The 121896-nt window shown below is 40.6% G+C and overlaps 2 long non-coding RNA genes across 2 annotated transcripts; both read right to left on the reverse strand.

The window, feature by feature from the left end:
• Positions 1-30278: 30278 nt before the first annotated feature.
• Positions 30279-30671, reverse strand: LOC132682696 (uncharacterized). The gene is made up of 2 exons (XR_009611814.3): positions 30569-30671; positions 30279-30430 (listed from the first exon to the last, which is right to left on the reverse strand). It is a non-coding gene; the product is annotated as an uncharacterized LOC132682696 (long non-coding RNA).
• A 24704-nt stretch (positions 30672-55375) lies between these two features.
• On the reverse strand, positions 55376-114743 carry LOC132682992 (uncharacterized). The gene is made up of 5 exons (XR_009611983.3): positions 114665-114743; positions 114290-114478; positions 59468-59658; positions 56746-56826; positions 55376-55625 (listed from the first exon to the last, which is right to left on the reverse strand). It is a non-coding gene; the product is annotated as an uncharacterized LOC132682992 (long non-coding RNA).
• Positions 114744-121896: the final 7153 nt, after the last annotated feature.

The following is a 121896-nucleotide window of genomic DNA, read 5'->3' on the forward strand; positions in this document are numbered from 1 at the left end:
AAGGGATAGGGAACTTATTTAATTTTATGAGCTCTACACTAGATCCTGGAGACACAGAGGTAAATAAAAAGCATGTTTGTAACCTTGAAATTCTCCCAGTCTAATGGCAGAAGCTCTATGTGTTTACGACAATTGCAAGAGCGTATGATAAATTCAGTTAGAACTACATATTTATTTCATTTTGTTTTTCCAACTGTGTTAAAAGGGTGAATGATAATAGCCTATCTGTTAAGATCCTAAGTTTCTTGGGGCGCTTGGGTGGCTCAGTCAGTTAAGTGTCTCACTTCAGCTCACATCATGATCTCAAGTTTGTGAGTTCAAGTCCCGCGTTGGGCTCTGTGCTGATGGCTCGGAGCCTGGAGCCTGCTTCGGATTCTGTGTCTCCCTCTCTGCCCTTCTCTATCTCCCACTCACACTCTGTCTCTCTCTCCTTCAAAAAAAAAAAAAGTTAAAAAAAATTTTTTTAAAGATGCTAAGTTTCTAGTTCAAAGTGACATGAAGCCTCAATCCCAGCTCTGTTATAGCCCTTCCATAATTACCAAATGCCTCTTGATGTTCATCTGTGATGTGGAGGTGGGGGTGGGTATAGCAATAACACCCATATCATGGGGACGATTGTAAGAACTAAATAAAATAATACATGCAAATATTTACATAGGGCTTGGAATAAAGTAAAGACTCAATAAAATTATTGGCTCTTTCTATTAGTATTCCCACTTCACAGATGATAAAACAGGCCCAGGAGTCTGGACGTTGTCCAGATTTGCAGGGGTTTATGTTTAGCAAGAATAGGACTTGAGTTTATATTCTGAGCTCAAAGCCCTTCTCTACCCAAGGAATAGAACCATTAAAGTGACTTAATCGGGTGCTATGTTCAGAGACATGAACTGCTATGTTCCAGGTTTCTCTCCATTTCTGTATTTGTCATTGGCTTTTGAAGCTTCTCCCTGCCCTCCCTCCAATGGTGATAGGAGTCCCAAATATCACAGACTATGTCTTCCATGGGATCTCTCTTCGTTCGCTCACAAAAGAGAGACAGGTTTGAGATTGTGTTGAAGGGGGGCCCAATGAGTCTGAGAAATAGATATTTTTTTCTCTAACATTCTGTATTTCATCATGAGATCCAGCAAAGTGAAATCTCAGTGAAAGCTAGCCCTTTCATTCATTCAGTACTCCAAACAGCTGTTTTTGAGTACTTATTTCTACGGCAGGCACTGTTTAAAACTTGGGGATATAATTCTGGATAAAAGAAAGTCTTTGCCCTTGGGAAAATTACATCCTACTGAGGAAGTAGAAGATAAACATGTAAACAAAATTAATCAATTTCCTATTTTTAAGTAATATATACACACACATATGTGTATATATATATATACACATACATGTGTGTGTGTGTGTGTGTGTGTATATATATATATATATATATATATATATATATGATTATATTATAAATATAATAAAAGAAAATAAGACAAGGGCACCTGGGTGGCTCAGTCAGATTGAGCGTCCAACTTCAGCTCAGGTCATGATCTCACAGTCTGTGAGTTCCAGCCCTGAGTCGGGCTCTGTGCTGACAGTTCAGAGCCTGGAGCCTGCTTCGGATTCTGTGACTCCCTCTCTCTTGGCCCCTCCCCTGCTCACACCCTGTCTCTGTTTCTCACAAATGAATAAATGTTAAAGTCTTAAGTTTTTTGTTTTTTGGTTTTTTTGCAATGTTTTCTTGCCTTCTTTGTGGAGAATGGACCATAGGGAGCAAGGAGAGAAAAACAATGATCTTAGTTAGACATGCTAGTGACTTGGACCCGATTACACAAGTTTTCGTTTCCCAGGAACTCAAGCCATTATTTTGCATTAACATTTAACATTTGAGACCTTATCTGAATAATTTACACACCAGTGTTTCTATATCAGAGACATGTACTACTGGAATTTCCAAGATTTGAAATGAAGTGACATTTGACTGAATTAAGTGCACTTTGACATTCTTAAAATTTTGTTTCAAAAAAAAACCTACACCTCAGAGAAGCACCTGCTGAAATCCACACTACTTAAGCAATAAGATCTACTGTTGTTTTGCCTGTGTGTCGAAAACATAAATGATGTTAATCCTGCCCTGCCCTCCCTTCCTTACTTTGAGAAACACAGAATCTCCCACTATCCACAAATCAACGACCCTGGTTGACTCATTGACGTGATATTCTCTCTCTGTCACTCACTCTCTCTTTCCCCATTAGGTTTTAGAGAACACTCAGCAATTGTCCCTTTACCAGAAGAAAAGTCATGAGGAAGGTTCCATTAAAGCAACTCTGTAAGTTACAGTGATCAAATACTTTGCAAGTGTTCAAAGAGCAGGAGTGATTGTCACACACCATCACTCAGTGAGTAAGTGTGGGTGTGAAAGAAAAGGAAATACCTGATCACTAAGAAACTAAATCCTTTAAATTGCTATTGTTCTTGGCTCCATTTTGAAGACTAAGCCACAGAAACTAGCAATATACAACCATTGATTTATAGCTCCTACCCACTTTCAAAGCCATTCAAGCCGCAGGCATCCAGCATTAACTACTGCAGGGATAAATCTGGTCAACAACTTGGTTGGCCTCAGGAAAACCATCATGGTAACAGATGAAGTCCATCTTTTACCTCAGACTGAAGCAATAACATGATGCCGAGATTACTCTTTAGAGGTTTAAAGTTTTCCGCTACCTTAAAGGTATTAACATTTTCTTCCAGTTAACAGTACCAAGATATTGTCCCCATTTTTCTAAAATAATCTTAAATCAAAAGTCTTCATGGAGGGATCCATGAAAGGTTTGAAAGAATATATCAGGTCAAATTATATTCTTAATGTTATCTGTGAGTGCATTTTTAAAGGCTAAGCCCACAGCTTCTAGGTACATAAGGATGTGTGTCCTCAAAAGCATAAAACTCAATACAAGTGTCAGTTCTTTCTTTCTTCCTACTCCTTCAAACTCCAAACTGAAAATATAGACTTCATCCAGTAAGGACATAAAAAACTTATTCTGTGGCTTAAACATACCTTGAATAATTTTCATAGGTGTGAAGGCAAAGTCTTCGTTTTGTATCCAAGGCAAACAACAGAGCACAAGTAATAGGGTAGTTCATGGAAGGAAATATATTAAAACTGTCGAAGCTTATTGTATCATTTGATGGATTACAGGAAGTTTTTGCTTTCAAGGTAGATGTAAACTTTGTCTCTGGGGTACGTGTACCCTCTTTGGAGGCCACTCCTCCAGTCCTTAATATAGAGTGACCTTTAAATCAAGCAGGAACTATGAATCAGTGTTTAGATACTGCCAGTTTCTGTGGTTTATTGTGTCAAGATGGTGTCAAAGAATATAGCAGTTGGATGGATTTATTTTTTCTATAACCTTGTGGTTACTTCTACACACACATATACCTACTAATAGATGTACGTCTTCTAAGAGTGATGTCGTGTGCCAGTCATAATGGACAGTGTAGGATGGGCTTACTAAGCCCACTGAGTTATGCAGATGTACTATCTACTTACTGTCCTTGGGAAGGCCTACTTCAGCTCACGATATTAAGTGTTGTTTAGACTTCAGACTTTCCTCTGTAAGGAAGCTATTTGTTCTTACTGTGTAGGTGTGTTTGAAAAGTAGCTTCTTACTAATTATGATACCAAGCCACATCAGTAGGAATAAAGCACTAGAGGGCTAAGGGGAGCTATCCTCATAGTTTGGTATCCCCCTCATGGTGTTATTTTAGCTTACAGTAGCCAAACAGGAAATAAAATGTTGAGTACTGCAATTGCCTGATTTAGACATGGAGGCCAATTTACACCCTTCAGATAGAGATTGATATTTCTTCTAAAGGAAATGAACATTTCCACTTTCGTGAATCTTGGGGAATAAGAAAAAAAAGCAAGTCTGGAATTGGGGAAGTCAAGAACCCTTTCTCCTTCTTATTGAGCCCAGGAAGAAGCTGTGAGCCTGTCTTCAAGGCAGAGTAGAAATGATCAAAACACCCACGTGGAGAAAAGTGAGGTTGGTCCCTGAAACATCAGAGCAAACCGAAGCTAAGGAAAGAGAGGAGGATACTAAAAGAGACTTTAAAAGCTGTTCAGGATCCAATTATATTTTCTGCATTGTTGTTTCCTACTCTTGCGCCCAAACACTGACCTTAATAGTCCTTTGGGGAATTAATAGAGATGCTCATCTCCACTGTTAGAGTGAAACTAATGAGGAAAGAGTTATCAAAAAGAAGGCTGGCACACTTGAAAAGTGAAAGCCACACAGGGATCATCACACATGTAAACAAGCCTTTGCATTCCCAGATATGCTTGGAGTGGGGATAAAATAAAAGACCAGACTTTCCCCACTCAGGAAGACAGCTCGGATGGTTGATATTTGGATATTAAAGGGGGAAAAGACCATGAAGACACTTGGTTACATAAGCATAGCCTGGAAAGAGGACTGTAGCAAAGACTCTAGGGCTTGATAACTAAAAATAACAGATCTCACCTCCCTGCCATATGTCACTCATTCCCTAAACCATCTCATTCAGTCCTTACAAGAACAAAAAGGGTAGTTTCCAGCTGACAGGCAGACTCAACTCCCTTCATGGACTCTCTCACATTTAACTTTCTAAAACTCAATGCTGATGAAATCACCATTAGTCTCAAAATGGAGCCAGACATTCTTTGGAGCTAGAAATACCAGAGTCTGAATTCTTGCTTTGCTGTTTATTGAATCATGACGTTGGATGATATAATTAACCTCCTCAGGTGTCAGCTTTCCTCTCTATGCAAAGAAGGTAACAGAAGTTCCTTGTGAGGACTTATTGAGATAACACTGGTGCCCAAACCATACACCTTTCCTTTTCACCTCTTTCTCTGCCCCCAAACTCCACATAAAGAGCTCTCTGTCACCTGTAGCAATGTTTCTCAAACTTCAGTGTGGACACAAGCCACCTGGCAGCCTTCTTAAGATGCAGTTCTGAGATTCTGCATTTCTAACAAGCTCCCAGGCAGTGATGTTACTGCTAACACACAAACCACACTTGGAGAGGTGAGGACCCATCATACAAACTCTAAACGCTTTTCTTTAGAAGTCGTTGCTTCAGCTCATTTCTACCTTCCATTTCTACCACTTTCCTCTCTGTCCTTGGCCTTGACTCTTGCTCTACTAGCCATTGTTGAAACAAAGCTCATATTTTTACACTTCTGCTTGTCCTCTATCTTGTATCTTCCTAGAATATTCCAGAATTCCAACTCATCTGCTGTTTTATTGGCATGCTTATAATCTAGCTCAACAGTTGCTCTTAGATAAGCCTTCTGATTTTACCAGCAGCAGCAACACAGCCGTGTAGAAGTAATAAAGCCTTCCCCTACGCTCCCAGAGCATTTTATGTTTCTGATAGAATATGAAGTACATTGTATCACCCTTAGTCATGTATTCATCCTGCTTGTTGACCTTATACAAATACAGATTCCATGTCAAGGGCCATGTCTCTCTTTTATTTTATCTTTAACACATAACAGTACTTGGTAAAAAGTAGTTCCTTGATAAACACTAATTAAAATAAATCAAAAATATAGTGCAGCTGCCAAAAACAGGAACTAATTACATCTTAGGGGATGTACATGGAAATAGAGTATGTAAAACAAGGGACATTGTCTGGATCTGGGTCACAAGTAAATGGTTAACTGGTAAAATGATGAGGAGAAAACTTGAAACTATGAAGTCCAGTTGAAAATGGAAGGTATTTAACCTGAATAAAGGAATGTCATTACCAGCCTCAGGTGCTTAAATATGTCTCACATACAAAGGAATTGGACTTGTTTTGTATGGCACCAAAACCTAGGAATTGAGTCAAAAGGTGTCAATTAAACTATGCTTGACACATAGGAAGAAACCAATAATAAAATTATTTCCCTGAATATAAGAAAAAAAATTTTAATAAGAAAAGGTGTTTTTTACAGAGGTTTCTTAAGAGGTAGTGAGTTTCCAATCTCAAGCCATATCAACCCAAACAATCCAAAGTCAGGACAATTACTAATTGAGGAAGAAATCCAAGAACAAGAAATAAATTTTCTCGGGCAACTTTTAAAGCTCCTTTCAACTTCAAAAGTCTAAGCTGACAAAGAAGTGTCATATTAGTAGGAGCTACCTGTGTTCTCAATCATTTGTTTTAAGTGTTTTGTTTTGTTTTGTTTTGAGAGAGCGATAGAGAGCAAGCAGGGGAGGGACAGAGAAAGGGAGACAGAATCCCACGCATGAACCACGAGATCATGACCTGAGCCAAAGTCAGACACTTAACTGACTGAGCCACCCAGGAACCCCGTAGCTACCCATTTTTAATTTCACCTCTCCTTATCATTTCCTGGTCACCAGACCAAGAGCCTTGATCGGAGGTTTTTACCTGCCAAAGCTATACCTTTAAAGAAAAGTCACTGAAAGTTATGACAACAAAGATAGGAATACTGGTGTATTTTTATGCAGGTGTTAACATCTACATCCATTAGACCAGCCAACGAGGCTGTTCTTCCTTATCAAAAATAACAGAGATATGACAGGGTGGCAAACCTAGCAAAATATGTTATTTTTGATTACCCCCATCGGATTGCTCATGATGGTACCCAGGGACTATTTGCTGACTATTTACTGATAACTTGTGCAGACAGTAGAATAAAGATGGAATACTTTATTCACCTTGGGTAAGGTTTAAAAAGGGCCTACCATACTGTTGTTCTCATTTATTTTTTTCTTCGACTTTGGTGCATGCATTCTGAGTTGATGGAAGAGTACCAATCTAGAAAAAGCCTGATCATTAATCCAACTGAAGAAAGAATTACCCTTCATGAATAAAACAATAATTATCATTCAACGTGGGTCCATCAGGAAATGCTGCTACAGAAGCAGATACTAGTAAATACTCTCAGCAGACAGATATTTTGATGGGTGTCCTGTGATTGTGTAAGCTCTGGAAATACAGAGTACATTTTCTTGATTCATGAAAACTTTCATGTTTTAACACAGAGGGGTGAAGGCTTGATATTTCTCCAAAGTTATGAGTCTCTGAGCTCCCTCAGAATCCGGAGCAGTAAATCTATCACACAAAAGGAAAAACAAGCAATTTACAAAAGCCATTATCATTATGCTGCATAAACTGATCAAAATAACTTATGCAGAGTTACCCAGTAGGTTGTGTTGCAAATTGCTAGATGATACATATTAAGCCAACCCTAGGATGCCTGTCTACCATTATGAAATTTTGTGATTTATATTAGCTATTAAGAAGTATGAGAAAATATCCAGCTAGAGAAAAACTGTAACATAGCTAGAGGGGTCCCCTGGACATCTTGAAGACTGAAGGGCTTCTCTTCTAGGAGAAGTCCTTCATGCTTGACAGCTGCTGGGGACATTCTGCAATAACCTTCCAAATATTCCGTGGTTCACATTCATTTCATGGTTTAATTACTAAATGCTGGCTTTTCTAATCATCCATGGTTTCAAGGCCTGAGGAATTTGCTCTCAAGTCCTCTGGTAAATGTTAAGTCTTTGTTGGTGAGCGACAACTAAGGAATCACTCAGATGTCTGAGAAGTCAAGAAAATCTGAGGGAAACAAAGATATAATTTTTGGCCTCTGTAAAACTGCAAATGTTAAAGGGAAAAAGTGCTGATGTGAATATCCTACAGACCCAGCTGCCATTTTCTTGACCCCAATTTCTGAAATGCTCTTCAGAAAGCATGCCTGTTCTAATACTAAAACGTCTTCTTGTCAATCTCACAAAGCTGTGTTTTCCATCTCTTATGAATGCATTCTTATGACTTATATATAGCTCTGGCTCTTGGAATGAAATGGTTGAGTGACAATAATATCATTGTTGTTCTAATGTATCAAAGAATCTCTTCATGAGAAAAGTCATTTTAATAGACTTATATGTCGAGCAGAATAGTCCCATAAACCATACTGAAGTACTCTTTCACCAGGGCTTAATTGTATCCGGGATCATTAGAAATCCTTCTATGGGAAAAAAAATGGTCTAAGGCACCTTGCGTCTAGAGAACTTGTTCTCAATTTCTGAAGCAGAAAGAAGATCGAAAGTCACGTGTGAGGTTAAAAGACAAATGTACAACAGATGGTAGGTGTTAGGGGTCATGAAAGGCCACATTTTTCAGTCTATAATAATGATAGACTGAATAGTCTATAATAATGATAGTCTGTGATAATTGACAGGGACATGTTTCTATTTTCATTTTCTCCTCTGTTTTTCAAATTTTTAATGAAATTTGTAGTTTGAAATAATTTTAGATAAAAAGAAGTTGTAAAGATAGTACAATTATTACTATATTTCACCCATATTTCTCCAAATTAAAATTTTACATTTACTTTATCTATATAGATTAATGATAGATAGATAGATAGAAGACAGATTAGATAGATAATAGATAGATAGATGGTATTTTTTCTGAACTATTTGAGAACATATTCTGAACATTAGGCTCTTTTACCTTTAACACCCAAAGACACTCTTACCCAACTGCATTAGAGTTATCAAAATCAGGATGTTAATACTGATATAAATAATATTATCAAACAGACCTAACCCAAATTTTGCCAGTTGTTCCGATAATCTTTTATAGCAATATATATACATATATATATACATATATATGTATATATATTTATAAATTTATTTATTTTATATATTTATATATTTTTACCTTATATATTTATATATTTTATAAACTTATTTATAAATACATATATACACATATATATTATATATATATACACATATATATATTTGTTTTTAGAGAGAGAGAGAGAGCAAGAGCTCAAGCTGGGGAGAGGGGCAGAAGGAGAGAAGAGAGAATCTCAGGCAGGCTCCATGCTCAGTGCTGAGCCTGGTATGGGGTTCCATTCAATGACCCTGGAACCATGACCTGAACCAAAATCAAGAGTCAGACATTCAACTGACTGGACCACCCAGGCGGCCCTATATTATTTTTATACCAGGGTCCAATCCAAGATCCATTGCATTATGCATGATGTCCCTTTATTCTTTTTAATCTGGAGCAATTTCTCACTTTTTTCTTATCAGACATGTCCTCGATATGTTTGAAGACTCCAGGCCACTTATTATCTTGCTGACTCTCCCTCAATTTGAGTTTGTCTGATGTTTCTCCATGATCGTATTCAGTTATACATTTTTGATAAAAAGAGCACAAAACTCAGGTGGTGTAGCCTTTCCTCCTTTTGGAAATTCTCCAGGCGCTTGTCGCACGGTGCTCATCTGAATTTCTCCTACCTCTCTGGCTATTGCATCTTGTCTTCTCTATTGGATCTCTAAATGTCAAAGGGGCCCAGGGTGCTCCCTGTGTTCTCCCCCCTCTTCTATCCACATTCTTTCTTGCTTGTTTTATCGAAATCTCATGGAAACAGGTACCCTCAGTACAATGCTCTCTCTTCGCTCGTTTGACACTCAGCCTCCAACTCACCTCTTTCTTTGAGTGTCAAAAAAGTATCTAACATTGTGACATGGCTGAAAACAAACTACTGATCCTTTCTCTCCAAAATGTCCTCCCAGAGGCTCTGAGTTGAGACCTAAGTAATAAGAAGGAGGAATTCAGGCAAAGAGTGGGGGTGGGATGAGGGGAATGTTCCCAGCAGAAGGAACTCTATCCCCATCGATGAACTTTTCTACAATTATTAGAATCAGACAACTGAAGAATTGTCATTCACCTTAGAGGATCTAGTCTAATATTGTCCAGTGTGATCATCCCCTCTACAGGGGCTGTGACACTATAGTTGTTAGAGTTTTAATCATAAGAAATCTTACTTTATAAAAAAATCATGTCATAAAGGCAATTAATCCACAGATATACTTCCATATCACCTACACTGCACACTGTTTACAAAACGAACATAATTCAAATTATATTACAAAACTTTACAAAATTGTAACACAATTTACAATTGCATATATCAAACAAGGGAATGTAATGCAAATTAAGCAGCCACTGAAAATCTATGTATTACTATGCTTCCTGCAATATTTTTTCTATGCCCGTATAGTTAGTTGTCGTGTTATAACTAATAGTGGTCTGCATAATACAGATTGTATTATTTAGCTAAGGGAGCACAAACTATAGAAATAATATCTATAATTAGCTTAAGATCCAATACTCTTGTTGACATGGAGATTACTGTCTCACTAAGAACCCATTTCATTTTTAAAATATTACCCATATTCTTAATAACTTCTTCATATTAAATCAAGTGCTATCACCCAATAGTTTTTATCCATTCACTCTACGTTCAGTCCTCTTGAGCCACAAAGAACTCTTATTTCTTGTATGCATGGCATAGTATGGAAACTGGCATATTTTCCCTTCATTTTTTTATCAATCCTGAGCCCATACAATCCCAATTGGTAAATGCCTTCTCAGTAAAACGAAAAAGAAAACAAGTAGGCCTTGTTTTCTGTGGACTGAACTAGAACAAATTGAGGCATTGGTCCGGGCCACTGAGATTGATCTTCCTGCTTTCTAGTCTCTTCAGAACATCCCAGTTTCATGGCTGTAAGTGACAAGTCCACATTTGTAGTATGTATCATGTAATCTTTTCTTATCCCTGACTTCAATTCAAGTCTTAGCTATAATCAAGGACTTGCATGTCAACAACAAAGTTAAATTGATTCATCGCTAAACTCTTGCTTCATCTCATCATTACAATTCCAATTCCAGTAGCCCGTGGCTATTCCACAACCAATGTGCCACTGTGATGTTCTCATCATCTCCATGAAACGCATCCTGAAGTCAGGAGGCAGTTTTCTTTTCCAGGTCTTAAAGACAAATGTAATTACTCTGGCCACGAGGTGAGCAGAGTTGTTTGTTTATGTATTTAACAGCTTTCCTGAGGCATAATTAGCGAACAAAATTCAAAGTGTATAATTGGATATGTTTGACAGGTATATATATAAAGCAATCACCACAATCAGGACAGTGAATATATGCATCATCACCCAAAATTTCCTCGTGCCCCTTTGTAATTCCTCCTTCCCATCTTCCTCGCCCTCCCCAAATATTCAAGAAATTACTGAACTGTTTTCCGTCACTATAGATTTGTCTGCGTTTCTGTGTAATCAGCATAATTATTTGGAAGTTCCTCCGTATTGTTACATGTATCCCTCTCTCATTTGTTTTTGTTGCTGAATAGTATTCCATTAGAAGGATATTCACAATTTTTTTTTATCCATACATCCAAAAATAGACACTTGGGGTTCTCCTAGTTTTTGGATATTACAAATAAAGTGAGCAGGGTTTTTCTGACCTACTGTAGGTGGGTACACTTGTCAATGATTATGGCTCTCTTGGGTCTTCCAAAGACCAACTGATTGTCTTAAAAATCCAGTGTAACAATCATCCTTTTCTAAGAAGTTAGACTAAGCTCCCCAAGGGCCTGTGCTTAGTGAACCATCAGCAAGCACAACATTCAGGTGTGCTATCTGTATCTTTTAGAACACTCTTCCCTCAGGAGGAATTTTCTGCCCTCTGAGAAAATGTAAACTTTGTTTACTGATAGGTTGGGGCACCACTTATCTTCCAACTAGAGAGCTCTGGGCTCACATCTTCGAATATGCACTGTTTATCCTAGAAGATCTATGGTCCTTTATGAAAGAGGACTCCCAGTAATCTACCCTGGTGACTCAGAATCCTCAAGGTGAACATTTAGCTTCAATTCACACCCTGATTCTCTCTCTGAAAGGAGAGGAATATCAGGGAAGAAGAAATTGATTCCCCAATCATCATTGTGTCAAGTTCCTGACTATGAATGAAGATCCTTCAATGGCTCTTCTTCACTTCCCCCACATTCCTCCTATTTTCTCCTTTTCATTCTCCTTTTCCACATTCAAAACCTATGTCAGGCCAAAGTTTCATGTAGAATAAGCTGGAGAAGGTTGAAAGTTGCCAAGATCAATGAGATGAGTATTTCAATTCTATTGCCTCTTCCAACATCAAGTTCTGTTCTGCTGCAAACCTTCTAACTTGGACTAAATTTGTGGAATCTGAGAAATGCAGAAATCTTTTCTTACAAAGATATATATATATATAATAGAGGCTGTCATCTCTGAGAACAGTGCCAGGTTATTTGAAAGCAATTTCTGGGCTATTGTGTGTTTGGAAATATTCTCCATCAGGCAATCCCTCCCCTGTCAGATTACATGAGTGATTGCTATTGATACAACTTCAGCCTCGGTTGAGGGCACTGAGATCATGGAGCAGAGCTAATGGTTCACCTGGAAACCATTCCTCTGTGTGTTCAACAAAATTCTCTCCCCTTGTCTTTGACTTTCAGGCAAATTACCTTTCAACAGCAGTAGGAAAAAGTACCCATCAAAACCAATTCAATTTCTTAAATTGTGACCATTTAAGTTTATGGGACCATATTACAGCTATTCATTCGTCTTTCACATTGAAATCATTCAGTTCAGAAAAGGGCAGGTAATACTTTGGGTTTTGTTGAGCATCTTGGCTCTCTGGAAAGACTTTATCCAGCCAGGAATTTCCCCAAATCTGGTAAACAAATACTAAGGCTCTCAAACCTAGATTCTCTCATTAAGAACTTTCCCCCTATCACTGTCACTCAACCCGTTTCAATCTCGTTTGTTCCACTGTAATTAATATGATATTGCACATGAAATGATTGAACCATAAAAGCCTGAGATACACCTGCAAAGGGCATGACACAGGAAGCCTGAGGACGTTCCATAAGAAGTTTATGGGGCTGTGCAAATGTGGAGATTCTAGGTCACCACGGTATCTGGGATGATGTATTCAGGAACCAGAATCAAAAATTGAGACAATATATGCAGATTAAAAAGACAACACTGAACTGATCTGAATGCTTAAGGATTTATTGAAGATTTGGTCAGCACACTTTAGACTGTAAGCTACTTAAGTCCAGCTCAAACTGGTTTAGTTAGGGGAAAAAACTCATTAGCTTTATAACTAAAAAGTCCAAGTGTATGTTGCAGGGGAGAAAAACTTTTCTGTTCTTCCCTTCTAGGTTATTTTGACTGGTCTATTAATTAAATTGACATAAGATAGATTAACAGAAAAAAAAAACTTAATTACGCACTTATGGGAATCCCATAAGAATATAAGACCTCATGACAAGTAGGTCAATCAAGGCTGATATGCTGTCCTGAGCTAAGGAATAGGATAGAAGCCTGGGGCTTCAAAGAGAAAGAGGGTAATTCACAGAATGGTAAGAAGAGCAAATGTTTGATAATTAGATGTTCGCCCTTCTATACAGATAGGTCTTTCAGATAAAAAGTTATTTTTGATAATAGTTCTTCTTTCAGGTAGTTAAAGGAGAAGATAAAAGTTTTCCTTGAGTCTGCTGATTCTTGATTGCCTTCAGCTCAAAATAATCCACGTGCCAAATGACATATTTTAGGGTCACATATTTTGCTCCTCCTCAATGTGGATTGAAGGCATGGATGGATCCAGGCACTCAAACAATGTTGTAATGACTTGCCTTTCCTCATCTCTCAGCTCTGTTTTTTTCTGTGCTGGTTTTATTCTAAGGTGAACTTTTCCCTCCTGTTGGCAAAATAGCCACCATTTTGCTCTGAGTGATCATCAGTAGACATCAGGGAGCCTCTCTTTTTTCATATTATAATAAAAATTCCAAATGTGACAGCGATTCATTATAGCCTCTTACCTACAAAGCCAGGCTTCATTGCCCTTCTTGTGATAATTGGAACATTTTCCCCTTTCCGGCTAGAATGATGTTAAACTTTGTCAGTAGAAGGTGCTGGAGGGACCCTGGAAAATAAAGGGATTCTCTTCCTAGTTCCGGTATGCTTGGTTTTTTCTTGCTGCTATTGTGCTGTGCTAGCATGTGAGACACTCAATAAAACTCACCTCCTTAGGTGGCTTCCCAGCAGTGAGATCCTTAGAACAAACTCATCTTGAAGAGCTTCCAGGCAAGCTATGGGAGTGACAGAGCAGGCTTCCTCAGGGTGAGTTCTATACGTGCCATAGCTCACTTGCTATCAGCTTTCTGGTGACAGCTCCCCGGTGTCTTCATTGGGCCCTAAAACCCTACCTCCACTCTACTCCAGCTTGATTTACAGCAGATTCCAGAGCAGCTCCTACAGGCAGCTTCCTGGTGATTTCATGAGCACTCCCAACTGGTGGTTCTCTGCTTACCGGCCATGTTCCACCAACTTTGAGCCAGCTCTGGTCTGAGCAACCTAAGGAACCTCTCCACCATCTAGTGTCTACAATCACATCCTCTCCAGTGGGGCCTGAATCCTGGCCTTGGTGAGAGTTTCCCACCTACCAAGTTTGTTTCTTCCTTAGATATCCTCCTTCAGCCCTAGAGCCCTAGGATGTGCTTTAGATTTCTTTTCTACCTCTTTTTGTCATTAACAATCTTTTATAGTAAATTTTCCTCTTCAAATTATCATATTTTTACTATCAAATTATTATAATTATCAAGTTATCAATTAATCTTTCTTGACTGGGCCCTGACTGATACACCAGCGAGGGTGCTTATTCATTCATATTGACCAGGAGTGGCCACGGATCCCCTGCTAACCTAATATTTGGAACCAGAGAAACACAGTGAGCTCATTAGCCACTAATTAGCTCTCCTAGACCCATAGGCTACAGTCACAGATACCAACATTATACAGACCGAGAATAAGAGAGGGGTGGTTTCCCAAAGATAAAGTGTGAAGAATTGATTTTAAGGAAGTGCAAACAGCACAGTCCATCTGAAAGAGCATGTGGTTAAAGGGAGGGAGTGGGAGAGGGAGAGAGAGAGAAAGATTTGTCTTAGTAATGAGAATCCTAAAGCAAAAAGTAGACATTTCAACACATAAGAACATAGCTGGCAAGAATAAAGTAGGCCTCGCAGGAAGGAATCTAGACCAGATATGAGGTCTTCTTTAAGCTGCAAAAGTAAGGTTCCCAACAGTTTCCAAGAGAATAGGAATTAAAAACTGGAGGCAAAATTATATATAATCTTGGCCAAACAATAAGGAGTCTCACCTAACTAAAAAGTTCAGAATTAGGACAGAGTTTAAGAATACTTAATCCCCCAGCTCAACAGCATCATTAAAGATACATTTCCTATCATCTTTTTGCTTGATTTTTCAAGCAAAATCAAGTTGCATCTTGACCTGGCTCCCATATTATTTTCCAAATGGCTGCCAGCAAGTCCTGGCTTATCATGCTTCCTTGTCCAGAAAGAAACAGAGCATCTCTGATCCAGAGCCTCCTACAGAAGTCCCAACACTCATTTTTGTTTGACCAGCAAGTTCATAAGTGCCTCCCTAAACCATTGTCTGAGACCAGGGACAAAGAAAACACGATTTGGCTTAACCTATATCACATTTTCTGTGACTAAACCCAAGAGCAGCATGATGTGGGATTATGGAAAATTACAGAATGGATGTTACAAGATCAACTAACAGTTATACCCCACAGGAATTAATTAACCACTCCCTCATTAAACCCTTATACTACCTCAAACAAACTTCTAACTACACCTATTATACATATTGTATATGTCCTTATATATACAAGTCCTCCACTAGACTCTAGGTAGTTTCTGTCAATGACAGGAAATTCTCCTTTTTTATTATTTTTCCTCTAGGTAGTAAACAGAAGCTTAATAAAAGTTTAAATGAATAAATGGACTTAAACATTATGCATGGCAGAGTTTGAACTTTACTCTATAGACCATAAGGTACTCATGAAGGGTCTTAACAGAACAGAATCATATTCTAACATGTCTTGAAACCAATCATGTTGAAAAAAATGAAAGCAGACAAACCAGTATGCAGGCTATCATATCATTCATGCAGTTGATTATGAGACCAATCTATGCCAAAGACAGCAGATACGAAGAAGAACAAAAATTTCAAGAAATTTCAGAGGTGCCTAAAAGGGCCTTGATGATTAAGATAAGGACTAAAGTAGAGGAAAATTTTTAAAAAAATCAAATTTCTAGCTTGGGTGACTAGGTGCATTTACTGAGGAGAAAACAGAAAACAAGAAACAGACTTATAGGAGAAGATAAAGAGTTTACTATATAATCTATAGAACGCAGTATTTATTCATAAATACTTGAAAAGGAGAAGGCATTTCTTTATAAATAGCCCAAATATTTTCCCAGCTTCACTCAAATTAGAGAGGTAAATTACTTGCTAATAATTATTAGCTGTGTGTATATTATGCAAAGAACAGGTGGCTTTAATGCAACCAGTCTACATCATGACTTCTCCCACTTATAATTGGCTTAGTGGGTTTCTGACTTTGATATCTACGTGGTCTACTGAATTTCCTGAGATGGCCGGCTCTATCAGTAAGAGAAAGCACAAGGATGGACAACAGCCAAGTCTGCCAGGCAGCCTATGAACTAAAGACTTGGAGCAGGGGGGAAAGAAGGGTTTGGTTTTCCTGCTGTTATGCTTTTCATACTGAGCAGGGCAGAGTTCAAATCCCTGACCACACTCTTTAAGAATGGATCCTTGCCATGGGCTTCCTGCCAATGGGTAAGGATAGTGTATCAAACTTGCATTCTAGTGTGTAGCTTTTCACTCCACTGTCTTTGCTGATCTCAAAAGGACTGAATGATGGGACTCAGAGTAGAGCTGGCTTTTAGAGCACAAGCTTTGGATCAGGACACATCTGATCTTGAATTGGATATATACCATTGATTATCTGTGTGAGCCTGAGTAGATTTTTTATTCTTTTTAAGCCTCAGTTACCTTATCTCTAAAATGAGAGTAATAGCAGTTAGCTAACAATACTATTGCAGTAAAATTTAGTATATGAAAAGTACTTAGCACAGTGCTGAGCCAAGAATATACTTAATAAATGTGTGCTGATATGGCTATTGTTATTACAGTTGCGAGATGTACAGTTGACCTTCAAGCAACATAGGTTTGAACTACATGGCCCACTTACATGTGTACTTTTTTCAGTTAATACAGTACAGTATTATACGTGTGTGTTCTCTTCTTCATGACTTTCTTAATAATGGTTTTTTCCTAGCTTCTTTTATTATAAGAATACAATGTATAATACATATAACATACAAAATATGTGTTATCAACTGTGTACATTATCAGTAAGGCTTCTGGTCAATAGTAGGCTGTTAAGAGTTAAGTAGTTAAGTTTTGGGAGAGTGAAAAGTTATAGGAGGTTTTTTACTTCACAGGGGCTGGGGCTGGGGCTGGGGAGGTCAGTGCCCCTAACCCCCACATTGTTCAAGGCTCAACTGTCATTTGTAACTCAGTGAGACCCCACTCCCTCAATACACATAAAAACCACTTTATCTCGAAGGCCATCTCCCCATCTCCTTTGTCTTGGGCACAGTGGGATTTGGAATTTGGCACAGCGGGAACAAATAAGGATTTGAAGTCTTGCTCAACTGGGTTCAAACGTGTTTTCCATCAGTTTTTGGCCGATCTAAAACTTGATGCTAATAACACTTCTTCTCTTCGGGATTGAAGTTGACATTCAATAGGAGCTGTAGATAGAATGAACTCAATGAGGTTAGAGATTTTGTCTATTTTGTTCACGGGTATATCCCAAGAATTTTGCCTCATGTCTGGCATGAAGTATATACTCAACCAACATTTTCTAAATGGTATTGAAGTAATTGCACTCTGCCTGGACCATAGTAGGTTCCAATTAAATCTTATTTCCTTCTTATTTTTGCTTCTCCTTCATCAGTCAATTAATGACTTTGGAGTCCATGGCAAAGCAATAGAATTGTCAGAGACGGCGGGTTTCAATTGTTCCACAGCAAAGCTGTAGCTTTTTTGAGCCAGTTCTACTCTTCAGACGATCTTCGTTCCACACAGTGCTTTTAAGTTATCTAAGTTGCTAGCACTTGGGCTAATAGAATATTCTACACCAATATCCAAAGTCCACCTTCTCCAAAAAATTTGGAAGATCTGGCAATGCATGGCTATATTCTTCCCAGGTAACAATGCAGAGAGTATCCTGTTCCCTTTAGACAGGGTATGTGGTTTCTAATACACCACAATCTCTACCACTCTTTAGTGTATCTCTGAGACTGCAGGAACTTACTGTTTATCTTCACATTTGTTCTGGTTTTCTTGTATTCAAACATCTCTCTCTTTTATATTACCTCTCTGATGTCTGTAGGTATTTGAGTTTGTCCATAGCTTTAAAGAGGTCAGTGAGAAAGGAGTGGGTCAATGCATAATGTAAGCCTATAATGGGAGTGGGGATTTAAATGCAGGGTGAGGGGGTTATGTCTCTTGCTATCAGATGCTTAGCCATATAGATATTCCATAGTGTGCTTTACATTTTATGATAAACATTTCCTCAATCTGTGAAAATTGGTAACATTATAAATATCACTGCTGAGACCATAAAAATGCTAACATGTTTGGGATCTTTCATAAATGTTTAAATGAAAAACGCTGAATGTTTTTATATCAGGGACATGTCTAGAAATATCAACCATGCCTGTGCTTTGGAACTGAATCTTAAATGATTTCATGAACCAATCGTATCTGAAGCAGCAGTCAGCTGCAGAGAAGGCGATAGAAAACATTTGGTGCTGGGATTACCATAGCTATTAAAATGCCTCAGTCACAGGGTGCTTTCCCTAGTCTTTGTTTATATGTCAGGGATTCACTGGCTCAAGAATTTTAGAACTTAGGGGCACCTGGGTGGTTCAGTCAGTTAAACGTTCAACTCTTGATTTTGATTTTGGCTCAGGTCATGATCTCGAGGTTCATGGGATCAAGCCCTGCATCAGGTGCTGAGAATGTGGAGCCTGCTTGGGATTCTCTCTCTCTCTCTCTCTCTCTCTCTCTCTCTCTCTCTGTCTCTGTCTCTCTCTCTCTCTCTCCCTTTCTTTCTGCCCCTCCCCCACTTGTGTACTCTCTCTCCCTCTCAAAGTAAATTAATAAACATTAAAAAAAAAAGAATTTTAGAACTTATCATCCTAGGAAAAGATGATGGGAAATAAGAAAACACAACTCTTTGCAACAAACTTTAAAGCATCTGAACTCATGAAGTATGGAATAAATTACAACTACCCAAAATCCAAGCAGAGAGTGCATGGAGGAGAGCAAAAGACAGGAGAGGCAGGAAGGGGAGGGGAGGGGAGGGAAGGGCAGGGAAGGGGAGGGAAGGGAAACTCAAGTAATCAAAAGTTTCAGATCTCTTTTCCTTAGGTCAAAAAAGGAAAATACTGCAGTCAGGAAGGAGAATAAAAAAGGTGGAAGAGAAGAAGGAGGGAACGATGGATGAGGAGAAGGAGAAAATAATTAGCTGGTGGAACTGACAGGAGTGGTATCTTTCCTTTCCTCTTCTCCCTTTTGGAAGCCATATAAAAGTAGAAAAATAAAGAAATCAAGACCATAGGTAGTTGACAAGATTCTCTTATTTGATGGAATATGCTGGCTCATGTCACCAAGGACACTATGGAAACTAATTCTGAAAGATCCATTCTTTACAATTGTCCCTACAGTGGGGCGCCTGGGTGGCTCAGTCGGTTGAGCGTCCGACTTGAGCTCAAGTCATGATCTCGAGATCCGTGAGTTTGAGCCCCGCATCGGGCTGTGTGCTGACAGCTCAGAACCTGGATCCCGTTTCAGATTCTGTGTCTCTCTCTCTCTGACCCTCCCCCATGCATGCTCTGTCTCTCTCTGTCTCAAAAAGAAATAAACATAAAAAAAAATTAAAAATAAAAAAACCCAAACAACTGTCCCTATAGTGAAAGCTAGCCATAGATAAAATTTATCTTTACTTCCAACCACTCTCCCTCCCCACACACCAAGACATAAAGTCCTCTTTCCTCAGGACTCAGTACTTTGAAGTCTTAAAATTGACCTACAGAGTTGTGGTGAACTCTATTAATAAACAAATACAAAGGAACGGGGGATACATCAGGAACCTGATTATAGTGATAGCCTTGAGCTGCTTTCTCCTCTGCCGTAAATAGAGTTGATATTTTGATGTACATCTCATTAATTCATTTACCTATTCCTTATTTTTGAACTCAGAAAGGCAAGAGAGAAATGTTATTTATTATTTCATTAAACTTCCAATGAATGAATCAACTGGGAATCTGGATAGATAGCTGTAAGCACTGATATTCAGAGACTGAAATAATCCGTGGAACCCATGGAGACAAGGAAGTTATTGGATCAATCAGGGCAAGAAAATTAGGTCTTAAGCTTCAATGTTTCATAAACTCAAGCCTCTCTATTTATAGTAGCTTCCATGGTGATTATGCAGCTATTTTGTTACAGGCATGGGCTATAGGTGCCTCTACAAATTGCCCTGAACTGTTTTTATGGGCGCAGATTGGGCTTTAGCAGGGAATATATCTACATCCATTCATTCAGATGCACAAATACTTCATAAGGACCTACTACGTATCAGACACCAGTGAGCAAAGGGTAGACCTACTACGTATCAGACACCAGTGAGCAAAAAGAAGAAAAGAAAGATTGGAATTTCCAGAGGTTGGAGGAGGGTTTCCAATGGAAAATGACTTGGTCAGAGAGAGGAGCCAAAATGGCAGAACAGCATGGAAGTTTTTTGTGTGTCTCGCGTCCATGAAATACAGCCAGACCAACACTAAACCATCCTGCACACCTAGAAAACTGATCTGAGGATTAACACAACAATATGCACAACCTGAACCACCGAATTCAGCAGGTATGCGGTGCGGCGAGGTGAACTTGGGGAGCCAGAAGCTGAAGCTGGCAGGGAGGTACTTCTGCGGGCGGAGAGAGGTTGGACACAGGGGGGAGAGTGTGGAATACGGGAAAAGCACCCCTCCCCCCAAAACGAGCTGGAGAGAAAGTGGAAAATTGGAAACAGCCGCAGGGACTAAACTAAAATGGGAGAAAGGAGAAAGGAGAGGGTTTAAACTCCATTAAGACTGTAAACAAGGGGAGCACAGACTCTGCAACTCCGCGGCTCCATACCTGGCGGTGCCCTAGTGGGAAGGGTGAAGCCCCAGGAGCAGAGTGGAGTCGGGGAGGTTCTCGGGCCACACGGGGAAAAGCGGTTTCACTGCTGGAAGGACATTTGGTAGAGACTGTTGAAGCCACCTGGTCCCGGCAGAACCCAGAAGGCGGCCACATTCGCTGGTGCTGGAACAAGGTCGTTAAGGGTGAAGACTGGTGCCAGATGTGTGTTGCGATTTTCCATAATCCCTGAAACGCTGCTGCTACACCGTCTCGTGAACTTTTTCCGGGGCGGGTGGCACCTGGCCGCAGTCTCAGGGCACCGGCACCAACAGGGTCCAGTGGACGTACCTGGGTGCAGCTGATATTCGGCCATTGCTCATTCGGCCACTGCTCGGTGAGACCCTCCTGCAGAAGGGCGGAACGGGTCAAAGTCGCAGTCCTTCGGAAGTAAGGGGCCAGGGAAAACAGCCACATCTGAGACAAAACTCGGGAGAGAGGTGCTGCCTGGGACCTGGTCACGGAGAGTGAAAGAGCGGGGAGTGGACAAAAGCTGAAGACAGAGGACGGGTGTGCTGCTGACCCGGGAGAACAGACTGGGTGTCTGGGTGGTGCCATCTTAACCACTCCCGCGGATGCGCAGACGCACCTACGAGCACCGCAACGCTCCGCCCCAGTAGGCCAGCAGCGCCATCTAGTGGAGAGCGGAGCCGTTACACTGAGCCCCGCCCAACTGCGCCAACCTCGCTCTTCAAGAACACAAGTCTCACCACCTGCTTAATTTATGGACTCTAAAGCACTACATAGACTGACTTCTAGGGGAAAAAGAAGCAATTTCAGTCCTACTTCAATCTGTTAGCAGGTTCATCTATTCAATTTTCTTTCTTTTTTTCTCTTTTACACTACATTTCTTTTTCTCCAATACAGAGAAAAAATTTATTTTTATTTTCAACTTTTATTAAAAATATTTTCTTTCATTTTTTTACTATATGTTTTACTTTTGTGTAAATTGTTTCAAATTCTATTTTACTTCCATCATTTTATTTTGGTCTACTTCAGTGTATTCACTTTTTCCAATTTTCAAACGATTTCCTTTTTTGCTTTTTCTTTTTTCTCTTTTTTGTTTCTTTTCTTATTCTTGAATGAAGAAAGAGAAAAACTTCATTTTTACTTTCAATTTCTATTAAAAATATTTTTCTTTAAATATTTCTTGCTATGTTTTTCACTTTTATATAAATTTTTTCAAATTCTACTTTACTTCCCTCATTTTATTTTAGTCTACTACAATGTATTCACTTTTTCAAATTTTCAAACGATTTCATTTTTTTCTCTTTTTTCTCTTTTTTGTTTCTTTTCTTTTTCTTGAATACAGAAAGAGAAAAAATTCATTTTTCTTTTTAATTTTTCCTGAAAATATTTTTCTTTAATTTTTTCTACTATATTCTTTACTTTTGTATAAATTTCTTCAAATTCTATTTTACTCCCATCATCTCCATTTAGTCTACTTCAGTGTATTCATTTTTTCAAAATCTCAAATGATTTCCTTTTTTTCCCCATTTTTTTCTCTAATCAGTCAAACCACTTTCACCACCCAGACCAAAACAAACCTAGGATCTAGCATCATTTATGTGACTTTGTGTATGTATGTTTAATTTTTTAACTTTAATATTTTTTAATTTTAATTTTTCTACCTAATTAATTCCTTTTCTCCCTTCAAAATGACAAAAAGAAGGAATTCACCCCAAAACAAAGAGCATGAAGAAATGACAGCCAGGGATTTAACCAATACAGATACAAGCAAGATGTCTGAACCAGAATTTAGAATCACGATAGTAAGAATACTAGCTGGAGTCGAAAATACATTAGAATCCCTTGCTGCAGAGATAAAAGGAGTAGAAACTAGTCAGAATGAAATAAAAAAAATTCTATAACTGAGCTGCAAACACGAATGGATGCCGTGGCAGCAAGGATGGATGAGACAGAACAGAGAATCAGGGATATGGAGGACAAACTTATAGAGGATAATGAAGCAGAAAAAAAAAAAGAGGGAGATTAAGGCAAAAGAGCACAATTTAAGAAGTAGAGAAATCAGTGACTCATTAAAAGGAACAACATCAGAATCATAGGGGTCCCAGAAGAGGAAGAGAGAGAGAAATGGGGGCAGAAGAGTTCTTTGTGAGCAAATCATAGCGGAAAACTTTTCTAACCTGGGGAAAGACACAGACATCAAAATCCAGGAAGCACAGAGGACTCCCATTAGATTCAACAAAAAACGACCATCAACAAGGCATAACATAGTCAAATTCACAAAATACTCAGGCAAGGAGAGACTCATGAAAGCAGCAAGGGAAAAAAGTCCCTACCCTACAAGGGAAGGCAGATCAGGTTTGCAGCAGACCTATCCACAGAAACTTGGCAGGCCAAAAAGGAGTGGCACGATACATTCAATGTGCTGAATCAGAAAAAATAGGCAGCCAAGAATTCTTTATCCAGCATGGCTGTCCTTCAAAAGAGAAGGGGAGATTAAAAGTTTCTCAGAGAAACAAAAATTAAAGGAGTTTTGACCACTAAACCAGGCCTGCAAGAAATTTTAAGGGGGACTCTCTGAGGGGAGAAAAGATGAATAAATAAATAAATAAATAAATAAATAAATACCAAAAGCAACAAAGATTAGAAAGGACCAGAGAACACCACCAGAAACTCCAACTCGACAAGCATCATAATGGTAATAAATTCATATCTTTCAGTACTCACTCTAAACAAAAGCAGGAGGCATCACAATCCCCGACTTCAAACTGTACTACAAAGCTATAACCATCAAGACAGTGTGGTACTGGCACAAGAACAGACACTCAGATCAATGGAACAGATTAGAGAATCCAGAAATGGACCCACAAACATATGGCCAACTAATCTTTGACAAAGCAGGAAAGAATATCCAATGGAATAAAGACAGTCTCTTCAGCAAGTGGTGCTGGGAAAACTGGACAGCGACATATAGAAGAATGAACCTGGACCACTTTCTTACACCATACACAAAAATAAACTCAAAATGGATAAAAGACCTCAATGCAAGACAGGAAGCCATCAAAATCCTCGAGGAGAAAGCAGACAAAAACCTCTTTGATCTTGGCCACGGCAACTTCTTACTCAACACGTCTCTGGAGGCAAGGGAAACAAAAGCAAAAATGAACTACTGGGACCTCAACAAAATAAAAAGCTTCTGCACAGAAAAGGAAACAATCAGCAAAACTAAAAGTCAACTGACAGAATGGAAGAAGATATTTGCAAATGACATATCAGATAAAGGGTTGGTATCCAAAATCTATAAAGAACTTATCAAACTCAACACCCAAAAAACAAATAATCCAGTAAAGAAATGGGAGAAAGACATGAATAGACACTTCTCCAAAGAAGACATCCAGATGGCCAACCAACACATGAAAAAATGCTCAACATCACTCATCATCAGGGAAATACAAATCAAAACCACAATGAGATACCACCTCACACCTGTCAGAATGGCTAACATGAACAACTCAGGCAACAACAGATGTTGGCGAGGATGTGGAGAAAGAGGATCTCTTTTGCATTGTTGATTGTAATGCAAACTGGTGGAACCACTCTGGAAAACAATATGGGGGTTCCTCAAAAAACTAAAAATAGAACTACCCTACGACCCAGCAATTGCACTACTAGGCATTTATCCCTGGGATACAGGTGTGCTGTTTTGAAGGGATACATGCACCCCAATGTTTCTAGCAGCACTATCAACAATAGCCAAAGTATGGAAAGAGCCCAAATGTCCACTGATGGATTAATGGATAAAGAAGATGTGGTATGTATATATAATGGAGTATTACTCGGCAATCTAAAAGAATGAAATCTTGCCATTTGCTACTACGTGGATGGAACTGGAGGGTTTTATGCCAAGTGAAATTAGTCAGAGGGAGACAAAGACATATGACTTCACTTGTATGGGGACTTTAAGAGACAAAACAGATGAACATAAGGGAAGGGAGACAAAAATAATATAAAAACAGGGAGGGGGACAAAATATAACAGACTAATAAATATGGAGAACAAACTGAGGGTTACGGAAGGGGTTGTGGAGAGGGATGGGCTAAATGGGTAAGGGACACTAAGGAATCTACTCCTGAAATCATTGTTGCACTATATGCTAACTAATTTGGATATAAATTACAAAAAATAAAAAAATAAATTAAAAAAAGATATCAATTATATAGAGAGACACAGCATAAATAATATAAGAAGCAATAAGATGGTTAATAAATACATGAAATGTAACATAGAGAACTGTGCATTAAAATAAGGGCAGGACATTTTACATTTTAAATTTCTCGTCAGTAGTCAGTACATGTGAGGGGGTTTTTCTGGTGGGAATATTAATTTATACCATCTTTGTGAAAGATAATTTGGTAATATACATCAAAATCATTGCAAAAAACATAAATATGAAAAATGAGGATGCAGTTAGGAAAATGATCGAACCTGCATAAGAAATAATATGTTGTATCCCTTAAAATATTTATGAAGATGTTTAATACTTGGACAAAAGTCCTGTATAATTCTGCTGACACCATGTGGGCTCAGCTAAGCCTATTAATAAATATAACCAAAAAGAAATAAACTCAAATGTTGACCTTGATCGCCTCTTGATTGGTGGAATTATGTGTGTTTTGTTGTTGTTTGCTTTCCTTCTTACACTTTCTTGTATTTGTTTTTTACAAAGGGAGAAAAACAACCAACAAACTTTCGGCAAATATCACGACAAATTTGATGGGCGTTTCTGACACTGATTATGTCTGTGATGGAAGAAAAGGAAGCAGGTTTCTCCCAGACACTCCACAAAGGGCGCTGGTCCATTTACATATACACTGGACTGTTTGATAAGGTAAATAAAGTGTCATGTCCAAGCTCAACTAGTGAGCTGATGAATTTTTTTCTTTGGTTCTGAGAGCCATCCAGAAAGGGGAATGAAGAAAAGAGACAAGGAGAGGAAAGCAGAGGTTCTGGGCTTCCTAAGAGGGTGACCACTGAGGTTGGAGGAGGTGGTGAGCACATGTGTTGTATATTCAAAGAACTATCCTAACACTATGATGATGAAAATAGTCTGCAGTCATTTTTTTCTGGCAAAACTGGGGCGAGCCAAAGTCACACAGGTACTGAAGCACTTTGAGATAGGCTAATGAATTTTATAAATAATGCACTTAAAAAGGTAATGGTCATCCCATAATAATCCCACGATACTCATCAAGTGCCTACTCTCTTAAGAGGTTTCTACTCTGGATTCTATATAAAGTATGAAAATTTGCAAATATTTATTGAGTTCCTTTTATGGGTACAGGGCATGAAGGGAAACACCAAAAAACCTGTCCTTCTGGTGTTTCGAATTTTTGGTTTTGTTTGTTTTGCAGTGCATACTGCCAAGACATGAGTGCTTCGTTATAAAAAGCACTTCCCTAGAAGAAGAATTATAAGGTAAGTTGAGTCATAAAATAGGCAACATGCCAGTAAATTTCTTGGCTCTTCTCTCTCCTGGTTGTAGCAAGGAATGGGCTGGCTCTACAGAGGCTCAATATCTCTCGGGTCTCGTCACAGTGTATGTCTCTGCCCCTGGGCTCTAGCAAGACTGTAACACTTCCAGTAGATGATTATCTAGTCTCTCCTGCTCAGAAGTCATTCTCCTCTCTGAGAACTCTCTCGTTACACACAGGCATGTGCCATGGTTGGCCATGATTATACTTTCTGTCCCCAGCCTTGTCTCAGAACTTACTGGGAGCAGGGCGGACGTGTGTGTGTGTGTGTGTGTGTGTGTGTGTGTGTGTGTGTGTGTGTGTCTGACTCAAACTGAGCCCCTGAAACTCCCTCTCTGGGAAATTGAAACTCTGACCTAGAGAGGCAGGGAATCTATTTCTACATGCAGCTGCAACAGTAACCAGGGATAGAAACAGTAACAGAACAGAACAGTAAACAGGGAAGCTATGGAAGACACAAGGACAAGAACGTAGAGAATGCAGATTTGCAGCGAGTAGAATGAAGTTTCAAGAAAACAACAGACAGGACACACTTTCTGGGGTGTTGCAGCATTGTCTCTCCTCATTGCAGTTTCTCCTTAAAACCTAGATGTATGCTGACTTTCAGGCTCTGTGAAGCACCCCTGTATATTTGTAAGAAATTGTCCTGCCCTTCTCCCCACCCCACCCCTTTTTGTTTCTTATTAAGGGAGCTTAAGTTGGCTCCCGCTATTTGAAAGCCAGGAGGCTTAACTGATATAAACTTTCACCAAAGATAAATATTTCATTCCTCTTGTCTCCTGCAGGCCTTCCCGACAACCCTGTCCTCCTTTGGGGCTGCTTCACTTGATTAACTTAAACTTGAACTGTATTTACATCATTTATAAAATGTTCTTGTATCAGATTGTTTGAGCTCCTCTGGAGTAGTTACGGTCTATTGTGTAAACACAGCATTGATGTGATTTATACAACTTTCATTATTTACCCAACAGACTATATAACTGCTCCAAATGAACCGTTATGACTATCATGTGGTGTAAATCCACCTTTAGACACTTTTGGAAGCATGACTCATTGTACTCCTTTATGTCAGGGAATTTATGAAAAGTGCATTATCCATTCAATAAGCTCTAATGTCTGCCTGGTGAGGTTTAAAGCTAAATTAATCCACTGGGGGGAAAAAATGAAACCTGTGAATAAAGAAGAAATAATTCTTTATGCCAACTAATCCTTGCGCCCCTTTATGAAGAAGAAGTGAACCCACGGGCATTGGTATCTAGTCCACCTAAAACCGTTTGCAGGTGTTCATTAATGTTTGATCTACTCAAAAGATCTTGTTTCTCTGTGTCCTTCACGTGACTGAAAACCGGGGGTATGTTGGTTTTGCTTACTATTTCAACTGCAGCTCTTGGCACAGGACTTGGCTTAGACAGACATTCAATACACTTTGCTGAATGAATGCCTGCTTAAACCCATCTAAATGATCTCATCAGTTCTCAAACAGCCCCACTTTACAGATGAGCAACTGTGACTCACGAATGGTAAATAATTTCTCCAAAGCTGCATAAATTTGTAAAGCGGTAAAACTGGAATCCAGTCTCTCCTACCCCAAAGCTTAGCTATTTCAATTAAGTCAAAAAGCACACAAAAAATGCAGACATAATAAGACGTTCTTGCAGCAACCAGCATAAAACAAAAATCTTGGATCCCAAAGCAGTCAAAAACAAGCAGGTAAAGCAGTCCAGGCAGAAGTCAGAAGATCTGTGTTTCCTTTACTTGGCTGCATGTGCTTAGGATAAGTCACGTTATTTTTCTCATCTTTCCTTTCCTGCCTGGTGTCCCAACTCTCTTTAAATTTTTTTTTTTTAATGTTTATTTTTGAGAGAGAGCGAAAGAGGCAGAGTGTGAGTAGGGGAGGGGTAGAGAGAGAGAGACACACACACACAGAATCTGAAGCAGGCTCCAGGCTCTGAGCTGTCAGCACAGAGCTTGACGTGGGGCTCGAACTCACGAACTGTGAGATCATGACCTGAGCCAAAGTCAGATGCCTAATCTACTGAGCCACTCGGGAGCCCCCAACCCATTTTCTTAAAAGTGCACTTTGGATACTCTTGTTTCAGTCGTCTTTACTCTATCTTCCTCTGTCAGCACCTGAGAGTGAGAGCCTCCTGAAATATTTGTCCCTGGACACCTGGCTTGCCTCACTCCAGTCCTGGCCCCGAGGCCTAGTAATCTCCCATCACTGATTTCAACTGAGAAAATCAGTGACTAATGATGTTCAAAAGAGGCCCCAGGCCCGCCTCTCCAAGGAGGCTGAGAGTTGGAAGGAATATATTCTCATTAGTGAAATCGTAGAGATCTTACAGTAATCAGGGTGACTGGGTGGGGTTGTTTTCACTCTCTCTCTCTCTCTCTCTCTCTCTCTCGTCCTCTCTCTTGCCTTTCTTTCCTTTTTCAGTTTTTCTGTATGTGGAAATCTTCCCAGGCCTTTGGTATCATATCAGGTAGATACCCGTGAGGGCACCTTTGAGTGGATCCTGGTAAGAACAGTCATGCCAACTCTCTTCTCAGATGACACAATCAGTTGTGACCATTTTTACCCCTTGAAGGAATGCTGCTCTGGAGAACATCCCCATCTTTGATCTGGCTTTTGTACCCTCTCAAGTGATGTTGACGTAATCTTTGTTCCCTATCGTCTTCTTCACAGAATGAAAATGTACAGTAGCTACATGTTGGGGAAGTTTGGGCCAATGGCATGCAGAGGGCATAGACCCAGGGAAACTCCTTTTGTTCTAGGATCCACCCAAGTCTGGGGATAGCATAGCTGGCTGATTGCTCATAGCCCCTCAGTATAAGAGCAGAGGAAACTCACAGATCCAAGAGACAGAGGCAGCTTGTGGTTTAAGCTGGGTTGGGTTGAGCTCAAAGCCCCACTGGGGCTCATAAGAAAAGTCTCCCAAGCTTTTGAATTGCCCTCCAGAGAGCCTTAAGGTAGTCAAGCGGGACAACTCCAGGTGAGAAAATCTGGGGACAGGCCCAGTGGCTTTTCTCTCCCTGCAGATATCGTAGGCTCCCTTATTCGCTATCAGTGATGTGGATTTCAAGACTGAAAGTTCAGTATATGTGCTATGAAAGTCAACTGTCAGTAGACTAAGCAGTTATTGAAGGGTGTGAATGATTTTAAGATGAATACAAACATTGGGTGATTATTTAAGAAAAAAAAAAAACTTAGGGTAGATTAAATTGAAAAAAAAAAAAAAAAGGAAAAAGGAAATAACCAAGCAAAAAATAACAGCACAAAAATCCTGCACAAAGCGAATCAGAAAAGAACAAATTAAAGGCCCTGAATGGCATTTGAGTAATGGTGAAAGACGGTACCAACACATTGCCTTGTCCTTAAAATTCACCGAAATAGCAGAGAATGATGAATAATACACATGCAGTGAGGGAAACAAAAATCTCATTTCCATGCTCTCCAGAGTTTAACTGAAATAAGTCCCCGTTCCTATTTGAATGTGGCCTTGCAGGGCTTTGAAATCGGAAAACAATCCCTGCATGCCGAATTGGATGCTCACTAGCTAGCAGTTAAAAATAGGAAATGAAAATGAGTGACAAACTAGAACACTGGAGGAGAGAGAAAAAGAAATATCGCTTTCCTAGCCTTCTGCTCCTTCACAGTCCAATCCGTCCCACAGGCACGCTGGAAATCGCTTTGCCTGTGCTGGCAACGGGGTTTCGCCGTAAGTTATTGAAAAGGCAAATCAAGGTTTTTAGATCCTTGTAATTACAAAGCTAAAAAGCAATTGGAAGAATATATCCGGCACCTTCAGAGCATTTGATGTGACTTCCCGGTGACACTTAGAGCAGGGGTAGGCTGTTGAGGGAGCATTTTTCTATTCAGCTCCTCAGCCCTTTCTGAAAGAAAAAGAATTCTTAGCACCGTTTTTTCCATTAAGTGAATTCAGTTAATTAGCTTCACAAACAGAGCACATGCATTATTCAGCAGCAGACATTCATCAAATTGGTCTTTCCACAGCCAGCCCTTCTTCTCACCTCTTAGCTAGACGGGGCCAGGCTCCTTCCATTAGGATAAGCATTTAAGACAGTTCTGACTTAGGGGTTTCGGTGGAAGGCAAGGACATGTGAGCCATGTTGGGGTGTGGATGAGTTGGGGCTGGAGGAGTGCATGAGTTGTGAAAAAGGGTAAAGGAATCTGAATGATGTCATGACTTGAAAAAGAAAAAAAAAAAAAAAAAAAAAAAAGGCAGTGGTTCGTTTGTGGCCTCTCTGGCGTGTGTGTTCTGGAGAGATTTTCCCTGCCTCATCATATTCGTTGAGATCCAGTAACCCTGATTCATGAGTTTATCACAGTTGGGCTGAGCAACTGGAGATTCTCTAACCACTCCCAGGGAGCACCGCACGTAGCTAGGGAGGCAGGCCTGGCAAGAATCTCAAGACACAGCGTCCGATTCACCCAGAGGCTCTATTCTAGGAAAAGGAGAGTAACCCAAGTCACCCGTCTGGACTTTCGGATGCAGTTGACCGTATGGCACGACAGATCCTGGGAACGCGTAAGCTTGTTCAGTGCGCTCTCCTGGTAATGAAGAAACTGTCTAAAGGATGTCAAGTTGTTGTGCAAGATCCCACAGTTGGCCTGCAGCAGGGCCCCTAAGCCTCTGTTGCTTGACGACTGCTCCTCAGCCTCAGGACAGGCTTGAAACACAGCTTCTCCGCCATCTTGTGCTAGTCATATCTTATTCTCTGTTCTCATTGAGAGGCTTTAGGGGTTAGTGGCTTCTGTAACCGCCAGCTTGGGTTTGAATCCTGCTTCTGTCACGTAGGCGCTCTGGGGTTTGGGTCAAGTTATTTAGCTAACCTGGGCCTAAGTTTTCTCTTCCATAAAAAGAATTGTTATGAGGATGTGGATGACTTAGTACCTGGAACATGTTCTAGCTCCTCACCTATCCTCTCCTTACTTCCCTACACTTTAAGTAACAGGCTTGATCCACCTGTGATAGACATGGAGAGAGTGGTTCATGAGGCTGATGGCCCATAAGGTACAAGTTAGGCCAATATGCTACAGTTTGGAGGTGGACGGTTCTTTGCTGTACCTAGCATTCTCCCCTTCTCAGAATAGAACACTGCTTTCTTGCCCCATTATTTCTTTACATATCTCATTGGTGTGGTCACAGAGTAAGTCGCTATGTTCTTAGATGGCCCTGTTACACTGGCCACAATTCATTTGTCCAGGAGGGGACACCCAAACCAAATTGGGCAAATAGGTCATCCAGCTGGATTTTTCAAGCAGTAACTGAGGGGAAATATGCTTCTCATTTTTAGTGATGAAGCTGGGATACAGGAGACAGTTAACTCTGACATTTGCCATGCAGAAGAAGCAGGACTTCAGTGACAGAAATGAAGCCATCAGAGTCAGAAGCTGAGATGAGGGGCACCTGGGTGGCTCAGTTGGTTACGCTTCTGACTTTGGCACAAGTCATGATCTCACGGTGCATGGGTTCGAGCCCTGTGCCAGGTTCTGTGTTGATAGCTTGGAGCCCGGAGCTTGCTTTGAATTCTCTCTCTCTCTCTCTCTCTCTCTCTCTCTCTCTCTCTTTCTCTCTCTGCCCACCCCCTGACTCATGCTCTCTCAATAAATGAATATAAACATTAAAAAAAAAAACTTTTTTTAAGGAAGTAGAGATGGGCTGGAGAAAGTCTTTAAATTCCTAGATTGAGCTTTTGCTGAAGCCTAACTATATTCCTACCTTTGATATGTTTGACTTTTTCACACACACCCCCTTTTTTATGATTGGGTGGGGTACCCCAGTATCCATCCATTGAAAGGTGCCTTTACCTAAGTGCTTCTACACAGTAGGTACGTATCAGGGGTATGTCACCTTTCTTGCATGGTTGACTTATAGAATAAGGATTATATTATATCTAAGGCCCCTGAGCCTTAGTAGGTATGTGAATTTTATCTTTACCTGAGTTTAAATACAAGATCTGCCATTTATTATTATATGTCATGCATGTCAGTCTTCCCATGGATCAATTGTTTATCTGTAAAATGGCACTGTTAATAACTCCATCATAGTGTAGTTGTTGGTATTCAGTGAAATATACGTGGCATGTGAAAGTGCATTGTACATTAGGATGCTATGCAAGGGTATGATGATGCATGACCTTTGTCATGCTACATTAAACCTTGTACAATCCCGACTCTTATTTAAGGAAATCTTCACATCACGCTCCCCTTCTACTCTTTTCCTATGGATTGCTAATATGTAGCATAATTGCATAACTGTAATCTAAATGCCACCAATTTGTATTTCTTTAGTAAACCCTCAGCTGGAACACTAACGCAGCTCAAACACTGAAGCAAAAGGAGCCAGGGACCCTGCTAGTTTGAAATCATCACTTGCGAGACGTGAACGGACTTGACACATGCTTGATAAGTCATTTGAATAATTATTAAGTCCCTAGCAATGATTCTAAAAGGGAAATCTCCCAACGTTCTTGATTGTGCATCTTATGCCTTTGTCCGTGGTTTTGTTTGGGAGTGAGATTTGAGAATCCACTGCGGCTGAGAATCAAGGCATCTCACTTCTGGGTCAATCAGGAGGGAAGAGTAAAGCAGACAATTTATTCAGTTTTCATAATCAGTGATCTAAACAGAACAGTCTGTCATTTTTTTTAAATGAGGGTTTCTGGCAATTTATTAGGCAGAAGAAATATGAATGGCCAACCAAGAGAAATGGATGAACGAAGGATTTCATCCTTGCATTTTTCCTCTCCAAAGCTTATGACAGTTGGTGATGTTTATTGAACACCAGCTATGCAGCAGGAGAGTTATATGTAGTACAGCCTTCATGACACTATTTTTCTTATTCCCCAAATGGAGAGACCAAGCCTCTGCAATGGCGACGTGACTAGTTTGAACCTAGGGCTACCTGGGTCCAAACCACTGCTTTTCTACCATGGTGGACAGACAGACCTGATTAGAGGTGAGTTGGTGGGGGCAGGAATTGGAGCCACAGGTTATGATAAATGATTGTCTGAACCACATCTCCCATGGAAAACAACTTTCCCAAACCATGCAATGGGCATCCATCATATCTGAGTCTTGCTGCGGTGCTATCTTCTCACTCAGTGCATTCCTGAGCTTGTGGAGGGACTTCTCCAGACGTTTCCCAAATCAGGAAGTGTGAAAAAGTCTAACTGTGTGTAAACCATTCAAGGATTCTGCCAGGTTGCAGGAGGAATTGAAGAGTTTATCTGCCAAAGAGATAGAGCAGTTGATGACATTCTTTCTTTCTTTTTTAAAGTTTATTTATTTATTTAAGTAATCTCTACACCCAACGTGGGGCTGGAACTCATGACCCTGAGATCAAGAGTCACATGCTTTTCCCTCCCAGCCAGCCAGGCATCCATCTGAGGTGACTTCTTAACTGAGATGAGAATAATTACATCTGTAGTAAGTTAAAACAAACGAACAAAGAAAACAACTCTAAATTTCTCTCTTGCCAGATACTTTTACATAGAAACTGAACAGCTGCTCTTGTAATTGTAATTACTACCATTATTATTATTATTATTACTATTTGTTGAAAGTATGATTATTAAGGCCCCATATAAGAGTCCCCCCTTAGGAGCAGGGTTTGGGAAAGCTGAATGGTCATTGATTTTCCAGTTTGTAACATGCACATCGGCATCTACCCGAAGAGCAATCCCAGCACTAAATTCCTATTCTTAAGAGAGTTTCTTTCCCTCTGCTCACCTCTCCCTGACATCCTAGCTCAAATAAAACTGCACTTGTGCCTGAAATTCCAGGATTAGTGATTCAATCCACTGGAGTAAGTGTTCCAACTGGTGCAGCCTTTCTGGAAAATGGGAGTTTCTCCAGCTCATGTTTAACCCGAGACGTCTGTAGATGAATGTCTGTATCAGCACATATGCTTGGTCCCTGTTTCAGGTATTTACAATTTTGTTGCTTTGTAAGCTGAGTGATTTTATTCTTAACTCTTGTCTCTCCTCAACTACTCCAGAAGTTATTTCAGAGCAGAGAAACCACTGGACTTCTTTTCCTGTTTAGCCGTAATCTAGAATTCGTGTAAAGCTGAAACAGATTTCCTTTTCTAGGCCCAGGGGCATTTCTTCATCACATACTTACCAGGCACTTTTCTGGGCTGAGCATACAGTGGCTTCTCTTTTTCCATGTGGTTTTCTACCATAAATAAGTGAGTAAGTGATGACATGAGAAAAATCTCATACAATATCAAGAAGAGAAAAAGTGTCATGGAATATGATAGAAAGCCAGCAATGAAGACCGGGGGGTCAAGAGTACCCCAGGCTGAGGGACCAGCAAGCACAATGACCTGATGTGATATCCAAAGGATCGTGTCCTTTCCCCACAGTGAGGGGTGTAAAAGCCTGGGGGTAGTGGATGAAGTTCTTCTTTACAGGGAACAATGGAAGTTGAGGGCACCAGCATTAGAGGAATCAGGTCTTGAATAAAAATATGAAAAATCTCCTAGGTATTTTACATTTGCTAAAACGATATGGCAAACTACACATCAGAAGAGAATATCAATAATGTTTATTTATTTAAATCGGTAATCGTTCTTATCCCTCTATTACTTTCTAATAGCCTTTGGGCAAATTTCCTCAATGTGAAAGTAATTAACAAAACTGAATAAGAAGCGTGGGCGAAAACATCTCAAGTATTCATTGAGGAATAGAAGCTATGTTGTGAAGTCTGAGGTCCAAAGTGTTAAACTCAGATCGCCTCGTCTGGTGTGAAATTCAGGGCAGGCGCCTGCTTCTGAACCCATCAGAGCTGGATGAGTAATGGACCGCATACATGCCCATCATTGATGCCTGAGGCACAAATGAACATTTGAGGTTTAAATGAGTCTACCCAGAGCCAGGGGTTTGAAGGGGGAAAACCTCCTTTGCAACAATAATACCCTTTTCTGTCTTCAAATAGTCTTATAAATCTTCTTGAAAATGTCCCAATCCTTAGTTTGTCACTTGAGGCCCTCTCTGATATGCCTCCAATCTTCCCATCCAGTAAATAACTCTCGTCTCTATCTTCCAAAGTTCAGAGTATTTGAGGAATAGACACATGAATCAAACTAATGATGGTAAGACGTTAGCTTTCTATTTGCTAGGCTTCTTGCATCCATAATCACAATGAGATTTCCCCAAATCCTGATTTTGAGACAGTCCACTCAAGAATGAATTTGGGTCTGCCGAGCAAAATGCTTTCCCGGAATTGATGCCTTAGTTCCACCGTGACGTCATGTGTAGAGACTTAGGGGTTTCCACACTTGCTTTCAAACGCAAGTCTTGGCCATTACAATGTGTTCTTTCCACACGGAATTGGGCCAATTCATGCATACTCAGATCTTCCCATTTTCATCAGTCAGAATAGTCACTCCTCCTTCCTGGGAAGTTGGGAAAGAGACAGAGACAGAGACAAAGGGACAGACAGAGAAAGAGAGAGCACAGATATGTTATTTTTGCAGATTTTTTTTTTTTTTTTTTTTTTTTTAGAGAGAGATTGAGAGAGAGAGAGGGAGAATATTAATCAGGCTCAATGCTCAGCACAGAGCCTAATATCGGGCTTGATCCTATGACCCTGGGACCATGACCTGAGCTGAAATCAAGAGTAACACGTTCAACCAGCTGAGCCACCCAGGCAACCCATTTGCAGACGTTTTATGGGGATACAGAATCTGTCCAGGGGATTCTTCCCAACATTTAGCATCTTTTTGATTTCTTAATCCACTGGGCAAACAATGGTGTATGTTTCAATAAAGTGACTTTTTTCCTACCCTCATTCAGCTACACCTTCTGGTGGGCATGTTAGTTTTCACCAAGAGAAGATTATGAAATGGTTCAGAACAGGACATTCATTACATCAACTATGAACTCATGCTGTGCCCTGAGTTGAATGACTGCCCCCCATTCTACTTCCATTATCATGTCCAGCCTTTTAGTCCAATATAGGTCAAGAGCTGTTCATCCTAAAGACAGCACAAAACCATCACAAATAATACAGCAGTAGCACAATGAAAATGTCTTTACTTTGAATAATATAGCTTCCTTCTTATTATTAAATCTGGGGTAAAATACAAGGCTTCAAATTAAATCCTTTTGCCATTTTAGGTTAAAGTCTAAAGAAATTAAAGTCCAAATCCTTCTCCCCAGTGCCTAATTCCCTTTAGTCTCAGCCAGAGGTTCCTTACCTAGATGCCAAGGTATAAATGGAATGATTTTAGCAGCTGGAACCTAGTGATCTCTCATTGGATTGGTGATCCCTGAAATTGAAGTAATTCAAGACTGAGTCTCACATTGTATGGATGCTATTTGAAGAGTCTCCAAATTAGCAGGACATACTTATTATAGAAGCAGGGAGGGACATTGGAGATACTCCTGTCATTTTTGCAAAGTGGCCTTGTCGCAGGTTGGCTTTCCTGGAAAGTAGACTCTGAAACAGAATGTAGTATGTAGGATGTGTAGTAATGAGTTCCCAAGGGATTAAAACTTGTGGAAGGGAGGACAAGGAAACAAGTAGGTAAAGGGAGGAAAATGGTGATATAGTCCCCAGACAGTGTTGGCCAACTTCCATGGGGAGCTAGAAGGATTAAGAATTGTCCTGAGTTTTAGGCCAAGGTGTCCGGGACTTTGTCCTACTTCACTGACCAGGCATTGGATGTGGGTTGTCCAGACAAGGGTGTGACCTCGGGCCAGGTGACTCTCTGCCTCTGAGGTGACCCCTGAGGGAATTGATACTGAAGGCACTTTCCCCAATAGCGGTCTTCCCACCAGGTGAACAAGTCTGTCACTGAACGATGTCATCATGCCCACCATACTTTCCAGCATTACATCTTGCTCTAGTCTCCCTGGTCCCCGTGTTACATACCCAAAGCTTCTAAGTGTCCAGCATCCATTGAGTCCAATGCTTCTCCAGGGCTGAGCGACACCTCTGTCTGGTACAGTAACTGCTACTTCTGGGCATTTTAGGAAGTGATTTTAGCCCTTTTCCAAAGGTGTACCATCACTGCTTCTTGCTATGGAGTTGATTCGCTTGGTTTCTGAACTCTGCCCACTGTGGGCTATTTCCTTCTCTTCCCTACCTTGGCTTCAGCAGCAGAATTCCAGCAAATTCCTGAAGCGAAGCTGCCATTGATGATTCTGAAACCCAAGGCCCTTGGGGCCCTGTAAGGACCGAGATCTCTGCCACAAGCCCTTCTCAGGAATCCTTTCTATTTTTAGAATGAAATGTCTAGCCCTTAACTGGTATATTCACTTTGGAAAACTATCTGGCAGTATCCGCTAAAACTGAACATAAACATACCCCTTGACCCAGAAATTCCACTGCTAGGTGTGTGTCCACAGAAATGCAAACATATGCTCACCAAGAGACATGTACAAGAATGTCCACAGCAGCCCTTTGATAACATCCCCAAGTTGGAAACCACCTCAGTATTCATTAACAATGATAAATATGGTGAAGAATACTCAGAGAGTGTAGTTCCATGCAAACTATTGCGATATATACAAAATAAATATGGAAGCTTCTCACAAACCACAGTTAGGTCAAATAAGACACGAAAGAGTACACGCTGCATAATTCTATTTATACAGTGTTCAACACTAGACAGAACTAAGCTATGCTGCTAGAAACAGGGTATGGTTACTCTCAAGGGGGTAGCAATCAGAAGAGGGCATAAGGGAAATTTCTGAGGCTGGTTACAAGGTTGTATTCAGTCTGAAAATTCAGTCACCTGGATGTATGCTTGTGATTTGTGCCCTTTTCTGCCTGTTATTCTTAAATGAAAATTTACTAAAACATAAAAATAATCACAACATTTATTTGTAGACCTTGAATCGTTAGTTTTTAGCTCAATAACAGCAGTGGCATTTCTTCCTGTCTCCTCATATTTTTGAAACGAGGTATATACATATCCCTGGTGGGATTGAATTTCCCTGTATTGTTCCCCTTTTCCTTTTGGGATGTCTCACCGAAGTTTTTACCATTTTAACAATATTTTAAAGTCATTTCCTTTCCTTTCCTTCTCTCTTTCTCATTAGGATAGCACTGTTTTCAGAATCTGAACTTGTTCTTTACTTTAACCTTGTTCTTATGCATTTTTTTTTCTAACATACTCTGAGATTTTTTTTCCCTTGTGGTACCAACGGCTGTTGGAGAGATTTGAAACCACTGAGAATTAGACAGGCAAGGGCATCCATTGTTCAACAAAATATTGTCTTCATTCACTTCCTTGAATAAGAAAATCTCACCCAGGAGGGGTCTCCATTCAACTAGCCCCCAAGCTGGACATAGGCTTGTTCTGTCATTGTATTGTCTTGCTTCCCTTCATAAATCCCATCTTTCTTGCACTTTCTATTAGATTTATCTTATATCCCTGTTTGCTCAGAACAGTCCTGGTTTAATCTGATTGGTCTGGTGAAATTATTTGTGGTGGGTTGAATAGTGGTCCCCCCCAAAAGAAATATATCTCTGGAAACACTCATAATGTGATCTTATTTGGAATAAGGGTATTTGCAGATGTAATTAAGGTAAGGTTCTCAAGATGAGACCTACCTGGATAGAATGGGATGGGCTCTAAATTCACTGATGCTGTCCTTATAAGAAAGGGAGAAGACACAGAGAAGAAGGCCATGTGAAGAGCAAGGCAGACAGACATTGGAGTGATGTAGCTACAAGTCAAGGAACACCAGGGGTTGCTGGACGCCACCAGAAGGTAGAAAGAGTAATGCAGGGATCCTCCCCTGAGATCCCACAGAGACTTCGAGTGTCCAGAATTGTCAGAGGATATATTTCTGACTCTGTTTGTGGTAATTTGTTATGGCGGCCCCAGGAAGCTGACAGGTTAATAACACCGCTTTCAGTCTCAAGATGTGTCCCAGTTTGGATAATAAATTATGTGGTCACCCTTGTTCTGTAGGGGTCCTCATTCTGTACATTTTCCTCAGGCATCAAATGCCTAATAAGCCTACTAAAAACAACTATGGTATATTAGAACTTACCTGCCCACCCAGGAGGTATCCCTCTCACATCAGCCCCTATTTTCTGTAGCTACTTGGTTCCACTAGCCCGAGTATCATGGGCACAATTTCTCACAAGCTTATATAGCCGGTGCTCTATCTGTGACTTTAACACAATAACTCTCTGTATTTTCTTAGATCTCAAATTCTTGAGGGGAAGGAGTTATATTTTTTCCAAGACTTGGCCTTCCTCTGAAGATGTCTTGATATTTTCCCAGTTGTCTTTCTCAAAATAGAAGCTTCTCAAAGTAAAGTCCTTCTCCATGTCTTGGGCCAAAATTTTTTGATTAACTTAAACTGTCCAGAAGTTTCCCCTTATTCTGCTTCTGTTTCTATTTCCAAAGACTGTATATTCTGTTCACAAGCTTACTTTAATGCATTTTAGCTCATTGTACTTATGATGTGTCTTTCAAATTTCCCTCCATTTCCGTTGAAATATAAGTTATATTTTCAATAGATTAACAGATTATAGGCCATTCCTTGGACTGGCTCATTTCATTACCTTCCCATTTCTGTCTGGTTGAAGCCACAGTCTGCAGCCCTAAAACATTAGCAAAGCTACCTAGAAACCATGTGATGCTAGATGATTCTAGGAACTTAGGGGGAAAAAATCCAGGGAGCCTATAATCTTTCCTATGTTCTGCACGTAACATAAAACAAAGTGAAGAGAATTGGGTACAACCAATCTAATGGTGCCTAAGCATGTCTGGCAGAGCAACTCTAAGGTTAAATAATCTTTTGGTTTATAGCTCTGGCTGTGACCCAACACAAATAAGATAAAACCATTTCACCTACTGAAAGATGTGGAAACAGATGCTCTGCCTTTTGTGATGTAAGTTTCACCTTTAACTAAAAAATTTTTGTTTTTCTCCCAGAAATACGGCAGTTGACTAGTCCTTGGTGTGTGTGTGTGTGTGTGTGTGTGTGTGTGTGTGTGTGTTCTTTTTCCTCCTTTCTGTCCATTTTCTCCCCACTCCTTTAGAAATCATTCAGTCTCATGGCTTAGTGTCCTATGAATATATTGTTGACCCCCAAATGTATATTTCCTTCTCCATTTTTTTCTCTTAAACTCTAGAATCATAGGTTCAACTACACTCAACAGCTCAACTTACATATGTGATAAACTTCTCAAACTTGACACATTCAAAACTAAACTCCTGATCTTCCTCTCCAAACCTAGTCCACTTCATTAAATGGCAAGTCTATTTAGTTTCCCAGGCTACAAATCCTAGAGTCATCCTTAACTCTTTCTCCCTTACCTATATCCTAGTGGTCAAGAAATCCTTTTGACTTTCATTTAAAAGATATCCCCAATTAAGAACCTTTACTACCTCCATTTTCATGAACTTGGTCTTGAACTTGGAGTTACCGTTGTGGCTCGCCTCCAGAAAAATGTACAAGCCTTCTATCTGGTCCCCTGACTTCCACCTTTGCCTCTATGTTGTATTCTTACATAGCAGACAAAGGATTTTGCAAACATAATTCAGTTTAGCAAATCCTTGGATGACTTCCCGTCTCACTCAAGCACATCTGCACAGTTGTAACAGGTCACTCATTGTTTTTTATCCCTCATACCCTCTGACCTCTCCAGTACTCTCCTCTTTGCTTCCTTGCCCTAGCCCACTGGCTTCGTTACCATACCCACACCACCTTGCTTTTTTAAAGGTGTTCCCTCTTCCTGCACTGCTATTCCACGCGACTTACCACATAGCTGCGTGGCTCAATCTACCACCTCCTTCCAGTCTTTGCTCTACTATAGGTTTTCAAAGTGGCATAGCCTGACCAAGTCATTTTATTTATTCATTTTTTTATGTATTTTATTTTATTTTATTTTATTTTATTTTATTTTATTTTATTATCTTATTTTAAATGTACATCCAAAATAGTTAGCATAGTGTGCAACAATGACTTCAGGAGTAGATTCCTTAGTGCCCCCTACCCATTTAGCCCATCCCCCGCTCCCACAACCCCTCCAGTAGCCCTCAGTTTGTTCTCCATATCTATGTGTCTCTTCTGTTTTGTCCCCCTTCCTGTTTTTCTGTTATTTTTGTTTCCCTTCCCTTATGTTCAACTGTTTTGTCTCTTGAAGTCCTCATATGAGTGAAGTCATATGATTTTTGTCTTTCTCTGACTAACTTCACTTAGCATAATGCCCTCCAGTTCCACCCACGTAATTGCAAAGGGCAACATTTCATTCTTTTTGATTGTCGTGTATATATATACCACACCTTCTTTATCCATTCATCTGTCGATGGACATTTGGGCTCTTTCCATACTTTGGCTATTGTTGATAGTGCTGCTAGAAACATGGGGGTGCATGTGTCCCTTCGAAACAGCACACCTGTATCCCAGGGATAAATGCCTAGTAGTGCAATTGCTGGGTCGTAGGGTAGTTCTATTTTTAGTTTTTTGAGGAACCCCATATTGTTTTCCAGAGTGGCTGCACCAGTTTGCATTCCCACCAGCAGTGCAAAAGAGATCCTCTTTCTCCGCATCCTCGCCAACATCTGTTGTTGCCTGAGTTGTTCATGTTAGCCATTCTGACAGGTGTGAGGTGGTAATCTCATTGTGGTTTTGATTTGTATTTCCCTGATGATGAGTGATATTGAGCATTTTTTTCATGTGTCGGTTGGCCATCTGGATGTCTTCTTTGGAGAAGTGTCTTTTCATGTCTTTTGCCCATTTCTTCACTAGATTATTTGTTTGTTGGGGTGTTGAGTTTGATGAGTTCTTTATACATTTTGGATATGAACCCTTTAACTGATTTGTCATTTGCAAATATCTTCTCCCATTCTGTCGGTTGCCTTTAAGCTTTGCTGATTGTTTCCTTTTCTGTGCAGAAGCTTTTTATTTTGATGAGGTCCCAGTAGTTCATTTTTGCTTTTGTTTCCCTTGCCTCCAGAGACGTGTTGAGTAAGAAGTTGCCGTGGCCAAGATCAAAGAGGTTTTTTCCTGCTCTCTCCTTGAGGAGTTTGATGGCTTCCTGTCTTACATTGAGGTCTTTCATCCATTTTGAGTTTATTTTTGTGTATGGTGTAAGAAAGTGGTCCATGTTCATTCTTCTGCATGTAACTGTCCAGTTTTCCCAGCACCACTTGCTGAAGAGACTGTCTTTATTCCATTGGTTATTCTTTCCTGCTTTGTCAACGATTAGTTGGCCATACATTTGTGGGTCCATTTCTGGGTTCTGCTCCATTGATCTTTGTCAACGATTAGTTGGCCATACATTTGTGGGTCCATTTCTGGGTTCTGCTCCATTGATCTGAGTGTCTGTTCTTGTGCCAGTACCATACTGTCTTGATGATTACAGCTTTATAGTATAGCTTGAAGTCCGGGATTGTGATGCCTCCTGCTTTTGTTTAGAGTGAGTACTGAAAGATATGAATTTATTGCCATTATGATGCTTGTCGAGTTGGAGTTTCTGGTGGTGTTCTCTCGTCCTTTCTAATCTTTGTTGCTTTTGGTATTTATTTATTTATTTACTTATTTATTTATTTATTCGTCTTGTCTCCCCTCAGAGAGTCTCCCTTAAAATTTCTTGCAGGCCTGGTTTACTGGTCAAAACTCCTTTAATTTTTGTTTCTCTGGGAAACTTTTAATCTCCCCTTCTCTTTTGAATGACAGCCTTGCTGGATAAAGAATTCTTGGCTGCATACTTTTCTGATTCAGCACATTGATTGTATCGTGCCACTCCTTTTTGGCCTGCCAAGTTTCTGTGGATAGGTCTGCTGCAAACCTGATCTGCCTTCCCTTGTAGGGTAGGGACTTTTTTCCCTTGCTGCTTTCATGAGTCTCTCCTTGCCTGAGTATTTTGTGAATTTGACTATGTTATGCCTTGTTGATGGTCGTTTTTTGTTGAATCTAATGGGAGTCCTCTGTGCTTCCTGGATTTTGATGTCTGTGTCTTTCCCCAGGTTAGAAAAGTTTTCCGCTATGATTTGCTCACAAAGAACTCTTCTGCCCCCATTTCTGTCTCTGTTCCTCTTCTGGGACCCCTATGATTCTGATGTTGTTCCTTTTTAATGAGTCACTGATTTCTCTATTTCTTAACTCCTGCTCTTTTGCCTTAATCTCCCTCTTTTTTTTCTGCTTCATTATTCTCTATAAGTTTGTCCTCCATATCCCTGATTCTCTGTTCTGTCTCATCCATCCTTGCTGCCATGGCATCCATTCGTGTTTGCAGCTCAGTTATAGAATTTTTTTATTTCATTCTGACTAGTTTTTACTCCTTTTATCTCTGCAGCAAGGGATTCTAATGTATTTTCGACTCCAGCTAGTATTCTTACTATCGTGATTCTAAATTCTGGTTCAGACATCTTGCTTGTATCTGTATTGGTTAAATCCCTGGCTGTCATTTCTTCATGCTCTTTCTTTTGGGGTGAATTCCTTCTTTTTGTCATTTTGAAGGGAGAAAAGGAATTAATTAGGTAGAAAAATTAAAATTAAAAAAATTAAAGTTAAAAAATTAAACATACACACACAAAGTCACATAAATGATGTTAGATCCTAGGTTTGTTTTGGTCTGGGTGGTGAAAGTGGTTTGACTGATTAGAGAAAAAAATGGGGAAAAAAAGGAAATCGTTTGAGATTTTGAGAAAATGAATGCACTGAAGTAGACTAAATGGAGATGATGGGAGTAAAATAGAATTTGAAGAAATTTACACAAAAGTAAAGAATATAGTAGAAAAAATTAAAGAAAAATATTTTCAGGAAAAATTAAAAAGAAAAATGAATTTTTTCTCTTTCTGTATTCAAGAAAAAGAAAAGAAAGAAAAAAGAGAAAAAAAGAAATCGTTTGAAAATTTGAAAAAGTGAATACACTGAAGTAGACTAAAATAAAATAACGGAAGTAAAATAGAATTTGAAACAATTTACACAAAAGTAAAACATATAGTAAAAAAATGAAAGAAAAATATTTTTAATAAAAATTGAAAATAAAAATAAATTTTTTCTCTGTATTGGAGAAAAAGAAATGTAGTGTAAAAGAGAAAAAAAGAAAGAAAATTGAATAGATGAACCTGCTAACAGATTGAAGTAGGACTGAAGTTGCTTCGTTTTCCCCTAGAAGTCAGACTATGAAGCGCTTTATAGTCCATAAATTAAGCAGGTGGTGAGAAGTATGTTCTTGAAGAGCGAGGTTGGCGCAGTTGGGCGGGGCTCAGTGTAATGGCTCTGCTCTCCACTAGATGGCGCTGCTGGCCTACTGGGGCGGAGCGTGGTGCTCGTAGGTGCGCATGCGCATCCGCTGGAGCGGTTAAAATGGCGTCACCCAGCCACCCAGGCTGTTCTCCTGGGTCAGCAGCACACCCGTCCTCTGTCCTCAGCTTTCGTCCACTCCCCGCTCTTTCACTCTCCGTGACCAGGTCCCAGGCATCACCTCTCTCCCGTTTTGTCTCAAATGCGGCTGTTTTCCCTGGCCCCTTACTTCCGAAGGACTGCGACTTTGACTCCTTCCGCCCTTCTGCAGGAGGGTCTCACTGAGCAATGGCCGAATGAGCAAGGGCCGAATATCAGCTGCACCCAGGTATGTCTACTGGACCCTGTTGGTGCCGGTGCCCCGAGACTGTGGCCAGGTGCCACCCGCCCCGGAAAAAGTTCACGAGACTGTAGCAGCAGCGTTTCAGGGATTATGGAAAATCGCAACACACATCTGGCACCAGGCTTCACCCTTAACGACCTTGTTCCAGCACCAGCGAATGTGGCCGCCTTCCGGGGTCTGCCGGGACCAGGTGGCTTCAACGGTCTCTACCAAATGTCCTTCCAGCAGTGGAGCCGCTTTTCCCTATGTGGCCCGAGAAACTCCCAGACCCCACTCTGTTCCTGGGGCTTCGCCCTTCCCACCAGAGCACCGCCAGGTATGGAGCCGCGGAGTTGCAGAGTCTGTGCTCCCCTTGTTTACAGTCTTAATTAAACCCTCTCCTTTCTCCTTTCTTCCATTTTAGTTTAGTCCCTGCAGCTGTTTCCAATTTTCCACTTTCTCTCCAGCTGCTTTTGGGGAGGGGTGCTTTCCTCATATTCTCCCCTCCCCCCCATCTCCATCTTGTCTCCACCCGCAAAAGCACCTCCCTGCCCCTTGCGGCTTCTCGCTCCCCAAGTTCAGCTCCCTAGGGTCACCTTCTCTGTGCTGCGTACCTGCTGAATTCTGTGGTTCAGGTTGTGCAGATTGTTGTGTTAATCCCCCAGTTTTCTAGGTGTGAGATGGTTTAGTGTTGGTCTGGCTGTATTTCATGGATGCGAGACACATAAAAAACTTCCATGCTGTTCCGCCATCTTGGCTCCTCTGACTATAATTGGTATCTTTTGACTATTTGTTTATATAATGTTCTTCATTCAATATTTTAGTAGATGATTATTTAAAAAAATTTTTTTTTTCAATGTTTGTGTATTTTTGAGAGAGAGAGGCAGCACATGAGCAGGAGAGGGGCAGAGAGAGAGGGAGACACAGAATCTGAAGCAGGCTCCAGGCTCTGAGCTGTCAGCACAGAGCCTGTTGCGGGGCTTGAACTCACAAACCATGAGTTCATGACCTGAGCCGAAGTCAGACGCTTAAGTGACTGAGCCACCCAGGCGCCTTGATTATTTTATTTTAAGAAATGTTTTTTTTAGTTTGACTTTTGCCTCTTAAATTTAAGATTTTTTTTTTTTTTGGCCTAAGAAATATTTAGGCCCTTATATAATCCAGCCCTCTGATATTTACCTTTGCAATTTTTTCATTTGTTCTAGACACATGAAGTCATTCATATGCCAATATTTTGAAATATTCTTATATATTTTGTTATGGTCTTAATATATTTTCTTTTTTTTTTTACATTAAACTATTCAATATATGTAGTATGCAGAGAATGCAAATTTATTCTCTTCTCTTAATTATGAGTCAATTTTCCTTGCAGCAATTCCTAAATCAGCCTGTCCTAGGGTTTGTTCTTTGGAATATTCAACTTACAAGGTTCATCTGTTTAAAGAAGAAGAAGAAGAAGAAGAAGAAGAAGAAGAAGAAGAAGAAGAAGAAGGAGAAGATCAAAGAATTCTCTGGTTGAATCACTTAGCAAAACACTGCACACTCTTTCTCCTTGTTACCAAATAATTCATAAATGCGTAGTAATGTAGTAAAGGCTCTCAGTGGTTCTTCAATACAGGAAGCTGTATAACTGTTTAATCTTGCATTTTTGAAACTCTTTTGTACCATTTTTAAGGCATTCCTCCATAAAAGCAAGGTGAGAGGAAAATAATACAAAATGGATCATTCCCCGAAGAGTGCACATGCTTTGTCTAAGGAGTTAATTAACTCAATTCAATGTGTGGAAGGTTAGAAATTGCAGATGACACTTAGTCAATACTTACTCCACACCAGACACATCAAACACCATCTAAGCTCAGGGCGATTCTATAAACTACTTACTTTTCTTGTGTCCATTTGATTTGATTTATATATGTGTATACACACACACACACACACACACACACATATATACACACATATATATAACGTTTATTAATTTATGTTGAGAGAGAGAGAGTGAGCAGGGGTGGGGCAGGGAGAGAAGGAGAGAGAGAGAATCCCAAGCAGGTTCTGAGCTGACTGTGCAAAGCCCGATGTGTAGCTGGAACTCACGAACCGTGTGATCATGACCTGAGCCCAAACCAAGAGTCAGGCTAGTTTAACTGCCTGAGCTACCCAGGTGCCCTTCTTGTGTCCATTTTAAAAAGAGATATTCTAGACTTAGGGAACTTGGATGCCTTGTCCAAAGTGACACGGTAATAAATGCTATCATTTGAACCCAGGTCGGAATTTCTCCAATACTGATGTACATCCCGTTGGCAAACTTCTATCCTGCTATAAAATAAAGGCACCTAAACTCTTTAATGGAAGGGATATAATCTTGCCCTTCACATTCTCCAGTCATGAAGCATCTCCTAAGACACACTGAGACAAAATCACGTAATTACTCAAGTAATTTAAGGAAGAGAAGAGGTCATTTGTAAGAGATTCGTAAAAGATTTGTACTGTGGTCAGATTGTTTCACTATGTGGTAAACTCTTGATTGGGTTTGGGGGATGGGAGTGGCTGCTTGTCAATTCACATTCAGCAATGCATGAAGTACAATTTTATGCATTTAATAGGTGCTCAACAAAAAATTCAAAACAGAAAAGTGTGACAAGGGCCAGGAGTTAAGGAGAAATATATAAAATCATCAGAAGAACTTAAAACACTTTACTCTCTGCATAGACAGACTGAATCCTCAAAAGCAGATAGATTTCCCAGTGTCTTACAAAGGATTGTTCAGAGCTCTGGGAAGAACCCACTTCTCTATATTCTGCTCCCTAAAGACAATGAATAAAAGAAGATCAGAAAATAGTCCTTTACCATTGACTTTCAGTTGTTCTAGAGACTCCAAAGTGCACGGTCAGTACCCACTGCCAGTGGGGGGACAGGCAGTGGAGAAAGTCTGGGGAAAAGCTGGCCCTTTAGTGCCTTCTCCAGCTGAGTGACCACCGCAGGCCTCCCATTGGATGATTGTTCAGATGTTTTAGTGTTCCAGACAGAGGGGACTTTCTATAGTTCTAAAATAAAGTTGTTGTTATAGGGGATTTCTTGCCCTTAGTCTGAAATTTTTCAGTCTTCCTTTTTCTAGCATACTTTAGGGAAGTTTTTTCTCTTCCTTGGCACCTAGAGTGAAGAGGTTTTCTTGAGAGCCAAGGGTCTGCTAGAAAGGGGCATCTTTCATTTTGAAGAGTGGAGACCTTGTCATAAGTAGAGCTAAGCTGTAAGTTCAGTCCCACCACTTGATAGCTATGTGACCTTGAGCATCACTTGTCTCTTGTATCCAAGCCTCAGTGTCATTCTTGTAAAATGACAATAGTAATGGTAACTACCTTAAAATGTTGTTAAAGACATTATGGAGATAGCATATAATAAAGGTGGGCCCAGTTCAGGCTTTCAATAAATTATAGTTTATTTCTTCTTTTCTCTATTAATGAGAAAACTTTTGTCACATTCCTTAACATCTCAGAGTGATATCTATCAGGAATATAGGAGATGGTTCTCAGGATTTATTGGCCTTTAACCCATACAAGTAAGAGAATAAACCACAGAGTTAGCATTGACTGGGGACAGTAATATTGATAGAAAATCTATATATTAACACTACCTAAGAGTCAAGGTTGGTAAGGATTCTCCTGAAATTTCTATTTTCTTGAAAGATTAGAAATAATTGGGGCATCTGGTGGCTCAGTTGGTTAAGCATCCAACTTCAGATCAGGTCATGAGGTCCTGGTTCGTGAGTTTGAGCCCCGCATCAGGCTCTGTGCTGTCAGTGCAAAGCCTGTTTGAGATTCTTTCTCTCCCTCTCTCTCTGCCCCTTTGCACCCCCCCCCCCAAATAAACCTTAAAATAAAAGAAAGAATTACCAATGAGTTAAGTAAGAATGTGTTCTGTCTCTCTTTAGCTTCCTCCTCCTCTGTCTTAGTCTGCTCGGGCTGCTATAACAAAATAACATGTACTGTATAACTTAAACGATAGGAATTTTTTTTTCTCATAGTTCTAGAAGCTGGGAAGTCCAAGATCAACATGTAACAGACTTAGTTCTTGGTGAAGGCTTTCTGTCTGGCTGGCAGGTGGGCCACCTTCTTATTGTGTAACGACATGGCAGACAGAGGAAGAGAGAACTCTAGTCTCTTTTTTCTTATGACACTAATCCTATCATGATGGCTCTACCCTTGTGACCTCATCTAAACCTAACTGCTTCCCCAAGGCCCTGCCTAAATATACTATCATGCTTCAACATATGACTTTTTGGGAGGGGGGCAGTGGGCACAAACATCCAGTCCATAACGCCCTTCCTTCTCCCTCACCTTCCACACATGCTTGCTCTTTCTCAGTGCTTCACATCCATTTAAGAATATATCCACTGATATAGAAAAGTGAAAAATAAGCATGATCATATGGGCCAGTAGGTATTTTTTGCTACATATGAGTAGTAGCCTTAATAAAACAAAAGTCCAGACCCATTACCTAGTTGCTGGTGCAGAGAAGGCACGCAGGTCAAATATTCCAAAATCAAGAATCTTTATTTTGCCTATAATGGCATATGGCTGGCAACTCCACACAGCAAGGCAGCCCAGTTATCTAAGAGTGTATTTTGCAACATATTTGTCCTGGACATTTCTCAAAAATATTGTATTATTTAAAGTTTGGTATTTGGGGGGTAGGTATTTCACTTGCTGAACTCACAGCTTTTACGCTACAGAGAAGATTGGTCAGGAAACTTTCCACAAAAGGCCAGATAGTAAATATATATATATTTTTTTATTTTGAGGGGGGCATACGGTCTTTATCACAACTACTCAACCCCACCATCATAGCACTTAAGGCAGCCATAGAACATCCAGAAACGCATGAGCACAGCTGTATTTCAATAAAACTCTATGGACACAAGCTTGAATTTCATATCATTTTACATGTCTAAAAATATTATTTCTCTTTTGATTTTTGTTAACCGTTTAAAATGTGAAAACCATTTTAGCTCGTGAGCCTTACAAAAACAGGCAGCAGGCCAGATCTGGCCCACGGGCTGAAGTCAGCTACCCCTGCTCTATAGAACATGCCAGGCTAATTTAAGCCTCAGTAATCATTCGGTGGATGTTGCCCCCAAATCATTCACATTTAGTCATTCATTTCCCCTGCTGATGAGATGATATTATTTACTGTCAGGCAACATGGGAATGATCTTAGAACTTAGATCTTAGATCTTCCAAATGATCTTAGAGAAGTCACTTAATCCCATCCCCCTGCCCTTCCCTGTTGTCCCAGCAGCTCATAAGGCACATATGGAAGCTTCTGATGGAAAGTGAGTGGGAGGTGTCCATAGAGTCTGGCCCCCAACCACCTTTCTAACCTCAACCACTTTCACTATCCCCACCCCCAACCCATTCCCTCCACTTTCAGCACTTTGGGGGGCCTTGCTGTTACTCGGATGTGCCAAACACATGTCTGTCTAGAGACCTTGCTTCTTGCTTTCCCCTCTGCCTGGAAGTCTCTTTCCCCAGAGTTAGATAAATGAATAATGCACACTGTTTGGCTCTTTACTTAACTATGGCTTCCTCTGTGTTCTTGTCCCCCTCCTGGTCTAGAATAGCACCTGACAACCACTACTCTATCTCCTTGACCTATTTATTTTCTACATCGACACCTATTGATATCCAAATTATCTTGTTCATTTAAATGTTTGATTCTTTGGTATCCATCTCCCCTATAGCTATGAGGATAAACTGTCCATCTGATCCACCGCTGGAACAGTGCCTGGAATATGGTAATTGCTTTGCAATCATCTGTTGGATGAGCATTCAATAATTAGTATGTGTCTCTAGAAATGAGAAATCTTTGGAACCAATTTCCTGAACTCCATTCTGGGATGATTCTCTGTAATAGCACATATTAAATATATCATGCCATGAAAGACAAGCTCAGATAAATTAAGTAACTTCCCCAGGGGCATAAAGCTAATCTGTGGCAGAACCAATGGGTATCTGAACCCTTGTATCATACTTGACAGTCCTTGTACTTTTTGTCCCACTCTTTGCTGATGTCAGATGTCCTGTAGGTAGGGTGACCAAATTTTCCACCACCAAAAGTCATGGTGTATTTACAAATTAGAATACTACACAGAAATAAAAAGGAGCAAGCTACTATTATGTACACTGAAATGGACGAGACTCACAGGTGTTAAAATTATTTTAATGTTTATTTTTGAGAGAGGGAGGGAGAGAAGAAAGAGAGAGAGAGCAGGGGAGGAATAGAGAGAGGGGGAGACACAGAATCCGAAGCAGGCTGGGCTCCACGCTGTCAGCACAGAGCCCAACGCGGGGCTCAAACTCACAGACCTGATCATGACCTGAGCCAAGGTCCAATACTCACAAACCGTGAGATCATGACCTACCCGAGGTCCAATGCCTAGCCAACTGAGCCACCCAAGTGTCCTTCAGTGGTGTTATACTGAATGAAAGAGGTCAGATCCAAAAGACTCCACACTGTGTGGTCCCATTTCTATGGAGTTCTACAACAGGCAAAGCAAAAAGATGACATAGGCAGAAGTAGGACTATTCCTAGGACTGGTAAGAGGCACAAAGGAACCTCTTTGGGTTCCGGAAATACTCTGTCTGTGCAGGGGTGTACCTAGGTGAAACTCTCAAGACGTACACTTAAGGTTTGTATACGTTACTGTATGCAAATTATACTTTAATAAACAATCACAACTGAACAAAAATTGAAACATGAAAAAGTCAAGATTTTTATAGAAAGAAGGGGAGAGTGCAGTTGAAATTAGCATGGCCTGGCAAGTCAGGAGATGTGGCGCCTGGAGTTACAGAAAACCTAGCAGACTATCTACATGGGAATTCACAATTGTCTCCGCGACTGCCAGCTGATGGGAAGCTGAAACTAACTTCTGCCATCTGTCTGAAACCACCTAAATAAAAAAGCTGAGCCATATAAAAATTTAGAGAAGTGTCTTGTTTTCTCCCGCCTTATTGCCTCAGTGCCACTCCCCCAATTTAATGAAGCACTTTTGTCGCGGTCTAGCTTTTCTCCCGATCACCCTACTTTCTCTCCAGCAGTGAGGACAGATGAGAAACTCCTGTCCAACTTGAAACATGCTTGGCAGGGAAATGAGCTTGTTTTACCGCTGTTTGTCACTGGAATTATTTTACATTAAAAAGACTACAGTGAAGATAGTAAGACTTTTCCTCTTTTTTTTTTTTTAAATAATAAGCCATTCATGCATAGAAATATCCAAGAGACTCAAAGGGCTGTGGCAGTCTTTGTCAACGAAACACGTACCTTAGGAAGAGAGTATGTGTGACTGTGGCAAGTGGAGGCAGGGGAAGACAGTCACCCTCAAAATGACCTCAGAGTCCTAAGAGATGAATTATGGGTAGGTGATCTCCTTGCAAAGCTCTGATAAATGACATTTCTGCTAATACCAAACCAGAGGACAAGATCAGTTTCCCCAGTGAATGGGGAGTCATACATCTGGGCACTTTGGCATGCCTAGTAAATGAAGTCATCAGAGAGCCTAAAGAGAGTTATGTCTAAGGCTGAGCCTTGTTTATGGAAAAATGAGTTTTGGGGCTTGGCTCAGCTTAAGCACAGAGCCTTTGGGCTGCGGGTTCATTGGTTATTCTTTACAAAGTAGTTCTTGTCCTCAAGAGCAAGTGTCCTGATTCCGGGCCTCAGTGTGGAGCTCAAAGGTTCAGCCTATCAGCTTTCTTCATTTCCTGTGGGCCCGGCCACCACCCCGTCTCAAAGGGCAGCTTTTAAAACGACACCCTCAGCTCACTTGGACGTTGGTACCTCATCCGAATAAGGAAGCCAAGAAACACATGAGGTGTATATGGGCTGGAAGCAGAAAAAGGTGGCAAGAAATGATGTGGCTATTTTACGGCATAACTAGCTCATTCATACCCCCTCCACAGGCATAGACATCCCGTAAAAGTACTGACTTGCCTCTCTCCTCTCTTAGAAATAGACTATGTTCTTAGGACTCTGAGACCACAGGACAGGTTGCTCTCCGAACTTATTCCTGTGTGATTTCCTATTCCCACGTAATTCTCTGTGAGAAGAAACTAATTACTTATTGCCATTCTCTGCCTTCGTCAAGAGCATTATATAAAACTGGGACAAGATGATAGAAGAATTGATAAAGGCCTTTAATTATGTTTCTTTGCCCTGAGTCTCTGTGGAGAGCTCAGCCTTTCCAGAATAAACTTCACATCGTGCTGGAGGCCTTGAACGACTATTGGTATTTGAGAAAATAAAAGAAGGGGCTAACATTTTATCAGGAATAATGAGGGCCGCTGTGGCAGGCAGGATCTGGAACTGTCCATCAAACATACCTTATAATTTGTGGTCTCTTTTCCCCTTATCTTGGAAAACATTTCCACTTTCTGCAAGGTAGGCATGGCAAAAGAAACTCTAAAGAAACTTCCATGGCTTTGGTCCCTTTGTTTGGTCTCTTTAGGTTTGTCAATAACAGGAAACATTTTTAGGGGTGGGGATGAGAAAGAAGCGTGGAGGAGTTTACATCGTAACCACAATGAGGCTATCAGTGAGAAGCGCTTCTGCTCTGGGGCCACATCATGGTGTGGTTTCTCCTTTAGCCTCACCTACTAACGTGCTAGATCACCAAAAGGAGGGGACATGTCTGAGAAAGGGAAAGTTTCTCCCTTCCCCTGCTTTAGAGCACATGAGGGTACCCAGGTGAATCAAAATCTCTCCCGTCCGGTGAGGTCCACAGGGCTTGCAGAACAAGGGGAACCGGCGAGGGAGATGGAGAGGACAGGGGTCATCATGTTCATTCATATCCTCCTGTGCAGTCTCTGCCTCCCTCCATTCAATCACCTAGTCACGTCACAGACATTTTGTTACCATGGCAGGGACCCCTCTTTTCCGTACATGAACGACTCTGAGGTTCCAGAGGTTCTTGAAGGAGACAGATGTGGCTAACTATAATTAGGAAGACATTAGTATCCTTTAGACACTAGTGAGGTATGTGGGGCACAGGTAACATGGTGCTCCGCTCTTCTCTCAAAGGAGTGTCTTTTTGACTGCAGGTTATGTAAGCCCAAGGGATCGCCTTTCCCCAGCTAGTCTTGGAATACCAGTCTTCTAATACCAGTGCTCCCCAGCAGAACTGCAGATACGACCTATTTGAGAGGATAGTGAAGAACTTTCTTAAGAAAGATGCTGGGACCTTTGACTTCTGTCTCAGGCTGGCTTTACCCATCTTTTCCTTCCTTTCTCAGAGAAACCTGGGATTTTTCAGTAGCCTTCCCTAAGCCCTGAAGAAGTTCAGCTTGACCAGATGTTTTGGCCTAGGGGACCATCGTCCAGGTACAAATATATGGACCTAATGGCCAGTGTTTAGAATGGGAGCCCTTTGGTATTCACGGTAGAAAAAAATCTCAATCATGTGGGACTGTCCTGCACATTACACTGGAAGATTGTAAACTCTGTTTTAGTCTGCCTGAGCTGCCATAGCAAAATACTGTAGATGGTGTGCGTTAAACAGTACACATTTATTTCTCGCAGTTCTGGAGGCTGGAAAATGCAAGATCGAGGTGCCAATGTCTAGTGAGAGCCTTACTCCTAGTTTGTCAGCAGCCACGTTCTTGCTGTGTCCTCCTGTGGCAATCAGAGTAAGCTTTGGTGTCTCTTCCTCTTCTTATAAGGACACTAATCCCATCAAGGGGGAGTCTACCCTTGATAGTATCTAAACCTAATTCCCTCCCAATACTATCATCTCCAAATACTATCACATTTGGGATTAGGTTTTCAACATACGAATTTGAGGCAGACACAACATTCAGTCCATAGCAGCATTCCACATCCGCGCCCACTAAAAGGTAACAGGGACCCCAATCATTGCAACAAATTGAAACATTAACACACATCTCCTCACATTCTCAGTGGGGAACCACTAAATGAAAACAAATAAAAACCGTAAGACAATGGGAGACGTTATCAAGATAGAATGACTTTGTTCAATATAAGAGAAAACACATTCTGGAAAGCTATAACATTGTAGCCATGACACCTGCTAGCCATCCTTCCATTGGAAGCCAGCAACTTTTAGTTCGCCATTTCTCACCAGGCACCATGACAAACACTAGCAGTTAAACCCATAAGTAAGATGTGGTTCCTGTCCCCAGGGAGCTCACAGTGCAATGGTAAAAAGAGATACAAGTAAATAAATTCAATGCAATAATATATTTTCAACAATGAGTTTATTTAAGAAGGGCAAAGGAAGCATAACAGGAGTGGGGAGTGAGGACAGACATCCCAAACAATAAGGACACCATCTGAGAGGCTGCACGTGTAGAATAAAGAGTCCAGTATATTGAGTAGTTCTGCCTGGGTTTAAAGCCCAGCTCGGCCCCTGATCGGCTGTGTGACCTCAGTAAGTTCTGAATCTCTCCAGGCTCAATTTCCTCATCTGTCAAATGGGGACACTGAAGGTGTCTATCTCACACGGTGATTCTGCGGAGCAAACAAGTGAAAGCATACATAAGAGCAGCAGGTATGCAGTGTTTCATAAATGTGTATCATGATCATGCTTTGGGGCTTGAAGGATGAAAAAGAGCTCTTTGGGCACATGGGCATCAGGGAATAAGTGGAAGAATATTCCACTCATGGAGGGTCTTCCCCATACACTGGCTGTTTCAAAGCTGTTAGAAGATCCAGTTTCCAACTCTGGTTGCCCCATTTGTAAGAGGTATGTTCTCAAGCAAAATCTTCATCTCTATGCACTTCAGTTTCTTTGTTTATGAAATGGTGATAATACCATCCAAATGGTGATAAGAAAAATAGTGGTGCTTTGCAAACTCAAAAGCCCCCACAAATGTAAGAGGGTGGAGACTGCCCAAAATACAGGAAGCCACTTAGAGGAAACAAGATTAGGAGGGCAGGGACACTGCTTGCTTTTGATCCAAGCAAATTACTTCTCTGAGCCTCTATTTTCTTGTCTGAAAAATTAGATCAATAAGGTTCATTTCGTAAGTATCTTGTGAGGATTCAAAGAAGTTATTTATGCAAAGAGGTGTCCCAGGCCGACCCATAGTAGATGCAGTAAATGCTCATTTCCTTCTTGCTTTTCCTCCCAACTTTGAGACATTAGCTGAAATTTACATTTGGGAAGACCTGGTGCCTGAATGGCATTATGTCCTGTGTTCCCAGGTTGCCAACAGAGGCCACCCTCGCCTAGATCAGATGGGACGGCAGAGGGAGACTTTCCAGGGCACACACACATACTTTGCCCCTGACAACGTCTATTCAAAGTCTACAGGAGACAGCACAATTGTGACCCTGGGTTCCCTCTCAGATGGCTGTCCCACAGAGAAGTGACATGAACGTTCCCATAACTGGCAGCTACAACTGATTCCAAATAAGTCTGCCTTACCCAAAAGTGCAAACAGCTCACAAGAGAAATAGAAATGAGATCCAACTTCAGTGCACATGGGACAGGAAGCCCAAGCACGTGCTGTGCCCAGACATGTGGGCTCAGAAAACATGCCCTCTCCCCCTGCATGAGTATGCCATGTACTCAGAGGAAGGCAATGCAGACAGTACTCAGGATTGGGGATAGTGATGCCCAGCCTACCTTCTGGCTTGACCTGAGGCTTCTCATTTCTCCAGGGTGCCAGAACAGGGCACGTGGGGCATACTTTTCTGCTGTGAGAAACTAAAAAAAATGAGATTGTAGTGAAAGGAGCCCCAAAAGACCCTGGCATTTGCTTTATGCTCTTGAGTGACCTGAGACTTGCGCTTTCTCTGCTGTAGAGGAGGTTGTGATGAGATGTTCTGAGGTGCCCTTTAGCCCTCCTTTTCTAGAGGGCTGTGATGTTCTATCTTCTGTCCCTAACACTCATGAGGAATTGAGACAACTCGCACAGGCAATATTCTGACTACTAGTTATTATCAGCAGCATGAATAGCTCATTAACACTTTTGACAAAATCAGATTACACTTAAATCTACCCCCAGAGGGCAGTGTGTCTAATTTAATCCACGCACTGAGATTTGGAAAGTCTTGGGGTTGTATCTGAGACCTCCATTAAAAACATGGCAAGTGAGAGCCCTGAAAAGACAGGCCTGGATGGGGACCCCGGCTCTGCTCTTTCCAAGCCATGTGGACTCCAGCAAGTTATGCGACCTCTCTGAATCTGTATTCTTGTCTGTAACGTGGGAATAATGATAATGCATACCTCATAAAACTGAGAGAAGAATCTATAAGGCGTATAACAAATAGTAAGCATTCAGGAACAATTAGTGGTTAATATCATTATCATCATCATTGCTATGACCATCTTATCCACCACCGAGGCAATCCCCCAGTCTTTGAATAGTCTTGGTGTAGATATTTCTTTGGAGGTCTAGTGATCACTCAGGTTTTAGACCTAGGCCCTCTTACCTTCTTGTTCTTACACATTCTCCCTGGATATTCTCACCTAAACCCATGTACCAGCTGTGGTCTTTATCCCAGGGACTCCCACATTTAGATGTAAAGCCCAGAATTCTCTCTTAGGCTCTAGAACCATAAATGCAACTGTCCTCTAGGATGTTCTACAGATCCTTCAAAGTCATATTGTTCCAAAACCGGATTCATTTCCTCCACCAATCTTCTCTTATTTGTTGTTTCCTATTCTGATGAATGGCCCTACCATCAAACCCCAAACCACAAAATCAGCTTGATTACTTGCTCTCCCTCGCTTCTTTCCCTCTGCTTCAACACCAAATCATCCAGTCCTGTTTATCTGACCTTCTAAGGAAATTTTATCTCTATACTATCTCTTGTCCAGCTCAGGCCACTACTCTCTCTCTCTGTGTCTCTCTCTCTCTCTTTTTCCCTCCCCACCCCCTTCTTTCCTAAGCTGTGCTAAGAACTTTCTAACTTATTTTCTTTTTCTACTCTTCATGAAAAAGCCACAGTGATCTCTCTAAAAATAGTATATGCATTCTTCATGTTAAGAATTTATTGATGCCCACCCATTGCTCATATGGTAAAACCCAAGTTCCTTAACTTGGCTTTCAAAATGATCCGTGCACCTGCCAGTGTGACCTCTGCTTCTGTGCTCTAAACATTCTCAACTTCCTCTGGCCTTGTGAAATCCCCAGCTTTCTTTGCTTCCCGATCTTTGCTTAGAGTTCCCTCCTGCTCATGCAAAAATATACCCCCCACCTTTTTTTTTCTTCTTTTTTCTTTTCTTTTTTTTTCTTTTTTCTTTTTTTTTTTTTTTTTTTTTTTTGACTAGGCAGCTCCAGCTTGTCCTTAGCTTCAGGGTCAGGTTTCTGGGAAGGTGTCCCCACCTCACCCCCAAATCTGTAAAGCTGCCACTCTTCCAAGTTCCCACAGCACACTGGGTCACCGATTACAGCACAGAGCCCTTGGATGGAGCTTCCCTGATTACTTCTTTGTCTCCTGTTCTGGATCATCATCTCCATAGGGACAGAGCTCAACTTACCTTGTCCACCTTTGGGTTCTCAAGGTCTAGAACAATGTCTGATGCTAGGTAAATATTTTGAGGTTGAATAAAGAAATTAAGTGTCTCTGGTTGTCTCTAAAGATTTGGGGATCTATCTCTCTCTTCCAGACCCCGAGGGTCCCCAGTGTTGCATGGCTGCCAGAGTCAAGGGTTCCCCTCCATGCCCAGGTAGAAAAGAAAAGACAATAACTGTGCCAGGGCAGGAGGCCCCTCACACTTGGAACAGCCTAGTCTAACAATGCATCCTCCCCCGCCTCCTCAGAGAATGAAGAATATAACAGGATTCAAGGCCTAGACTTGGGCGTGTGTAACTCTCTCTGGAAAGAGTCAAAGAAGGATTATTGATCTCGCAGCATTGGGGGAGGGAGTAATTCTTCGAGAATTCAGGAATTGTGGAAGAGGTTCTTGGGTCCTCTTCTTCTCCCTCCCTATCGCCCCCTCTCTGCCCTCACCACCCATAGCCACATACAGAGTCACGACCATCTTACAAACATACTAGAGAGGGTCTGTCATCTCTCTAGGATGACGTCAAAACAGCACTTGTCCTCCTCCTCTCAGCCTGGTGGCCCCTACTGTATAGTCTTTACATCTTTCCTCTGCCGGTGCTGTCATCTAGCTCCTGACAATTCTTTAGACCCTAGAAAGCAGACCCTGAGATGGGGATTTTTATGCAGGTGACTTATGAAAGAGAGCTTCCAAGAGAAACCTGCCAGAAAGTGAGAACAGTGAGACAGGGGAGGAGAAGAATCTAGGCACAGAAGTGGTTTCAGGTTGTGTCTAGCCTCATTCTGGTCTCACAGGGAACCCCTGAGGGTAAACTATACCATAAAGTCTGTCCTACCTTGAGATGAGAGAGTGAGTCTTTTGAGTCCTGCACTGGCCAGTCATTGGCTCTGGTGTGCCCCGAGTGATGACAGAGGGAGTCAGGGCATAAGTCCCAGGCCCCGCCGGGCTAGGCAGCTCCAACGGCCCAAGGACAATTCTCTGAAGAGGCGTTCAATTGTGAGCTGCTGGCAGCAACACCCATGGGGGCTGGTAAAAGGAAAACAGAGATCAGAGTGATGCTGTAGACCCTTTGTTTCACTGGCAACTCTTCCTGACCTTCAGCTGGAAGTCCTGAGCCACTGTGCTTTCTGGGAGACTTTGGAGAGCTTCCAACACCTCTAGCAGTCTGTTCTTCATACTCCACTTCAGACTCCTGTATCGTCCAACCTCACACATCTGTGTGCAAGTGTTAAAATAGTGATTCACAGCCCAACCACATCCCTGTCAGAGGCAAGATGGAAGAAGCTGAATGCCTGCCACTATCCAGTCCCAGCCGGAGCCACGAAGCAGAGACATTGCCAGATGTTCGTGTTGTACAGAGTCATGTCTTCCACCAGTAAAATAGCCAGTCTTGATGCAAGAGAGAAAAGTGGGTCATGCCCTCCATGCCGATCTCTATTATGGGAAGAGCCTGTTGTTCATCTTAAAGAACTGAGAACCACGAGCGCCGGCTTAGACCAAGTGACAAGGTCCTCATGACTCAATAAATAAATGAGATGAACTTGGTGCAAACTTTCCTGTGAAGTATCAAAGTGGCAATATGGAAAGTGGGTGGTGCCGTTACCAGGCAAGCTTGGATTCAAATCCCAGCATCACAACGCACCAACAGTGAGAGCTTGGGCAAGTTCCTCACTTTTTCTGAGACACATCTATACCACAGAGACAGCATGTACCCTGCAAAGTTGTTATGAAAATCAAATAGAACCTGGCACATAATAAGGGCTCAATAAATGAAAGCCATTATTCTGAAGTTATCACCCCTATAGAAAGAAAAACTGGAAAGGAGTGGGAATTGATATTTTTGGAGAAAGAGAAAAGAGAAAATGTGCATGTGTGTGTGTGTGTGTGTGTGCACACGTACATGTGAATGCATGCACATGCACTAGGTATTGTTGTTCTGAATGCCTGAATACCTTATTATTTCATGAGAGATAACAATTTTGTGATTGGGATGTTATGGGTATTTCTACTTTACAGAGGAGACTGAGGAACATATCATTTTTTTTCTCTGTTTAGAGATCAGGTTGTGGCTTTTTTTAAGGTTTATTTATTTATTTTTAAGAGACAGAGAGAGAGAGCACAAGTGAGGCAGAGGCAGAGAGAGAGAGAGGGAGAGAGAGAGAATCCCAAGCCAGATCCAAGCTGTCAACACAGACCCCGATGCAGAGCTCAAACTCATGAACCGTAAGATCATGACATGAACCAAAATCAAAAGCCAGACACTTAATTGGCTGAGTCATCCAGGCCTCACTGAGATCGGGTCATGACTTTCAATGAGACACTTCACCCCCCAAGATAAAGAGAAGGCCACTAATGCAAATTCTAGAATGAGGCAGTGTCTGAGGTCCTTGCTGGTCATCATATTTCCCAACCATCTAGAGCTTTCCAGGAAAGGCAACATCAGCATGGAATATTGGTGGGTAATATCAGCTTCCCATATCAGCCCTGCCTTCTATGGATTCAGGGCTCAGGACCGTAAATAACCCCCAGGATGCCTGGATATCCAGTTGTCTGCCTTTTGGTTATGATTCATCATAAAACTGACTGATGTTTAGATCAATAGAGCAATACTGCTCTAGAAATGACCCAGAATCCTCTTCATTTTTCTGGTAGGGAGATCCTATTTAAATAATGACTGTCATCTGGAAACTGACACTTATACCACAAGTCACACCAGAACTCTCTGCTTGTGAGTATTGGGTACATATTTGTCAATGGTCTTGAAAGTCAACTGTAAAGGGACACCTATTCTTAAGTAAAATGGCACCAAAGAAGTCTACTCTCTTGTCACCCCACTTCCTTAAGCTGTTGTGGCTCTGATTCTGTAACTATGAACTCCTCTCTGATTCTGAGGATGTAAGTCAGAATAGGAGACAGCGTTTGTCAATTATATGGTCATCTAAGACAGACTCTGATTTATTTGCTCTTTTCAGAGAGGCTGCCATCATCACCCTAGTTCACAACTAGCTTTACCAAATAAGAGCTTTTAAAAAAGAAAGTTTGAGTGCTTTCTGTGGTGGAGAACTGTTCTGAACATTTCGCATGAACTTATTTAATATTCACAAAACCCCCATGAAGTAGAAAATTACCATTACGCCCATTGTACCGATGTGAAAGTTGTGGAGTTGTGGCATAGAAAGCTAAAATAACTTACCCACAGTCAATAAAACAAACAGTGGTGCTGATGTTTGATCAAGAGGCTATCCGATTCTGGTACAAATTCTTAAATTCTCAACCTTCTTACCTTTACAGAATGCCCATTATGGATTAATTCTACCAACTTTCTTTCAATGGCAAGTACATTCTCTAGCTTTGTTTGTTTCAGAAATATCCTTTCCAGGAGTTAAATAAATTGAGTTCCAGTCAAGTGTAGACTGGTATGGTATGACTTGGTAGCTGAGCTCAGTAGGGTATGACAAGTCATATTTATTTGAATACCTACTGTATTAGTGTGTTGGGGCCGTCAAACAAAATGACACAGACCTGGTGGCTTGAACAACAACTTATTTTTTCATAGTTCCTGAGGCTGGAACTCCGAGATAAAGGTGTCAGCAGATTTTGCATTCTTCTGAGGTTTCTCTCCTGGGCTTGCAGGTGGCCAGCTTCTCACCGTGCCCTCACCTGGCCCCCCTTGTGTCTGTTTGTGTGTGCTATGTCCTCTTCTTATAAGGACACCAGTCAGATTGGATAGGGCCCACCCAAAAGGCCTCATTTTAACTTAATTACCTCCTGAAAGTCTTCATCTCTAAATACAGTCACATGCTGAGATGCTGGGGGTTAGGGTTTCAACATATGAATAGTAGGGGGACACAAATTCAGCCCATAATACCTGCTAAGTATCTGGCACTGTGATGTCATTTTACAAGATAACTCACAAAGGTGAATAAATCAGAGCTTACTTCCTCTGTGCAATGGACCTCCCAGTTCCTACATGACAAAGTTACAGAGTATAAGATGAGATATAGTGTGTAAGGAATACAAAGTAAAGTGCTAGGGGAATTCAGGAAAATGAGAGGTGATTTTCCAGATCTGGGGGAGGTCAAAACATGCTTCATGGTAAATCTAGCATTTGAGAAAGTTCCCACCCAAGATTTGATTTGGGGTTACGAGGTAAAGGTAGATGATTTTTGTCTATGACAGTCTAAACCCAAAGAAACAACAAGATGACACATCATTTACTTGTACTTTTTTATTGTGACCTTCCCCCACCCCCCTTCTGAGTCGAGGACAGAATGATTGGAGCTCGGTGTTTTTAAACACTGACATGTAGTAGATGGTCTTACTCAAAACTCTTGTTTTTTTCCTTCTGCAAGCATTTCAAGTTATGTCTCTCGTCAAGTAACTGACAGATGAAAATTAAGTCTGACCTGGAACCAACAAGGAGCTTGCGCCATGAGTGGATCCAACAGGTTAATAAATAGGTCTTTCAGTCATATCACATGTTGTGCTTTTCAAAGTATTTTGCCCATTTTGATCTTTGTGGCGACAATACTGTGAGAGCCATGCTTAATGATAATAATCGCCCTACTAGAGTTATTCCTCAGTCTTCTCTGTCCTGTTCAGTGCCTTCAGGAGGCTGATTCCTAAGAAATTCACCACCCAGACTCCCTTGTATGGGCATCCTGCTGGATTGTATAGCATATATCTTCAAGATCATTCCATTTCGATAGAGATGCTGTATTTTTTAATAGCTTCTTAATTTTGCATTCTTTGTAACTTTTACTAAGGCAAAGGTTCACGACCTTCAAATAGAGAATAGCGTGTTGAAAACACCACACCTTTTTGGGGGCCATTTTAGGAGTGTGGATCTATGTGCTGACTTACCTTTATTCTTTGCATTCCTGATTTGTTAACCAATCTTCTAGATCTCATTAAGTGATACCAATCTTGTGCTCTAACACATAATGGAACAGTGAATAATGCATGTATTGTTGGTTATGGCACCCACATCATTTCTCACATATAGAATCCTACCAGGATTTCTGGAAGCAGAATCCATGGGTTCAAACTGTATACCATTTATAATGCCAAAAAATTGCTAAATTTTTTCCATTAAGGATGTAACCATTCACACTCATATATTGCAACGCACGAGCATGCCTGATCCCATAGGTGTGTGTAATCAAACCGCATTAGCGAGAAAGATGAAAAATGCCACCTCATAATTTTGTTTCAGACTTCTCTTATTACAAATAAAAATGAGCGTTTTCCCATAATGTGAGTGCCACTTGTGTTCCATTTTTTCTGACTATCGATTTGTTCCTTCTCATTCATTTATTGAAATTTGGTGTTATGAGTGGCAAATACACACACACATAAACATATATATTCGTTTTTCAACTTGTACTTTGACTTCATTATGGTGTTTTTTGACATGTAATTTTTTTACATATAGTTTAAAAGAATTCAGTCTTTATACACATTTATAGGAGGCAGTATATTACTGTGTTAAACATTTCTTTCCTTTCCATTGTCTTTTGTTCTCCTTCTCCTTCACTGCTGCTGCCAGCAGTTACTGAAGAAAAGCTATATGGTGCACTTTCTAACTTCAAGTATAGTCTTTGCTATTCCAGAGCGCAGAATAAATCCTGGTGGAAATTTTGTGGAAATGTGGAATGGAACAGTAGCAAGAAAGATCCAAGCCATAATTTATAAGAGCAGCACCTAAGAGTTTTGATATAAATTCATTAACAAGACAACAGGGTAAAAAAATCACTTGGAAACAAGTCACAGGTGAACCTACTATGACCTATGACCCTTGATGTGAAAATCTACAACATTTCTTTCAATTTTTCTTTATATTTATCTCTCTCTCCTTCTCTCTCACCATGACAATTGCACTTAAGTAATCATATACTTGAGTCAGGTCAAGTTTTTTTTTAAGCTTATTTAATTTTGAGAGAGAGAGAGAGAAAGAGAGAGAGAGAGGGAGAGAGAAAGCATGCCTGCATGTGAGCAGGAGAGGGACAGAGAGAGAGGGAGAGAAAGAATCCCAAGCAGGCTGCACGCTATCAGCACGGAGCCCTACACAGGGCTCGATCTCATGAACTGTGAGATCATGACCTGAGCCAAAATCAAGAGTCAGACGTTTAACCAACTGAGCCACCCAGGCATCCCAGATAGTTTATATATGTAAAAATATATGTATTTTATATACATTTGGAATAATGCTTTTAAAATGATCAGACTTGGGGCACCTTGGTGGCTCAGTCAGTTAAGCATCTGAGTCTTGATTTCATCTCAGGTCATGATCTCACAATCCTGAGATAGAGCCCTACATATATTGGGCTCCACTCTGGGTGTGGAATTTCTCTCACCCTCTCCCTCTGCCCTCCCCACGTGTGTGTGTGTGCACGCGTGTGTGTGTGTGCGCTCTCTCTCTCTCTCTCTCTCAGAAACAAAAACAACCAAAAAACAAAAAACAAAAAACAAAAACAAAAAAAGAAAGAAAAAGAAAAAAACACACCTGAGCAACCAGGTAAATTAGGAAGGCTACCATAAACATGTCAGTCTAGATTTGCTAGTTACTTCTGTTTATTTCAAATGCATTTTCTACTTATTTACTTATTTATATAAAAACATAGCTTCAGGGGCGCCTGGGTGGCTCAGTCGGTTAAGCATCCGACGTCAGCTCAGGTCACGATCTCGCGGTCCGTGAGTTCGAGCCCCACGTCGGGCTCTGGGCTGATGGCTCAGAGCCTGGAGCCTGCTTCCGATTCTGTGTCTCCCTCTCTCTCTGCCCCTCCCCCTTTCATGCTCTGTCTCTCTCTGTCTCAAAAATAAATAAACTTTAAAAAAAAAAGCCCATATGACTTTGGGCAAATCATTTAAAAAAAATAATAAATAAATAAAAAATAAAAATAAAAACATAGCTTCAGTTCATTAAAAAATCAAGACTGAAAATAATACACATTTAGTGATGACAGAGGTCAAAAAAGGAGGGCACTTCTTGGCGTGTATGTTGTTATTCCTATGAAACACTTTTACGAAGGGGAAGGCCTACTTTTTATTATGTAGAACAGGAGTTGGCAAAGGTTTTGTGTAAAAGGCCATATAATGAATATTTTCAGATTCACAGACCAGATAGTCTCTGTACCCACTGCTCAGCCCTGTCATTGTAGCACAAAGGGAGCCACCGAAGATATGTAAATAAATGAGCATGGTTGTGTTGCAATAAAAAATTATTTCCCAAAACAGGCTGCAGAATGGATATGGCCCATGTTTTGCTGATACCTCGTGTAGAAGGTAAATACTTATTTAAATGTTTGCTTGCTGTGTATGCCTTGGCTAGCTATTTTCTGTTCACCTCTCCAGTCCCACTTGGCTATCCTTTCTTCATCCTGTTTTCTGTAGTGGAAATTGACTGTTATGGATTCATTGCTGGACAACCTTTTCCCCTGGCTCTGTTTGAGTTTGGTCAACTCAACTCAGGAGGCATTGTCAGAAATCTAGAAGGCAAGAGGAGAATGAGCACAAGTTGTTTCTTCTCCTGGCTTTCTCCATGCTGGCTTTCTCCATGTTGGTTCTGTGCTTCTACCCAAAGGTCACAGCTCCAGTTCTGTTGGCCTCTTACAACTACATCTAGGGGCACCTGGGTGGTTCTGTCAGTTAAGCATCTGACTCTTGGTTTCTGCTCAGGTCATGACCTCACAGCTTGTAAGTTCTGTTGCGGGATCTGGCTCTCCACTGACAGCTCAGAGGCTGCTTGGGATTCTCTCTCTGCCCCTCCCCCATCCGCATATGCTCTCTCTCTCCAAATAAATAAACTTAATAAGAAGAAAAAACTAAAAACAAACAAACAACAACAACAACAACAACAACAAAACAACTGCATCTAGGATCTCAGGATTCGGTTTACTACTCCCAGCCATTGGCCCTTCACTCTATGGGTTCCTAACAGCTTCCTACCGTTGCTAGTCTCAGAATATTCCCTGTTGGTTTCCCTTAAACCAAAGTAATTGCTCTACCCTCTTCAGTAAATGATGACTTTGGTAAATTGTCCTGAATTTTTTCATTTGAATGTGTCATGTGTTTCCTGTCAGGAACTTTGATTTAGTATATTTTTCTTCTAATAATTTTGAAACTTTGTAATATCAAGATGTTGTTGTATACATTACACAGAGGTCAGTGAACGTAAAAACAAAAGCAAAACACTATTTTATTTCATCTAATACCAAAACAAGGCATCTAACCCTGGTCACCCAGGTTCTCCCTCCTTCATTTTTTTCATAGTAACAGTCTTCAAAAGCAACATCAACAACATCGACATCATCAACATCATCAACAGCAAGATCTGAAAACCCTTAGTTGTCCAAAACATGGACAACATTATGCTGCCTCCTGCCTAGCTCCATCCTCCCATATGTAATTTAAAAACAAAAGCAATACTAAAACATTAAATAAATATAAGAAAACCCAATGCTTTGGGATTTTTTTTCTAAAATGGCTACTTTTGCTCTTACAAATTTTACAAATCATTTCAAAATAAAATTATTTTCTTCTCCTGATCCGTTGATTTCTTAAGTATATGCTTGATCCGACCATTGGGAAATCCAGCATTACCCTGTCGCCTGATTGCCCAAGGCCATATTCTTTATCATAGAATTAAGAACTCATGATGATCTAATTTCTGCCTACCTCTCCACCACCACCTCCTACTACTCCAACCTCCATGATTTGTGCCTCAGGCACCTATGTCCTTGCAGACTCTACAGTGGGAACTAAGGTCTTTGTTCCTGGGGAATGCTGGAGTTGTGCAGCGTGGTAACGCTGTTTTGACTATATTTACCTTTATTGAAGTTATTCCTAGTCCTATCCCCTAGACACACACACACACACACACACACACACACACACACACTATGCAAGTTCAAGTCTGTGACTTCTTTCATGCTTCCACATTACATGGAATGCTCCCCCTACCCCATCTCTCAGACCTATTCACCAAGTTAGTTCCTACTACTCTTTGAACCTCAACTCAGACACCCTCTTCTCCAGGCAGCCTCTCCCGAGTGCTCTACTCCTTTACTCATCACCCCTGTGGGTCTTCAGCAACATATTCCATATTGGTCTACAATCACCTTTTGCTATTTCTCTTCACCGCTAGACTGTAGGAGTGGTAAGGACAAAGATTAGTTCTTCTTCATCTTCAGTCTCTTTAGTTTGATGGAATCAATTATTTCAAGTTCTTTGCAACATTGCCTCCTGAAAGTTAAAATACAGGAGGCTAAAGTCATTCCTCAAAAATATATGAAATTGTCCAAAAGCCCTCAGCATTCTTCCATCCTTCCTCCTCAACACAGCTGTCTCACTGCCAAGCCCTGGGTACTTACACACCAGATTTTCCCAAGATGTTGTCCATCAGGAAACATCTTCCTGGATTTTGCCATGCCTAGGTAAGTAACTGGCTCAAGACTTTCTTTGATGCATTAAAATTCCATCTTTGTTGCAAAGCCTTCTGGCAGGTGGTTTGATGATATAGCATTTCCACGAGGGTGTGCTAAATTATTTAATTCTTTTAATAGTTATAATTAATTTTATTTTTATAATCTCCACAACTAGCAAATCAAATCAGTAATTTCATAGTAATCACTGCTTAGGAAAAGCTAAAATGAGGAGGGCAATGAGTTCACTTAAAAATGTTAAGTAAGAATATAGACGACACACAAAGATGGAAAATAGCTAGAAGAGGAATCTTCAGTTGTGATGCTCAGTTTTAAGTGTCTGTTTGGTTTGGCTGAGTTGTACTCAGGTGTTCAATCAAACACTAATCCAGGTGTTGCTGTGAAGGTATTTTTGTAGATCTGATTAACATCTACAATAAGTTGACTTTAAGTAAAGGAGATTACCCTCTATAATCTGGTTGGGCCTGATTGAATCAGTTAAAAGAATCTAAGGGCAGAACTGAGGTTTCCCTGGAAGAGGAAAAATCCTGCTTGTAGACTCAGGTTTCAACTCCTGTCCAAGACTTCCAGCCTGTCCTTCCTGACAGCATGGCCTGTTCCAAGGAATTCTAACATGTAGAGCCAGCCCCAACAACTGCTAATTGAATAAGCTGATTGATAGATACATAATAGATAATATAGATAGATGATAGATCAATGGATGGTCGATAGGTCGATAGATAGATATGAATAGATAGATGATAGATAGACAGATGACAGATAAATATACTACTGTCTATGTTTCTCCAGTGGAACACTAACTGTCATATCAAATAACTAAGGTTTTGCTTGAGTTTTTCACTGCCTGGGATAACTGCTGATTAACTCTGAGCTTCTGGAAGCAATATTTAAAATCAGCGCCCACCTTTACTGTTTAGAATTGTTGTTGTAAACAACGACCTTGATAAAATGCCTTTGCTCCCTTCCTGTTTCCACCTTTTCTATTTGCATTGGCTTGTGGATTTGCTGTCCCTGCCAAATGCATCAACCGGGAAAGAAACTGTAATATATCTCAGCTGACATACATAACCTGACTCAGTAAAACCATGTTGGTACCTGACACTCTATGTCCTGTCAAAATAGAGGTGCTGCTTAGAATCCTGGGATCCTAGAGTCATTAGGCTCCACAGAGCCCTTGCCTCTGAATAATCTGGAGGGTTTTATTAAAAATGGGATTTCCGGGCGCCTGGGTGGCTCAGTCGGTTGAGCGTCTGACTTCAATTCAGGTCACGATCTCATGGTCCGTGAGTTCGAGCCCCATGTCGGGCTCTGGGCTGATGGCTCGGAGCCTGGAGCCTACTTCTGATTCTGTGTCTCCCTCTCTCTCTGCCCCTCCCCCGTTCATGCTCTGTCTCTCTCTGTCTCAAAAATAAACAAACGTTAAAAAAAAAATTTTTAAAACAAAATGGGATTTCCCAGACCCCCAGCTCAGTTCCACTAAATCAGAATGTCACAGAGGGTATCAGGACCTTAATGTTTCCAAACTCACACCATGATACTTATATGCACTAATGTTTGAAAACTAATGTTTAAGGAGTTCCCTAGAGGACCTACAGAATAATTATAGCTTTAAATACATTTTCTTTTTCATTTTGGGATTCTGCAACAGATCATATTTGAGAAATCTCTTTTTCAGCTGCAAAAACCTCAGTTTAGATCCCACTGAACCAGTCTCTGGTAGGTTGAATTACTAACTTCAGTTCTCTCCTTGTACCACACTCTTACCATTGCCTTTTCATAGATGCAGTGTATTTCTACACTTCTTGACTTTGGCGTTGGTCATGTGACTTGCCTTAGCCAATGGCAGGGGAGGCAGAAACGACCTATAAACCCTCAGTGTAAAGCATTTATCATGGTGACAGCTAAGTGATACATAATTTAAACCCAATTTTATAGGTGAGGACACTGAGGATCCAAGAAACAAAGTGACTGTCCTAAGGAGACTTCATCCAAAGGAATGAAGTCCTACCTCAAAATGGTAGAACTCTCATGGCAGGCCAGAAGATGGGCACTCCAAAGAAGAGGTTTTCAACATTCTTCCTCCCAATCACACAAAGTAAATGAGCATCTTCAGGGGCCTTTGGAGGAGCAGCATTGGTCTTCTCCAGAAAACATCATATCATGCCCAGCCAAGGAAAAAGCCAAAGTTCAGTGGGACCACCTCATGCTTTACAAGGTGGGAATAACATGGTATCTTCACACTTTCCTTGCTGACTTCAGCTCAGCTACTCTTAAACTATCATGTGCTGCCTATTGCAATGAAAAAAAATTCTACTAAATGCTATTGTCCTGAGCAGGACAAAATGTTTTAATGCCAGCGATCAAGATGTATACATCTAAATGCCTTTATTTAGTACCCCCAAGATGGCCTCTTGCCCATTGGACAATTACCTATGGTATTAACTTGACAGGGGAGATGAGAGTGGAACTTGTTATTATATTTGAGTCCAAGCAAGACCCAGACTTGCAAATACACTCTAAGACTCAAGAGTGTCCACACTGGGTGATTGACAGTTTGCCCTAAAAGATAATGCAAAAGGAACCTACATGCGTATAATAACCTAAAAGATGTCTTTTCCATGCCTGTGCATGTCATGGAGCCTAGTGCTTTGGATTACCACAGTATTTCTTGGAAACTCTTGTTTTGCCAAATATCTTGAATTCAGTCCCAAGCATTCTCTCGATTCAGAGCCACGTGGTGGGCTCAGTGCTAAAGGGAGATTAACATTGCAGTGTCCTTGCACAAGACTGAGACTACGCAATGTTAAAAAAAAAAAAAAAAGATAAACATGATTCTAGGCACATTCCGTGCCTCATCTCTATGGCCCAGTTCCTGTTATCCATCAAGTAGGTTTTAAAATAGTCCACGTTTTTCAGTCCTATAAAGTCAACAGTTCTGGAAAGTTGGCAGGTACACTTGTTTAAACAAAGCTCCCAAGTTTTCTGCTGGCAGGTGTTTCCAGAGTTCTTGGAGCACAATTCTTTGGATAGGATATTTGCCAATGTACATAGCAACAGGGGGAAAAAAGTGTTTTCCTTTGCCACAGTGGAGACACCAAAATGCCTTAGATGCAAAGCTGGATTTTCAGTTCAGGGGGCTTATTTTGGCTCTAGGTCAAGGAATAAACAATAATAAAATCATACATCTCTCTGTCCAGAACTCTGATGAGCTGAAGAATCGAGTAGGGCTGCTTATCAAACTGGCGGCATCGGCTCCCCTCGTGTCTCTGTGCAGTTTGACCCAAGGAGCTGGTTGTTCCTTCTCGGTCAATTCCCCTAGACCCCCGAGTGTCCCGTTCTCAAGCTTTCCAGCTAATTCTTCTTGAAACTGAGACTGGGGATGGTGGGTTTGAAACTTAATATGATGAAGGCAGATCAGACTTTATTCTTCCCCCATTAGACCCAAGACATTGATTTTAGTTACCCTTAAATCCAGCTTTCCAAAAGCGAAACCTGGGATTGCTTTACAAGCACATGACTAGTTTCATAATCTGCTCCTTGGCAGTTGGACTAATTCAGATTTGCTGCCATTAGACTCATTCCCTTAGCCCTTCAATTAAACTCAGCATTGGTGCTAGAACTCTACAAGAAAGAAGTAATCCCTTGTCTCTCACCTTGAATTGAATGAAAATAAACAGAAGAGTTTTGTTTTTTGTTTTTTGTTTTTGTTTTTTTTTTAAAGAAAGACCAAAGTCTGAAGAGGAGAAATTTAAGCATGGAAGGGAAAGGTTTGGGGACAAGTTTTTAAATGTCAAAAGAAGTCCAAATGTTTTTGGCTGAGAAGGTACTTAATGGTCATTGAATTGCAACCCAGTGAAAATTAAGAGTTTCAAATTCTGCCTACAAAAATTTAGAATAGTAGGCATTATTTAAAGTCATTTCTTCTTTAATTACCTACTAGTGGTGTGTATTAGAGTTAAGTTCTTCCATTCTTGCATTAATTGGCCTTATTTTGGGGTACCCATTATGCCTCTTATCTGTGTTGTTCCTCTGCACCATCTTCTTTATATTTTCTTGTCATTTAGTATCTTTGGAAGCATCTTTACAAATTTGAAAGTGAAGATACACTTTACAGATATTCTGGGGTTAGAATGGGCCCTTTTAGTAAAGTGTCATGGACATAGCAGAGGCTCTTATCTCCTAAAATCCATCAATTTCAAAAATCAAAACTGCCCATTCATCGTCAGGAAAAACACCAATTCTTTTCTTCATATTGACTATGGCCACAAAAATAAACCACATTGGTCAGACTTGGACTTGTTCACCCCAAGAAGATGTTTGAAGGAATAACTGTGGTTAAAAATACAGGCTTTGTTTGGACAGAACTGAGTTCAAGTCCCCTCTTTGCCTCTTACTTGTAGGGTGTTTTAAAATGAGGCTCTGACAAATGTCCATCGATGGATGAATGGATAAAGAAGATGTGGTATATATATATATATATATATAATGGAGTATTACTCGGCAATCAGAAAGAATGAAATCTTGCCATTTGCAACTATGTGGATGGAACTAGAGGGTATTATGCTAAGCTAAATTAGTCAGAGAAAGACAAATATCATACGACTTCACTCACATGAGGACTTTAAGACACAGAAGAGATGAATATAAGGGAAGGGAAGCAAAATAATATAAAAACAGGGAGGAGGGCAAAACATAAGAGACTTCAATATGGAGAACAAACTTAGGTCAATTGGAGGGGTTGTGGGGGGATGGGCTAAATGGGTAAGGGGCATTAAGGAATCTACTCTTGAAATCATTGTTGCACTATATGCTAACTAATTTGGATGTAAATTTAAAAAAATAAAATTAATAAAGTAAAATAAAATAAAATGAGCCTCTGAATTCAATGATGATTGAATGCTGGCACTGCGTTTTTCTAGATGCAAGACTTAGATCAACCTATTAAACTCTCTGGGCTTTGCTTTTTCAAGGATAGAATGGGCAATGTGAATAGATATAGTCAGGACAATGAAATAGCATATGTCAAGTGCAGAGCCCATAAAAACAACTCCAGATGAGAACAGCCAAAATTTAAGAAAAGTGTATTCAACTGCAGCCTTGACGTCACTTGAAAAAAAATTTTTTTAATGTTTATTTACTTTTGAGAGAGAGAGAGAGAGAGGGAGACACAGAATCTGAAGCAGGCTCCAGGCTCTGAGCTGTCTGCATAGAGCCCAACACAGGGCTCGAACCCGTGAACCGTGAGATCATAACCTGAGCCAAAGTTGGACACTTAGCCAACGGAGCCACCCAAGTGCCTCATTTTGACATCACATTTTGTTTTAACTTTCATTGTGTTCTATCTCATGAGTAATAACTATTTGTTGTAGAAAAAAATTGGAAAACAAAGATAAATTTAAAAAAATTAGAGTTTTTGTCACCTATAGAACCATCTGTCAGAAATAATTACCACGGAGAGTTTGCTTAAATCCTTTCAGACTTAATCATGAAATATTCGGTGATATTACATTTCTCCCCACAAGCTGTGTTTCCACCTTGAAAGTGAGTAAAGAAGGTTATGGGAAAATTGATTTCCAGAAGATAAATCAGGAGAAAGGATCCTGAGAAGATTTGGGAGGAAATGAACTTTTTTTGTTTGTTTGTTTTCACAAACAAAGACACGTTGTGAATTCCGGGCAGGATATCGTTTCTGCCAGATAATTTTTGGAAGAGGCAAGAATGCTAAGCCAGAGTTTCTCTTGGAAAGATAACAGACCCTGGACGATCTCTGTTGGGTAAGTTTCAGTAAGTATGACAAATCAAATACTGCTTTTGCTATTAAGTTTCAATGACTGAGTGGGAAAGGACTGATAAAGCAATAACTTTTTTTTTTTTTTTTTTTACAAGTTGCCTTCCTTTTCCCTTGATTAGTGAAAATTTTTTGGCTACCTTCTGTGGTCTTTGCTATCAACATAGCTGAACAATTATTTTTTAAAATTTCACCAAAACCTATTTGTTACCAATGTTTGCATGTAGTATGTTGCCTTATTGTATTTGGAATATTAATAGCATAGCTATCATTCTGGAGGTGCTCTGTGCATAAATCTTCCAAATTGCACTTTTAAATTAACAAAACACTGAAGCTTAGAGAGACTAAGTAAAACGCTCAAGTCACAGAGTTAGTGAACAGCAGAACTGGCAAACTCAGGTCTACCCCAGTCCAAAAGCCATATTCTACTCACCAGAATGTGTTAGAGCTCACTGTGTGTGTCCACACACAAGCCCATGCACACTCCATACCACTCGCCAAACAATAAAAACATCTGCTGATAAAGAAAAGTGTGCATAGGGGCGCCTGGGTGGCTCAGTCGGTTAAGCGTCCAACTTCAGCTCAGGTCACGATCTCGCAGTCTGAGAGTTCGAGCCCAGTGTCGGGCTCTGGGCTGATGGCTCAGAGCCTGGAGCCTGCTTCCGGTTCTGTGTCTCCCTCTCTCTCTGCCCCTCCCCCGTTCATGTTCTGTCTCTCTCTGTCTCAAAAATAAATGAACGTTAAAAAAAATTAAAAAAAAAAAGAAAGGTGTGCATAATTATGGACATATTTGAATCTAGGAGATGCTTTTCCCGGGGTTCATTTCGAATGGAACACTATGGGCCTGGACTTACAATTCCATCTGGAACTTCACTAGTATCTGTGTGGCACAGTCAATAGTAAGTTCATAAAATCCATTGATAGTCAAGTACCTTTACATACCCAGGAGTATTATATTTGCACAACCCAGGAGAAAAAAAGGAAAAAAATACCAGTTTATTTTTAACAGGCTTTGAGATGATTTCTATAGGACGTACAGCCTTGATATTTTTGTGGAGAAGACCACAGCTAACCTCCAGCAACCGGAGTGTGAGCATGGGGCCTCGTTAGAGAGGGAGGGGGAACGAGGTTGAAGCAATGACACAAAATTGTTCTCAGTGACCGAAAGCCAAACATTTCCTTTTTTTCCCATTCTTCATACAGTCTTCAACCCCTTTAAAAATGTAATGAATGTCAATAAAGATCGTCTAGAACCACAAGAAGTTTATTTCTTCTTGTCCTTGTGTCCTCTCTCCATTGAACTTCTATTACCTTGGGATTGAGGACAAAGCTTTATTAGTAAGTGAGATAAAAGCAGGAGGGAGAACTAATGTTTATCAAGCCCCACCCCCCCAAGGGCCAGGCACCTGCCTAGGTGTTTTATATATTAAATCCCTTCCCAACACCACTGAAAAATAAATATTATTATCTCCATCTTCTAGGTAAGAAACTGAGGATCAGACAAGTGAAATAACTTGACTCATTTACCCCATCTATTAAGTACCAGAGTTAGGATACCAGCCCAATTCTAAGGCCTTTCTATGGCATTGAGAATAGAAGAAATAGGTTCTGAATTTATATTCCCCAATTTCACAGCCATGGTGAGGTTTATTTTTTACTTTGTCCAGTTTACTAATATCTGAGTTGTGAATATGTATTACATTCTTTGGGTAAGAACAATCATTTGGAATTTTGAATTCCAGATAAACCCCCAAATCATCTTCCAGTTCATTCCTTGGAGTAAAAGGAGGTTCACACAATAATAGTCAAGTCACATATCTCTGATTTTGCAAGACATAGAGCCCTGCTGACATTCCTTCCGTGGAGTTTTCCAGATGTCTAGGGTGTTTGTGATACGCACCCTTGAGTTATCTTCTTAAGACGGAAGGCGTCCGCCATGTTCTTCCCTTCTGCTCCATCTCACTGGGATGGTGCCTTTGGTTCTTTGTAGATCAAGAGAGACTACCTATCTCCAGTGCCCGCCAATTGCTGTTGATGCTGACGAGCCAATGCCACCAGCGCCACATGCTGTCTCTGCACATGCTGCCAGTACTAATGTTGCTGACATATTGACATTCCAAAGCCCAGAGAACCAATTAGTAGGAAAAAAAAAAAAAAAAAAGGAAAACAGACTTTGTTTACCTGTTCATACTGCGTGTCCATGGGGCCTGAGCTATAGAGCCATCAGAGTGGCAGGCCACAGGTATACTCGAGACCCCCACCCGCCTTAGCAGGAACCCACCACTCTCAAACCAGGTTGCCTGAGACTGCTTTGCCTTTCCTTAGGATGTGCTCTTTCTTAGGAGGATCTTTCTCATTCCTCCTTGTAAAAACTAGCTCCAGACACATGCAACCCAAAAGATTGGGGCCCACCTAGGATGCCCACTATACGTATCTATATGTGAAAAATGTGGTCCAGGGAGTTTAGGGGTTTGTTCAATGCTCTCCAGCTTCTTAGTAGCAGAGATGCAACCAGAGTTTGGGTATCCCGACTCTTAATTCGGAGAAGTGTTCTTTTATTTATTCATGTATCCATTCAATAAATATGTACTGAGGGCTGGTTTTCTACCGGGCACTCTAAGAGGTAATGAAAATGACACATGCTTGACCTTTAGAGCTCATGCTTTAATGGTGTAGTAAGTCCATTCCTAATGGTGTGGTAAGTCAACTGTAGGGTGAAACTCAAGGTCCAGTGAAATTCATAGGAGGGGCTCCTAACCTAGGAAGAACTCCTGAGATGAGATGAGATTTAAGCTGAGCCTGAAGGACAAGGAAAAGTTACCAGGCTAAGGAAACGGCTGAAATGTAGGCAGTGGGCTGGTGGGGGACGGGGAGGTTGGGGAAGGTAGACCCTTGAGTCAACAATTTTCCCTTTAGAAGTTAAATGCATATCCATTTTCTTTTTCTTGGTAATAGCATAGAACTTTAAAAATGCAAGTCTATAACACAGAGGTTTCTCTGTGAATTTATTAGAACAAGGGAAAAAGGATGAGAGTTTAGTTAATGAAAAGCATAGGGTTAGAAGCGTGATTATGACTTCAGGTAAGTCAGGGAAAACCAATGTAAAATAACTCTCAGGGATGAATCCGGTTTTTGCGGGACCTGAAATTTATACAACATGTGGCACACTTTTCACGAAAAAATAATTCACCAAAAATTTTCTTACTCTTAATTTTCTAAAAGACATCTGATCGCGTGAACACATTGTAATTTGGGAAGAGTCTTTTAAGAAAGGGTCCTGAAGTTTCAGCCTCATTAGCATTATGATAAACCCCTTCTAATGACAGGATTTCAGAAAGAGTACCAACAACAATAATAAAACCACTCAAACCAGGGGCTGAAGTCACTTGAACTCCATAGTTTGTTAATTTCAAAAGTTTCCCTACTGAGTGGTCTAGGAGAGTCTGGAGAAGGGAAGGGAGGAAAGGAAAGTTGTAAAGGTGGATCTTGTGTGTGTGTGTGTGTGTGTGTGTGTGTACTTGTAACTTTAGTCTACTAACTGGGATTTTTCATGGTCAGTTTTTTCAGACTGTGTTCTGGGAAGATTTCAACACCTTCTTGGCAAACAAAGTCCCCATAAAGCTGAAGTGAATAGCCAAAGAGGACGTGGTCTTTCAGCACTTCCATCTAAAAAACACTGCAGAGGAACTTCCTCTATTAAGGTAAATGAACAAATAAATCTTCCTGTGCAGACACGAGTTCTGTATGTTTCTCACCAGCAGTTCATTAGGAGCACAGTTCTTCAAGGATGGACCGGGGCGGGGGCTGGGGAGGCACCTGGGTGGCTCAGTCGATTGAGCTTCTGACTTCGGCTCAGGTCACGATCTCGCAGTCTGTGAGTTCGAGCCCAGCGTCAGGCTCTGTGCTGACAGCTCAGAGCCTGGAGCCTGCTCCGGGTTCTGCGTCTCCCTCTCTCTCTGCCCCTCCCCCATTCATGCTCTCTCTCTCTCTCTCTTTCTCTCTCTGTCAAAAATAAATAAACATTTTAACAAAATTTTTTAAAAAGTATGGACTGGGAGGGGGGCTGGTGGGAGAGAAGAGGCAAACAAGATGGAGAGAATGGCGTGCTCTTCAACTGGCTCTCCAGAAAAAAAGGAAAAGCCCTGATGTTTATGCCAATTTTTGTGGCTTACATACTCTTACGATGGCTGGGTTTCAATCAATTGCTCTGACAACACTAACACGGAGAAGGGAAGTCACGGGCACAATCAATTCTCACACTCCAGAAGAGAGTCCTGGACGTAACATTTCTGTAGTATGGTTGACGTTTCCTTGTGGACCTGCCAGAACAGACCTTTTGTTTCAAATGCCTCTCAGACGTGAAAAGCAGGGCCTTTACTTTGCCTTGGGCACCTGCGCTGATACGCGGAGCATGGATTTCAGGTCCCACATGCTCTTGAGTTAATTTCACTGGATTAAAGGAGATTCAGACTTTGTGAGTAGGCTGGCCAGGACTTTGTGAATTCCAGATGGGATTCTGGCATCTTCCTCATCGAGTTCTGCTATTAGCAGCTGTGACCTTCAGAACTAGAGGCTTCCCAGGGAGAGGCTGGAGCCCAGGGAAAAGCACAGAAATAACAAGAACTGTGCCACCTTTTACCAAAGGCTGCTTGAGATATAGTTTAGTTTTGACAGATTGTACTGAAAGAAACGTATCCAACATAAAATAATTTGATTGATTGGTGGGTAGATATCATTTATTTTAGTATTCGGAGTAGATAAAACTTGCAACATAAATAAAATGATTTATACCTTCAGTCTCTTCCTTTTGCCCTTCCTCTATTCCCTCCTTCTTTCCCTCTCTTCCCTCCTTCCTTCCTTCCTATTGAATGATTACAACCTTCCTTCCTTCCTCTCTCCCTCCATTCCTTCCTTCCTTCCTTCCTATTGAATGATTACAACCTTCCTTCCTTCCTCCCTTCTTTCCTTCCTTCCTTCCTTCCTTCCTTCCTTCCTTCCTTCCTTCCTTCCTGTTGAATGATTACAAGGTTCTCCACCAGATGCTGGAGTAAAACAATATTGAATAAGACAAATAGAAATGGTGTCTCCATTAAAGAAGCTCACAGTCAAGAAGGAGGCAATCACGTGAACACCTACCTGAAGTTCTATGCTTCAGGGTCTGAGAAAGAAGGCTGCTAAGCTGACCACAAAGCACGGAAGGGGTACAAATTCTGGCTGGAGTAAGGGGATAAAGAAGGGAAATCAAACGGAATGTATAGAGTCATAACCCAGAAACTTAAAAGATGAGAAGCCTGATGACCAGGAGTTAGAACAGTGGGCAATGTGACAAGGGACAGGTGGAAATCTGTCAATTGATCACGGCAATGCAAGGACTTCAGCCTGCCTGAAGATTTGGAGACAAGGACTGGAAAGGATACTCTGTATAAAAATGCTAGCAGAAATCTTATGGTTAATCTTGAAAATCACACATTCTATCCTGCCAACATTGGGGAGGCATTTGTGGGTTTTCAACTGGGGAATGATATGATCATTTCTGGGATTTAAAAAAAATTATCCATTTTTGAGAGAGAGATTGTGAGTGGGGAACGAGCAGAGGGGGAAGAGCCCAAAGTGGGCTTCATATTGACAGCAGAGAGCCAGAAGTGGGGCTCAAACTCACAAAGTGTGAGATCATGACCTGAGCTGAAATCAGATGCTCAACTGAGCCACCCAGGCACCCCTGTTTTGTTTTGTTTTGTTTGTTTTATTTTGTTTTAAAGGATCACTGTAAGGTTGCTGCATGAAGGATAAAAAGCTGGGAGGCAGTTAGAAGAAAGAGTAATGGGCTTTGATGATGCTATTGACCTTGGGGTCATGCTAGTAAGAATGGACAAAGCAGGAGAAGGAACTCGGGAATTTTAAGTCAAACTTTCTTATTATTTTGATGTAGGGTAAAAGAATGGTTTAGGGTGCCTTCTAGGTATCTAAGAAACTTCAAGACAAAGTACAACAACAAAGGATTACTTTATAAAACACTTTGAAATATCCAGGATTTAAGGTATGATAAAAAATGACATTATGAATTCTTGTAATGTTATTAATTTAGAAAACAGGTACATTACATCACTCTGATTTGGGCCCTTACCTGAACTCTGTGAGACAGTCAGGGAAGGTGCTGTAAAGCTAGTGTTACAAAATACAGTAAATGGGGGTCCCTGGGTGGCTCAGTCGGTTAAGCATCCAACTTTTGACTTCGCTCAGGTCATGATCTCACGGTTCCTGAGTTCAAGCCCTTCATAGGGTTCTGCACCAACAGTGTGGAGCCTGCTTGGAATTCTGCTTCTCTCTCTCTGCCCAAACCCCCCAATCCCGCCTTGCTCTTTATGTCTCTCTCAAAATAAGTAAATATAAACTTTAAAACAATTTTTTTTTAATGTAGTAAATGGAATTTGGCACAACTGAGACATACATGCAAGATCACACTGCTGTAGCACAGGTGGGGCAAAGAGTCAAGTATGAGTCACAGTCCTAGTACAAGAATGGCAGGGAGGACTTAACATCTGTAGAGGTGAATTTACTTTTCCTCTAGATATTTCTGCCACTGGTACTGTGCAAGTTAACTCCAGGGTCTGGTTTTGTTGAGCAGTTTCTCCCACAGTTCTCCAGGTCACGTCAATGGAAACTTGAAGACCTTATTTGAGTTGCCTAAAATTATGTCCAAGCCATTAAACCCTTGACATTCTTGGGGCTCAAAGAATCCGTTACCTTAAAGGGTTCTGAAGTATTGGTCATCCCATTTGTCATTGTAAGACCCGACACTGAAGAGGAAGAGGCAAGTATATTGTCATCCTTTCCTTTCTGTGGAAAACGGAAAGGAAAACACACAAAAAAACCTGCCATTTCCCTCAGGTCAAGCGACAGACACTGACCCTTAACATTCAATTCAGAAAACTCCAAAACAAACAGAATAGTGTAAGCTTAAAGAAAAAAAAGTCAAATTAGGGACATCAAACTTTCTCCTACCTAGAACAAAATGGCTTTTCCTACTGCTCTAAACAGGACTCTGGAAGAGAAAATAAAGTTACTTAAACTCGATTAGAAAGTAGAGCGAAGAATGTAATCTGCTTTACAGCTTCTCAGAAGATGACAGGCAGTTGGAAAATCTGTGTAAATGTTAGCCTGGCTTTTGTAAATTCTACCAATCCACACCTCCCTACTATGCTTACTATGCCCTTTGCTCATTGTTTATGATTGAGGAGAATGTCTGCATGTGCGTTATTTAAGCCGATGAACAGAGATGTATTGTGATTCTTCTCTCTTCTCAGAGAAAAAAGCACAATTAATCTTTAATTAATCTTTAATTAATTAGTCGATGTTGCCATTCGATACATCTTCAAATCCAAGCTGAAGTTAAAGAGCGATGGAGTTCAGAAAAATTAAAAGCATCTCACACAACTGATCCTCACTCTTTTCTTTTCAAAATGCCTTACTCTCTTCCCTTCCGGGACGGCCTATTCTGGTTTTCCTCCTCTCTCCCAGTGTGCGCCTTGTAGCAACCCTTCATTGGGTCCTTCTCTTCCTGAGGTCAGCCTCAAGTCTCATTTCAACCTTTCTCTCCTTTCTTACTCATTCCCTACATGATTTTATACAAACCTGTGCATTAAATTCTGCACGGGTTTGTATAAACCCGTATAAACCCGTATAAATTCTGCATTAAATTCATCTAGCCTGATGAATACCAAAATCACATCCCTGGTTTTGATTTTTCCTACAAAATCTGCACTGGTATAAACCAACCAACCAACTTGGCATTTCCACTTGGATATTAACCAGCCTCTTAAACTCAACCTGTCCACACAGACTCTTGATTGCCCACTCACTCCTGTCTTCAAACTCACCTCCATCCCCCTACCTCTGCAAGCAGCATTACACATCACCATATCACCATTCTTTCAGCTGTTTAGGGCAAAACCCTAGGCATCATCCTTGATTTAACTGTTTCTCTAACATCTCCCATCCAACCCATTAATTGAATGGATGCTTCCAATTGCTTTCTGCTGTACCTCCACATTTCCTTCCTTTTTTAAAAAATTTAAACTCTAGTTAACATACAGTTCAATACTGGTTTCAGGAGTAGAATTCAGTGATTCATCACTTAGATACAACACCCAGTGCTCATCATAACAAGTGCCCTCCTTAGTACCCATCACCCATGTAGCCTGTCCCCCACCCACCTCTCTCCATCAACCCTCAGTGTGTTCTCTATCATTAAGAGTCTCGTATGGTTTGTGTCCCTTTCTTCTGTTTCTCCCTTCGCGTACGTTCACCTGTTTTGTTTCTTAAATTCCACACGAGTGAAACCATATAGTATTTGTCTTTCTCTGACTGACTTATTTCGCTTAGCATAATATACTCTAGCTGCATCCATGCCATTGCAAATGGCAAGGTTTCATTCTTTTTGATGGCTGGGTAATATTCTATTGTGTGTATATGTGTGTGTGTGTGTGTGTGTGTGTATATATATATATATATATATATATATATACCTTTAAATTTTTTAAATGTTTTTTATTATTTATTTTTGAGAGAGAGAGAGCAGGGGAGGGGCAGAGAGAGAGGAAGTCACAGAATCTGAAGCAGGCTCCAGGCTCTGAGCTGTCAGCAAAGAGCCCAACACAGGGCATGAACTCTGACATCATGAGGTGACGAACCATGAGATCATGACCTGAGCCGAAGTTGGATGTTTAAGCGACGGAGCCACCCACGCGTCCCTATGCACATCTTCTTTATCCATTTATTAGTTGATAGACATTTGGCCTCTTTCCATAATTTGGCTACTGTTGATAATGCTGCTATAAGCATCAGGGTGCATGTACCCCTTCAAATCTGTATTTTTTTTTATCCTTTGGGTAAATACCTAACAGTGAAATTGTTGGGTCATAGGGTAGTTCTATTTTTAACTTTTTGAGGAAACTCCACACTGTTTTCCAGAGTGGCTGCACCACTTTGCATTCCCACCAATAGCGCAAGAGAGCTCCCCTTTCTCCACATCATCGCCAACACCTGTTGTTTCTTGTGTTGTTAATTTTAGCCATTTTGGCAAATGTGAGGTGGTATCTCATTGTGGTTTTGGTTTGCATTTCCCTGATGAGTGATGTTGAGCATCTTTTCATATGTCTGTTAGCCATCTGGACGTCTTCTTTGGAAAAATGTCTATTCACGTCTTCTTCCCGTTTCTTAACTGGATTGTTTATTTTTGGGTGTTAAGCTTGGTGAGTTCTTTAGAGATTTTGCATACTAACCTCTTCTCTGAGATATCATTTGCAAATATCTTCTCCCATTCCATAGGCTGCCTTTTAGTTGTGTTGACTGTTTCCTTTGCCACGCACAAGGCTTTTATCTTGATGAGGTCGCAATAGTTCATTTTTGCTTTTCTTTCTCTTTCCTCTGGTGACGTGTCTTGTAAGAAGCTGCTGCGGCCGAGGTCAAAGAGGTTGCTGCCTGTGTTCTCCTCTAGGATTTTGATGGTTTCCTGTCTCACATTTAGGCATTTTATCATCCATTTTGAATTTAGTTTTGTGTATGGTGTAAGAAAGTGGTCCGGGTTCATTTTTCTGCATGTCGCTGTCCAGTTTTCCCAGCACCATTTGTTGAAGAGACTGTCTTTTTTCCACTGGATATTCTTTCCTGCTTTGTACCTTCACAGTTCATTCTGAGGCCAGCTGTTTCTTATCATCTTTATCATTCCTCACGTGTATGATTGCAATCGCCTTCCATCTGGGGTGTGTGCTTTCTCTCTTGTGTCCCTAAGTCTATCATACCTTCGCCAAACAAAATCATATTTTTAAAATGTAAATGAAAGCATGTGATCCTCTTGGGATAAAATCCAAACCCCATATCTTCAAACATCTGCATGAGCTTCTCCCTGCCTCCTCTGACCTCCTTTCCAAATGCTCTGTGCTTTGCATGCTTTGCTCTGAACGCATTTTCTTGCAGTTCCCTGCATATCCAAGTGCTTCTTACTTCAGGGCCTTTGCACATGCTGTTTCTCTCCCTGGAATTTTCTTCCTGCAATTCTTCACATAGCTCAGTGTGAATCATCGCTCAGGTTTGAGTTTTGCGGAATGTTATTTCCTCAGAGGAATTTTCTCACTGTCCAACCTTGTTGCTCTACATAATCTCCTATATTTTTATTGCAAACACCATCACTAAAAAAAGTTATAAGTATCAATTTTTATTGGTTGACTATTTTTGTTTGTTTGCTTCTCCCCCACCCCATGCCATTAAACATAATAAATTTGGAGAAAATACTTCTGTCGAACATTGGTCGGATGGCATCCACGTCGACTGCTGCTGCTGTCAATGTTAGCAAGCCACGTGTGGAACAACTTTCTCTAGGATATTTTAACAGAAAGCAGGTATTCCCTGACATGCCTGGGTAGATCCCTTTATCCTCTCATTCAGGAAAGAGCTCCCGAGCGTCTACCATATGCCAAACCCTGCGACACATAGATAGGTGGTTTGAAAGAGTCAGATTCCTGCTCTCGTGCCGCTAACAGGGAAGTCAGATATTGAAGAAACAAATAAAAAGAAGCAAAACAATGTGAAAATCATAGAATACTATAGGAAACCATCACACCCACATTTATTGGTGGGAAAATGCGTTATAGACGGGAAACAGAAAAAAGTATGGTTAACTCCAAGCCCACCACTGGTTCATAGCTTAGTTGGCTATTTATCTTTTTTTTTTCTCTTTTACTAAGGTGACATACTTCCTGGCTTGGCCAGAACAGTACTGACTCATGCCTTCACTTTAATTATTAATATCCCCTCTTTGGGCTCTCCATTGAGTCCCAGTTTGAATAATGCAGCATCCTAACTCTCTCGCACTGCCCATACTGGAGCAGAGTGCATAAAATTAGAAACAGGCTGCCACACTCATAGATTTTACCAGAAGACTCGTCTTACCCCTTGTACAAAAGGTGCCATATTTGAGGGATTTGATTCTAACAATAGTTATTTAGACTAGAAAAGAATCCCACAGAATCCAGCGCTGATGAAATGAGAAGATACCACTCAATAGGATTTTAATTGTATGAGGATTAATTTGATCTTTCCAGGATTTGTGAGCTTGTGATTCACAGAGAAGCAGAAGCAGCCATAGTCAAAGCAGAGGCAGTCAGGAGAGTGGCAGAGGCAATAAAACACAGGCCACAAATGACATCATTCCCAAGGAACAAAATGGCCAGGTTAGCGGGGCAGCTGTTTCATCACGAACATCAAAGAATATTTTATTAATCTTTGAAGCTTACTGCTCCATTATTAACATTTTCCTCGATTTTTTCTTTCTTTTTATTTCTCAGACACTGGAAATAAATGGCCTATTTATAATGCCTGTATATTCTCTTTCAATGCCTCTCTCTGTATAATGCAGACCAGGGCCCATCCAGGTCTCCACATGTTACATTCTAGAGTTCAAGGCACATTCTGCAATACAGATGGTGTAGGGTAAGGAATAGCCATTAATGGGAAAATCGACACAGGACAATGTCAGCTCAGGTCTACTTAATCCTCACGTTATCCCATAAGAGGCTTCCCAAGGCCGGGACACTGCCAGGGCTGGAAGACAGGCCTGCATTTCAAAACATGAATCTCTTCCACCTGCGCGTCTCTGAGGTGTAGACAAGCTGTTGAGAAAGCAGCCTGGCCCACGGGGAGCACACACGCTTCTTGGAGCCAGGCAATCTGAATTTCAGGTGGCAGCTACTGCCTGGGAGTGATGATGGGCCAGAACCTGGAGACCTTGGGGTCAATGGGACATTGCATTCCACCCTGAGCTTGGGTTCAGGCCCTCCCACTGGAAGAAGGGGGTGGGGCAAACACAGCCGGCTCCTTGCGCAGACCTGCCATGGTCAGCTTATCTTCTCGTTGCAATGGTATATAACCTCTGCTTGGTTACATGGTTACATATCTATATAGAAAACCACGAGGGATAATTTGTGCTATTGATTTGGCCTCGTCTAGAGATGCAGTCCTACCCGCCCCCCCCCCCCCCCGCCCAGAGCTCCTTCTCCATTAAAACTTTTTTTGGATGTGAGCTATTCTGGCAATATGGACTCTGATATACTGCCCAAAATTTAACCATTATATGTCTATAGTTTAATGGTTCAACTACTTTCTAAATTGTCATGGAAGGAATTAGACCCCAGCAATGAGCTGCTTTGAGTGTTCATTGGCATCTCACCATTACATAAACTTTTTATTCTGACTTTCTTTTTCAAATTGTTTTTTCAGTATAAAAACGTTTGTTATAGAAACTTTAAAAGTCCCCTTTTTACCCTCTTTTCACTCTCATTTCCAAACCCCCATTTCTGAACCGATCACTACTGTGAGGTTGGCGTTGATCATTGCAGTGTATTTTTTAATATTTTTTTCTACATATCTATTTACCCAATGACAATATAAACTGTACTATTACAATTTATATAAACGACATCATGCTATACGTACCAATCTGTAACTTGCTTTTTTTACTCTTTTAAAAATTTGGAATGTATATTACATAGACGTTAGTACAGTTAAAGAAAATCAATGACATGGTGACCTATGTCTACTTCTGCTTGTTTTTGTACTTTATATACATGAGGTCATACAAGATGCATTCTACTTTAGAGATTGATTCATGTTAATCCATGCAGCTGTGATTCACTCTTTTCCAATAATATGATATGAAGAACTATCCATGTTGATCAATACATGTAGTTGATTCCTGGTAATGTGCATGTTTAATGCAATGTGAAAATCGTTGTCTTTTTTTTTTCCTTGAGAGAGAGAGAACATGTGTGCTTGCAAGTGGGGGAGGGGAAAGGGAGGGGGAGAGAATATTAAGCACGTTCCGCGCCCAGCACAGAGCCTGACTCAGGGCTCGATCCCAAGACCTTGGGATCTTTACCTGGACTGAAATCAAGAGTTGAACGCTTAACCAACTGAGCCACCCAGGCGCCCTGAGAATCTTTGTCTTTTAATAGGAAAGTTTAATTAATTTACATTTGCTCTTATCACTGATTCAAATGTGCAGTAATAAACCAGAATATCCTGGGAAAAGATTCCAATACAAAATATGTATAAATGTTGGGTAAAATATATAACATATTTGCAAACTGAGACCTACGTAAGTGAGAGTCACAAATGTGTACCATGTAAAAGGTTTGGAGGCAGAGTTTTTCTAAGCCCAGGTCATCAGTACTTTCAAAGTCATTTCCTGACCATAGTTTGTGACCCTTGTCCCTATGAGGGCATCAGCACACCATCCCCTATAGACACTTGGACCACAAGTCTTCAACTCCCTTGCACGCTCGACCTTTGGATCCTCTCTTCAGCTTTGGTATGTGGCGATTTGCCACTCTTTGTTTTGATTATGCAGTTGAAGGATTTCATGCATGCTAACTATTATATCGGTAGGGAAAAATGATTTACTCAGCATTTCTATATGCTCAAAGTAGAATAAAAAGTCTTCCATATCCGCTCAGTCTGCTGTCATAATGAGGTAACTGATATGATCCTTACACAGACCAGGCTTGGCAAAGTACATCATGTTACATTGAAAGGTAATTAACAGTTTCTTTGAGGTGTTCGAAAAGAAAATTTAAGTGTTATAACTTTTTTTTAATGTTTATCTATTCCTGAGAGAAAGAGACAGAAGGTAAACAAGGGAAGGGCAGAAAGAGAGGAAGACACAGAATCTGAAACAGGCTCCAGGCTCTGAGCCACAGACCTTGAGATCATGACCTGAGCTGAAATCAGACACTCAACCAACTGAGCCACCCAAGTGTCCCTTATCACTGCTAATTGACCTCTAAGTAAGCAAAAATATTCCTTGAGGTTTAAAGAGATATATTTATATGTAAAATATCTATGACATATACCGTGCCCCAATATGATATATGTGAAAATAGTATATGTAATATACAGTTTTTACATATAATGTGCACATATAATATATATTACATATAAATATCCATATGTTATATATATAACATAAGACATATAATGTTAAATATATAATAAAATTATTTAAATAATAAACAGATATTACTTGAGCTAATTTGTGTGTATCATGGCAATATTTATAGTTTTGTTCCCCTACAGTATCCAGGAGACTTAAGGGATATATTTCTATGAATGCCTAAACATTATAGAAATGTATAAAGCCAAATTATTTCCTCCCCCTCTAAATTTTTTTTTCCAGAATAAAAATAAGATAAAGGAAAATTAAGAGTTCAGAAATAGATTACAGGGGCGCCTGGGTGACTCAGTCGGTTGAGCACAGACTTCGGCTCGGGTCACGATCTCTCGGTCCGTGAGTTCGAGCCCCGCATCGGGCCCCTGTGCTGACAGCTCAGAGCCCGGAGCCTGTTTCGGATTCTGTGTCTCCCTCTCTCTGACCCTCCCCCATTCATGCTCTGTCTCTCTCTGTCTCAAAAATAAATAAACGTTAAAAAAAAAATTAAAAAAAAAAAAAGAAATAGATTACAAAAATAAGAGGAATAGGGAACCTCTGGCATAGCATGCTAAAAGATATCTTTTCTCAAAAATCTCTCCCCTTTGTAGATCCTGACCCTAAAATTCCATTATTCCAAATTCAAGTCTTTGAGTTAAAGTTTCCTGGAGCATCAGACAATTGTAAGGTTAAACACATTAACTCACAATTAACCATTAACATCTTAAAGTGAATTCATACAGAAAGCTTTTCAAAGGGTGTTACTCCTAGGTATCTTACTATCAAATATGCTGTTTAAAAAGTGTTTTGGTTCCTCAAAAAGTTAACCATAGAATTATCATCAAAATTCCTCAATTCCACTCCTAAGGATATATCAAAAAGAAATGAAAATAGGTACCCACACAAAAAGTTGTATGCAAATGTTAATAGCAATGCTATTTATAATAACGAAAAGGTGAAAACTGCCCAAATGTCCATTGAGTGATGAATACATAAATAAAAGTGGTACATCCATACAATAGAATATTATTCATCCATAAAAAGGAAGGAAGTGTTGATACATTCTACAATGTGGATGAACTTCAGAAACATTATGCTAAACAAATGAAAGAGGTCAGACACGAAAGATCACATATCGTGTTATATGATTACATTTATATGAAATATTCAGATTAGGTAAATCCATAGAGATAGAAAGCAGATTAGTGGTTTTCAGGGGGCAGGAGGAAAGGCAGTGGAAAGTGACCCCTTAATGAGTACGGGATTTCTTTTTGGAGCGATAGAAATGTTATGGAACTAGACAGGGGTGCCAGTTGCACAACACCATAAATGTACTATGTGCCACTGAATTGTATGCTTTAAAATCATAGTTGTATGTTATATGAGCATTTTATAAGTTTTTTTTCATTTTTTTTTTCCATTTATTTCGAGAGAGAGTACGAGCAGGGGAGGGGCAGAGAGAGGGAGAGAGAGAGAATCCCAAGCAGGCTTTGTGCTGTCAGCTCAGATCCCGATGCAGAGCTCGATCTCACAAACCATGAGATCATGACCACAGCCAAAATCAAAAGACTAATGCTTAACTGACTAAGCCACTCAGGTGCCTCTGTTATATGAGCTTTTTAAAGACTCAGAACTCCTGCAGCAACTCACATTTGTTTAACTCCGAATTTCTCAAATGCCTTAGATCACAGAAACCTCAGGGCTTTGTACGTGTATGTGTGTGTTTGAGGTCAGGCTCACTGAGAGTAAAAAGAAGATACAGCCTAATAAGGTCAGTGATAGAGGAAACAAGAGATCTAGAGTAGGGGCCCTTAAATATCAAGGATAGAGCAGGAGAAAAAGGAAAAGGAAGGATGCAGAAAGGAGTGGCAGATTGGGAACTAAAATTCTGGAACAAAGTAACATGAATAATGTCATCGAGGTGAAACCCAGGAGTTCTGAACCCACTGTCAGGTCAGGTTCTCCAGGAAACAGATGGAGATCTCAGATGGAGATCGGTAGGTAGAAAGTTTTGGAAGAATGCCCTAAGGATCCATAATACAAGGAGTGAGGAACAAAGAATTGGGTGGAGGAAGAAGCTGAACTGTGGTGCAGGTTCAACAAAGACCTCAGTCGATCCCACACTGAGTTCTAGAGCTGCATGGACTGCAGGCTGTCCAGGTCCTGCACCTCCACACCAGCTAACCGTGGGACACCGGCTGCCCCACAGGTGTAAGCTTGATGAAGGGGGACAACGCCTACAGACATCTATCTGTAAGCCATCAGAAGGAAATACTCGTGGCAGCCGGGTGATCAATTGTCTCAGTCCTGAAGTGGGAATCTGGATGCCATGCCATAGCACCCACCATATGAAGCCACCATTTTCTGAAAAGTGCTCAATATCCCAGAAGACCTCTTTCCATACCCACGCATCTAAGGAATATCACCTTCAAGAAATCTACACTCAGTGATCCTGAATGAATTCCTATTTCCCTCCATTTTTTGATGCAGCAGGTGTTTTCACTTTGTGGAGAAGAGTTAAAATACAAGACCATTTTCCAGGAGAACATCCTCCGTAGTAGGGTAAGGCCACTAATTTTTCATTAACATTACTCCAAAACAAGTTGTTACAGATTAATTATTCTCATAGTGGAAGGATGCTTAATTAATTTACATCAAATAATGCTGCCTGTCACTTTTGGTCTCTGTCCCTTCCATTGGGCTTCCCCTACCTTCTACACTGGAATCACTTCAGGAGAGGAGAGTTCCACTCCAGACGAACCAACCCAAAATCTCTGCAAAACAAGCATAGAAATTCATCTTTCATATTTTTTTTATTCTTGCGTATATAAATGTTAGGAAGTACTATTATGAATTCTCTGATCTACATTTCTTTGGGCCAGGCCCCCAGGGAGTCCCGGGCTTATGGTCTGTCACACGGGCCCCACTAAGTCTTTTACTGGATTGCGCTTTGCCAAGCGGCCTGGAGCCAATGCTATGGTATATTTTATGAACGTCCTCTGTACAACTTGTGTCTATGTTTACCATCGAGACGAGGTTTATGACATTACATTGTGTGTTCTCTTTCTGTAAAGACTTATAGGAGAAAATTCTGATTTCAGAATCCGATAACCTTATTCACATCTTGAGCAACTAGATAGTTTTAACATTATTAATAGTGTGAATCACCCACCTATAAAGTTTCCTTCTAATCGGCCAGCAGAAACTTAAAATCAAGCTGTTGGCACACCTCTAGCAAGTATGCATGACTTCATAGCGTGATTTTTTTGTGTCCTGACTCATCCTTGCTTCTACTGGACTTCCCTGACTCATTTTCCCTCATTTATTTGCTATTTCATATGTATCCTAATAAGTTGCTTTAAATCCTTTCTGGAACAAGATTGGGTATTAATAAATGTATTCCAGTTATTAATAAGTAGACAGACATTGACAAAGCCAAGGCATCAGTGAAATACCTTTCCCTTTTTTTTCTTAATGTTTGTTTATTTTTGAGAGAGAGGGAGACAGAAGATCCGAAGCAGTAATGTTGTAACCAGTTAATTGGGTAGAATTTCAACTTTTGACACTAAGAACTGGTCTAACGTTCTGTGACTTGGCCATAGTAGAAAGTAATAGGTCCTGCGCATTTCCAAAGAATTAGTGAGGAAATCATTTAGAAAATGTCCTATAATTTTAAATCTCTTTCATTTGCCCTTAATCTTGTTTGCTTATGCATGCTCAGGCATAAAACTAATACAAAGATTACAAAACTCCAAGCTTCGATTAAAATATTTCTGGCTCTCTGAGCACTTACAGAGAGCAAATTTTCTCTTTTCATTCAGCTGGAATGCGTGTGTTATACTTTGCTACAAGATGAGGAAATTCCTAGTAACTGTTGGTTTTCATGATTGAGTTCACCTTGGGAAAGTAAAAGTTAAACTGAAAATATTTAGAAGCTTGGGGTTAATGCACTATAGATGAATTTGCATTGTATAGTAGGCATTAACTATAAGAGCGCATTATAATTAGTGCTAGACATTTTCTAGAACGATGTAAAGTATCCAAGTGAACCATACTTCAGTGAGCTCATACTTCAAACGACTTAGGAGTTAATGAGAGAATCATGAAACAGCCCCTCTCCCCACTTTTACTGAAGTGATCTCGGGAAAGATGGGAACAGCACAGGCCTTTGCTTCTGATATGGGAAGTTTATGGGAAGGAAAGAGGGAGCCCTGGAAAATCTTTGGAGCTTTTAGAATTAGCCTTTATAGCACTGGTGGGTGACATATTGCATAGTAGTTAAGCAGGCTCCTGAGTTAGGTTGCTTGGAATTAAACCCTGGCCCTAGTATGCATTATTAGGCAAGACTGGGAAATTCAACTTGTCTCTCTATGCCTCAGTGTCTCTGTTATAAAGTAGGGATAATAATACTATTTTACAAAGTTCTTTTGATGCTTGAACAAGTTAATCTATAGAGAGCTCTTAGAGCTAGACAATAGTATAAGTTTAATAAATGTTAGCCTTGATTTTAGATTTACCTGATTTATGAGGAGATTTCACAAGAAGTTCAACCCAGGAAGAGCTATTATCACAATTGCACTGGTTGCAGCCATAAGGGAAGATGCCAGGAGTCAGTATGGCTTATGCTTTGTTAAGGAGTTGGGACTTCATCCCAGAGACAAACAAGAATCACTAAAGGGTTGTAATGGGAAGAATAAAATGATCAGATTTGCTTTTTAGAAAGGTTTTTGTAGATGGAGAATTGGTGAGGTGAGTTAGAGAAAAAAATACAAAGTAAGAGTGGCTTAAACAAGATAAATGTGTGTGTGTGTGTGTGTGTGTGTTGGTATTATGTATATAGTATTTCTTTTTCTTTCTTCTTTTTTTCTGTTGGTATGTGAAAAGAATCCACTTGTTCCCAATCCCAGACTGGAAGCTGATAAGGCAAATTCTTAAATTCTTCCACGACAGGGGCGTCTGGATGGCTCAGCTGGTTAAGCGTCTGACTTCAGCTCACGTCATGATCTCAGAGTTCGTGGGTTCGAGCCCCGCGTCGGGCTCTGTGCTGACAGCTCAGAGCCTGGAGCCTGCTTCGGATTCTGTGTCTCCCTTTCTTTCTGCCCCTACCCTGCTCGCGCTCTGTCTCTGTCTCAAAAATAAGTAAACATAGAAAAAAAATTCTTTCATGACCAAGACTCCTCCATCCTGCTGCTTCTCCATCCTCAAAAATGTGGATTCCACTTCAAGGTCCAGGATGGCTATTCAAGAAGCGGCAATAATATCTGCATTCCAGACACCAGGAAAGAGAGAAGGAAAAAATGGGCAGTGCATCCTTTGTTTAAGAATCCTTCCTGGCGGTCACACATGAGACTTCTGCTTGCCTCTCCTTATCTGAGCTTAGTAACATAGTTACCTCTAGCTGCAAATGAGTCTGGGAAAAAGTAGCCTTTATTCCAAGTAAACATTTTAATTATCAATATCTGATTATTAAGTAGGAAAAAGGAAGATTTTAGGGGACAAATATTGAGAACCACTTAGAAATAGCTACAGGAGAGGTCAGAGAACTAGATCTTACAGGACCAGCTTCATGTCAAGGGAAGAGTCAAGGTCTCCCCCAGGTTTCTGATTTTGATAAGAGACTAGACGGTGGTTTCATTCACCAATCTAAGGAAAAACTCGTTTGTACGGAAGATCATGAACTCATCTTTGAGTGTAGTAAGCTTGAGCTACTTGTGAAACAACCAAATGGAAAATGTATTTACACAATTATATTTAAATTTCAGGAGCTCAGAAGATTCCAGCTAGTGATACAGGCTTGAGAGTTGTCTATACAGTAACTGGTTAAAGATAAAGGAGTGAATGAAATAGTGTCAGTTCTACTTTTTTTTTTCCGTCCTTTTTTGGTATAGCTTAGTTGAGTAAGACAATGTGGTAAAGGCAATATCCCAGAGACACCGGCTGTGACGGTCCCCATGTGGCCCAAGGGCTGAAGGCAGGGATAACTCTATAGCCTCACACAAGTTGACAAGGGCCAGATGGAAATAGGAAGCCTAGTGAAGACAGAACACATAGAAAAGGGATTCTATGGAGACTCTGTGGATGAAGGAGAGTTTATTTAAAATGGAATGAGGTTCCACAGGTTACGACAGAAAGCCTGAGGAGGAGGTCAGGTGAGTACAAAGGAAGCACCCTTGTGGAAGCAGACGAGAGGAGAGCTGACCTTATCATGCATGCCTGACGATGGAGACATAAGTGTCACGGTATGATTCCCTATCCTTGAGTCTAGACACCGCTAATTCACTAGGAAAAGGGTGTCCGCAAGTGATTTGCTAGACATATGGTTTTTTTGTACAGGTAAACCAGTGTCCTAAATCCAAGTAGTGGCAGACGCCTGATAACCCCACAGACTGTGGTCCTGGACCACAGTCTTAAGCCTATGCTCAGTGCCCCAAGGGGAGCCAGGATGCGGAGAAATTCTGACACTCCCAAAGATGTGGACCTGGAGACTATTTGCAGACGTGGATCCTGCCTATCCAGGTGCTGGAGGAGAAATTTTCTAATTTTCTCCATTGCATTGTCAGCAAGCTTCAATGGCTTAGAGGTATGCCCTCAGTAGGTAGCCATCCGTTACTTAGGAGAATTCATTTAGATCAAAGGTTGGCAAACGAGAGCCCAACGGGCCAAATTAGGCTCCCTGTCTGTCTTTGTAAATGAAGCCTCATCGAAACAAAGCCACTACCACTACCGTGTGTTCAGGACCCTCTCTGGCTGCATCAGTGCTGTAATGACAGAGCTGAGTAGTTATGACAAAGACTATATGGCTCCCACAGTCTAAAAGGCTCCCCACAGCGGACGTTTGCCAACCCCTGATTTGATGATCTGTATAAAGCACTTAATACAGTATCGAGCACGTAGTAAGTGCTAATAATTATAGATGTTTTTAGTTTTACTTTTAAAACCAAATCTTGATCGCTAATGTCTTCGTTACTGGCATTTCGATTTTAGATGCTCTGGAAAAGTGATCCATCCTTGCTAATTTATATGCTGTTGGTGGTAAAAATTTTCATATCTCTCCACTTTATCTAAAGGCATGTATACATAATTTCAGCCATATGGATCTTTATGAGTGTGGAGATCATGCCTAATTCAGCCATATGGAAATTATTTTCAACTTAAAAGCATTTAAAACCAACAGATGATTTCATCTCTTCTGTATGCAATTATTACGAGAGCTGAAATGTCCTACTTTTTGGATGCCAGGACAAATGAATTCAAATGATTTTTTTTTTAAATCACTAATGCTGAGTATAAAAAGGGAAGTAAAAGTGAGATTCAATTAAAATGTAATATTAATGGCTGTCACATATGAAAATTTAGAATGTGCTAGAAGAGCAAAACAAAATAAAATGAGATTAATGGATCCTATGACCCATTTTCCATTTACTTTAAGAACATGATTAAAAGATTTCCGCCTTAAAACTGAAATGCTATGGCATGGAGGTACACTAAGTGTTTACCCAAATGATGTTTGGAGTTTGGTGGGAAAAAAATTTCTTCTGGAATATATGGGAAATAGGCCTATTTATTATATTTGATTGAATTTAGTGGGAACCAGTGGTAGAATATAATTTGAGAATAGGTAAACTTAGACTCAGTTGACACTTCATGAAGAAATCTCATAGAGTGACTTGTTAAATGAAAAGTACCGATAACACAGTCCCATTGTAAGGAGGCTTTGGTGTTGGGGTCAGACAGTGATGGAAAAGCAAACGACTAGTTTGGGGAGATGTGGTTGTGTTGTGTTCAGTCCCTAGCATCTTAAAGGAGCAGAGAAGTTCATGTCTCATAAAGTCTCAGGGCTTGGCCATGGTCAAGTCAGAAGCAGTCATAGGATGGTTTCTTTCTTTCCTTTTTTTAAAATTTTTTAACGTTTATTTATTATTGAGAGACAGAGAAAGACAGACTGTGAGCAGGGGAGGGGCAGAGAGAGAGGGAGACGCAGAATCTGAAGCAGGCTCCAGGCTGTGAGCTGTCAGCACAGAGCCCGACGCGGGGCTGGAACTCATGAACTGCAAGATCATGACCTGAGCCGAAGTCAGACGCTTAACCGACTGAGCCACCCAGTCACCCCTAGGATGTTTTCCATGCTGGCTCCTTGGTACTTGTTTGCCTCCTCCTGAAGTTCTTTCCTTTCCCCACATGCCAGTGCTGTGTGATGAAAATTGTCCACACCTGCACTACATTGCCTAGTAGACTTGGCCATCACAGGTAAGCCCAATAGGCTTCAGATTATTGTTAGAGCAACGAATGCTAGAGACTTTTTCCATAAATAACACTGATTGATTACTGCTGTAGATGTCTCCTAACTATACAGGAGACCCACTAGATTCGACCCACTAGATTCTGTACTTCTTACTACCTCCCATCCTTCAAAATCTATTTATCCCGGGTCCCATTTCTAAAATGCTTTTCTTCCACTCACTTATCTGATTAAGTCAGTAAAAAGTAGCCAATAAAAGAGTAGAAATGTCAAGAAATAGTGTGTTTCCTCCAAAGACTTTTTTAGTCAGTTTGGTTCAAGGATAAATAGCATACTTTTTTTTTTTTATTAAGCGTTTTATTTTAATTCCAGTTAACATGCAGTGTCCTATTCATTTCAGGCGTACGATATAGTGATTCATCCGTTCTATTCCTTACTCAGTGCTCATCATGATACACGTGCTCTTTAATTCCCATCACCTATTTCACCCATCCCCCCCACCCTCCCTCTGGTAACCACCAGTTCTCTAGAGTTAACAGTCTGTTTCTTGGTCTCTCTCTCTCTCTCTCTCTCTCCTTTCCTCATTTGTTTTGTGTCTTAAATTCCACATATGAATAAAATCATATGGTATTTGTCTTTGTCTAACTAGTATCACAAGGTTTAAAAAAATGTAAAGCATGCACATTAAGATTGTACAATCCATTTAGAAATTGTGAGAAGTCCTTACAACATTCTATTTGTAAGAACAAATATATTTAGCCTGATTCCAATTTTGTTTACATATGTGTATAATCCTCAGGTGTCCAAGTTATTGGACACCATGAAAGTGTTACAACTTTATGAAAGTAGATACAACAGACTCTCTGATAAAAGAAATTTTTAAAAAATCTGTAAAGTGGAAAGATTTATGTAACCCTGGATTTACTTACTTTTCTCAAGGAAAGGCTTGTGTCTGTCTATTGTGGCCGTGCGATAAAAAACCGTGTAACTCTATCTGAGACTATAAGTATATCCCACAAAGCTGCCACCAATATATAAACTTCCCAATGAGCTTTCTGACTAACAGATGAGGAAATCATTGTCCTTCTTTTTTTTTTCTCAGAGTTTCAGTTTCCTCATCTCAAATGAAGATTAGACACCTCGTGACCTCCCTGTGACTTAGAACTCAGGGGACACACTGCCCGCTGTCACAAGGCTATTGTGAGAGGAAAAGATGATTGTATCTTTAACAGAGTCTTAAAGACTGGGACGTGCTGTCCACCACATGGCACTGATTTGTATCCAGTTATCACATTTATGTTTTAGAGAGATTGCCATCGTTCCTCAAGTCATTGGAAAGAAATGACCTAAATTCCTCAACTTCTGTCTTGGCCACATCTTGTTTCTCCTCCAGGTGGCTCTTACAGAGCCATCTCAGTCTGACAGTGGACGGTGACTTCTCCAGGCACCAAGTACAGCATCGAGAGAGAGAAAGCTGTGTGCCTTTGTAAGAGAATGGCAATTTATTCTATCTGGCTTCTACCAGATCAGGATTAATCGCCAACGACAGTTTTAGCTCAGATACCTTACTGCTACTTGTTTGCTGTTGTGTTATACTTCTAGTTGTTGATATTCTAAGTTTGTTTCAAATTTATGGACTTCAAATTTTTAAATAAAATTATTTAGATTAACGGAAAATTAGATTAACACTTGATATATATACACATGAAAGGGTCATTTTAAATATTTTTAGTATTCATGGGATACTAATAGTGAGAATTAAAATGAAGGCAGGTTTTGGGGTGCCTGGGTGGCTCAGTCGGTTAAGCATCCGACTTCGGGTCAGGTCGTGATCTCATGGTTCTTGGGTTTGAGCCCCGCGTTGGGCTCTGTGCTCACAGCTCGGAGCCTGAAGCCTGCTTTGGATTCTGTGTCTCCCTCGTTCTCTGCCCCCCTCCTGCTTGTGCTCTCTCTCTCTCTCTCTCTCCCTCTCAAAAAACTAAACATTAAGAAAAATTCAAATAAAGGCAGGTTTTGATAAACAATAGTAATAGAGAAATAAATTTTGATAAAAGTTGCTGCCTTAATTAGATTTAGATGACATAATAAAAGATAGAGGTGCAATAAAATATTTCTAAATTGCCATCAAAAGAAAGATGAAAAGGAAAACTTACATGGGCGGGGGGGAGAAATAGAAAATAATTACGTCAAAAAAGTAAAGTACAGGGGCGCCTGGATGGCTCAATTGGTTTTAGCTGCCACCTGTTGATTTCAGCTCAGGTCATGATCCTGGGGTCGTGGGATCAAGTCCCACATTGGGGTCACGGGGTCCCTGGGGTCATGGGATCAAGTCCACATCAGGATGGAACCTACTTAGGATTCTCTATCTCTTTCTCTCTCTCTCTGTCTCTCTCTCTCTCTCTCTCTCTCCCCCTCTCCTGCTCCTCCCCTTACAAAAAAGTAAGGTACACATAATACAGTAAATCATGTGCCAAGTTTTTCTACTTTTTCAGTTAAACTTATTTCTTCTCATCAGCATTTGACAGAGAGATCTACCCTTCAGCCCTCACCCCATTCTGAGGAAACTTAGGAAAACTCCATGTTAGAGCCAGGAGGAGAGAGCCTGCTGCTGTCCTAATCTGAGTAGTCAAAAGACATTTCTCTTGTATGAGGTGGGCCCTCAGCAGCTGAGGTGAGATTTATAAACCAGAGACTTTCTTTTAAATTTTTTTTTTAACGTTTATTTTATTTTTGAGACAGAGACAGAGCATGAACGGGGGAGGGTCAGAGAGAGGGAGACACAGAATCTGAAACAGGCTCCAGGCTCTGAGCTGTCAGCACAGGGCCCGACGCGGGGCTCGAACTCACGGACCGCGAGATCATGACCTGAGCCGAAGCCGGCCGCTTAACCGACTGAGCCACCCAGGGGCCCCATAAACCAGATACTTTCTTATCCAATCCTAAGCCAAAAGATTTGCTGCTAGTAAGGAGTGCAAAAGGCATTGTTATAGGCTGAGCGATGTAGGACCCCCCCAAATTTATATGATGAAGCCCTATCCCCCAGTGCGTCAGAAAGTGACTGGAGACAGGGTCTTTAAAAAGATGATTACAGTTCAGTGAGGTCATGAGGGTGGGTCCTATTCCAATATGACTGGTGTTCTTAGAAGAGGAGATTAGGACACAGACACACAGAAGAAAGATTATGTGATGACACAGGGGAAGATGGCCACCAAGAAGCCATGGAAAGGGGCCTCGGAGGAAACCAAACCTGCTGACGCCTTGATCTTAGACTTCCAGCCTCCAGAACCGTGAGAAAATACATTTCTGCTGCCTAAGCCCCCACCCCCAGTCTGCGGTACTTTCTTATGGCAGCCCTAGCAAACTAACAGAGGCACGTTTCCAAAATTCCTAAATCCAGTTGGTTCCTATCAAATCACACAGAAGAGAGCGGCTGCAATGCGTTCTCGTTACCATGAAAAGAAGGAATATCATCAAGCCAGGATCTGACTTCTACAGGTCTCCTGGGACTGATCACAAGGCTCTCTCGTTCCACCTTTAAACACAAGACCTTCCCCAACCCAGACCTGAAGCTGCCTGCGCCCTTTTCCATTTCTAAAACGCCCAGCAAATGGAACTACTAAGTAATTAGTAACAGATGGTGAACAGGAGAAGCAGCACAAAAGAAAGAGCTACCTCCCGGTGGCGTGGCTATCAAGACCTTTTCCCCAGATGGGCCTGTAGCAGAGGAACTACTCCAAAGAAGCAAGCGAGGAGAACGTTAAAATGTGAGTTCCATGAAACAATCAGCCGCACTTCCCGGCACCGGTGTCTTTGTCAAGCAACAGGAACACCAGAATCGCCCTGATGGAACGGAACAATGACCTATTTATTCTGATATCCTGTCTCCCACTGAGATTGATGCCAGGTTCTTTTGAGGAAGGACTAAACACCACATAAGCACCCTATTGTGTACCACTTGATGGAGTATGGAGCGGGGGCCCTTTGGAGAGGATGGGAAGGGTGGTTTTCTTCCTGAGGCTTGTAGGATGTATAAACAATATCCAATCATTTGTCCCCGATTTGAATTTCTAGGGACCTTGCTCAGCGGGATTTCTGAGCTGCAAAAAGTCTGCTGTGAATGGTGACAACGGACGATGTATATTTTTCCTAGTTTCAACCACCCTTTGGTTTTTCTGTGCCTTGCCTTCTCTGTCCTTTAAGCAGAGCACACTACCACCTTTCCTAAGCTTTTTATTTTGACCTTGGGTAAATGTTACGTATTCAATTTTCCACGCTTGCATGTGGAATACTAATTTCTAGTAGCCCATATTGATTAAACATTAAAAATTTATGATCTCTAAGTTTACCGGGAGAATCAAGACATTTGTTCTGTTTACCTCCGCTTTGATATTTACTTTTTTGCACAGCTGTTTAAAAAAAAAAAAAAAACCCGTTTTTCACTCTGGAATGCTTTGAAAGCCCTAAATGCAACTTGGCATTTCCCACCAGTTGCAATCGTTTTGGTTAGACTGTAATGTTGACTCAGTGACTTCTTTCATTATATAACATTTTATATCTATCCAACAATATTCATTTCTTAACTACGTAGCTCTATATTCTTATAGAAAGAAATTTTAAAACCTTACAACTTATCCTCATTATAACTGGGTCCCTGGTTCTGTCCATCGTTGGTGGCATTAGTGATATGAGGCTCTCAAGCTACACAACTTGAAATCGCTTACATGGTCAAGAGCTACAAGAAGATGGATAAAAAAAATTACGTGAAAATGCAAAGCAATTTTCTCTGAAAGGAATGCCCTCACTGATGTGACAGTAGGGTTCACATAAGAAAATGCTCCACCGGAAGCCCTGGAAACCTGGTAATTCGAGCATATTCACAATGCTATTTAGAGCAGCTTGCAGGAGTGGAGAAAAATCAGCAGAGGATGAAGGGGTAAGAGGCATTCTTATTCCATTTCAGCTTTCACTTATTCTGACCCATCTTCTGTTGTTTGGTTCTATTAATTTGGTTTTTTTGGGGGTTTTTTTTGTTGTTTTTTTTTAATTTTTTTTTTAACGTTTATTTATTTTTGAGACAGAGAGAGACAGAGCATGAACAGGGGAGGGGCAGAGAGAGAGGGAGACACAGAATCTGAAACAGGCTCCAGGCTCTGAGCTGTCAGCACAGAGCCCGACGTGGGGCTCGAACTCATGGACCGTGAGATGGTGACCTGGGCCGAAGTCGGCCGCTTAACCGACTGAGCCACCCAGGCACCCCTGGTTCTATTAATTTGTAAAAACAAAAAAAAATGTATTACTTCCATTTTATGAGAGTAATTTTATTAAACTCCATGCACACACTGGTTTAAAATGTATACAATTCAAAGCTGTATATCTAACCTGAAGTTTAAAACAACACGAGCATCGGGGAAATATCTGGAAAAGAAAACCATATGTAAGATAAACAGGAAAGGGAAAAGACCAACAAATAAATCCTATTTGACTGGGTCATTCATGCTAGAATCCCCAGTCCTGGCCCCAGGATACTTTGCAGAAATGGTGAACTAGCATTTCTATTTAATGACGTAGGGGAAGAAAAATCTTTTTTCTTCTATTGGGGAGGAAAAATTTTCCTCTACCTTTCAAAGATTCTTCTGGCTGGTCTAAGAATTAAGTTCACATGAGATACATTAACCGAAAATTGAATTTAATTTTCTATGTATGGGAACCCCATATACACAAGAAGTTCAAAGACAGAAAATAACACGAAGTATATATGCCACCCTAAGTGAAAGGAATGAGCTAGGGGCTTGGTATTTCAAACGGAGGAGGGCTGTTCACAGGGCAATAAGAAAAGCAGATGTTTGATAATTAGATGTTGGCTCTCCCACACAGATGGGTCACTCAGATACACTTCATCTCTGGTCATAATTCTGATTCTGGGAAAGACTCTTCCATTTAGATTCTTCTAGGTAGTTAAAGGACACACAAGGTTTCTCTTGAGTCCACAGGGCCTCAATTGCCTTTAGTTCAAAATAGTCCACCTGCCAAAGTGGCACATTTTGGGGAGATTTACCCTGAACCCTCTCACCTCTACCTTCCTAGATTCCGTGGATGGGGCCTGCAAATCAAACTGATAAAAGACAGACGAGCAAGAGAAAAGATAGACATAATTACGTACATACACCCCAGACTTCACAAAGGAGAAAATGTGGCTCTAGGAGGCAGCTAGAAGACAGGCTTATATATCATCTTCGGCTGAACAAAGGGCTTCTGGGCAGGGGAGGCAAGTTCCGGGAAGATGAGGGGGAAGAAATGTATGATAAATAAGGGTTGTCTTGCTATGCAGATTAGAGTCTCTGAGAAGACAAAAGTTGTCTCTCTTCCTGGTACAGACACATCTACACAAATGGAAATTTCCTTTAGAAATGGAAATTTCCTCATAAAGGGGAAATTTATACTTTATTTTTAGGCAGTTAGTGGGAGGTGAAGAGCTTTCCCTGTGTCTGTTGGCTCTTAATTGCCTTTAGCTCAAAATAGTCTTATGCCAAAGTGGCCTGATTTCGGGTGGCATATTCTGGTACCCTTCAGTGACACATTGTTATAAATAATGGATAATAAAGAATGATAATTAATGAACATTAAGTCCATCACTTCCCACCCTTCTCATCCATCGGAGAATGAACAGACTTCATCCATCCCAGGAACACTGCTAAATAATTTATGAAGATACTCTGCTATAAATCCTTTTATTTTATAGCAAGGTTTAGAAGAACATTTCTATAGAGAGCTGGGTAGTAAATACAGAGCCAGGATTAGGGTAAGGCAAGTGAGGCATCTCAGGCATAAAATGTAAAGAAGCTGTCACTCTCGGGGTCGTGCGGGCACTCCTGAGCATGAGTGTCTACTTAAGTTTTGCACTATAAATACCTTACTCAGCTCACCCTCGTCCTGATACTCAGTAAATCTGTTAGGGTTGGCAGGTCAGACGGTCCTTTGGAAGCACCCAAGTCTACGATTGTAACACCATACGCTATAGAGAATACTCAACAAATGGGTATCACTATGTTCCGATGAAACTTTATCTACAAAAACAGGCATGGGTCAGATTTGGCCCAAGGGTTATAGTTTGCTGAGTCTAGTTTTATGGGAATGTTTAAAATGAATATAAATGTTACGTCATTTGATTAGCCTATTAAATTTCATCAGTACGCAGAGAATGTGTTTACGTCAGCAAATGGCATCTATTAAAAAACAGGTTTCGAGGACACTGATTGGACTTATATAACATTGGACAGAAGTTTCCAGAATTGGGACCCAAAACATCACTGATTTCTGGGTTAAAGATGTATATATTTTCACACTTTTTATTTTATTTTATTTTTTTTTCATTTTTTTAAGTTGGTAATTTTATTTTTTTATTTTTTTCAATATATGAAGTTTATTGTCCAATTGGTTTCCACACAAATTTTCACACTTTTTAAAATTGCTTCCTTGCTTGCTTTTTCCCTTTCTTTCTTTCTTTTCTATTTTTTTTTAATTTTTTTAGGCTTTTACCCACCCACGTCCTAGCTCACCTGTCAAAATGCTACTCATTTTTTAAAAGCTAAATTCAAAAATTGCTTCCTCTATGAAACTGTCTCTCTTTGCCTCATCTCCCCAAATTCAGATTATTTGCACTCCATCTGTGACAGTAGAGCCTTTGGTTTGGAATGCTACACTACAAGACTTTGGACTGCCTTGGGTTATAATTCATTATAGATGTGACTAATCCTCACTAAAGGTAGGGCCCATCTTGAACTCACCTATTTTCCTAAACATGAAAGCGTATTGGATACTTGGTGGTCTTTAAATATCTATTGAAATAAAGTGAATTGATATTTTGCGTTGATTTGTTCTTAAGGTTTTCTAAAGTGCCACTCTCAAAAATCTCTCTCATGCCACTGCACTCCCAAGAAGTGCCCTGAAGCCATGTGGGAAGCATGTGTGGCAGTGTCTTGGGTCTAGACCATGATCACAGCCTACACTTTATATCTTAACAAGCTGCGACACCACCCACCGGTTAATTATCATACTCTAATTTTCTGATGCTACGTAACTCCTAATGAGAATACTCTAAGAGTCCAAACATGCTCTCTTTTATTAGAAAAAGATAATTGTAAGTGATTTTTCAAAGTTATTCAACCGAATGCTATGACATCTGGGATTTTCTTCACAATCTAGCGGGGCAGGGGAAGAGAGGGCATTGTAATAAGAATGGTCATTGTAGATAAATGTTATACTTAAGTGATAGATACGTGGGAGTTCTGTACGCTTCTCTCCAGTTTTGTGTAGGCTCACAATTTTCTAACTTAATAAAATGACACATCAGGTAAAAATGCAAAACCATTTTAAAATCTGCCTTTGTCTTTGGTAAATATATCAATTTTTTTCTTTAGAGACTAATTCACAGAGAAATAGAAAGGAAGAATAGATAGATGATAGATAAAGCATTTCTCATTGGATTTATTTTTCTGATTTTCATTTGTCTTGCCATAATTCCTTCTAGATCTCTATCCATTGGTCAGTGTTTATGTTCACAGTTCTGGTAGTTTTCTTATTATCTTAGCCAAAAGTAGAGTAATGTGGCATAATGGAGGGAAGAAACCCTCTTATACTAATAGTAGCTAGCAATTGAGTATATAATATAGACAAAACACTTGTTTGAAGTGCTGTGTATGAGTACATTTAATCCTCCTTGTATACCAGCCAATGAGTTAAATCCTGTTTGTTACCCTGTTTTAGAGATGACACTATGTCACCTAACCAAGGACACACAATTTGCAAATGGAAAAACTGCGATTAGAATGCACACACCTGGCTTCAGATCCCCTGCTTGTAACCAGTGTATCATATAGTAGAAAATTGAATGTTTGGCAGAATTTAGAGAATTTACCAAACGAAGCCCAAGTTCCCATTCTTCAGTGCCTGATTCTATTTCCGGGCTTCTAATCACAATCTCCTCCTTAGATTATAGCTTTTGCACTTTTGCAGCTACGTCCATGGACTGCTTCTTGTTAAAGACTTTTAGGTTCCTCTCCGTACTAGTCCGCTTGGCTGTAGCAACAAAGACTGTGATCTGAGTGGCTTACAACAACAAAGGTTTAGTCCTTGCTCAGCTGTGGATAGACTGCCACGAGGCTGTATGTGTGTTCCATGATTTTTTTTCATCCAGTAACGTAGAAAGGAAGAGAGTCACTATGTGAGCCAAGGCTGTGTTCATAGCACAGAAGAGCAAGAACTCTGAAGAAAATCTGCGTTGCCTCCGAAAGTTTGTGTGAACGTGATATACATCACATCCTCTCACATTCCGCTGGCCAAAGCATGTCATATGGCCAAGCCTAAAGTCAATGAAACAACATGTTTACTCTTCTTCCAGGAAGCCCAACCAGATGTATGAGAATAGGCAGGAGTGATTATTCTTTCACAAAGAAAAGGAGTCTAAGTAGTGGAAAACGATTTAATCTGCCTCCTTCCTTCCAATATCCATTTATTTCTTACATTATTTACTCCACCAATACTCTTTGATTACTAGGTACTGATTTAACATGTCCCTAGATTCCATCATTATGCATTTCCTGGTTCAAGGTTTTTCTTTAATTATACAAACAAGAGCATTCAGTGTTCTTAAGTCCAACTCTCTCATCTTAGAGAAAATGGACTTCTTGTCCAAAGGCATAAAGATAGCTCATGAATAAACTGTTATAAGAACACAGAACTCCCAGGGCATTTTCCAAAGTTCTTCGGAGGATGATGACATAAAAGTCTACTGGCACTCATACTTTTGGTGACCATGGCTGCATTTGGAACAAAAAAGAAGGTATCATTTAGCATTACGTGCAACATCAAAAAACATAAACTCTACTACCCAGTCTTAAACACAATGGGGTTTCTTTTTCTCACATGATACCAAACCCCAAAGTAGTTTTCCTGGGAGAACAGAGTAAAGAACCCAAGTTCCTTCTAATTTTCTACTTCACCTGCATACGCAAACTTTCTACTTTATACGTATATATCTGGCCCCATGTGTGTGTTCCATGCAGGAAGAAGGATTAAAAAACAAAGGTGAGGGGCGCCTGGGTGGTGCAGTCGGTTAAGCATCTGACTTCAGCCAGGTCACGATCTCACGGTCCGTGAGTTCGAGCCCCGCGTCAGGCTCTGGGCTGATGGCTCAGAGCCTGGAGCCTGTTTCCGATTCTGTGTCTCACTCTCTCTCTGTCCCTCCCCCGTTCATGCTCTGTCTCTCTCTGTCCCAAAAATAAATAAAACGTTGAAAAAAAAATTAAAATTAAAAAAAAAAAAAAAAGGTGAAAACATAGGCAGTAGTCTGCCCCCTTTAAATATGACAAAATAGCCTACCCAGGACCACTATCTATGCAATTCTGCTTTTTCCCATTGGTCAAAGTTGGGTCACAGGGTCATCCTTATTTGTAAAGAAGTTTGCATCAGGATCTTTATTTTTAAGTTTTTATCTGGAAATAATTATTGAGTCACAAGAAGTTGCACAAATACTGAGAGGCCCCAGTTAGCCATAACACTGCCCCCCCCAGTGGTCACATCTTCCTTAACTGTAGCACATTATCGAAATCACTGACAGATGACATTTGACTAAAGTTTGACTCCATTAAGATTTCACCAGCTTTTTTTTCATGAACTCGGTTTTCATTTTTTATCTGTCTGTGTATGTGGTTCTGTGACATTTTATCACAGATCCATAGAACTATAGTCACAATCAAGACACAGAGCAGTTCCATAACACAAAAGAACCCAAGACATGGGCCTTTTTAACTACATCCATTGCAGCCTTGAACAAAATGAGGGATCCTGCTAGGAAGGAAGAAGGGAAATGGATTTGGGGTAGGCAACAAGCGGTACCTGCCACAAAGGGCAGCTATTTTAAGGAGAGGTGTTTTCCATGATCTTGGAGATATGAATAGATTCCATCCACCCCCATCCTTCCTCCCAACATGTACACTCCTTTTGTTCTTTAGAAATCTCTCAAACAAATGCCATACAATTTGATTTATCTCATGCTAGAGGTCTGTAACGATCCCATTGAGATGTGGAATTCATGGTTTCAAGGAACAGCAAATGTATGCCTGAGTTCAATACCACTAAAACCACCCAAGAGACCAATGAAAGAACAAAGGGTTTTTGTTGTTATTGTTCTAATGAGAATAATTCCTTGACATGGGACCAAAAGGCAATACGTATAGGAGAATGAAAAACTCAGAGGGTCTCGGATTGCATCCTGTTTGGACAAGGGTGCTGAGAGTAAGGGTGACCTCTTACGTAGAGAGCCAACCATGATCTGCAGTTCAATTCCAGAATTTCCGGAATGAAACCCAGCAATTTGCTTACTATGGCACCTGTGGAACATTCCTTCTTGTTGTCTAGCATGAACTTTCTTAAAGTGCCAATAATGAGGATAGATGAATAGGAAGAAACATGTACAGAATATGCACATTCCTAGTGGAAAAAATGCATCTCCCAGAAAGTACAAATATATATAATAAAAGAGAATCATTTATTAATTCGGCTCTGAATTTGCTCTGTCAAAACAAGGGCAACCTTGATCTGACATGGTTGATTTGTGGTTATAAAAAAGGCAATCTCATGACATTCTAACGTCTTGTATAAGAGTTGTCCTCCCCACAGGTATTAGCCATCGAGCAGTCTGCTGCCATCTCCGTTAGTATAATTAGCAAGAGGTTGCTCAGATCCTGGGCAAAATGAGCCCAACCATTATCCCAAGTAATAAGACAGCTACAGGGAAAGCATTTCACCCACCTGAACACATCCTTTTGAAATGATGCCCTTTCCACAAGTTTTGAGGTAGTTATTGGCATGATGATGGTTACAGTGGATGATACAAGACACCAGAGTAGGTAAGGACCAGTCTGGTCCATACTGCATTGCCATCGTGGTAGTCACACTATGAGGCGGCCAGCAAGGTAAGCAGAGGATGGGTGATGCCAGCATTGTGCACCAGCTCCCCCAAGACGAGTGAGGCAAGCTTCGTTCCACTCTCTCCTTGGCTGCTTTGGGCCCCAGTTCTAGGACATACTCTCAATAGCTAAGACTGGGTGATACATTTTTTGTGTACTCATTTCCTTTCATGTTAGAGGCGAGTTTCAGAACCCAAAAGGTGTTAACAGCCAGAGACGTGTACAGAGCTAGTAAAACCTCAAGTTGCAGGTGGTAAACGAGTAGCATCTGTAAGTGAAACAGATCAGTGTGTGACAGTAAGGGGTGGTGAGAACTGTGCCTAAGGGTAACATGAATATGCTACCCAAACACATTCAAATTCACACACACACACACACACACCCATAACAAACAAAGAAAACATGAACAAACACAACGTTATGCTTGCTGGACAGCGTGGAGGACAAATCCAGTATGGGATCTCCCACCATGAGACTTCTAGCAAGTAGAAGACCAACTTAAGACTGGTTGTATTCTTTCACAACTCTGCACTTTTCCTTTATTACATAGCTAAAGTCCAAGTTTCTGTCTTTGTTACGGTGTCTTCCACTTGAAGGCATTTTTACAACGGGTTCAACTATAATATTTTATCTCAGTCTCTAACACAGGTGATCCACTTTTCACTTGACCTGCAAAGCCTGTAAACTGGCACGCTGATTAGTATTGCATTTTAGACACCAAGCATTGATCTCTGGTGGCATCAGATAGCTTCATGTAGGTAACAGATGTCTAAGCGCATAGTTGCCAAGTTCTGAGAGCTTGCATTCTCTTGTGGCCCAATCCACAGAGGAGAAAGTAGAGATGGCCAATCTTAAAATCGGGAAATCCTGTGTATGTTTTATGGGACAAAATCGGTTGTATTGATACTAAGTAAATATTAGGTGATGAATACGCAATGGTTTCTATGGTCAAGAGTCCCCAAATACAAATATTTTCCTAAAAGTGTTTGAAATATCGTTTCATTGAACAGCACTTGTGAGACTAAAGAAGGAATGTGGTCACCTGCAATGTAGTGGCACATATCCCAGGTTGGACCAGGAGGGTGTATACTTGATGTGATAGATTCAAGTTGACAGCAAGGATGTGGAGTCTGAGCCCTTTCCCTTGACTCTATATGGAACTCTATGTTTGCTTGCATAACAGAATGCAGAGAATGTATATTCTGGAACTTCTAGGGTTACGTCTTAAGATATCTTATGACGTCTGGCTACTCCTGAGTTCTATCCTTTTAAAATGAACTGGTAATTCAGTAAGTAAAATATTTCTCTGAGTTCTGTGAGCTGCTCCACCAATTTAATTGAACCCAAGGAGAGGGTTCGATTATAGCTAGTGGTCAGTCAGAGCAAAAGGGACAACCTAGACTCGTTGTTATTGTGGGGGAGTGAGCGCCAGTCTTAAGGGACTGAGTCCTTAACCTGTGGGATCTGACATTATCTCCAGGTAGATAGTGCCAACGTGGAGTTGAATTGTGAGACACCCAGCTGGTGCCCGAGAACTGCTCCGTGGGAGAAAACCCCACTGTCCACTTTGGAATTGAGTGTGGAGCATTTTACGTGCTCTAGTTCAAGGCCCTATGTAGGATCAGAGCAAACATTTGCATTGTAATTACTGTTGCCAGGCACGGTAGCACGCACACTTCTTGCAAAAAATCTATGAACTAAGTGTTATTATTATCATCCCACAGAAAAATTACATAACTTGTCCATGGACACTCAGCTAGGAAGGCGGCAAAGCTAGGATTCAACGTCAGGCAACCTGACTTCCAGAGTCTGTGCTGCTGGTGCACTAAAATCACAACACTCTCTTTAAAAAATTAGATTCCTTTTATTCAAACCAAGCAAACTCTCCTAGTGTGCTCCATCGATCCTTGTTAGGTGGTCTATTTAGGCAGGCCACTTGTTCTTTGCTTTGCTTTGGGCAGTACGGACCAGCTGCACGAAGGACCACGCAGCCTGGTGTGATGCCACGGGAGAATGTTAAGGAATGCCACACCACAGAACCTGATCACATTACACAATGCTCTATTTATAAGGATCCCCAGGAAAAAAAAATCTTTCCTGACATTACGGTCAGGAATAGTTACAATTGTTCTGAACAATTGGTTCGCTTTGAATAACTACTATTTGGTTTAAAAACAAATATATGGCCCTACTACCGAGGACCTCAGGTTATGCATTTTTCTATCTTCCTCTACCCAGGGGTTATTTTGTGCTCTAACCTTTGCTCCCTAGATTCTGTGCTAATTCCTTACTTTAATGTGCTCGTAATTTGTGAATACTTGTATGTTTTTCTAAGCACATTTTATTTTATTTTATTTTTTAAGGGTTATTTACTCATTTTGAGAGAGAGAGAGAGAGAGAGAGAGAGAGAGAGCAGAGGAGGAACAGAGGGAGAGGGAGAGAAAAAATCCCAAGCAGGCTCAGTGCTATCAACACAGAGCCCGACACGGGGCTCGATCTCACGAACTGCAATATGATGACCGGAGCCAAAATCAAGAGTTGAACATTTAATCGACTGAGCCACCCAGGCGCCCCTAAACACATTTTCGAGTAAGACAAGCTATCAGTCAATTAATAAAATCATGTGTACGAAGATAGTTTTGAGGTCTTGTGCAGCAGAATTTAACTCTGAGTATCCTGATCTTGACTCTGAAGTATGGGTGTATATGCAAATTACACCATTGGTCACCCCACTGGAAATTCTAGAATATTCCTAAAAGAAAGTTCCTGGGAAAATATTCCACTGAGAGAAGACGGGCCAGAGAAGAAGAAAGAGATTTGTTGAAGACGGCATCAGTGAGAATGCTCTCAGGTAAAAGAAACAAAAATACTAAACTATAAGGAGATATGCAATTTAAGCACAGCAATTTTTATTTAACAAGAAGTCTAGGGGTGCCTGGGTTGGTTCAGTCGGTTGAGCGTCCGACTTCAGCTCAGGTCATAATCTCGCAGTCCATGAGTTCGAGCCCCGCGGCCAGCCCTGTGCTGACAATCTCACAGCCTGGAGCCTGCTTCAGATTCTGTGTCTCCCTCTCTCTCTCTCTGCCCCTCCCCTGCTCACATTCTGTCTCTGTCTCTCTCTCAAAAATAAACATTAAAAATTAAAATACCCATATTGAAAAAAAAAAAAGAAGTCTGGAGGCAGCCCCTTTCAGGGTTCCTTCATTAGCTCGGCCATGACAGTATGGATGACTGGGGTCCGCCACGCATTCTCTTGGACTCCACCCTGGATGGTAAGGCGGCTGTTGCCACTTCCTCCAGGGCTCCTTCACCTGACTGCTTCCAAAGGCAGGACACAGAGGCCAGGCAGGGTGGTAAGCAAGCTCTCCGTAGATACTCGTCTGCTTTCATCACGGAGGAAGAATCCTTCTTAGAAGGACTCCAGAAGACTGCCCTTACATCACCCTGTTCAAAACGATGTGACAGGGCCGTTCTTGGCTGCAGGGGAAGCTGGGAAAGGCAACATTGAGTTTTTATCCTTTATGGTAGAAAGCAGAAAAGCAAAAGTGGGGCTGGGAACAGTCTTGAAGCAGCCAAATATTGCTGTCTGCCACGAAAATTCAATACTAAAAAAACACTGGGGATATAAAATATTTAATAATGTTGATGGCCTGCACAACAGCCAATCAGAAGAGAGGATGGCCTTGAACAGCTGGTTAGACCGTAGCGGGGGCTGCCGTTTCCGTATTAGTCTTGATTACATACAAATCCCCAAAAACATTAGTGAAATTCTCACAAGAATGTTCATGTCAACTTTGTAGTTCTTCCCAGGAAGGAAATACAAGAGCTTTTATTTAATTGGGCTTTGAGGAGAGGGGTGTGCTGGTAGTCAGCAGTCCATAGGGAGACTTTCAGGGGTTCCTCTTCAGGTTGGAGGGCAGGTCAAGGCCACAGGTCCCTCAAATGACCACCTGCCTTTGTCAGAGCGGCTCTGTGTTTGTTCTGTTTCTGTACTGAGTTTAAAAAGCAGTTAGCTGCTAGCAAAATGTCTGAAAAACACGGGTAATTTGTGGCAGCTGTAGTGTAGGGTTTCCCAAAAAGTGATCTGGATCAGAATCCCCTAGGCATGCTTGTCTAAAATTCATCTTCCTAGATCTTATTCCAGACCCATAAATTAGATATTCTGATTCATTGATTTGGGGTAGGGCCCAAGTGTCTGGATCTGAAGCAAGATCTCAAACTGGAAACCCACCAGGATCCCCTAGACCCAAAACCGCCCTAAAAACTCACCTATTTCAATAATTAAAGATGTGAGCAAAGATTAAGTTACAAGGATGATTATCCCTGCTTGTCTTTAATGGTGATTTTTTTTTTCTTTCCTAAATTCTTGTTTGACATTCAGCCTTGAAATGCTCATACGGATTCTGAAATTACATTTCTGGTTTCTCTTGGCTTGTGTCTACGTAGGCAAAGTAAAAAGTGAAATATTCATTGGAAGTGTTATATATAAATCACTTCTTGGTCCCTGCCGGGAATGCTTTGTTCCTTTCATCAATTGGGCAATATTTTAGAATAATTGTTTCAAATGACTGATGTAAGCTGTTTTTTTTTTTTTCCAGGAGTTAAATAAAAACAGGCAAGGACAGACACATGCAAGAAGTACCTTGCAAATGGTAGAAATTCAGGTTCTCTGGTATTAGATCACGGCAGGGTGAGATTAAATTTCAAGCCCGGAGACTTTCATTTCAGTGCTATTCCTGTGATTGCAAAGCATCCTCAAGCATTCCTTCGCAGTAAGAATTACCCTTTCAGTTAATGCAATTGTTCCTAAGAATTAAACAGAAAGGCCCTAAGAAAATTACGGTTTCTTTTTGTGTATCACAATAGGAAAGGATAAACTGTAGATTAATTAAATGCTCTTGCTTCTGTTTCTACGTGGCTTTGGTTTTTCAATTCAGAGTTAAAGCTTATGCTCTTGCACTGAAAAGCCTGTTTATAAGATCATTTTTAATCCTCTTCTGAAAAGGTTTAATTTGTAATGGAGTATGCTCTCTCCTCTACCTTAATTGTTCACAACAAACAATGCAAATGAAAATGTCTTTTATGGCATGGAAAACTGGGGATAAGAGAATTCTCACACATTAGCTTTCAGTATGTTTTTATAAATTCTCCGGAAATGGTATTATATTTGAATAAGGGCCCTCTCCCATTACAATGGAAACATTGAACAAAAGAATGAGAGCACAGGTTTCTGTCCCAGAGGTAAGCCCACCAGGACCCAACATGATAATAAAGAGCAATAGTTTTGATTAATGACTCTAGTGAGTAATAGTTCTGTTCAGGTTTTATCTCCCCTGCCTTTGCTCTCTCCTGGTCCCCCTGCTTCCCTTTCTTTCTCCTTCATTTCAGTGACGTCTCATCTCTCGTTCATCTTTTAGGGTCCTTCGTAGGATTTCTTTAAAATAACATTTTGTGTATTTTAGAAAAATACCAAAGCAATAAGAGAAGAAGAACTGAAACCGGCAATGAGCCACAGTAAATTGCAAGGAAAAAAAAAAGTGTCCCTAATAACTAAATGTTCAAACGATTTAAGCTGGAAATGTTAGCACGTGCACACACACGTGCACACGAAGAGTAAAAAAAAAAAAATCGTACTGGAAAAATAGATCTTACTCAATTGATCCTTTCGAAAAGCACATGACCTCATCATTCACCACTAAAATAAAGAGGCTTCTTAGCATGAAAAGATTCTGTACCTTCATTTTGTCTAGTGTGGGAGTTTTCATTTGCTTCATTTCCATTTAGTTTGTATTTGTATCTTAATAGAAAAAGTCAACCTGATCCCAAGCGGACCTCAAAGCCATGATGCAGAATGGAGACCATTGATAAAAGGTAATCCCCTTTTCTCCCAGCCTGGTGGATGAGATCTGGATGGATTAAATAGATTTGGACCAAACCAACAATGTAGTCATTGATTTATGAAAGTCCCAGCTGTGAGCTTGGCATCAGACCAGAAACCATTTTTTGGATGCCCTACTCAGGAAAGACAGCCAAACCTCTTCTTTGCCAGCAAGGTAGAATCATTAAAGAATCCAGGGATCAGAACACTCACAAAGTTTGGAGACCATAAACTGGCCTTCAGATGTATGTCGTTTGGGTTTTAAATATTTTTAGTGCATTTCCAGCGTTTAAAAATGATTTAACATAGAAAAGCAAGATAACCAAACTTTTGGGGAGAAGTATAAATATCTGGCAACACTGTACCTGCATGTGGCGGTGACTGGCAAGAACGAGGGAGGCACTACCCCCTTTGGACGGAATGTGGGAGCTCTGGTTTCCAGCCTCCACTTCCTTCTCTTGCTTGTGCCTGGCCCTCTTCACTCACATTGCTGACTTCCCGGGCTCTGTGGCCGTCTGAGCGTGTGTCCCCTGATGCAGTCCAATACCTGCACTCTTTCAGATGAGCAGACACAGTCGTAAGAACGGCGGAAGTCAGCTTACCCCTCAGTGGGCTAATGATGAACAGAACTCCGAGGGTCAGACTCCCCTGTGCTGAGAAGGCGATGTGGTATCATTCCAGACACAAGAATCCCAGAGAGAGAATCCCAGAGGTCAGGATGTGTGGGCAGATTTCCTTACCTGGATATGCTTCTGCTGTCTCCCAGTAAACTGGGAGTCACATACCAGAGATTAGAGGCTTACTGTTACTGTTATGAACTACATGCCTGTTCTTACCGGAAAGGCCAGGCCCAATTCCCAGGGCCTGATTAGACATGCGATAGCCCTCCCATCTAACAAAGATTGCACAAGAGCATGCTAAGGGTAGGTCTGGGAGTGGCTGGCCCCCACTGCGGTCAATAGACTCTAGGCACTGCCTGTAGACGATGCTAAAAAAATAATAAAATTGACTAAAAGTCAGCCTACATTTTATTAATACCGTGCACTTGCAAATCTGAACCATGTCAGTTACATAGAGATGTTCCTCCCTAAAAAAATACGTTGTTGTTTAACTGCTAAACAATCACTGTGGTTATCATTGAAGCTTAAAAATATATATGTAAGCAGAAAATTAACATATTTCAGTACAGCTACGTGACACTCAGAGAATTCTCAGTGAGACAGCCTGACCCACAACACCTAGACCTAGCTATATATGAATTCCCTTTGAGAGTAAATGAGTAATGGTTTGAAATCCTTTGAGCTGGCTTCAGGCTAAGTTCCTGTACCACGCATTCCTGTATTTAAAGGGTGACTTGGAAATAAATAATGATGGCATGATGATTGCAAAGACGAGAAACAGAACTTGAGTGACGAATTCATTGCATCGTGTTTTAATTTCTGTTTATAATTTTTCAGCTACAGAGGCATTTGCTTAAAGCCCCTAGAATCAATCACACTATCTTGAAGACACAAATCTATGGGTAGATGCATTTTGGAGGATTTATTATAAAGTGGAGTTTTTAAGGTCTCTGCCAAATTGATCCTTACATTTAAAGTATTTCAGAATTTGGGGCGCCTGGGTGGCGCAGTCGGTTAAGCGTCCGACTTCAGCCAGGTCACGATCTCGCGGTCTGTGAGTTCGAGCCCCGCGTCAGGATCTGGGCTGATGGCTCGGAGCCTGGAGCCTGTTTCCGATTCTGTGTCTCCCTCTCTCTCTGCCCCTCCCCCGTTCATGCTCTGTCTCTCTCTGTCCCAAAAATAAATAAAAAACGTTGAAAAAAAAAAAAAAAATAAAGTATTTCAGAATTATTTCCACATATGTTGCTTAACATAAAAACAACTCTTGGAAATTAAAATGAATAAAGTATGTTCTCTCATCAACTGCAGATGAAATAGATTGAAAACTCTAGGTATACTCTTTTTTTTCCAGGAATATGTGAAGAAGATTAATTTTGGTGAGGTCATCAACAAATCGCAAGAAACGAAGCCTCAAAAACGAACTGTGATGTTGTTATTCATTACTCTGGGTGAACCCTATTATGGTATACATTCTCTTCTTTGAAGATCGCATTAATGTACTTAAAAAGTATTAATCTATTACTCTGCGCTTCTTTGAAGCCATTATTATCATGAATCCTTTTACTTCAGAATAACACTAAAAATAATTTTATCTAATGAAGAGTGGTGGTGTTAAAAAAGGATAAGCTCCAGGCGGCAATTATGCTAGACCTTTCACCTTGTGAAGTACCGTGCTTCACCTTTACCCCAAACTAGATTCCTGTGACTTATCAGATGTGGGCAGCAGGTCTTCACCTGGCCGCCATCTGGGTGGAATTTATTATCTATCATAGAATTCTCTGCACTATGAGATTTTCCTAGAGGCCCCACTCCTGAAGAGTCAGGGAGTTATTCACTCTTCAGTTGATGCCGTCGTACTTTGCCCACAAAAAAACATGTCATAAATAAATATTTGCCTGACTGTCTCCTCCAAGTAGGCGAGGGCTCTGTTATAACATAGGGAATGTGCATTAATTATACTATTCCTACTACATTTCAGGTGCCTACAAACGCCATTGGATGGATGGATGGATGGATGGATAGATGGTGCTCTCATCTAAGAACAATGCTTTGTGAATACATGAGATGCACATTTCTACTAAATTAAACATATAAATTTTAAAGGAGCCGTACATTTCCTTGAAGAGCATACTTTAACCCTAATATAATTGATAGACTTTAAAACCACAACTCACTTGTGTTAAGTGTCAGGAAATCTGAATGAATTCTTTGGAAACCCTTCAATGGCCAATAGCCAGTCAATGATATCATGACAACCTAGTATAGTACAGTTTCTAAAACTTCAGCTTCATGGCATACCACTTCATATTTTTGCCTAAGCTATTTTATATAATTTTGCCATGATTTTGTGAATATTTTAACCACATGCCCCTTTTTAACGTCAATAAATATCTTAAGAAAGAAATAAGAAATAGCAACAGGTAAATATTTGAGCTTTATGGGTCTGTTATGTTACTTCCCTAGTGCACACGGAAATCAACACATAACTACTGCACTATATTATGTCCATCCTAGAACCATCTAAAATAACCTTGTAAATACCAGGGGAAACACTGGCACAGTGGAACGAACATGACTTTGGGAGAAGAGGAACCTGCATTCAAGTCAGAGCTTTGCCATTTCCCAGGTAACTTAACCTCTTTAAAAGCCAATTTTTTATGTAAATATAGAGATATGGACAGCGACCTCCGGGAACCGTGAAGATGAAATGAAATAGCATATGCAAAGCACCTAATCAGAGCCTTCCACAGATGATTGAAATGTTCGGTCGTATCTGCTAAAATGGCATTGACATTTCACCTTTTAAACAGTCTTCTTTTTGCCTTTTCCCACTCTCTCTGAAAACGTGTTGACCACTCTTACTCTTTTTTTTTTTAAGTTTATTTATTTATTTTGAGAGAAAGAGAGAGAGAGAGAGAGAGAGAGAGACACAGAGCACAAGCAGGGGAGGGGCAGAGAGAAGAGACAGAATCCCAAGCAGGATCCAGCTGTCAGCACAAAGCCTGACACAGGGCTCGAACTCACAAACTGGGAGATCATGACCTGAGCTGAGACCAAGAGTCAGATGCTTAACAGACAAGGCCACCCAGGTGCCCCAACCATTCTTATTCTAAATATGGCCCCACTGAACCAAAGTGGCCCAATTTTATATAAAGCAAGCATCAGCCCTAACAGTCACACTGAATACAAGTAAATAGGAAAAAATATATAGATAAAGCTGGACAATCAATTCTCATGGGGCAAGAGTACAAATGGAGAATTCTGCAGGCACTGCTGCCCTTGGCTGCCTGCTGCCTCAGAAATACCACATAGGCTCTCTGGGCCTTCGTCTCTTTATCTAATAAAATTGAGGGAGTAAATTCTTCTTCCATCTCAAACATCAGTTGTTAAAATGCTCACTATTTCACACACACACTATCCCTTTGCTTTCTTGTTCTCTCTCGTAACTGTTCTTATTTTTACTATGAGAGCCTACATAGAGTGAAGTGCACTGAGAAAGTATAAAGACCTTGTACTGGGATTTCAGGAAAGAATTTTTCAAGTTCAAACAAGTTTTAACTTAAGGTCCCTTAACCCCTCTCCTATTGAACCATCAACCCAGGCCCTTATCAGGGTGTTCCAATCCCCCCTCCCTTTTTCACCCAGGTGGCACCCACTTGCTTTTATTTATTCTCATCTTGTTGAGGGACTTGCACTCTCAGAGAGAAAGTAGGTTAAAATCAAGAGCAGAAATCAATAGCTGGAATTTGAACCGTGGACAGGAATTTTAGTTTACGGGTTTTTTTCCCAAGGAGAGAAAAGTGCTTAGAGTTTTGATTGTATGGTACAGGCTTCCAAAGCATTTAATTAAGATGTCTGCGGCAGATAATAACAAATGTGAGGGATTCAGCTCTCCAAATGATCATCCTGCAGACAGCCTGGAAACAAACAAGCCCTGAAGCAAGAGGACATGTTTCTCTTTCTGCCCCTTCATCCTGTGGGCTCAGCAGGCTGGCCACCCATGTGCCCTCCTCAGAGGTCAGCTTGAGACAGACGTGGTGGTGAGAAGAACAAAGATTCTGCCCTAAGGCAGATCTGAGTTCGAATCCTAGATCTGACACTGTCGATGGTAGGACCAAAAATTACTGAAGTTCTCTCTTAATTTCCACCTATAAAAAATGGGATTGTGCAGGGGTTTGTGGAGCCAACTGAGAAACCCTTCTGATTATTTTTTACTGCATCACTCACCACTCCAGAATGTAATGGTGTATCCATGACTGTGTTATTCTGCTTATGAATTGTATCGGTCAGGAATACAAATAGGGTATAGCCGAGATGGCTTGTCTGTGCCGCACCGTCTAGAACCTTGGCTGGGGAAGGTTCACCTGGCTGGGGTTGACTTGAGTGGATGGGCTGGAATTATCTAAAGAATTCTTCACTTACATGCCTGGTGCCTGAGCCTGGATGAGTCAAATGGCTGCACTCAGGGCCTCTACCTGTGATTTCTCCTCAAGGCTTCACCGTCGTGGTGACCACAGGTTGATCAGATGTCCTACAAGGTATCCCAGAATTCTGACAGCAAATGTTACGGCAAACCAGGGGGCAGCTAAGTGGCCTTTTATGGCCTAGCACAAAGAGATATCATATTTATTGTTATATTTAAAAGTTGCTACATTTAAACATATCAGGCCCAATACCTGGAACATTATTGGAGATGTAGAAGTATTCTAGAAGAGAATGCCTCCAAATCAATTTCCTATTGTAATAGTACTCTAATAAAGATATCATAAAATATATTAAGTATATCCTTCACAAGACTTTTATATTCATTAGTTCATTATGTCACATTATCCCTATCAAAGTAGGAGAAATATATATATATATATATATATATATATATATAAAGCTGTAGTCATCAAGACAGTATGGTACTGGAACAAAAACGGACACATAGATCAATAGACCAAAATAGAAAACCCAGAAATGGACCCGAAACTATATATTCAACTCATCTTCAACAGAGCAGGAAAGAACACCTGGCAGAAAAAAGACAGTCTCTTCAACAAATGGTGTTGGGAAAATTGGATGGTAACATGCAGAAGAATTAAACTGGACCACTTTTTTATACCATACACAAAAATAAATTCCAAATGCATGAAAAACCTAAAGGTGAGACAGGAAATCTTCAAAATCCTAGAGGAGAACACAGGCAGCCACCTCCGACTTAAGCCGTAACAACTTCTTACTAGACACATTGATGGAGGCAAGGGAAACAAAAGCAAACATGAACTCTTGGGACTTTATCAAGATAAAAAGATTATGTACAGTGAAGGAAACATGCAGCAAAACTAAAAGGCATCCTACGGTATAGGAGAAGATATTTGCAAATGACATATCTGATAAAGGGTTAGTAACCAAAATCTCCAAGGAACTTTTCAAACTCAACACCCAAAAAACAAACAATCCAGTTAAGAAATGAGAAGAAGACACGAATAGACATTTTTTCCAAAGGAGACAACCAAATGGCTAACGGGCACTTGAAAAAGATGCTCAATATCACTCATCACGAGGGAAATACAAATCAAAACCATGATGAGATACCACCCACACCTGTCAGAATGGCTAAAATTAACACCACAGGAAGTAACAGATGTTTGTGAGCATGTGGAGAAAGGGGAACCCTCTTACACTGTTGGTGGAAATGCAAACAGGTGCACTAGAAAACAGTATGGAGTTTCCTCAAAAAGTTAAAAATAGGACCCACCTTATGATTCAGCAGTTGCACTACTAGGTATTTACCCAGAGGATACAAAAATACAGATTCGAAGGGGCACATGTACCCCAATGTTTATAGCACCATTATCAACAATAGCCAAACTATGGAAATAAATTTATCTAGATATATGCATATATACACATATATTCAATGCAATATTACTCGGCCTTCAAAAAGAACAAAATCTGGGCACCTGGGTGGCTCAGCCGGTTAAGCATCTGACTCTCGATTTTGGCTCAGGTAATGATCTCATGGTTCATAGGGTCAATGCCCTCATTGGGCTCTGCACTGCCAGTGCAGAGCCTGCTTGGGATTCTCTTTCTCCCTCTCTTGCTTGTGTGCACGTGCTCTGTCTCTGTCTCTCTCATTCTCTCAAAATAAGTAAATAAACATTGGTAAAAACAAGAATGAAATCTTCCCATTTGCAACGACATGGATAGAGCTACAGTGTATTATGCTAAGTGAAACAAGTCAGTCAGAGGGACACAATGATTTCACTCATATGTGGAATTTAAGAAACAAAACAGGTGAACATAGAGGAAAGGGGGAAAATAGAGGGAGGCCAACTATAGGGGACACTGAACTATAGAGAACAAACTGAGGGTTGACGGAGGAAGATGGGTGGGGGATGACTTAAATGGATGATGGGCATTAAGGAAGGTACTTGTTGTGATGGGTAATTAGTATTGTATGTACGTGATGAATCACTAAGTTCTACTCCTGAAACCAGTATTATGTTAACTAGTATGTTAACTAGATTTTAAATAAAATAAAACTTTGAGAAAAAAGAACGAAAGAAGATGCTACCTGAAAAAAAAGTAGGAAAAATATGTATGTATGTATGTATTGCGATGGAAATAAAGAAAAGGAAATTCAGACAAGTTAAGTCAGTTCCCCAGGATTATACAACTACTAAGTAGTATAGTTGGGAACAAAACCCAAGATGTACATTCATGATGCAATCTGTTTTACTTTGTACAGTGAATGGGTACGAATGTACTCAAATATATAAGCACAGAGTTATACAATTTTTTACATTATAGAGATCGGGTAATCATTGACAATTTCAGTTCATCAGCTCTTAAAACTTGCATGTGTGTGTGTGTATACACATGCACATATATACATAATAATAATATATTAATGTAATAATAATTATTATTATATATAATATATTATGTAAGTTTTCCTTTTTATCTATTTCTTTTACTAACTTGTTAGAAACATAAGGTTGTGGGGCACCTGGGTGGCTCAGTCAGTTAGGCATCTGACGTCAGCTCAGGTCATGATCTGGCAGTTCATGAGTTCGAGCCCCATGTTGGGCTCTGTGCTGGCAACTCAGAGCCTGGAGCCTGCTTCGGATTCTGTGTCTCCCTCTCTCTCTGTCCCTCCCCCATTCATGCTGTGTCTCTGTCTCTCAAAAAATAAATAAGCGTTAATTTTTTTTTTTAAAGGAAACATAAAGTTGCAATTTGTACTATGTCACCAGGTCACATTTGTACTATATGATGCTAAGTTCCATGAATATATTTTTAGGCTGAATCCTCCCCTTTTTGTGTGATAAGAGAGAAAAGTCCCTGAAAAGACCACCTTCCTA

Source organism: Panthera onca, chromosome C2 (genome assembly GCF_046562875.1).
Source record: "Panthera onca isolate mPanOnc1 chromosome C2, mPanOnc1 haplotype 2, whole genome shotgun sequence".
NCBI lineage: Eukaryota > Metazoa > Chordata > Mammalia > Carnivora > Felidae > Panthera > Panthera onca.